Source organism: Sminthopsis crassicaudata, chromosome 6 (genome assembly GCF_048593235.1).
Source record: "Sminthopsis crassicaudata isolate SCR6 chromosome 6, ASM4859323v1, whole genome shotgun sequence".
Taxonomy (NCBI): Eukaryota; Metazoa; Chordata; class Mammalia; order Dasyuromorphia; family Dasyuridae; genus Sminthopsis; species Sminthopsis crassicaudata.
Window position 1 is genome coordinate 161,429,002 of NC_133622.1, and position 130,917 is coordinate 161,559,918.

The following is a 130,917-nucleotide window of genomic DNA, read 5'->3' on the forward strand; positions in this document are numbered from 1 at the left end:
CTTTTGCAGTGCCAACAGCAAAAGAGACAGCCTGAGTGGTCACTGAATTCTTTTTTTTTTTTTTTTTTTTAATTTTTTTTTATTATATATATATATATATTTTATAATATTATCCCTTGTATTCATTTTTCCAAATTACCCCCCCTCCCTTATTCCCTCCCCCCGACGACAGGCAATACCATACATCTTACATGGGTCACTGAATTCTTTATCCAAGCATTTGCAATTATGGGTGTGCCACAAGAAATAAAAACAGATAATGGACCTGCATATATTTCTAAACATTTTGCACACTTTTGTGCGCAGTATAAGATTTTACACACCACTGGAATACCTTTTAATCTGCAAGGTCAGGCAATAGTAGAGAGAAGAAACAGAGGCATTAAGACACTCCTCCAAAAACAAAAGAAAGGAGGAGCCATAGGTAACCCTAGAGAACTTTTAAACTTAGTTCTCTATACCATTAATTTTTAAATTTTTGACTAAGATGGCTCCGGCAGAGAGGTTTTATAACCTACCAGAAGGGCAGTGTCCAGTTCGAGCAGCTCCACTGCCCTTAGATAATTGCCAGAAATTGTGGAGAGACCCAGAAAGTGGTGAATGGAAGGGACAGATAGGTTAACTGCTTGGGGGAGAGGGTTTGCTTGTATTTCTTCAGATGGAGAAGGAATCAGATGGGTGCCAACGACTTGTATTCTCCTTGTCCATCAGATAGAGACAGAAAAAGAGAAAGACCTCAAAACAAAGAAGAAAATCTAAGAAACATCTGACACTGAAAGAGCATGGCTAATAAGAAGACTGTTAAAGAACTTTAAAACCAACAGGAATCATTGGATTTCCTAACACAAGATGAGACTATTGGAGGACTTCAAAACTTGCAGCAATTATTGGATTTTTGGCACATGAACTAATGGACAGTGGACTTATGGACATGTATAAATTCTTGATTTATGATTATTTGATCATGTTATTTGTTACATCACTTCTAGCATGTATTATGTTACTATGTGTTTATATAATTTATGTAATTATGTATAATACCTCCCATATTGACGGATTTATGTTTCAAGGCCATGACCACCCAATGTTCTAAATCAAAAGAAAGGGGGAGATGTTAGGATTACAAGGTGATAACTCAGGTTGTCTAAACAATTCTCTAGCTCAGAATTCACACCTTTAGTTCAAACCTTTAAAGGAGTTTATACCTTTAGACTTCTGAAAAGGAGTTTACATATTTAAAGGCATTTACACCTTTAAAAGGAGCAAGTTCATTGGCTGTATGAGTTCTCACAAGCCCATTCTCTTTGAGGATAAAAAAAGGCAATACTGAGTCTGACGAGCAGTCTAGACTGGGACATTGAGGACATCTGGATTGAGTCAAAAAGAAGATGTCCAGTGGATTCACAAGCCCAGCAATCCCACACTTTTGGAGGGGAAGGCTCCAGAAGCCTCTCAAGAAACCTGCTCACAGAGGAAAAGATTTACAGAGAAAAGAAAGCTCCTCCCAGGGAAGAATTACAACTGAGAAACGACAGAATTTTACAACTGTCAATGTTGTAAAATTACCCATGCATATATCTGTTAAATAAAAACTATTACAATTAAAAAAAAAAAGTGGGTCACAAGAATGAACACAAACATTTCTAATAACTTTTTGGGAATAGTTCCAAATTGCTTTCCAGAGTGTCTGCAACAGTTTATAGATCCACTAGTAGCACAGATGTCCTGTTTTTCCACAACCCCTCCTGTTAGTCATTATCCTTTTTTTTTTTCCCCCTAAGGCTGGGGTTAAGTGACTTTCCCAGGGTCACACAGCTAGGAAGTGTTAAGTGTCTGAGACCAAATTTGAACTCGGGTCCTCCTGAATTCAGGGCTGGTGTTCTATCCACTGCGCCACCTAGCGGCCCCCATTTTCCTTTTTAAAAAAATCTTTGCCAGTGTTCTAAGTGAGGTGCTTCTTAAAAGTTGCTTTAATTTGCATTTTTCTAATTAGTGATTTTTAGAACATTTTGATAGTCGATAGTCTGGATTTTTTTCCTTTTAAAAACCCTTCACATTTTTTGACCATTTATTGGGTGAATGGCTCTTAAGTCTTATTAATAAATTCACTTCCTTATGGATCTTTGACTTTTATTAGAGAGATTCTGTAAATATTTATTTTCTTTTTTTGCCAATCTTAAAGTGTTATTTAAGGGGCAGCAAGGTGGCTCAGCGGATAGATCACCAGCCCTGAATTCAGGAGGACCAGAGTTCAAATCTGGTCTCAGACACTTCCTAGCTGTGTGACCCTGGGCAAGTCACCTAACCACAGCCTCAGAAAAAAAAAAAAAGAAAGTATTTTTTAAGCGTTAGATTTGCTATTGTAACTGTTGCTGCATCACCTCTTTGGGATTCCGTTTCCCCACCTGTAAAACAAGGAGACCCCAAATTCCAAGATTTCCTCGTTTCCTACAAAAGAATTGCACTGGGGGGCTGTCCCCGCCCATGGCTTCCGGCTCCCCCCACTTCCGGCGGGGAAGGAGGAAGGAAGAGAGATCCTCTAGCCTTCTCCCGGCTTCTCGATGATCCTTCTGGCCGAATGCTGGAGGCTCGCTCTCGTTCACTCTTCCGGGAAAAAGTGACGTGCTTCGCCTGAGTTGGGGGCGGGGCCGAAGCCGGAGCGAAGATGGCGGCGGCAGTGCGACAAGACTTGGGCCAGCTTATGAACTCCAGCGGGTCTCACAAGGACCTAGCGGGCAAGTGAGTGTCAGACGGAGAAGCCTGCAGGAGGCGGTGGGGGTAGAAGCGGAAGGGTCCAGGCCGCGGCGGGCCGGCGGGGAGCGGTGGGTGTCGGAGGCGGGGCCGCCGGGGCCTTCAGAGGCGTTGGGATGGGATGGGATAGGATGGAGGGGGAGGGGGAGGGAAGGACGGGACGCTGGTGCGCGTGCGCGGGAGACCCGGCCTGGCTTGGGGCCGGGGCTCTGGGGGTCTTGCCCTGAGACGTCGTGGTCAGAGCTGGGCCCCTTTCTACGGTTTTTCGTATTTGTGCACCTTCCCCTCCCCCCTTTCCATCCGTTGACACCTTACGGCCCTCTTCGTGCCCCGTACCCCGATATCGAGGAATACTGGCCTCCATTCTTCTCCTCGAATTTATTCTCCCCACTCATCATGTTTAATATTTGTTCCTGATACTTTGTCTCTCCCGGGGGCCCCTTCAGGGAGCAGGGACTTCACTTCCTCCCACGGCGGATGCTTTACAAACGCTTGTTCAGGGCACTGATTGGCTGTAGAAATTTTGTCGGCTTGTAAATGTTCCCTCTACATCATATGCCTTGGGGTCTGCCATTAGGTAGGAGTTGTGATAGTGGACAAGCCCTTTTTTAATATCTCACCTGTGACATCATCTTCTGTAAATAGAATCCAAAGAAGAACTGCTGATTGGCTCCTGAAACAAATGTATATTTCATGAACCCTAGCCATGCTCATAAACAATCCATGAAACAAGTCATCAGTACAGTATCAGACAGCTGACAACAGCTAGACCTTTCATCTCAGACTCTGTGGAGTAATGTTGTGCTAAATTTGCACATCTTGGTGCCTGGAAGGATGGGGCTGTCCTGAATTTGAGGGCATGCTGATAATTTATTCAAGTCCTCTATCCTTTCTCATGAAAAAACTGTTGCCTTTTCCTCTCCATTCACTTACAGTTCTCCAAATTTGTCAGTGGATTTTTGATTTCCTAATCCTTTCGTAATTAAAATTGGACTAATCCTCATCCTTCTTGGCCCTTCTAAAGAATTTTCCACTGTTGGGTATTTGTGATGCTCCTTACCATGTCTTTCCTCTGCTGAAAAAGTTCCCTTCTGCTTCAGGATATAATTATATCCTGTTTGACATATAAACCTTGACATGAACCTGATTATTCCTGTTTGACATATAAACCTCACAAATTGACTTCAATTCAATTTCCTATACTTAATATAAAACTTGCCTCTTCACAAAACTCTTATGTTTGGGCCAAATTGCCATGGTTCTTCCAACCATGCAGAACATTGCAAAGCCTCATTCCCATACTTTTGTACAGGACATCCCCTATGCCTTTAGTATACTTCTGCATTATCTCAACCTATTAGAATTCTTAACTTTCTGCACAACGTTGCTTAATTGCCAGCTATTGCATAATGACTATCTTTCCAGCTGCTTTCCTTTTTAAAATTAATTTGTGTACTTGTTGGTCCCCTAGTAGATGAAAACTCCTTCATCACAAATACTTTAAAATTTTTGTCTTTGTATACTCAGCATTTAGTACAGTCATTCAGTTGTATTGAAGGAGCCCACAAACTACTTGGCACATGCTTTAGGTGATTAATAAGTGATTATAATAATAATTGAAATCCCTACAGTGATAAGATCACAGATCCATTTTAGTATTGTTTGATATCACTCATTGAACTGTGTATTTTATTTGAATTTTACTGAAGTTCCTAGCTGTCTTCTGGATGCAGCAGGCACTTACTGGACATTTTGAAAGAATCTCACCTTACATATCCTGCTCAGATCATATCTGAATGTTTTGTTCAATTTTGAATGTCTGCCAATGTTTTGACCCAGGCTCTCTACAGTATTCTTGGGGAGCTCTTCAGTTACCATAAGTTCACTTATCTCTGTGCCAATGATTCCCATATCTCACTAACCAGCCCAGATTTCTCCTGGGCTCTTGTATCATCTGTGGGTCTTCAGTAAACACCAAAAGCTCAACAAATCCCAGACTGATTTTATTACCTTTTCTTTCTAAACCCATTCCTCTTCCATACTTTTTTGGAGGGTGCCACCATCTTTAGAGAACCTAGGCATTCTTGTTGACTTCTCTTTGACTCATCTTCCTCTATTTAATCATTGGCCAGGTATTTTCAATTCTACTTCCATCCATAGGAAGTATTCATCCCTTTCTTGTCATTACTTTAGTTCAGATCTTGTCTTAGCCTCTTTCCTTGTCTCTCCCCTTCAAGATCTGTTCTCCACCTAGATGGCCAAATCAGCTGCCTAAAGTGCAAGTTGCCTTTGTCACTGTCCTGTCCTCAGGAACCTTCAGTGTCTCCCTGTGGGCTGTAGGAGAAAATACAAATTTATCAACTTGCCATATAAAGTCACAGTCTTAGCTTTCCTTCAACCTTTATTACATATAATTTCCATACATAAACTCCAGCCAAATAGTCTACTCGCTGTTCTTCTAATTCTGCTTCCAACATTTATGCCTTTTCATTCTCTTAAGACCTTTTGTAACTTCATGCTTTCTTCAAGACATACTACTACTCAGAAGGTTCCTTCCTGATTCTTCCTGCATCTTCAAATAATAATTATAATGTGCATATATTTATCTGTTTACATGTTGTATTTCACTCTACTCTCAGTAAAATATGAGCTGTTTGATAGTAGGGATTTTCTAGTTTTGCCTTTGCATCCCTAGCTCCCAGTACATTGTCTTGTATATAGTAGGTAATTAATAAGTACCTGTTGATTGTTGACAAAAATGTTAACTAGCTGGAGCATATGCAGCCAAGGAAACCATGTTGACACAGCCCTGTTACTTCAACAGTGCCTTATGATGATTGGTTAAAGGAATTGGGTACATTGATTGAAGATGACTTGGGAGTCTTTTGATAGCTCTTCCCCTTTTTGATAGGTTATCATTTTCATTAGATATTAGAATCATGTGTGTGACCCTAAATAGAGGAAAAACTAGAATAAAGTTGGGGCAGCAAGATGATTGTACTGGATAGAGTATTGGATCTGAAGTCTGAATTCTTATCTGACATCAGACACTAACTAGTAATGGGATAAGTCACTTAACCTCTGATTGCCTAACAAAATAGATCCATCCACTAGAGAACCTACTCCAGTATCGTTGCTAAGAACTCTCAAATGGGGCCATGAAGAATCAGACACAATTGAAAAGTGACAGCACAACAGGAGCAAAGTCAGAGATTGGATTGGTATGTTTCAACTCTATATAAAGAAAAACTTCCTAACAGAACTGACATGGAGTGTCACCTTAGGAGATAGTGGATTTCATAGACTTATAGTCATTCAGATTGAAGTTGGAATAAAGATTGTTGGGAATGTTGTGAGTAGATTCCTGTTTAGGTATGGATTGGATTATAATTCCTGAGGCGTACTTCAAGATAAAATAAATACTTGTTAAATCCAGGACTTTTATAATTCCATTTTACTTTCTTTTTTAGAATTCAATTTTATTTTCAATTCAAAATATTTCCTTCTCATGAAAGCTGGAAAAATAAAGCTCATTACAAATATGTATAATTATGCAAAACAAATTCCCACATTAATCATATCTAAAAAGAAAGAAGGAAAAACATGCTTTGGTTTGGCCTCTGAAACCATCAATTTAGTCTCTAGAGGTGAATAGCATAGAATGTTAAATCATCAGCCCTTTGAAATTGTGGTAGATCATTCCACTGTCTTTTTTGCTACAATTATTTTTTCTTCCTTATTCTGTGTAGCCTACCAAAGCAGAAAAATAGAACTTTGTCTTTAAAACACACACACACAAAAAATAGAACATTGAAATAGATGCCAGTTCCAAATATAAATTTTAACATTAAGAATGAAATATGCTTGTGCTTTTAGAAAATCAAATTGCAAGCTGACAATTTTTGAGCGTCTGTGGCCTGTTTAGGTAAACTGATAATGTCTGTAGTTCCAGAGAAGAAAGTTAATTTGATTATGGTTATATGCCTATAAAAAAAAATTTGGATTTAATATCTTGCTGTTTTGTGGAAAAAATGGAGAAAGATGTGTTAGGTTTAAGTACAAGTCAGAAGAGTGCTTAAATAGGAGTTAAAGAAAAAGATTTGTGAATTTGAGTGAACCCTTCTCCACTGTGAGCTTACAATGCCATGCAGCAGTGATGCCAGAGAGTTAATGTGAACATGAGCTGCATTAAGAGAGGCACAATTTCTAGGGAGAAGCAGGAATACTACTTTGCTGATCAGACTAAAACTAGAATTCATTTCTGAGTGTCATATTTTAGGAAGAAGTTTGATAAGCTGGAGGGCTTCTAGACAAAGATGAATTTAGGTTTAGATGGCAAGAATATATTCCTAACAGTGGAACAACAAAATTGAAATTATTTGGCCATAGTCTATTGGCCTTCCTTCCTCCTCCCTCTGCCTTTCCAAACCAGACCACTCTAGACCATTATGACTGGATCTACTACAAATGTTATACAATCTCAGCTGGGTCTTCGCTGCTTCTAGACTATCCTACTATATCTCTTTTATGGACTTGCTCTCCCATTCTCCACAGTGGATTTTCTATACTTTTTTAATGCTTCCTCACGTTTGTGTTCTTCCTGTATCATTCCTTCGTCCCCCCCAATTCTGTCAGCTGAAAACTGCCTCATATTGTACAGCAAAAATTGAAGCTATTTATCATGAATAATTTCTCCCCTCTTCTTCATTTTCTTCTGCCACTATTTCCTCCACCCCCACCTCACATGAAGATGTGGTCCTATTCCTTGTGATCTCATTTCATCCCATCTTCTCCAGCAGATTGCCCCCTTTGTCATCCTCTTTCAGATTCTTTCCCTGTTGTTTAAAAATATGCTCATATGCTCCCCTTCTTCCAAAAAACTCCTCACTTGATCTTTCCATCTGTATTATCATCCTATATCTGAAATCTTCTGCCCTTTATGGTTAAACTCCTAAAAAAAAAAAATCCATCAACAATAGATGGCTTTACTTTCTCTCTTCTCTTCTTACCCCCTTAAAATTTGTCTTCTAACCTCATTCTACTGAAACTGCTCTTACAAAGTTATTTTCTGGCTATATCCAATGGCTTGTTCTCAATCCTCTTGACCTCTCTGCAGTCTTTGACAGCCTTGTTTCATCCCCTCTCCTTGATATATTTCCTAGATTTTGGGGACACCACTCTCCTGGTTCTCTTCCTACTTCTCTGAACAATCCTTCTCAGTCATCTTTGTTGGATTTTCATCCTGCTCTTTCCCACCATTAGAGTCCCACAGAGGTCTGTCCTGGGTCCTCTTCTCTGACACTCACAGGTTCCCTTTGATTTGATGATTAACTTTGTGTTGATTCTCAGATCTTCCTCTCCTGCCCTCACTTCTCTGCCGATTTCCAGACTTGCATTTCCATCTGTCTTTCAGACATCTTAAATTGTGTGTCCAGTTGACATTTTCAATTCAACATATCTAAAACTGAACTTAATATCCTTCCCCTTATTCTTCCCACTCCAAACTTCCCTATTATATAATATTTCTTAGATGATATTTCTTTAGATATAGGGTAATACCATCCTCCTCTCTGTCTCTGTCTCTCTCTCTGTCTCTCTCTCTCTCTCATCCCTCCTTGCTAATCTGTTGCCAAGGCCTATTGATTTCACCTTTGCAGCATCTCTTCAATATCTCCCCTACTCTCCTTTGATAATACCTCTCACCCTATCCTACTACAGGCCTCAAGTCTCCCTGCTCTCCAATCCATTCTCCATTAAGTTACCAAAGCGATTTTCTTGTAAACAACATATTGTAGGATTCCGACCTAATCCATTCTGCTCTCTGCTTTTGTTTTATGGGAGAATTCATCCCACTCACATTCACAGTTAAGATTTTTTTTTTTTTTTCATTTTATAATTATAACATTTTTTGATAGTACATATGCATAGGTAATTTTTTACAACATTATCCCTTGTACTCCTTTTTGTTCCGAATTTTTCCCCTCTTTCCCTCCACCCCCTCCCCTAGATGGCAGGCATTCCCATACATATTAAATATGTTATAGTATATCCTAGGTACAATATATGTGTGCAGAACCGAATTTTGCTGTTGTTGTTGCAAAGGAAGAATTGGATTCAGAAGGTAAAAATAACCTGGGGAGAAAAACAAAAAGTGCAAACAGTTTACACTCATTTCCCAGTGTTCCTTCTCTGGGTGTAGCTGATTCTGTCCATCATTGATCAATTGGAATTGGATTAGTTCTTCTCTATGTTGAAGATATCCACTTCCATCAGAATACATCCTCATACATCCACAGTTAAGATTACTACCTCTGTATTTCCCAGCATCTTATTTTTCTCCATTTAAGCATGTCTCTTTTCTTTCACCCTTTCCCTCCTAATCAGTATTTTGCTTCTGACCCCATCTCCTTCAATATGTCCTCCTTTTATTAACCCACCCCTTCCTTATTCCTTCCTCCTTCTACTTTTGCCCTCCCTTCTTTTAGCTTCCTCCTTTCCTTTTCCCTTCCCCCCCTTCCCTGTCACTGATAGAGATAAATTTCTCTATCAAACTGAGTATGTTATTCCCTCTTTGAGCCAAATCTAATGAGATTAAAATTCAAACAATGCTTATCCCCCTCCTTTTTTTCCCCTCCACTGTTAAAGGTCTTTTGTTCCTTTTCATGTGATGTAATTTACCACATTTTACCTCCCCTTTCCTATTCTCCCAGTACATACCTTTTTCCATCCCTTAACTTCTTTTTCGTATCACCTCTAAAATCAACTTATACCCACACCCTCACTGTACGTATACCCCTTCTAACTATCCTGTTGAAGATATTTTTTAAAAGCTTTTTATTTTTAAAATACCCATAATTTTCAATATTCACCTTTGCAAAACCTTGTGTTCAAATTTTTTTTCCCTCCCTCCCCCCATGCTCTCCCCTAGATGGCAAGTGATCCAATATAATGTTAAACATGTGCAATTCTATATATTTCCACAATTATCATGCTACACAAGAAAAATGAGATCAAAAAGGAACAAAAATCAGAAAGAAAACAAAAAGCAAGCAAACAACCAAAAAAAGTGAAAATACTATGATGTGATTCACACATAGTCTCCACAGTTCTCTTCTCAGGTTGCAGATGACTCTCTTGATCACCAGTCTATTGGAACTGGCCTGAATCACCTCGATGATGAAAAGAGTCAGAACTGATCACTATAATCTTTTTGCTGCTGTGTATGATGTTCTCTTGGTTCTACTGACTTTACTTAGCATCAGATCATATAAGTCTCTCCAGGCCTTTATGAAATCATCCTGCTGATAGTTTCTTATAGAACAATAATGTTCCATAACATTCATATATCACAACTTATTCAGCCAATCCCTAACTGATGGGCATCTGCTTAGTTTCCAGTTCCTTGCCACTACCAAAAGGGCTGCTACAAACATTTTTGCACATGTGGGTCCTTTTCCCCAAAGATACAGTTCTCAAGAGTTACAAGTATCATCTTCTCATGTAAGAATCTAAACCTTTTAACTTTCAAAAAATATGTTTTTTTTTTTCTTTAACTTTTTATGCTTCTCTTGAGTCTTGTATTTGAAAATTAGATGTTCTGTTCAGCTCTAATCTTTTCATCAGAAATGATTGAAAATCCCCTATTTCATTGAATATCCATTTTTTCCCCCTGAAAGATAATACTTAATTTTGCTGGGCAGTTGATTCTTGGTTGGAGTCCAAGCTCCTCTTCAAATACAGCTTTGAGTTTTCTATATCAATTCTTTTTTTTTGTTTGTTTGTTTATTTTTGTAGGATCATAGAGTTAGAATAGGAGAGAACCTCATAGGTCACCAATTCTAATTTTACTTCTGGTTTCCTGAATTTTTATGTTACAGTTTAGTTGGCATTGTTTATATTTTATTGGTATGTTTTTTCTCTCTTTTACGGATGAAAGTGTTTAAAGAAAAGTTTTTTCTTAACGACAAGTTTTGCTGCACTTCAGTTGTTTTTGTAAGTTAGTTTCATTATTGTAATCTTCCCAAAATTATTTGTTGTTTCTATGATTTGCTCTTTGACCCATAAAGTATTTAGAATCAAGTTATTTGAATTTAAGATTGAATCCTAAAGATCCTGTATTGATTACAGTTATTATTTCATTATGGTCAATAAAGGATATGTTAAGTATTTCTGCTTTTCTTTATTCTTTCATGAAGCTTTTAGAAATACGTAGTCAATTTTTATGATGGTTCTAAATGTAGCTGAGATTATGTATTCTCCTTTTGATTCCATGATTGTGGTTCTTGAATGTTACATCAGACAGCAAGTTTTGGCAGAATTTCCTGAGCCTTCCTTAAAGGTTTCAAGTATGAACTTTGTGACAAAATTTTGAGGACCATCCCATCCTAGCCAAAATTCAGAGTCTTGCTATTAAAAGATTGATCCCTAAGTGATGAATTTTTCTTAGTCATAGCAGTTTGTGGGGAGCAATTCATCAGTGGAGTGAGTATCCCACATTGATAAAATCAAATATTTGTTACTAATATTGAGGTGTGAAAAATGAGAGTGAGAAATCCCCTGGCTGGTGCTTCTGACTTTGCAAAGAATTCACAATTCTGAATGAATGAGGAAAGGTCTGTAGCAAAAATGGATTTATTACACTGAGAAGAAAATATCTTCATCAGTGGGCAAAATCCTGTTAGGATCTTTTGCAAAGCTGGGTTTAGAGTTATATTGGATTTTTGTTGTCTAGAGCTAGGGAGCAATTTGAGGGACTAATTTTCAATTTAGTGGATGGTGGTGATTATGCCCCCAGGCCAAGATCTCCAATTGAATAGGAGATTACTGTTTAAGAGTTTCCCCTATGAACTGGAAGGTGGGGCCCCTCCCAGAGGTTGGAAGGGGTTTGAGATTTTAGGGTTTCTCTCACCCAGGACCACCCTTCCCCCAAAGATCAAAGGAGACACAATTTATATTACTAATGAGCTAAAAAAAATCAGAGGCTATAGTTTCAGTTGAATATGAAGTGAGATATTTTTTGGATATTTTTGGGTAATAGTTATGTCTGTTTCCTATCATTAGTTCTTTATCAGAATTTCAAGTCTTTTGCTTTTTCATCTAAACTGTTGAGAAAGTACCTAGAAAACTTTCAGAGGTATATGTCTAAAAAACATAAAATATAATTTAAATTAGCTTAAGTATAACTATCTTTATGTTTCAAAGTAATGGAAACTTATAGACTAAATATGTCCTGTGATATAGGATCATAGGAAATTACATAATTCAGTGGTGTCATGCTCATAGAAACTGAGCTTTGCCTGTCTGCATATTGATTTAGAAAACCAAAAATTAACATTATCTTTGTGTTTTATTTTTATCTATTTTGTTAAACACTTATTACATTTTAATCTGGCTGACCACATCAGAAGAGCAGTTGGCTGTCTGGGAAGTGTCAACTTGCCTGTTTTGTAGATATTCTCTGACACCCAGAGAAGTGAAAGTCATGGCCAAGGTCTTGTATATATTAAATAGCAGAGTTTGGATTCAAGGTCATATTCTCTTGAAATAGAAATCTAGTCTTCTTCCCACATTATCACCCTGCCCAGAGGTCAGTTAATTAAGTTATTGTAAAGAGAAAATAAGTCCACTGAGCATCTGTTATAGTAATTTTAATTTTGTCTTGTTAGATATCGGCAGATATTGGAAAAAGCTATTCAGTTGCCTGGGGCAGAACAGCTGGAGGCTTTAAAAGCCTTTGTGGAAGCAAGTAAGTAGAACGGAAATTTAACACTTGGGTTTCCTGTGTATTATTGAGCTTTGAAAATAAGAACTTTTTAATAATGAAGTTAAATCATTATCAATGTTGGTGCCCCTATGTATTTTTTAAAATACCATCTAGAGATTTTTAAACTATATATGTCATGGGATTTATTTTGAAAGAAGTTATTTCTGAATTGTGAAATCGGATTTTATACATTTGTAGTGAAATTTTCTTTATAGTCTGTAATTCAATTTCATAAATCATTTGTTAAGCATATACTGTAGCTTAAAGCAAAATTTCTTAAACTGTGGCTAGAGACCCTATATGAGGTTGCAACTGTAAAAGATATCAGATATTCTGCCAAAATTTAATTCTTGTGTAAAAATAAACAAGCATATCCAATCTCAGTATGCAAATTAGTTTTCATCTTTAGGAAATGATAAAATTATATGATTACCAAAGAATTGTTTTAAGATAAATTTCTTTATGATTAATTGTCAGTATCGTTTGATTTGTGTACCTATTGTATATCCAAATAGGGATATTTGTGTACAATAGGTACACAAATCAAACGATTACTGATAATAAATCATAAATTTCTTTGGGGTTGCACAAAAATTTCTTGGGTGAAGAGAGATTGTGAATGGAAAAAGTTTAAGAAATCCTGGTCCAGAGATTATTAGACATTAAATTATTAGGATTAAAGAAAACCTGGAAGCAGTGCTTACCCTCTAGAAGTCTACCTCCCATTGGGAGAATGAGACATGTGCTGATACAAGTAAACATCTGGTGATTTGAGGAAGGGGAGAGCATTAACAAGTGGAGGAGACCAGGAAGTGTTTGGTGAAGATTTCTTATCTGAGATGAGTCTCCAGGGAATTAATGAATAGTGCCCAGTATTATGTTATGTGCTGGGGATATAAATAAAAATCATCAACAGTTCCTGCTCTTAAGGATCTTAAGTTCTACTGGTATGATTGGTGGGGCCATGGGAAGAGGATTTTTGTTATGGGCCAGAACTTAAAACAAGATGCTAATGTTTATGTACTTAGTTCACACTTTTAAAGGAGTTCACACATTAGACTTCACACCTTTAGAGAGCATATATAAGGAAGAGTTCACAAGCCCACTCTTGGACTTCAGGAGATTCACAAGTCAGACACCCACAAGCCCACTCTCTGGGAGGAGGAGTCAAGATGCATTCCATCTTCCACCTTTGTGCTGGCTGGAGACATTTGGAGGGAGCCTAGAGGCTGAAGCTGGAAGAGACAAAGGACTCGCAGCAAGAGCTCTCAGAATCAAGGAGAGAAAGAGGCCTCTTTTAAAACTAACCGGGCCCCAGGAAAAGAGTCAAGAATTAAAAGGAACAATAAAGGATTTGGATTTTAACTCCTGGCTGCATTCGGGGTGATTATTGAACTGAACTGAAACTAAGGCTGCCTCCAGAAGCTCCCCAAGAAATCTGCTTCTAGAGAATGATTATATTTTAGAGAAGAACATTATATTTTGGCACTTGAACAAGGGACAGACACAATTCTGATTTCAGTGGAAAAACCTCTGATCCTGATTCAGTGGAAAAGTCTCCTCGACCCAGAAATTAGGGTGGGTACAAGAAGATAACTTTGTTAAAGGGCTAAAATAGAATTTCAATTGAAATGGGACAGATGTTTAGAAAACAGCCTTCTTTTCCAGTTCAAGGAAAATGTGTCAAAACTTGGTCAGACTGATAAAAAAAAAATTAAGGTTTAATTGTAACTTGGGAAGAGATCACTGAACTTTTAGAAACTGTACAGTACACATGTACCCATCTCCTTGGTTCTCTAAGGAAAAAGAATTGGATCCAGAGGAATGAAAATTAATAGGAGAGGAACTAGGTGAATACTATAATTCCAATCCAACATCAATTTCCAAAAATACACTTAATACAAATAATTTAGTACAACTGGGTTTAAGAAATTATATAAGTGTTAGATTAAGGAAAAAGAAGAAAGAGCAGGAAGGGAAGGTACCAAATAAATTAGGTGAAAAGAATGAAGAATCAGTTAAGAATAGAATACCTCCCTCAATTAACCCTTCATGCTTGGAGGGAGAAGGAAGAGGGGGAGAGGCAGAAACACATTCAGCATCACCTATGAAGCAGCCTATGACAAGATTAGAAAAGGCATTGGTTAAGGCAAAAAATGGACAAAGATGTATCTGATTTTATAAATGCATACCCTGTGATTGAAGAGCTTGACTCTTCAGGTCAAAAGAGGAGAAGATACACTCTTTTTGATCTGGAAAAAATTAAGGATTTGAAAAAGAGTTGCACTCTTTATGGGGATACATTGTCTTATGTTAAGATGTTACTAGATAATTTGGCTTATGAAATCTTCCTTTTTTTTTTTTTTTCCCTTGAGGCTGGGGTTAAGTGACTTGCCCAGGGTCACACAGCTAGGAAGTGTTAAGTGTCTGAGACCAGATTTGAATTCAGGTCCTCCTGAATTCAAGGCTGGTGCTCTATCCACTGTGCCACCTAGCTGCGGCTTATGAAATCTTAACGTCAAGTGATTGGAAATCCATAGCAAGGACATGTTTAGAACCAGACAAAACTTGTTGTGGCTTTTGGAGTATCATGAATTATGTAGGATTCAAGCTAGATGCAGTAGGCAAACAGAAGTTAATGTACAAGTCACTTTTGACCAACTAGCAGGTGAAGGTCAGTATGGAGAGAATTCAGAACAGATTAATTACCCCATAACAGTGTATGAGCAAATTTCTAAGGCTGCAATAAAAGCTTGGTATTCTCTCCCAGAAAAGGATAAAGGTAAAGCCTTCACAAAAATAGAGCAAGGTCCCAATGAACCCTTTGCAGATTTTGTGGGATTTTTGCCGACAGCTGTCACAAGAACCATTGGAGGAAATGCCTCTACAGAAATAATGACCAGACATCTGGCCTTGGAAAATGCCAATGAGGTTTGCAGAAGAATTATATAGGGACTACACAAAGATGCTTCTTTAGAGGAGATCATAAGACGCTGTGCTACAGTGGGCATAAATGCTTATGATACCCAGACTTTGATGAACATGGGAAGACAGGGTCCCTCTTGGCAAAGGACTTCTAGAGAAAATCATCGATGTTTTCAGTGTGGAAAAATAGGACATCTTAGAGCTCAATGTAGATATGGAGATAGAGTGAGAAGAAGGAGAGAGAAGACCTAAAACCCTATGTCCAAAATGCCACAAGGGCTTCCACTGGGCCTCAGAATGTAGATTGACCCAGGGAAATTAGAGGCAGGGCCCAGCCCCAAGATATCATACAGAAGATAGATGGGGCATGATGGCAGCTCAGCTGAGGTTACACCCAGAGAGTCTTTAGAAGGTCAGGACTCTGATGTGATCAGTCAACTGAAAAGCAATCACATGGCAGAAAGGGATTACACTTGGGGAGAAAACAGGCTTTTTAAACCAACAGGGCAGTGTCCAGTGCAAATAGCTCCAATGTAATTACCAGATGATGAGAAGAGATTTAGAAAGTGGTAAATAGAAGGGACTAGATAGGTTAACTACTTGGGAGAGAGGGTTTGCTTGTATTTTTACAGATGGAGAAGGAAATAGATAGGTGGCAATGAGCACCTGGAGAGAGACAGAAAAGGAGAAAAATCTGAAAACAAAGGAGAAGATCTAAGAAACATCTGACACTGAAAGAGCATGGCTGATAATGAGACTGTTGCAGGACTTGAAAACCATCGGAAATCATTGGATTCCCTAACACAAGATGAGACTATTGCAGGACTTCAAAGCTTGCAGGAATTATTAGATTCCTGGCACATGAATTAATGGACAATAGATTCCTTTTGGACTATTTCTAAGACTTATGGACATGTATAATTCCTGATGTTGATTCATGTTATTTGTTACATAACTTCTAGCCTGTGTTATATGGCTATGTGCTTATGTAATTATATGTAATACCTTCTATATTGATAGATTTATGTATACCTGTTTTAAGAATGAGCCCTTTGGAAACCCGCTTAATCTGATTTGATTTCCCATTTCCTTTGTTGTTTTCATTTCCCTTCTTGAGAAGTCAGGGAGAGCGTGATCACATCTTTTTTATGGTGTTTTCACTCCTTTTTTGAGCAGTCAAGGAAGATGTGATTACCTTCTTTTTGGGGGTTCTCACCTCTTTGAGAAGTCAGGGAGGTCATGACCACTTATGTTCTAAATCAAAGAAAGAGGGAGATGTTATGGGCTAGAACTTGAAGGAGGAGTTCACAAGCCCACTTTTAGACTTAGGGAGATTCACAAGTCAGAAACCCACAAGCCCACTCTCTGGGAAGAGGAGTTAAGATTCATTCCATCTTCCACTTTTGTGCTGGCTGGAGACATTCGGAGAGAGCTCTTAGAACCAAGGAGAGAGAGAGGCTTCTTTTAAAGCTAACCTGGCCCCAGGAAAAGAAGCAAGAATTAAAAGGAACAATAAATGATTTGGATTTTAACTCCTGGCTGCATTTGGGGTGATTATTGAACTGAACTGAAACTAAGGCTGCCTCTAGAAGCTCCCCAAGAAACCCGCTCCCAGAGAAACATTATATATAGAAAAGAGAACATTACAGATTTTAAAATACCCCTTCCCAGGATTAATAATAAAGCTGAACTAACAATAATGTAACAATAATAATGATAGTAATGGTAATAGGAGCTATGTGTTATCTCAACTGATCATCACAATAACCTTGGAAAATAGGTGTGATTATTTTCTCCATTTTACAGATGAGGAAACAGGAGAATCAGGTTAGGTAGGTGGCTTGCCCAGGATCACATGTATTTGAGAACAGAATCTATTCAAGTCTTCCGGACTCCAGGCCCAGCACTCTAGCTACCATGCTTCCACAATTTGATTTGAGTAGAATTCTAAAACTGGAATGGGAGGAGGGTGATCTGACAAGATGGCAGTCACTAAGTGGGAAAAGAAATGAAATCAGGGCTGGAATGAATCCTAAAAGGTAGTGAATCATCAGTCAGGGTGTGGGGGTCTGGTCTTAGAATTGGCAGCTATTGAGGTAGTGTGGGAAGGAAGGATTTTGAAAAATAGGGGAGGTAGGGAACTCAAAAAATAAAGATGGCATCAGTTTTCTTTGGCAAGTAGGAGGCCAAGTCATCTGAGAAAGACCAGAGATGTTTCATAACCAAGGAAATTTGGAACACTTTTTGTGAGGCTTGTGCTAGAGAATGTTGACAGCCAAGTCAAAGGGTTTGCTATGGTGGAGAAGAAGTGGGATTACATGGATTTGTGGCGCACCAGTTGGCATGGTTTCATGACCTTTTCTATAAAAGGAGGGATTGAACGTTGGAACTGGACTGAGTATGAGTAGCAGACAGTTTTATATGGCATTTCTTGGTAGAGCTGCTTTAGCTGCTGCTATTACTCCATAATAAGCCAGAGCTGATGACTGGGGTTCTGGTGGGACATTTGAATAGCTCCTGAATTCCTCTAAGAAAGAAGCCAGGGACTGAGGCTGATGGTATTATGTGGAAGCTCTGGGGGAGCAACATTAGTAATAAGAGGAGGACTTCTGGGCAGGGGTAGAGCTGCTGGGGTCCAGACCGTGGGTGGCTCTGGGGCTGAGGAGCAAGCCCTGACATTGGCTCTTAAAGCTGCATGGCTCCTCAGAGGCTGTCCTACAGGTCAGTTCCTGAGATGAGATAGCTCCAGTACCAGAGGGGCCCTTAGGGCTAGGCACAATGGGGGGAAGGAGGCAGGGGGCCATACCTTCTTGGTGACTTATTCAAGGAATCTCTTGAAAAGCCCGGGACCCTTTCCATCTTCCAGATTTTTATAAATCTGGGACAATCATCTCAAGTGAGCTACTCAAATTCAAGTGGGGAAAAAAACCAAAAGTACTCAAGTATCTCAGGTCTTTCTCAAGGAGTTCGGTTTTGTCAGATGGAAAATGGGAAAGCAGTATAGTACTGTGGAACGGGTGCAGAATTTGAAGCCATGCTCAGGGCTCAGGTTATCCATTTTTGGGACAGAAGCTAGAAATCAGCTCCTGCAAGCGCCTCTCTAGGCCTAGGAAGTATCCACAGGGTTTCTGCAGTCTTCCCCCCCCAAAAAACAGGATCTCCTGCTTCTACCTCCACCTGCCAGTGTAGTCTGGGAGAACTTTACCTTGTTTCAGCCTTTTTGGATGTTGCTGGTGAGCTTGGAGCAGGAAGGATAGAGAGTTCTCTTTTGTGCTCATCTGTTTGTTCCGAGCTTTGACACCAGCAGTGACTGCTCCAGAAGAGCAGCTCTCCAGAGGTGCGCAAATGTCAGCAGCCTAGCAGAGAGACCAGAGCTGAGCAATGGCATCGACTGGGTTCCTCTTTCCGTAAAATGAGGAGATTAAACAAAGGTTCCCTTGCAGGCTTGACATCTGTCTGTCTATTTCACCTCAGGCTCAATTTCATTAGTGTCTTTGTGACCTCAGGCAAGGCTTTCCTTCTTTTGAGTTTTTAATTTTCTTTCTTGTAAAATGAATCTGTTGAACTTAGTGATCTCTTTCTCTAATACCTTGAAGGTTGTTTTTATTGGGAGGTGGGGGTTGAAAGAGAGGGTGGCCTTTTTCAATCCTTTTCCCCAAAACATTGCTGTTACAGAGCATCTACTACCTCTTGGCTTAAGTACTAAATGTGAAGAAGCAGGTGATGATTCTGTGGAAGTCTGTGGGGAGATCAGTTTCAGTTTGAGGCTTCCTCATGATTCTTTCACTGGGATGGGAGACTGGATAGTCCTTCTTGCCCTGGCCTTGTAGAGTCTGGAGGCTCTAAAGAAGAGTGTCTGCTCTCCCCATCCCTTCCCAAAGTAAGCGAACTTGGCATACCGTTTGCTCCTCTCTGCAGGTCTGGTACTGACATCAAGGTCAATAATCTCCCAGCTAAGTGTTTCTGATCATAATCTATTCCATTTAATGTTATCAATTAATGAACAAAAAAAAATACATTATCAGCTTTGTGTTTTAAAAATAGGATCTTCACTTAGTTCTTAAAAGCAGCTTGTTTATAGCATAGATATTAATTGGCTTTAATAGTGCTTGATTAATTTCATTGTCGAAAGCTGTGTAACCTTTTCTGTTAAATTTTGCTTTTTTATATTGGATTCATAGCTATTATGTTTAGAAATATTAAACAAATAAGTGTAAGTAGGGAAAAGAATGCTTTCTCAGTTCTTTGCTATTTATGAAAATTATTTTTGAATACTATTTTTTAAAAATCAAATGTTTATTTCTGTTGCTGCAGATAATGTTTTTTTCATATTTTTGCCATCAAGATTAAAAATCTTAATGTTTTGCCAGATGAGTAAATTCATTTCAGCAAATATAAAGTGTCTCCTGTGTAAGAATTAAGCAAATGAAAATTTTGTCTTGTAAAATATTTGCAAAATATATAAGTTACTCATATTTCTTTGTCTCATGTTTTCAAACCAAGTGGTAAATGAGAATGTCAGTCTAGTGATCTCTCGGCAGTTGCTGACTGATTTCTGCACACACCTACCTAATCTGCCTGACAGCACGGCCAAAGAAATCTATCATTTCACCTTGGAAAAGATCCAGCCCAGAGTCATTTCATTTGAGGAGCAGGTAAAAGCAAGGAACCAGATCCTATTTATAAAGTTGAAAGCAATGATCCCAAACCTTGATTATCTGTCAGTTTTCAAAATTGCTGAGGCAATTGGGGTTAAGTGACTTGCCCAGGGTCACACAGCTAGGAAGTGTCTGAGACCAGATTTGAACTCAGGTCCTCCTGACTTCAAGGCTGGTGCTCTATCCACTGCACCTCCAAAGAGTTTTTTAAGGGATGTCATGAAATTCTGAAAAATAAAGTGCATATTAAAGAGATGTAAGACTATCAAATGATAGGATTATACACTCCAGAAAGTTTGGGAATTACTTGTGAATTTCCAAGTACTTCACAGTATTTTTGAAATGCTACTAACAATAATCAGTAATAGCAAGCTTGTGCCTAGAGTTAGGAACTAAGAAAATATACCTTCTTCTCATTGAAGAAGTTGGCATCTGTGGCTAGGAAATGTTGCACAGATTCTCAGATTTAGGGAGGCATTTACTGCTCTTATCCAGGTTTTTTTATCTTTTAATCTTTCTTACAAAGGAATACTAAGGAGGAAGAAATATATTTGGAATAAATGTTTTTAAAAATGTTTCAATAAGAATTAGTAACAGTGCTAATCAACTATACAATGTAAATAATGTTGATCAGATGTTTTTATAGTAATAATTTACAGGGGAATTTTTAATGAACTGTCATTTCTCTTTAACAAATATTACTATAAATATTACACATCACCTAGTTCTATATATTAGATTAGTTTGAAGTTTTAACTTTTTAAAAATAAGTTGAAAAAATAATGTTTTTTTGATAATTTTTATTATTTGAGAACTTCAGGTCACTAATATTTGGAGCTTGTTTACTCTGGACAATTAAAAATAACTTGATTAATCATTTGAAATTGGATCAAATTAACAGTTGGATTTTTTTTTTTTTTTTTTTTTTTAAATTAAGGTTGCTTCAATAAGGCAGCATCTTGCATCAATATATGAGAAGGAAGAAGACTGGAGAAATGCAGCACAAGTGTTGGTGGGAATTCCCTTGGAAACAGGACAAAAGTATAGTAAATAGTGAAAGAGAGATTATATTTTTCAGAGCTGTCCCTGCTTGTCTGTATTTACTGTTGACCTTCCTTCTGTGCATTTAAAAACTTCAAAGACACTTTCATTTATTTATTTATTTCATTATTTACATTTTGGTGACCCTGCTGTTATCCTCAGTTTTCCCCAACAACAACAAAAAAAAAAAAGAATGAAAGAAAAACAAAAATCCTTGTAAAAGAAAACCTAACATTGACTGTGTCTGAAGAACTCTAGATATTTTACACTTTGACTTCACCTGTCTCTCTGAAAGATTGCATGTATAAGTACCAGTTTTCTGAAATTGTGATTGGTTACTGCATTAATTAGATTTCTTCTTAATTCTTTGTTAATTGTTTTTCCTTACGATGTTTTTGAACAACTCACTTTAGATCTATTATTTCCTTTTGCTAAGTCATTTGAAAAATTTAGTCTTGCTTATTGCTTGATTGGTAATTTATTGATTTATTTATTTGCTAGTAAGAAAACTCCCTCAATAAGTGTAAGTCAACATCTTCTCTGCAATTTATAGTCTTAGACTGTTGTCACCGGGGCAGTGAGAACTTAATTGATTTGCCTATAGTCTCACACACCCGTATATGTCACATAGATTAATATGTATTAAATCATATTCATGGATTTTTCTTTGAATATTGAAAAGACAAAGGCCATATTTCTGTTCATTCATAAGGCCAGGCTAGCTAGTCTTTTCTTCACAAAGGATGTGGATTATTACATGACTCAATCAAATAATCACTCAGCCCAAAATCCACTTTCTCTAATTCACTGAATAGGCCTTCTGGATAGGATGGCTGGGTACTTGAGAGTTCACTTTGATTTTCTCATGGTAAAAGATTGTCAGACAAAACCATTATGTTCCACCAGATTTTATCACTTCCAGTTTTAATTTTTTACCTTATTTGTAAGTTTTAAACAGTGTGTGTGTGTGTGTGTATGTGTGTGTGTATTTTTAAATTTATTTATTTATTTTTGCTGAGGTAATTGGGGTTAAGTGACTTGTCCAGGGTCACACAGAGCTAGGAAGTGTTAAGTGTCTGAGGTTATGTTTGAACTCAGGTTCTCCTGACTTCAGGCTGGTGCTCTATTTACTATGCTACCTAGCTCCTCTGAAAGTATATTTTTAAAAAAAAATATTGATTTAAAAAATAAGTTTTAATTTTCCAGTACCTCCTCCCCCCAAAGAGACCTCTAATATGAAAGAGAAGGATCATTAAGCAAAATAGATATAGTGATGGTATCTGAAAGCCTTACAGTAGGGCAGGGTCTCTTCATGAATCCCAATTAATCAGTGCATTGATCTGAATTGTGTTGGATTTTTTGGATTTTTTAATATTCTTTCCCTTTGCATTATTGTAGTTATTTTGTAGATTGTTCTCTTAGTTATGCTTATCTTACTCTGCATCCAGTTCATACAGATCTTTTCAAATTTCTCCAAATCTTGTGAAGGAATTTTTATAATACAATCACTATTTGTGATTCATTACATTAATTTGTGATAATAATGTGTGTCATTTAATTATTCTCCAGTCAAAAGGCATTCACTTTGTTTCCATTTACTTCCACAGAAAGTGCTCCTAGAAATATTTTGGCATATATAGCCATACCAAATTTCTATAGGGAGAAAGGTGTTAAATATTCTAGTACAATTTCAAATTCACTTTGTTTCATCTGGCAGATTTAATAGTTCATTTGTGTCAGATTTCCAAGTATTTCTCATCTTTTCCATTTGATGGGAGGTTCTGTCTACATAAATTTTGTGATGGTGAGAAAAATACCAGTATAGACGTTTGTTCCATTAACATTTAGGTTATGAAACAGCTCGGTGGCTTCACTATTGAAAAGTAGCTAATTGAAAGAGATCTTTTTAATATATAATAAACCATTCTTGTCCTTAAAAGCATATTTAGTGACTCACATTTATTCCTTCAGTAGTTGTGAAATGCAAGGCTTCTGACAATATCTCTTAATAGATTTTTGTTATTTATTTTTTAATTTAAAATAATTTCTCTTGTTTTTTCTTACAGCATAAATTGATTAGGGAATTGCATATTGGTCATTTGGTTTAATTGATTTTTTTTTTAATTAATAGTAATGGAATTACTGTCTTCCTTGTTTGGGAAAACAAATACTTGTTTTTGTTTTGTTTTTTAATACTAAATTAAAGTAGTAAGCATTAAAGCAAATATCTGCCATAGGCTGGCAACTTTTTGAGAATTTAGGTAAAGGAGCTAAGATATAGTGAAAATAAAGCAAAAAAGGAAGAACATTAAAATATAAGCAAGCCCTATGATGTATGATAGAGGTCCAAATGATATACATTTACTAAGCTCAGTAATATTTTATTTCTAATAATGTAAAAATATTGTATTGTGATACATCAGTTAACATTTAGGCTTGTTGGGCTTCTTTGAGAAGTTAGGATTCCACATAAGAGAATGGATATTATTTTTTAAAGTTGATATGCTGAGTTTTTCATTTCTTAATTGCAGACAGTATAATGTGGATTATAAATTGGAGACTTATCTGAAAATTGCCAGACTCTATCTGGAGGATGATGATCCTGTTCAGGCAGAGGCTTACATCAACCGAGCTTCCCTGCTCCAGAATGAATCAACCAATGAACAGTTACAGATCCATTACAAGGTGATCCTACTTTGGCACTTACTGTTTTTCTTTTTTTCTCCTTAAACAGCTCATAATATAAACATGAATAATTATTTAATGGAATCAAGTTCCAGAGTAGAAGGAAAGATTCCATGAAAGTACAGTGGAACATTTACAAGTTAGAGGATCTCGAAGAAAAGAGCAGTAATATTAAAGATCTAACAGTTTGTTTTAGTTAAGTTTATCCCATTATTTTGTTGGACTTGCTTTTTAAATTTTATTTTTGGAATTTTTGCATTAATAGTGGTGATAGAGGGTAGAGAAAATTTCCCAAACAGAAAAATCCCATTTAATTTTTTTTTTTTAATTCAGAGTCTTTTGTTGTATGGATATGTTTTTGGAAAAGTTAGCTAGAAATCAGCCAGGCTCATATTGCAATAAAAATGTTAAAGACTGATGTTGGGGTTTTTTTTTTGGTTGTTATTAATGTATAAATTGTAATTGTTAATATCTTTTTCAGTCTTGTAAGAGCTCCAGCTAAAAATTGAAAGGGTGAGGAGATGTGTAAAGTATGATTATAAGTATATGAGTACAACATGCAGAAATCAAAAAAAATGTAGCTAAAGAAGTTCTTAGTAGAAAAGGGTTTACAAATGACTTCTACCACAGAACCTTAAGAGCAGGCTGATCTCCCAAGCACCTTGGGGAATTCTTAAATTTTGGAGGTGAGAAGGGAAGCCTGCAGAAGAAAACCCAGTTAATGTATAAACATGTATACATATGTTGTATTTAACATACACTTTAACATATTTAACATGTATTGGATTACCTGCCATCTAGAGGAGGGGGTGGGGCGGAAAGAGGGGAAAAGTTGGAACAGAAAGTTTTGCAAGGGTCAATGTTGAAAAATTACCTATGCATATGTTTTGTAATTAAAAAGCTATAATAATAATAATAATAATAAAAGAAAATCCAGTTACCTGTCTCAGAAGCTCAAGAGGAAGTAATGTGGAGGTTTTTCCTCTCCTTTTTCTTCTTTCCTTTCTCTATCCCTTCTTTTCTTCCTTTTTCTCTGCTTCCTCCATTCCTTCCTTCTATAGCATTATGTGCACAGTGTGGTTTCAGGAAAATACATGATAGAATGATTGTGAAACGTGTTTTAGAGAGAATTCCTGTTTAATTATTGTTTGGATTAGAGTAGGGATTCTTAATCTGGCAGGAGCTTGGCTTTTGTTATATTTTGATAAATGGATTTCAGTATAGTTGGTTATTGGAGTCCTTTGTATTTCATCTTATACATATAAAACTTTATTCTAAGAAGGAGATAATTAGCTTTCCCAGGTTCCATAACACACAAAAGTCATGAACCCTTTGACTGGATGGATATTAAGGGAGACCCATTGATCCTTCCATTTTTAATTTAAATTTTTGCTAATTTAGACATACTCTTGCTGTTGCAGGTGTGCTATGCTCGTGTTCTTGATTATAGAAGAAAATTCATTGAAGCTGCCCAAAGATACAATGAGCTCTCATATAAGACAATAGTCCATGAAAGTGAGAGACTAGAGGCCTTAAAACATGCTTTGCATTGTACTATCTTAGCATCAGCAGGTAAGTACATTCATTATTCAGTATCTGAATCTCCTGTATCAAATGATGACTTTTTAATAACTATCAGCTAGTTGTTATTAACAGATTTTATAGAGAGAATCATCTACATCTCAATTTGGTGGTGAGTTGTTAACATTTTTAGAAAGCTATTTATACCAATTTACATAATATAGCCACTCCAGTTCAAAAAAATAAGAAAGGAATTGATAAGCACTAAAGTTTTAATCGCACTAAACATGCCTTTTTGAAATATGAAATCTTTTAATCTTGATCTCTATTTGCAAGAAACATTTTAACAAATTCCCTATAGTTTATTAATGCTTAAAGGCATAAATAATAAGTTTTCTACTAGAGAAATGTATTGATGATGCTTTTGTTTGTGTTTCTCCAGGACAACAGCGCTCTCGAATGCTAGCTACTCTTTTTAAGGATGAAAGGTGTCAGCAGCTTGCAGCCTATGGAATCCTAGAGAAAATGTATCTAGATAGGATTATCAGAGGAAATCAGCTTCAAGAATTTGCTGCTATGTTGATGCCTCACCAAAAAGCAACTACAGCTGATGGTATAGATTTTATAAATAGCAGTAATATTGATAATCTGATTTATAAATGTCATGGTCCTGTGAGCTTTTTAATATTTTTAGGCTGGTAGATATTAGGCAGTATTAATTATAAACTAGCTTTAATTGTTATTTTAATTTATATGTCATACAGCTGAACTGTTAAAAATGTTATATGTCTTATATACAAACTTAATTCTATTAGGGAATACTGCAAGCTAGTAGATTTTTTTTTTTTTAATGTCAGATAAGTGTCTACTTTTTCATATCTCAAGGAACTTAATAAACATCATAATTATCCTTAAATGTCATGAATGAGTAACATATATTGTTAATTTTGTTTTATATGGAGAAAAATTAATCATATTATCATTTGAGCATCTCCATATAGTGAAGTACAGGCAAAGGCCAGTTATTTTAGCCTTTATTATCTTCATTATCCTCTTATTTCTTGGCCTTTAAAGTGCTTTTAAGGTATGATCTAGAGAAAAGAACAAATGATCTAGATTTAGCTCTGAAAGTGATCAGCCATATGACTTTGGATGAGTCACCACTACAAATCTTTTATCTAGGTTTTATCAGCTTTATAGTCGAGACAATAATCCATACTCTGACTTAGAATTTTTTGTGAGAGTTAAATAAGATCTTTCTTTTTGTAAATACAAATCAGTATTTTTTAATTGACCTCACACAACAGTGAGCTACTTTTTGTTACTCCCTATCATGTCATCTAATCTAGAAAGCCTTTTCTTAGAGCATCTAAAATCCAGGAGAAAGAGAGTCATCTTTCCTAGGTTCTTTGTTATCTTATAGTGACTTTGGTACTGTGGATACTTAGTAAAGCACTTGTGGTTGGCTTCTGAATGGATTTTTTCCTACTTTTTGATATTCATAGACTCTATTTGATTTTTGCTGAAATCTTTTTCAATTCAGGAAAACAAGGACCAGAGATAGTAGTTATTACCTTTAAAAATGAAACCTTCATTTTAAGTGTATATTTTTATTTATCTTTTATGGATTATTGATTGAATAGTCTTATATTTTACTCCCTTAGAAGCTAGAGAAGCATTTTGAAAAGTTTTCTTTACTCAGTAATTCCCTATGTAAGGGAAGTGAGTTTTCTTGCTTTGATAGAAATCTCTAAGCCAAAGCCTGATGACTGCTTGTCAGAGATAGTGTGAGAGTATTTCCTAGTCAGTTATGAGCTAAACCTTCTGGCCTTTAATCTCCTGCCAAGCTCTGAGATTCTGATTAGACTGTGATTAGTCATGACTAAAATAACTGAATACCTGGAAAAATAATGCAGTAAGTTTGACCAAGGATTGCTTAGGTTCTGTATACCCTTTAACCAAATTTGTTTGCATTTTTCTAATATTTTATTTATTAGAAATATGCTGTGTGGTTAAAATCTTATTAATCTGTAAATGCCTACATTAATCTTTCTGACTCAAATTATATGTATTTTTTCATTACTGGTTTTAAAGGTAAAAAGTCAATTTTTTAAAAAAAAGTCACCATTTATTCTTGGAAAATATTCAGTAAATTTTTTTTTTCTCTTTAAAAGATAACAAGGTCTTGGTGTTTTTGTTTGTTTTGTACAAGGTACTATGGGTTAAGTGACTTCCCCATTGTCACACATCTAGTAATGATCAAGTTTCTGAGGCCGAATGAGATCTTGGGGCCTGTCTTTTGATTATGGGGCTAGTTCTCTATTCACTGTGCCATCTTACTATGCCTTATCTTGGTTTTAAGAAAAGCCTAGAAGTTGAATTCATCCAGCCAATTAGCATTTTTCAAAACTAGTTTCATGATTGAATTTAGAACTGATATTTTGTTAAAGCCAGTGTGTGGTGACAACCTAAACTGACGTTTTGTGTGTATGGCTGAAAGCATCATACAGTTAATGGTATAAGTATTACATGCAAAGAAATGTAATTTTGGGATGCAGAACAAAATTAGTTGAGAGCTTATCTTTGTCTATTTAAATTTATAAAGGTTCCAGTATCTTGGACAGAGCTGTCATTGAGCACAATTTGTTGTCTGCAAGCAAGTTATATAATAATATCACATTTGAAGAACTTGGAGCTCTATTAGAGATCCCTGCAGCTAAGGTATTTTTTTATGTTGTATATCAAATAATAGTAATAAAATTTCAGGGGGGTAGAATGTTAGAATTAATTTCTTTGTAATTGAGCATCTGCCAAGTGTAAGACATTGGGAAATTTACAAAGCTGAATAGAAGAATCTGTGTCCTTAAGAAGCTCAGCATCTGGGTTATTGATATAGGCCCAGATGAAAAACTGTGGTAAATGGCAGAATATATTTGATATCTTAAGATATATAAAGGGCTGTGGAAGTTCAAAGAAAGGAAAAATCAGGGGATCCTTCATAGAAGAAAAGAGGTTTGATTTGGACTTGAAGGATCGGCAACTATTACAGATACATATGGGTAATATGGAGAAGGACATTCATTGTAAGTATAGGGAACTGCATGAACAAAGGCAGAAAGCAAAGAACCTAGCCACAAAAAAGGGAGTTTGGGTTAGCTAGAGCCTGGCGCTTACATGGAGTAAAAGAGAATGAAACTGGAATGATTAGATCTTCCTCTCCCTCAATATCTCATGGTCTTCTAACATTCACAGAAATCTGGCCAGAAGCATCCCAGGACACAATACAGAGTTGAGAAACTTTTCTGTACATGATTGTCCCCTTCCATCCTCCAGGCCTCATTCCTCTTAAATATGGCCTTGTACTTCCTGTGATATCTTCATTCTACTCCTTAGTGCTCCCCCAGGACGTTTTCTTTATTGAGTCTCACTTTACTCACATATCACTTTGGGGCCTGTAGTGAACCAGTTCAACTGTACATAGTCTTACACTCTCCCATTTCCTCCCCTTTGCCTTATGTCTCCTAATGTCTTGCAGGCTTTGAATCCTCTTGTGCTACTGATGGTAATGGAGGAAGATGTCTGATGGCCACATCTGTGTAATCTCACATCAGCTAGGCTCTGGCTGCTCCATAGCAGTGCTTTACTTATTTCCTTATTGATTCATCACACTCTGCAAAGTAGTTCTTTCAGATATTCTCTTCTTCCTTGTGAATTTCCTCTTCTGTACCTCACAATCCCTTATGTCATTTCCCTTTTTTTTCTCTTTTGATATAATCTCTGATAAAGAGGTAGCCCTTCTCACCAAGACCAGCCCCGTTACTTGTGCCTTTGATTCCATCCTGCTCTGTCTCCTCCAGCAGATTGCCTTTTCGTTTGTATTGTCTGTCTCTAATTGTCAGTTTCCCTATCTACTGGTTCCTCTGCTACCTCCAAACATATTTAGGCCTCCCTCCATCTTTGAATAATCTTTACCTAACTGTACCATTTCTTCATGCTTTTATTCATTCTTTCAACAGTCTGAGTTTCAGAAAAAGCCTCTCATTTTTTCTGCTTTTCTTTAACCTACTTGACTTTGACTTTAGACCTCAAGGTCTAGATGAAACTCCCTTTACAGTGGTTACTAGCAGTTCATTAAGCGCTAAATCCAGTGACCTTTCTCATTCTTTTTTGCCCCTTTGCAAGCATATTATCTCCTTCCTGAGTTTTCATATTGTTCTTACCTACCTTCTTCCTGTTTGTTTCTTTTTTAGTTCCCTTTGCCTGAATTATGATTTGTATCCAATTTCTAATCATGAACATTCCACAAAGCTCTCTTCCTTTTTCTCTCTTTCTAACCATTCTTTTGGTGATCTCATCATTTCCTCATTTCTACACAAGTGATTTGCACATCTAGCACATCTAATTTTTCTTAGTTTTGTTCATGTGTCACCAGCTGTCTCTTGGACATTTCCAACAAGATGTTTGGACTTAACATGTCTAAAATAAAACTCCTCTTTCAGTCCTTCCACCTATCCCTGTTTCTCCTGAAGGCATCGCTCACCTAGAGGTCCTTGGATTCTTGAACTCATGGTCAGATCATTCTTCTCCCCATCACCCATATTCTTCCTATTACCAAGACTTGTGAGTTATACTTCCATTGTGAGAAGCAGCAATCCCTTTCCACTTCCACAGACACCTTAATTCAGGCTCCCATAAACTCTCTCCTAAACTATGTTATTTTCTAACTGGATTCTCAGCTTCTGTTTCCAATACAGCCTCCAACCAAGCCAATGTAATGATTTCCCTATAACCTAAGTTTAACTGCGTTGTTCTCTCTTCAGGAGCCCTTAGTGGTTTTATGTTGCAGACTTCTCTGTTGGTCATTTCAAGTCTTTCTGGTTATATCAGCATACCAGCCTGCCTACAGTAGTATTAACCCTTGTCACTACTGCACAAACTAACCTGCTCTCTGTTCTCTAGACTCCATATTCATTCCATGTCTTGTACAGACTTTGTACAGAATGTGCTTCCTGCCTGAAAGGTGCGTCTTCCTTGCATCCTCTGAGCTGCTTCTTCATCTTTTAAGTGCTCACCTCTTCCAGGAAGCATTTTTGGAGCTATCTGCTTCCTCACATTATCAAGTGTTGATCTGTTTGAATATTGTAGCCACACAGTTCTTCCCATCTGGTAGATATAATAAATTCATGTTGGACTGAACTAGTTTGCAATTTAATCTTGAAATCCCTTAAGATTTTTGAGCAAGGGAATGACTTGATTAGATCTGTTTTTTGAGAGTATGTATAATTTGGGTGGAGGAGAGAGAAGAATGGAGAAGTTAAAGATTCCTTAGAGCTTCACAGAATTGAGGGGGTATGGGGGAAGCCTAAAGAAGTGGAAAGTAATAAATATTGTAGCATAAAGGTGAAACTATTTTTGTTTTTAAAAAAATTATATTTTGTAGCAAGAGTAACATAAAATGGAAACACATACTTTAATGTTCTATAATTTGGCAAGCAAAAAGTAAAGTGATACTCTAGAACAAGGATTCCTAATTTTACTGTGTAATGGCATAGTATGGTTTAAAAAAAAAATAAAAACATTAATATGATACTTGAAAGTTTGCAAGAAAAGGACTTTAAAAATAGTATCTCATTGGCTCCTCACAACAGATAGATGGTATTATACCCATTTTGTGGCTGAGAAAACTTGAGGCAGACAAGGAGTAGATAACTTGCTCAGATTCACACAGCTAATAAATTTGAGACTATGTCCAGGCCCATCACTCTTTCCATTGTGCAATTATCTCCCTATAAAGACTTGAAGGAAACTTATGGACCCCTTTCAGAATAATGTTTGGTTTCCTACATATAATTGAAGGAAATTCTGAATTTCAGTTAGATAAGCACAAATAAAAATGTAAATTTTTTCCTATTCAAACCCAAGATAACTCTGGAATCCTAAGTTAAGAATCCCTGCTCTGAAGTTTCTTATTAAAACTTTTCCCCATGATTTAATTTATATCTCTACTTGTTAGATAATTTAATTTTGTCCTAAGAATGTCTTTAAAAAGTGAGGATCGGATCTCAAGAGTGCCAGTGTTTAATAGACAGTAAATTGGTAATAGCATGTAGAGAATCTTGAGATTGTCAAGGAAAAAAACCCATCTCCTGCAGTACATTAATTAACAGTTCATATCTTATGTTTACATTTCCTAAGCCATAGTCATGGAGAGAAAAGGAAATATATTAAGTGATTACTTGCCAAGTTGCTTACCAAACTTCATTCTTCCCTTACATGTATATGAATATATAGCCATAAACCCACATTGGTTTCTATTTATTTTTAATGTTGAAAAGTCAGCTAATAAACAAAAGTTGTGAACCCTATTCCAGTCCCTGTCTCCTTCCCCCCTCACTCTTTATTCCCCACTTTCTAATTGTAGCCTTCAAATAGCATAAAACTATTTATTTAGTTAGTTCCAGATATAAATAGAAAAAATCATAAGTGATTTTGATATTTCTTGTGTGATAATAAATAGTAGATGTGTGAAATACACACACACACACACATACTCATTTGTGTATATTTACACAAATGTGTGAATACACACTGAAAGACTAAAACAGTGAAAATAAAACATTGAACTTTTGGTTTTCTTTTATTCTATTTGAGCAATTTTCAAATATGATCAGAAAAAGTTAAACTTCTAAGGACCTGGTAAATAATCCATATCCTAACTATCTCACAGAATCTTTTATGAGAGTTGAATGACATCTTTATTTTTGTAAACAAAACAGTGTCTTTAACCTATCTCATAAGATGATGACCAAATATTTATTATTTTTGTTGTTCTTTAGTGTGTGTGTGTGTGTGTGTGTGGTTTTTTTTTTTTTCCCCCACCAGAAGGAAGCCTTTTCTTAGGAATATTCATGAAACTCCTAGGTAGCACAATGGTCAGAGAACTGGGTCTACAATTAGGAAGACCCAGTGGCCCTGGGCAAACTTCTGTTTGCTTGTTTTTCCTCAACTGTAAAATGGGCCTAACAGCACTTAGCTTGCAGGGTTGTTGTATGGATCAAAAGAGATAACATATGGCTAAAATGACAGGAAAAGATAATGACAAATGTTCCAGGGGATGTGGGAAAACTGAGACATTGATACATTTTTGTTGAAATTGTGAACGAATCCAAACATTCTGGAGAGCAATTTGGAACTATGCCCAAAGGGCTATCAAACTGCATACCTTTTGACCCAGCAGTGCTTCTATTGGGCTTATATCCCAAAGGGATATAAAAAATTGTATTATATATATATATATATATATATATATAAGGAAGGGAAAGGACCCACACATGCAAAAATGTTTGTGGCAGCCCTTTTTGTAGTGGCAAGAAGCTGGAAACAATGTATGCCCATCAGCTGGAAAATGGCTGAATAAGTTATGGTATATGAATGTTGTGGAATATTATTTTCTGTAAAAAGTGATCAGGAGGATGATTTCAGAAAGGCCTGGAGAGATTTATATGAACTGATGCTGAATGAAGTGAGTAGAAGCAGGAGATCATTGTACATGGCAATAACAAGACTACGATGATCAGTTCTGATGAATGTGACTCTCTTCAACAATGAGAGGATTCAGACCAGTTCTAATGATCTTGTGATAAAGAGAGCCATCTACACCCAGAGAGAGGACCGTGGGAACTAAGTGGGGAACACAATATAGCATTTTCACTCTTTGTTGTTGTTTGCTTGCATTTTTGTTTTCCTTCTTAGGTTGGTTTTTTTTTTTCCCCCAGATCTGATTTTTCTTGTGCAGCAAGATAACTATAAATATGTTTGCATATGTTAGATTTAACATACATTTTAACATATTTAGTATGTATTTGATTACCTGCCAGCTAGGAGAGGAGGTGGGGGAAAGAAGGGGAAAATTTGGAACAGAAAGTTTTGCAAGGGTCAGTGTTGAAAATTTACCCATGCATATGGTTTGTAAATAAAAAAAATAAAATTTTTAAAAAGATAATATAATAGTAGGTGCAATAGAAATGCTTATTTCTAAAAGAAGATTCTGGGCCAAAACACTCAAAATGAGGAGGCCTTCATAGCATGAGAGAGAAATCAAATCACCCTGAAGCTTTGGAAGCCACGAAAAAGACTGCCGTCCTTGTAGCTTGGCCCATTTTGATCACATCACCTATTTTTGATTCTGTACTTTTTGGCCACCAAGACAATCTGGCTCCTGCCCAATTTTCTTCTCTAGGAACTCTTATTTCTTGCAAAATTTCTTGCAGTTTCTTGATGAAACTAAGGATTCCAAAGGGTAGAGGGCCCTCTCTAAAAAATGCTAGAATAAAAATGCCTGCAAATTTCTGGGAAGACAGTAGAATGAGAAAGGTTGCAAAGAAGCCAGATTCCTAATGTTCTACCTCAAAAATCACAATAGAAGTGCTGAAAACAAAATTACCAGAAAATTTTACAAGAATATTAAAACTTACCAAAAGACAATGACCAAACTGAAGAAAAGCAGATACTTTCTTTTTCTTTTTCTTTTTCTTTTTTTTTTTAATTACAGAGAAAGAGAAATAAGGGAGGGAAATATTGGAAGTACAAAAACAATATGAAAAGTTGCATGAGGAACAAAGTAATAGAGATGCACTCAAGTGGGTAACAAAATAAAAGGAAAATTTTACATATTCCTTCCCCCATCACCAAAAATATAGCTTAATGCAGCAGAGAAACCTCAAGAGGAATTAAAGGAAGAATTAAAAGATCATGGAAAAACTTCTCAAGGTGGATAATGAAGAGAATTTAGAAAAATTCAATGGGCCTGGCCAAAAAACAGAATGCAATGGAGGAAAGAACATAGCTGAAGTGGAAAAACAAGGTCAGAAAGTAACCCAACTGGAAAAAATATTTGGAAGCCTTGCAGGTGTAAATTTCAGATTTGGAAGATGGGTCTAGGAGAAAAACAATCTCAAAATTTAGGGGTGAAGGAGCACCAGAAAATATTGAAGATATTAACCTTCCCCCTCATTTTTTTTATTTCTATTTCTTTTTTACATATACACAAAGAAGGCTTTAATCATGAGCATGAGTAATCATGGACAAGTCACAAAACTCTCTGACTTTTAATTTCCAGATCTGTAAAATGGATGGAGGGGGAAAAAAAAGATACCTAGAGAACTTAAATTCAGGGTTGTGAGGAGCAAATGTAATGAAGCCATTATTAAATGTCAAAATTTCCTAAGTTAATTTAATAACAATGAATACTTGCATTAAAAAAAAATGCTTATTTCCTTTCTTCCCTTTTCATCTAAATCCCAAAAAGAGGTGAATCATCTTCCCTAAATCTCCTGTTATTCTGTGACAATATGGGAATTTAGTAAAACTCCAATGGATGAATTCTGAGTGCCTTTTTTCATACCACTCTGATGTGCATAGACTCCCTCCCCTTTGAATGTTTTTCACTTTAGGAAAATGAGGACAGAGATTTTTAAATGCTTTAAAAAAAAAAAAAAAACCTATAAAATCCCATTTTAAGTTTTTTTTTTTTTTCCCCCCAGACTTTGCATTATAGATTTAGAAGTCTTGAATTATACCTGTTGAGAAGTTAATCTTAATTCATTATTGAATTTTATATTATGGGAATGGCCTGCCCCAAGACATTGTAGATTCTCCTTGTTAGAAATCTCCCAGCAGAGAATGGGTGATGAATCACTTCTTGTTGGGGTGTTAGAGGATTGTTGTCAGGGGTGGGTAGAACTCCCAGTTCTGAGATTCTATGATTTTTTAATTTTTGATTTTCAGGCAGAAAAGATTGCATCTCAAATGATTACAGAAGGGCGAATGAATGGATTTATTGATCAAATTGATGGAATAGTTCATTTTGAAAGTAAGAAGAATTTAACATTTTATTGTTATTGTTAAAATGTAAGTCAGTAACTGTTAAAGTGGACATATGAAAAAAGAATCTTAAATAGATGGCAGTAATTCATGTACCCAATATAAGTGAGACTTTCTAATAATTATTGTAATTTTCTAAGAATAGTAATAATCTTTGTGCTTTTTTGCTTTTGTGACACATTTTTATACTATTCTTAATGATTGTTTCATAACAACTTATTCTTTTGTGTTAGAAGAAAGAAATTGTAGGAGAGGTCTGACCTTGAATCTGTAGTCTTGTTTTGACTCAAAGGCAGCTTGGTATAATGAGAGAGAGAAAACTGTCCTGAAGACAGAAAGATCTGGATGCGTGTCCTGCCTGGGTGACCATGGCAGCTCCCTCATACTGTAAATTATAAAGCAGGCACCATCTACATGGATGGAAGGAGGGCCTAGGAAATCCCCTAGGCCAGTGATATCAAATAGAAATGGATCTCTGAAGGCACAGTGACTTACAAAACCACAATTAAGTTTTGTCTATGTGCTGTTTTTATTTATTTGTTAAAACATTTCCCACTTACATTATAATCTGGTTCCTATATTCTGTGCAGTGACCTTTGTGTCTCTGTCTTAAACCAATGGGAATCACAAGTCTAGTCCCTGTCCCTATCCTTCTACTTAGAAGTACTGTAGATCAATGAAGTTTTTACGATTTTCCTTTTTTCCTTTAGCTCGTGAGGCTTTGCCAACATGGGACAAACAGATTCAATCACTTTGTTTCCAAGTGAATAACCTTTTGGAGAAGATAAGTCAGACAGCACCAGAGTGGACAGCACAGGCCATGGAAGCTCAGATGGCTCAGTGACTCAACACTAATTTGATGGTTTCTATAGTGTCTCCTTTATTATACAGATTAATTTCACTACAACTCCAAAGAATCTGTGTTATGACCCTTCACATTTCAGTGTCCTCTTACAGCAGAATCTATTTAAAGAAGCATTATTTAAGAGGAGATGGTATGAATGAACACTTTAAAATTTCTAAATCCTTAGTACCCTGTTTGGTGGGTGTCTATGAGACTAATTCAGTTGTTTTGAAAGTGTTTGTTTAAATTGATGGAGTGAAATCTCTGTGACTAAAAAGAGTTGTTATAGTTCTTTACTTGTGGTATGTTGTATATGTGCTTTCTTCCTCTCAGATATTCCAATAAAGAGGGGAATGAGCCAAATAAAATTTTTTTTGTGTTTTAGTTATTAAATATTTTTTTCTCTTCAATTTCCTATAGTTATATAAGAAAAAAAGTTCTTTTCTATTGTTTCACATCTTGTGTTCCTAATAATTTTTTACTTAAAAAAAAACATATCACTACATGTTCCATATTTACATGCTTAAATATTATATCTCCGAAAATGGGCTATATATATAGCCCACTGCTATATTTGAGATTTAGAGATTGTAGCATAGATACAATAGTATCTACTATACTGATAGAGATCAGTGTATCATTAAGTCATTTAGAGAATTTCCTCAAAAGGATGCGAAATCTTGTTTTTATAATTTATAGACCAGAATTCATTGTCAGTAAACTAAAGATTTCTGAGAACTAAATTATTGTTATATGAATAAAAAGTATTAAAAATTTAGTATCACTTGAATAATATAAAATGTATGCAGAAAATCTTACTTTGAATATTCTTTATTTCTTTTACATTCAAAAAGGTCAAGCCACATGTTATAAATCAAGAATTATAAGAATTTCAGTAAGTTGCCGGTTAAAGTCTTCTGGGAAGAGGTCTTAGAAATAAAATAAGACGAGCTTCACTTCCATGGCACTCCATTTTGATTAAACATCTTTTTGGCATGTAGTCATTTAGGAGCAAGAAATAGAGGAATACCTGAAGAAATAATTTTTTCATTTGTTAAAATTGATTTCAGTTGTTTCTTCGTTAACAAACTTCATCTGCAAAGACAAAAAATAGCTGAATTAGAATCTAATTTTAAAATGTAACCTTGTTCTAATTCTCATGTCTTTGATTCTTTTTCAATATTTTGTTCATTTAAAGTCTTAAAAGTTTGGGGAACAGGAGAGTAGGCCAAAGAAATTAGCAAGATTTAAGATTGACTTAAGGGGATTCTTACTTTAAGCTAGGTCAGAGAGATAGTCACTAGTTTCCTCTATACTAAAATCTTAGGAATCATTAGGTCCTCTAAAAATTCATATTATTCCAATGAGCCCTCATACTCCTGCTGACTCTAGTTTCTTTTGTGACACAACAAAACATAAACACAAGATTGCATATGAAACGAAATTCCTTACTTCATACCACTTTTAAAAATTAAATAGCAAATTGCACACATTACTATCCACACATTACTTTCAAGACTTGTGTATTTCCTTCTCTCTTTAAAAAAATTTTTTTAAAAATATTTTTGCCATTACATGTAAAAACTTATACCTTTTTAAAAGTTGTAAGCTCCAACTTCTATACCTTCCTCTGTATTTCCTTCCAAATTTCTGCTTGCTCATTAAAAAAAAAAAAAAAAAAAAAATTCATTGCCTCCTTCCCCCTTTGGTTTTCTGGCATCAATAATACCCAACCCCAACTGTTCTGGCTTTTATCACTTTGAAATAGCCTCCCAGTTGACCTCCTGTCTTTAGTTCTTCCTGTCCACCATTGCCAAAATCTGCCCAAAGCCCAAGAAACTGCCTCAGTGGCATGTAGCCTCAGAAGTAAAACACAGACTACCTTTATTTGGCATTTCAGGCCTTTCATGAGCTGTCTCCCTCAACATCGTTCCAGACTGATCATATATGACTTCTCATGCTATGTTTCAGCCACGTTCCTCTTCTCTGTATGACTTAAAGGCTGTCCTTCCGCCCCATTGGTATTTCTTGAGACTCAGCCCCAGTGCTAACCCCTTAACACAAAGTTTTTTCATAAGTTGTTAATAGTCTTTTTAAAAAAAAGTAATAGCTTTTTAATTTCAAAATACATGCAAAGATAAAATTCAACATTCACAAAACCTTGTGTTCCAAATTTTTTCCCTACTTTTCCCTCACCTCCTCCCCAGACAGCAAGTAATCCAGTTATATGTTAAATATGTACAATTCTTCTATACATATTTCTACAGTTATTCTTCTGCACTAGAAAAATCAGATTAAAAAGGAAAAAAAATGCAAATAAACAACAAAAAAAATGAAAATACTATGTTGTGATCCACATTCAGTCCCCTCCTCTCTGGTTGGAAATGGCTCTCTCCATTATTGGAACTGGCCTGAATCATCTCATTGTTGAAAAGAGCCATGAGTGTCAGAATTGATCATTGTACAATCTTGCTGTTGCCATGTACAATGTTCTCCTGGTTCTGCTCATTTCACTCAGCATCAGTTCCTGTAAGTCTCTCCAGGCCCTTCTGAAATCATCCTGCTGATAGTTTCTTACAGAACAATCATATTCCATAGCATTCATATACCATAACTTATTCAGCTGTTCAACACTGCCCATTAAATTGACCTAATCTAATACTTTTATTTTTACAAATGAGATTGAGGCTCATGGAAGTTCAACATTCATATTAAAGTCCTTTAAGTCTAAATCCTCTACTGGATTTTGACCTATCAAAATATAAAATTGAGTGGGGAAGGAAAAGACAGCACAGAACAATGTTTTAGGGATATTAGATACTGGCTCTGGTGTTCGGGGAGCCAATTAGATTATGACTGCCTTATTTAGCTCAAGACTCAATCTTGCCAAGTAGGCTTTTACTTTCATCAATCCTTTCATCTATAGTCATCACAAACTCAAACTGATATTTTGCAGTTGTCACTCCAATCTGACTCCCCAAGTCAGAGATAACACTGCATTTGTTTTATTTCTTTTTGGTACCTGGTAAAGGATTTTTTACATGCTAGAAATGCTTAATAAATGATTTTTAACAGATTGACCAAATCCTGAGTAGGCTCCTGGGAAATCAACCATTCTAATTAATTGTATTTGTCCACTGAAATGGAGTGCTAAACTAAACCAAATTTATTTTCCCCTGAAGAAATCAACCTTTATGATTATGATAACAAGAGATTTAAGTTTTCTTGATTAAAAAATGCCAAATTTAAGAAGTCCAAAGTTCTTAAAAATGTGTAGGGGACTCACCGTTAGCTTATTCAGAAAATTTCCATTTGCTTTCTCCTGTTAATATCTCTCTTAAGTTGGCAAAGGGAACACATAGTACAGAATGCAGTCGCTATGAAGTCATTACAAATAGATCCCTGTTGAAAGAAATCAGAATCAAAATCATTAAGCTCATGACTTTTATTTATTTTTGTTTGCTTGGTTTTTAGATGCAATTAGGATTGTCTTGCCCAGAATAATACAGAGCTAGTAAGTGTCAAGTGTCTGAAGCTTATGACTTTTAAATGGTTTTAAAATATAGGGGGGAGGCAAAACCAGACAATGAATCCAATTTGATAAAATCAAATTCATTGATTTTAGTAAATGTTTCCTGTTTTTTCATACAAATTTTCCTTTTTATATTTAATTTTTCCAATACTTCATGTTATTGGGTGCAGGAGATCCCCAGATATATTGGGGTTCAGGACTGGTATCATGGATGCCCCAAAAGATTTGGAAGCTTAGATAATTTTTAAGTCAAGAGCAAAGTTTTATAAACGTAGCACCAATTAAAGCAGGCTAAATTCCAAAACTTGAAGATAGCCAAGAGCAAGGAACAAGCAGGAAAATTTGGAGGAGGAGGAGTTAGGGAGTACAGAACAAAGAGCAGAGCAGGGTAAGTGCCATCATGGGTTTGGGGTTCTCATGACTTGTGACAAGTTTGGTAATGGGTGCTAACAATGATTCCCACCCCCCTTTTCTTCTTTCATGGAAAGAAGAAGAAAAAGTGTTTATTGTTTGGGTCCAGGTGCAAGATAGCAACCCAGGCTTTGGGATGACAAACCAGACATCCTTGAAAGATAGCTCAGTAAAATAAAGATATCAGGCCCAACTCCCTTTCACACACATACATCCCCAAGGCTGGGCCACATCACTCCCAGCAGCTACATTCCGAAGGTGACTACATCATACTCAGCGCCTGGTCGGCTGGGATTTCTTGAAAAAGATTGGAATCTCAACTACTCTTGGGATTTCCACTATTTCATTTCCAAGATCAGGTAGTTATTCCAACATTCCTAAGGGTTGTTCCTCATCAATGTGTTAGGAAGACTCCAATATTTCAAAGACCTGTCATTTTGACCCATGGATAGAGATCCATATAATTCAGTGTATGGTCTTTAGGAGCTGTAGCCACCCGGGTCCAGGGGTGGCAGACAATGAGGAAATCATAGGAGCCACACTTAGGGCTTTCCAGCTTCTGCTGATACTGCCTGCCAAGATCCCCGGTCACTTCCCCAGCAAGGACTTGGGGCAAGTACATGAACAGTGTCAATTAGGAAGCAGCTAGGTGTCCCGGGGGAAAGTGCTGGGCTTGAAGTGAGAAAGACCTTTCAGAAAGCTGAGTGACACTGGGGAAGTCACTGAATCTTTGCTCACTTTGCTCAGCTCTAAAATAGGGACTGTTTTTCAGATAAAATGAAAAACAATTTGTAAACACTTAGCACATCTTGCACCCAGTAGGCTTTTTTCTTCCTTTTTTAACCCTCCCCCCATTTCTCCCTCTATTCCAATTACTATAGAACAAACAACTCCTGTACCAGTATTGCCTTGGGTAGGACTACTACAAAAGCTGAAATATAATGCACATATGTACAAATAGGATGCAAAGAGTAAATGCAGGGATTGTTAAATACATCCTAAGGCATTCTGTTATGTCCTAGAGTCAGGGATTCTTAACTCAAGATCCATGAACTTGATTGTTTTTAAACTAGAAAACAACATGATTGCTTTCTTTGAATCTTATATATTTTATACATTTAAAGACACTGAGAAGTGGTCAAATTGCCAAAAGAACCCACAAAAAACAACCTAAGAATCCTTGCCCTAAAGGAATTTCAGTGTTTAGAATAAAGAAGAAAGAGACAGCCCTACTTCTCTTCCCCACCCCATGGTGCATTTTAATTCTTTTATTCAGACAAGAATTGAAGAGTGAGGCAACATTGTTGGGCAGCCAGTGAGTTGCAAATAATTCAGGATCTCCCCCATTCAATCAAATTTTATCAATTACTATTTAAGTTCCTATTACGTTTCTGGTACTGGGGTAAAAGCACAATTTCTAATAAGATTGAACACATAACGTCCATTTGTATAGCAGCCTGCCAGGGGTCATCTTCCAGCTGAGGAGCTGACTCACAGGGATGCGGTATCTGGTCCGGTAGAGGGTCCTCATGGCTACACTTGTTCCACACAAACAGCATTCGTTCATGTCATTAGCTACTTGACAGGACAGGCAGATGGTACAGAAGGTCCCACAGATGCCTTAGGGAGGAAACCACAGGCAAGAGTTACCTTATTAAATTTTGAATTCTCCAAGGCTCCCTAAAAGAGAAACTGTTAAATCCAGTGTATTTGGGGTGAGGAGGAGGGATAAAATATGTTGTCATGCACAAAATAACCATTATTTTGACAGAACTTATTTCCCTAGCTTGCTCTTATATACCATTTAGCATGTACAAACTTTCATAAGATCTGCATCAATAATAATATGTTGAACTCCCATACTGGTCCAACATGGCTTATGTAAAAGTATGGTCTCTAATATTATTTCTTGTGCATTTATAGGTGATTAATTATAGATCCATGGATTTGGCACATGTGTTGTATAAAAATAAGGTAACAAAGATGATGGTAAAATCTTTTTTAAAAAATTGTAGTATTTTTAATACACATTGCTTTATGAATCATATTGGGAGAGAAAAATCAGAGCAAAAGGAAAAAACCATGGGAGAGAAAAAAGAAGTGAACATAGCATGTGTTGATTTACATTCAGTCTCCTTAATTCTTTTTCTGGATGTAGATGGCATTTTCTATCCAATCTATTGGGATTGCTTTGGATCACTGAACCACTGAGAAGAACCAAGCCTTTCATAGCTGATCACATATTCCTGCTATTATTATGTAATTACATTCCTGGTTCTGTTTGTTTTGCTCAGCATCAGTTTGTGTAAATCTTTCCAAACCTTTCTATAATCAGTTTGTTCACCTTTTTTATAGAACAATAATATTCCATTCATGTACTATAGCTTGTTTAGCTGGTCCCCAACTAATGGGCATCCACTCCTTTTCCAATTCATCACTACCATAAAAATAGATTCTACAAACATTTTTGCACATATGGGTCCTTTTCCCTCTTTTATGATTTCCTTGTGATACAGACCCAGTAATGGCATTGCTGCGTCAAAGGACATGCACAGTTTGATAGCCCTTTTTGACAAATTGTTCTCCAGAATAGTTGGATTCTTTCACAGCTCCACCAACAATGTATTAGTGTCCCACTTTTCCTACATCCCCTCCAACATTCATCATTATCTTTTCCTGTCATCGTAGCCAATCGGACAGGTGTCCAGTAGTATCTCAGAGTTGTTTTAATTTCTCTATCAATAGTGATTTAGAGCATTTTTTCCATGTAACTATAAATGGCTTCAATTTGGTCATCTGAAAATTATCTGTTCATATCCTTTGACCATCTATCAATTGGGGAATGACTTGATTTCTTATAAATTTAACACAGTTCTTTATATATTTTAGAAATGAGACCTTTATCAGAAATACTGGCTGTAAAGATTTTTTTCCCACCTTTGTACTTCTTTTTTAATCTTATTTTTGTTGGTTTTATTTGTGCAAAACTTTTTTAATTTAATGTATTCAAAGTGGTCCATTTTGCCTCTCATAATGTTCTCTAGTTCTTCTTTGGTTATAAATTTCTCCCTTCTCCAAAGATCTGAAGGTAAATTATCCCTTGTTCTCCTAATTTGTTTATGGTATTATCCTTTATGCCCAAAGCATGCATCTATTTTGACCTTATTTTGGTAGGGGGTGTGAGATGTAGGTCTATGCTGAGTTTCTGACATATTATTTTCCAGTGTTCCCAGAAATTTTTGTCAAGAGTGAGTTCTTATTTCAGAAGCTGGAGTTTGGGGATTTTATCAAATACTAGATTACCATAGACCTTGATTATTAATGGTGGTAAATTCTTAATGAGGCTGTGTCATTTCTGAAGAATAGAGTGATTCAGGCAGATTGAGAAAATTTAGAGATGGAATAAGGAAGGACAGAATAAAATTGAAAACCAAAAACAGACCAGCAGAATCTGCAAGTCTAAAGAATTAGGTGAGATAGATGATTGGATCTTTATTTACTCTAATCTATATTAATCAGCTAGTGATTTTATAGTGGTGATTAGCAGTAATTATTAACATATCAGTATATCTACAATCACTATACACTTAATCAAATTAACCATATGAATCAATATATATTTAGTAAATCAATATATGTTATCCATATACATGTACTTAATCAATTAACATATTACTTATCACTGTATATTTAATCAAGAATGATCAAATAGAATAGATTATTTTTTAAAAGGATTTTTTTCATAAAGAATCTTTTATGAAAGGCCTCAAACTGTATATTATATAATCAGAAAGTCATTTACCAAGAAGTGTGCTTACTTAATCATCGAAAGCTAACTAGAAAACCTCCCTCTTCTCTTTCTGCTGAGCAGGGGGACTAAGTTCAGTATGACAGATGTGGCTTAATTACACAGAAAGTCCCCCAGCCATTCTATTGCCCCTCCACCATTAGCTTTTTATTGCCCAATGAGGAAATGACTATGAGCTTTGGCCAAAGAGTGACCATGGTTGCCTGGCTGCAGCACATGCAGATATTTTGACATCTGTTCATCAGCCCAATCCCATGAGTCTGCTCCTCCATTTTGGAAGGACTTCTTGGTAGGTCAAAAGAGGTCTCTTCAGATCAATTTGCAAGTCTGTCTGTCAGCTAATGGGATTCTATATTTTGTGTAGATCCTCCTAGAAGGTCAAGGGCAAGATTTATCCACCAATTAGACTATATATTTGATCTGTTCTTTTTGTACATCTGGGTAGCAAGAAGTATAAAAGTAAGATACTGGAGGGTAAGGAGGTTAATCTCCAGTTGTGAGGAAGGTCTGAGGTCCCATTCATTAAATGGGACCAGGTCTCTAAATGGCTAATTAGCTTGAAGTTCTGCCACAGTGATTTTTCTTGCAAATTGTATGTTTTAGCATCTATGGTGAATGGATAGAATGTCAGTCCTGGAATTAGGAAGACTCATCTTCCTAAGTTCAAATGTGGCTCAGATACTTACTAGCTGGGTGACCCTGGGCCAGTCACTCTGTTTGCCTCAGTTTCCTTATTTGTAAAATGAGCTGGAGAAAGAAAAGGCAAACCACTCCAGTATCTTTGCCAAGAAAACCCCCAAATGGGGTCATGAAATACTAAACACAACTAAAACTTGACTAAATTCCCCTCCCTGCCCAATTCAAAGAAATTGAGTCCCATTTTCCAGTACCACATATAGGTAAGTTGCCTAGAAATAATAGAGACAGTCCACTGATAGAAACCAAAGAATGTTGACCAAGAAGAGCTCTAATTTTTATTCACCAGTAGTCCCAGTTCCAGGGCTTCAAATCAAAAAATAAATCTTGCAAGCAGTCAAAAAGGTAAGATTTATATATCAACATTGTATTAGGAGCAATATTTTAAATCTTCCCTGTGTGGCTGCTTTTTCCTTTAAATGTACTGAGATAATCCTTGAGATTTGGTTGTTTTAGGGGACTAAAGGCTCAAACTATTGGGCACTGTTTCTTCATCATCAAGAGTACAAAGCATCCACAATGAGCTCTGATGGCTAGGGAATTAAGACTTCAGCCTTCTTTGTTTAGCTAAATCACCTCTCAATGCTTATCCTTGTTGAAAGATTTCTCATGATACAAATAAATCTCCTTTTGTTAACTGTTGAATGACCCAAGAATATTTCATTTTGTTCCAAAATCAATCTAAACTACCCAAGTCAAGCCCAGCTTAGACAAAGAAAGTGCACATTTACATCATGAAGAATAATTTAAAAATACAATGGATGGTTGGAATATGACATATGGAAAACAAGAGAAATCTGCTGCCCCCTAAAATTACTTCAGAAAAATTGAGCATACTAAGATCATGAATAAAGGTGATTTTTCAATGAGATTAGAAATATATATATATATATGCATATACACACATATAAAATACACACACACACACACATATATATATATGTGTGTGTGTATATATATGTATATACATATATATATATGTGTGTGTATATATATATATGTATATATATATATACACACACATATATATATATATGTATATATATATATATAATTTATTTTTTTTGGCACATCAAAATTCTAAAAGGAGGCAGTACCATTACCAAAGAATTGACACTTCAACCAGATAATCTCGAATACAACTAGAAAGTAAAGAATGACTCAAGGTCCAGCATGATCAGTCTAATGTAGCTTCTAAACCACACTTAATATGAATGTCATTGAAAAAACAAACAATGATGTAAAATGAGGATCAAAATTAAAAAGCTAAGAATTTGTGGGAGAGATCATTTGAAAAGGAAATAGCCGTTGGATTTGAATCTGCTCTTAAAAATAGTTAGCATTTATATATTACTTTGTTGTTGAGTTATTTTGGTTGTGTCTAACTGTCCACATGACTTCATTTGAGGATTTCTTGAAAACCATACTAGAGTGGTTTGCCATTTCCTTCTGTAGTTCATTTTATTTTATTTTTTTGAGGCTGGGGTTAAGTGACTTGCCCAGGGTCATACAGCTAGGAAGTGTTAAGTGTCTGAGACCAGATTTGAACTCGGGTCCTCCTGAATTCAAGGCTGGTGCTCTATCCACTGCACCACCCAGCTGCCCCTCTAGTTCATTTTAAATAAAAGTTAATCAGATCAGGTGGTAGGATTATTTGGACCATGCCAAAAGGATAAGCAAAAACAAAGAAAATGCAATTAAAGAGGCTTGGGGATTTGCCTACTTTATATGGTGGTAGAAGAGATTCAAGGCTTTTGACAGTTTTCTGAGATTGCTCCTACACTGTAGTATAATTATAAAGTGACATGGTTGATTTCTGTGAAGGGATTTGATATGCATTTAGAAGTAAATAGAGCAGCCTAGTCCTTCCTTACATGTAACTTTCTATATCTCCTCCCTCTGGCCTCAGGTTAGGCAAACTGTGGCAGGAATGTCTTTCCTACTCCTGTCTCCAAGAATTCTCTTAGCTTTTTTTAAATGCCATCTCTTACTTGAGACCTTTTCAAATATCTTTTTATTTAAATTAATGAAGTCAATTAAATTAATTTTAATTGATTGATTCAAAATTACTTTTTATTTAAATAGTAAATGCTACATGTATTTGTACATGTTGTTTTCCCTTGGTAGACATTTAATTTAAATTTTTGATGTTCTATGTCCAGAAGCTAGCACCATTCCTGACACATAGTGGGTATTTTACAAATGCTTGTTTATTGATTGACAATATTCTATTTAATAAAAATGAAAGAAAATAAATTTTAGATCTAATTGCAAACTTATCAGTGATGAGTGATCAGTTATTCCCTCAACTTTTAAATGTATTCCATTATAATCTGGAGCTCAAGGTCATTTGCACAAAATTCTCCTCATTGGTAGAGAATGACACTTCAATGCATTTTGTTGCTTTATGTGAGAATCAGTGAGAACTTGGGAGAGAGCCTAGTTAACATTTTCCATCAATAAGGAGAATCTTGGGGCAGCTAGGTGGTGCAGTGGATAGAGCACCAGCCTTGAATTCAGGAAGACCTGAGTTCAAATCTGGTCTCAGACATTTAACACTTCCTAGCTGTGTGACCCTGGGCAAGTCACTTAACCCCAGCCTCAGGGGGAAAAAAAAGGAGAATCTTATGCAAATAATCTTTTTTTTTTTTTTTTTAATTAAAGCTTTTTATTTCAAACCTTGAGTTCCAATTTTCCTCCCTCTCCCCACCCTTTCCTTAGATGGCAGGCATATGTTAAACATGGTAGAAATGTATGTTAAATACAATGTAAATGCACATATATTTACAAGTTATTTTTATGCATATAATCTTGAGCCATAGGTTACATATACGTAAGATTCCTCACTGACAAATTCAAGGATGATGTATATACATCCTTTGGTGACCATTATTAGGTACTTTAAAAAAAGACAGCATCATATTGACTAGGAATGGATATATGTCATTTGGAACACGCTCTTTAGAGACAGAAGAATGAGAGAGGATGATTAGAAATTTGTTTTTAAATCAGTTGTGTTCAATATTAACTCAGCGTAAGGACTCACAGACTCCACATTCACTGAAACAGTCTAGAAGACCCGTCTGCCAGTTGGAGCTCTGCACATTGGCACCCCTCTGGGGCTGAGTCACGATGACCACCGGCTGGTTTTGTGACATTTTTGAGACGTCTACAGCCTGAAAAGAAAAGAGAAAAATGATGTGTCTTCAGATAACTCAAAGTTATCGATGGCTTTGGTGATTAGGGCCTCTGGATCAAGCTGCTTGTCAGTGTATGGGATAATGGAAGAAGCATCTTTGGAAAACTTTAGTCTTTCTTAGCTAGACAAAATGATAATTAGTAATAATAATAATAAATGGGTTATAATGGAAGAGTCAGTACATCAATGATGTAAAATAGAAGGTATGGACAAAACATTTTTAAAGTAATAAAAATTAAATGGGAATAATATTGGTACTAGCTAGCTCATGAAGTTGTTTGCATGTTTTCATTTGTTCATTCACTTAGTCAATCAGTTAGCTCAGACCTATGTGATTGTTGGGAAAGGAAACTCCCAATAAGCAAACTTCCTCTGCCAATATAGACCAGTCTTTGCTATGAAATTTATAGTCAGGGAGTTCCCTAGGGGGATTAAGCTTCTTATGAAATTCAACATGTCAAAAGAGAATTTATCATCTTTTCCTCATTCTTTTTTTTATATCCAGTTCTTTCTTTCTTTCTTTCTTTTTTTTTTTTTTAATAAATAATAGACTTTCCTTATTGCTAACTCAGGTACCCCATTCCTCCAGTCTACCAGGATAATCTCAGCTTCATCCTGGACTCCTCACCTTCACTCTACCAATTGCTAAGTCTGGTTGCTTATACATCCACAGGACATCTCAAAATCTTGATCCACACAGAATACTACCCAAATTCAAGCCCCCCCCCATCACTTCTTACTTAGATTATTGTAATGCTCTCCTAATTGTTCTTACCTCAAGTCTCACCTCTTCCAGTGGATCATCTACACAGTTGCCAAAGTGATTTTGCACAGCTCTAACCATATTATTTAAAAAAACAAAAACAAAAACAAAAAACTCCATTACCTTCCTATTATCTCTAGAATAAAAAATAACTTCCTTTGTTTAGCTTAAAAATGTCTCTCCAATTATTGAGCAGTCACTTTTTTTTCTTCCCCTGCTTCCTCCTTATATCATAAAGGAAGGAAAAAAAGAAGAAAGGAAAAGGAAGAAAGGAAGAAAAAGAAGGGAAAAAAGAAAGAACATTTTTATTTTATATATCAATTCATCATCTCCCCTGTCATGAAGTGGACAGTTCTTTGGAATCACTGTTGATCATTCAGTTAATCAATATTCCAAAGTCTTGCCAAATTGTTCGATTTTATAATATTGATATTTTATTATAAATTGTTCTAGTTTTGCTCACCTCATTGTGTAAGTCCTTACAAGTACATGTCCCTTTGAAACCACTTTTCCCCCTAATTTCTTTTAGCACAGTAATACTCCAACATGTTCATGCATGATAATTTGTTTAGCCATTCCCCAATGGGAACTCCTTCATCCCTCATTTCCAGAGGGGTGTGTGTGTGTGTGTGTGTGTGTGTGTGTGTGTGTGACCATGAAAGGAGTTGTGACAAATATTTTGTACATGTAAGATCATCTCTTTCTTTGATCTCTTTAGCCTGTAAACGTAGCAGTGACATAGTTAGGTTGAAGGGCATGCAGTATTTAGTAATTTGCGGGGCATAGTCACAAAATGATTTCCAGAATGGCTGGATCCATTCACAACTCCTTGCTTTCCTATAGGCTTGCCAACATGTCACTTTTTTTCTGTCATCATCTTTGCCAATCTGATGGATGTGAGATAGAACCTCAGAATGAGGTTTGCATTTCCCTAATGATTCATGATTTAAGGCATTTTTTTTTCGTGTGGATATAAATAGTCTGAGTTTCTTCCTTTTAAAATTGCCTGTTCATATCCTTAAAGTATTTATCAATTGAGAAAAGTTCTTATTATTATAAATTTGAATTAGTTCCTCATATATTTTAGAAATGAGAATTTTATCAGAGAAACAAGTTTCAGAGTTTCTTCCTGGTTGTTTCCCTACTAATCTTAGTCATATAAGTTTTTGGTTTTGTTTTTTTTACCAAGCTAATTATTTATTTTTGAAAACTTTTAAAATTTATTTTTCTGGTTATATATGTATGTTTATTTTTAAAAACCACACTTTTTAAATTAATCATGTTGGGCGAGAAAAATAAGAATAAAATGGAAAAACCATGGGGAAAAAAAACCCAGAAGAAACAGGAAAAAAAACTGAACATAGCAAATGTTGATTTATATTCAGTCTCCAGTAAAGTTTGTTTTTGCAAAAAAATTTATTTTATTTTATGCAATCAAAACTGTTGATTTTTATCTTCTCTGATGCCATCTCTTGTTTGATCATGAATCTACCCTCTACCCAAAGATCCCAGTTGTGATTTCTTCCTCATTTCTCTAATTTATTTATTATGTGAACTTTTATATCTACGTCATATGTCTATTTAGAGCTTATTTTGTGTAAATTATATAGGTGTAATCTATGTAGGTAGAGGTATAAATCAAATGTCTTTTGTGCAGTTTTCCAATTTCCCCAGAAATTTTGATCAAATTGGTTTATTTCTAAGAAACAACAGCTTATAGTCCCATTCATTTCATTGCTGCTTATTTCCACAATCTTTTTTTCTGTCTTGATGGCATAACCAACATTTCTAGCACTGTGTCAAATAGAAGTGGTGACAATGAATATCCTTATTTCATCTCACGTTTTAATGGAAAGGATTCTAGTATATAATGCTGGCTCTTCTTTTAGATATATATTATATATTTCATAAAAAGGTACATTTATCCTTGTGTTTTCTAGTGTGTGTGTGTGTTTTAACAAAGATGGTTGTAGTTTGTTAAAGCTAATTCTACATCTATTAATATAATCATATGATTTCTTTTTTTAATATTAACCATTAACATGGTTAAGTTTATAGTTTTTAAAATATTAAACCAACCTTTCATTTCTGATATAAACCCAACCTGGTAATAGCACATTATTGTAGCCTTTTTGCTAATATTTAAAATTTTGCATCAATATTCATTAGGGATATTGGTCTTTGGTTTTCTTTTTCTGTTTTTTCTCTCCTTAGTTCAGATATCAAGACCATATTTGTGTCATAGAAGGAATTTGAGAGAATCCATCTTTTGCTATATTTACCACAGTTTATGTTATATTAGGCTGAAATATTTTTTGAAACTTTGATAGTGAATTCACTTGTGAATAATCCATCTGGTTCTGGTTTTGCTCCCCATTCCCTTTTGGTAGTTCATCTATAGATAACTCAATTTCTTTTTCTGAAGTTATTTGTCTTTATACAGCCCTTTGCACCTTTGCCCCAATATGTCTTTACATCCCTTTTGTATATTATTCCCCTTTCTTCACTCTAGTCCAGCCAAACTGGCCTTCTTTCTATTTCTCTTATCTAACATTTTCATCTCTGCATCTTTGCATTGCTATTCTCCAAGGCTGGAATGCATCCCTTTTAACTCCCACCTCATAGAATTTCTCTATTTCTTCAAGACTCACATCCTACAATAAAGCCTCTTTTTATCTTACTTTCAAATCTTTCCTCCCTAGCTACCTCATTTTTTATTTTGTATATATTTATATATGTGCATCTTGTTGCCTTTTAGATTATAAGCTCCTTGAGAGCAGGAATTCTTTCTTTCTCCCTCCCTCTCTCCCTCTTTTTTCCTGGAGTGATTCCTTCCCCAGTTCATTTTATAGATCAGGAAATTGAGATGATGAGGGTTAAGTGACTTGCACAGAGTCACACAGCTAGTAAATGTCTGAGGCAGGATTTGGACTCAGGGAAATGAGTCTTCCTGATTTCCAGCCCATAACTCTATCCCCTACACCACCTAACTCCATCTTATCACACCTAAAGTGTTATGTAAACAGAAGCTGATACTGTTACCATCCTTGTTTCAATGTAGAAGAAAACCTAAGATATATCTGATGAAGAAATGGTATTTACTAAGCTGTTACTATAGCACAAAAAAATGAATTGGAGAGCCTTGAATGTCGCCATGTGTTTCTGTGTCTCCATGCTTCTTCCCCTCCCCAGATTCCCTGCTACAAGGGCTGTGGACATAAATGAGCCATTTTTAGAACTACCTGATATGAGGTTTTATGGAAATAGTTTTCCTATAAAGGAATAAATCAAGGAAAATAAGGAAAGCAACAAGTCAGTAAATCCTGAAAAGGTATTATACTTTGGTTTATACTTTGGTAGGCAATGGTCTGTTCACTAAATGTTTCCTTTTAATGAACCATTTTGACTTTTACATATGCAATGTGGGAAGCTAGAGAGAAAATCCCTTCCCATATCAGAGCTCAGATACTGGAGGGGGGTTCATGGCTTTAACTGACCTTCTAATAAACTGGGCAAGTCTCATTTCGTGTGGAAAGATCTTCCCCCTCATCTCTAGCTCCTAGCTTCCCTGATTTCCAAGTTGCCCTTTTTGCTAGCAGAATGTCTGAGTCTACACCCAAATTTATCCTATCTGTATCTCAAGTTGTCTGTATGTTGTCTCCCTCATTATGAAGACGGACCCGAAACTCTGAAAATCCTTGAAGGAGAAAATCTCCTTCAATTCTGCCCCAATAAGAGACCCTGCCCCAAGTCCTTTTTTCCCTTAAATGAATTTAAGTTTTCCTTTCAGATTGATCTGTGATTCCTTTCAGATTCCCAGCCCCTCCTGGCTGAGACATACCGGTTCAGGAAGCTAGGGTCTTTGATTCATAAATTCTGATCAAAAGTACCCCTTTGAATTCCAATAGGAGATCTGGGCTTGTCCCAGCCCCCACTGGATCTGAGCCAAATTGGGCTCTTCCAGCCCCCATTCTGATGATCGGCTAGGGTTTCCCAACCCCCACCAAGACAAGCAATATAATGAGCTTCCATCAACTAAGGTCTTTGCAGATGGACCTTGGCAGTTCCCTTTACTACCAGGTCTTTCTGCCCACTGAGAATTGCATTCTCAGTGCAAAACTCCATTTTCCATAGATCTGCCCACTGGAATACTCTTTCTAGTGCCATCCTCTTTACCCTCACCTATTTCCTTAACTAGACTTTAACCTTACTTTCAATTTCCATTATAAACGCTTTTATTAATCTAGGTTTTCGGGCCTGTAAATTCCTTTAGAGAGAACCTCTGTGCCGCCCAGAAACTCCCCACCCTTGCGCTGAATCCTAAGGAGGTACAAGGGAGCTCCATTTGATTCCCGAACCTGCCACTAGACCTCATTTAACTCCATAACCACCAGAAACCCTAATTTCATTTGGGTTCCCCAATTAGACTGTGAGTTCCTTGGGGGAGAACTTTTTTACCTTTGAACGACATGAGGTGAGATCTTTCAAGACAGTTGTGAAAATCGAGTAAGGCTTCATCTACTTCAGAGTTTGAGTAGGGCTGAAGGACTTTGAAGATTGATCCAAGGGCATACTAAATCCCCTTCCTGCTATCCTCCCATGACATCATTTTCTCCCCATTTCAATCAAATATGGGCCACTGTGTACTTACTGGTCAAGTTCAATTTTTTTCGTAGAATGTGAGAGCCTTTGCCAATGAGGATGAGGGTCAGTGGTGGGAGGGGGTATTTGTGTTAGGGATTAAAGTGTTAACCCCACAGAAGGGGCTTCCTCTCTTCTATTGCCTGCTCGCTGGGTGGGATGCCTTTCTCCCGAGGACATATAATAAAGATCTCCAGCTTTTCTTTTTTTTTTTATTAAATGGTGACCCCTCACCATTTCTGTACAACACACCTTTCTTCATTTTCAAGCACTTATCACAATGTCTGACAGATGCTTAATGAATGCTGACTAGTTGATCAACTCATTTTCCTTATCTGTAAAATGGGGATAACAACAATATTTGTATTACCTACCTAACAAAGATGCTGTGGGGAAAGTGACCATATAAACATGTTATCATCTCAAAGGATTATGGCAAATCTCTTCTTGGAAAGCAGAAGTTTACAAAGGCAGAGTGGTTTCTTAGCTGGAATCCAACTGAAATTGAAATCAGGAAGAGCCTAGGCAATAGACTCTGGATCTCAGTTTCTTCATCAATAAAATGGGGATGTTGGACTAGAAAAATTCTAATGTCCCTTCCTAATTTAAGGGAATGGCATTTACTTTTCAATATTATCATTGATATTATCAACAATAACTGTTGAGTCCTGAATAATAAGCCATAGCCACTCCTGCTTCCTTGCCATTAGGACTGGGAAAATTTAGTTTAGAAAAGAGCCCAGGAAACCCTGGAAGCTCTGAGCCCCCTTTACATACATTGTGTCATAAACATCCAGGTGCATTGTCGCAATCCTTGATAGGATAACTTCCTCCTCCGTTTGAGTAGTCCCCTTATCTTCCTGTCTCTTGTCCTTGACCTTCTTATCTGGACCCCTATCCTTTTCTGGAATTATGGCTTGTCCATCCTCCCAGTGACTTTGCCCCCCTTATCTGCTTTTGTTTCCCCTATAAGATTGCATACTCAGGTTATGTATTCTGTTTACAAACCGTAGTTAGCTAAAACCCTATATAAGTTCCCTGCCTTGGTTTATCTGCACCGAATGCTTTGGATTGTAGTCCCATTCGGTCAGCTAGCTTAAACTCCACATTAAAGATTAAACAACAATCTTTACTTGCCTCAGTCTCTCTGGTATTACATAACATTTCAAAAAATGTTTCAAGAAACATTCCAAGAAAATTTGGGTGAGAGTACTCTGTGTATGTGTTTTATAGATTCAAAACACAAAAATCAATGATTCATTGTCACCAAACTACTTATGGAAAAAAGGAGATGACAGATGGTAAGAATAAGTACTAAAGGGGGCAGCTAGGTGGCTCAGTGGATAGAACACCAGCCTTGAATTCAGAAGGACCTGGGTTCAAATCTGGTCTCAGACACTTAACACTTCCTAGCTGTGTGACCCTGGGCAAGTCACTTAACCCCAGCCTCAGGGGGAAAAAAAAAAGAATAAGTACTAAAACAGAAAAAAACAAACAAACCAAAAAACCTTATTCCTGAAGTATTTAGGGTTCTTTAAAACCATTTTTGTTTGAAATTTTGAGTTCAAAATTCTCTCTCCTTCCTCTCTTCTCTCCCTTAGTATGTTCAATTATGCAAAACATTTTCATAATTATAATTTTGTACAAGAAGAGTCAAAAATAGGAAAAAATGGGGAAAAAAAAGTTAAAAATAGCTTGCTTCAGTCTATATTCAATGTCAGTTTCTTTCTCTGGAGGCTGATAGTATACTTCAACATTAGTCCCTAGGGATTGTCTTGGATCATTGTTGAGAGTAGCTGTCCTTTTCAATTTACAAAGAATTTATAATTCTTCATCAAAGATGTGTACAATGTTCTCCTGGTTCTATTCACTTCACTATAAATCAGTTCTGAGCCACAACAAAAAGAACTGCTATAATTATTTTTGTTCAAATAGGTCCTTTCTCCTTTTTTTTTTTTTTTTTTTTTTGTTTGTTTGTTTGTTTGTTATCTTTGGGATATAGACCTAGCAATGGTACAGCTAGTTCAAAGGGTATGCAGTTATATAGCCCTTTGGGCAGAGTTCCAAATTATTCTCCAGAATGACTAGATCAGTTCACAATTCCATGAACAGTTCATTATTTTATGGTTCTTAAAAGGCAATAGAATAAAGATTTAGTCAAGTGACCCCTAATTTCATCTTGATAAAAAACAACTACACCCTTTTTTAAGAACTTCAAATCCATTTTCCTTAATCAAGAGTACAGGGAAATAAAAAGGAAAAAAGTTCAATTTCTATTACTCACACTTGTTACAATGATCTTAGGAAGACTTAAACACACCCTTTCTTCTCAAATAAATAGGAGTTAACTTTGCCAATCTTCTTTTCTTCCTAGAGCTCTTATTTTTAGATTCAAGTTAAATTAAATGGACTAACATTCACTCATATAAAAAAAAAATCAGGGCTTAGTAAAAATAAATATCAAGTAACAATAACTTACCTTTACCAAGCAATTTAGCATTAAAATAATAATAACATGTAACATGTATTGGTCAACCTGCCATCTGGGGGGGAGGGATGGGGGGAAGGAGGGAAAAATTGGAACAAAAAGCTTGGCAATTGTCAATGCTGTAAAATTACCCATGCATATATCTTGTAAATAAAAAGCTATAATAAAAATAAATAAATAAATATTAAAAAATAATAATAGCTAATATTTCTATAACCCTCTAAGGTTATACAGCACTTTACATAGATTGTTTCATTTGATTTTCATAACAACTCCCTAAGATAAGTGCTACTATTTTCCCCATTTTACAAATGAAGAAACTGAGGCTGAAGGAGCCAAAGTCCCCACAACTAGCAAATATTAGGGGAAATATTCAAACTCAGTGTCTTTCTGACTCAAGTCCAGCATTCTATATCCACAATATCCATCAGTTAATCAGTAAACATTTATTTAGTACCTACTATGTGTCAGGTTAAGTTAGTTAACAGTTATTATAAAAGAAAAAGAACATTACCTCCCTCTATTATTAAAGGCAGGTAGAATGATTTTAGTCCCACCTTAGATACTTGATACCTCTAAGTCTCTAGGGAAGTCACTTTGCTTTTCTCAATCTGGTTTACCTATCTGTAAAATGACAATAGAGTTGTGAAAATCAAATGAGATGATATTTGTAAAGCACTTTGCAAACCTTAAAAGGTTATTGTTATTATTATAATGACCAAATTTGACCCAAAAGATGAATTGAGACAATATATCTTTTGTTGCAGAAGTAAAGAAGCATCAATATGAAATATTATATATATATATATTTATATATACATATTATATGTTATCAGATGTGGTTTATTTTATTAAATTGTTTTTTTTCCCTTTTTTATAAACAAATAATTAAAAAGTATGTCTTGCTGCTGGGGGAGGAATATATTTGTAAATTAGGATGATGTTAAACAAAAATATTAAGAAAAATCAGATTTCTTTCTTTTTTTTTCTCTTCCTTCCTTCCTTTCTTTTTTTTTCTCTTCCTTCCTTCCTTTCTTTCTTTTTCTTCCTTCCTTCCTTCCTTCCTTCCTTCCTTCCTTCCTTCCTTCCTTCCTTCCTTCCTTCCTTCCTTCCTTCCTTCCTTCCTTCCTTCCTTCCTTCCTTCCTTCCTTTCTTCCTTTCTTCCTTCCTTCCTTCCTTCCTTCCTTTCTTCCTTTCTTCCTTTCTTCCTTTCTTTCTTTCTTTCTTCCTTCCTTCCTTCCTTCCTTCCTTCCTTTCTTCCTTCCTTCCTTTCTTTCTTTCTTTCTTTCTTTCTTTCTTTCTTTCTTTCTTTCTTTCTTTCTTTCTTTCTTTCTTTCTTTCTTTCTTTCTTTCTTTCTTTCTTTCTTTCTTTCTTTCTTTCTTTCTTTCTTTCTTTCTTTCTTTCTTTCTTTCTTTCTTTCTTTCTTTCTTTCTTTCTTTCTTTCTTTCTTTCTTATTAAAACTCAGCCTAGAAATCTGGCTATTCCTAAGGTTCTTGAGTTCAAGGGTCCTGAGCTATGTCCATGAGGACTTGAAGGGAGATGGTGGTCCAGGTGGTTTGCCTATTCTGCCCCATGATGCTTCAGCTGGACTGGATGCCCGCTGGGTGGGTAGCCACTAGTTGGTAGTTAGTGGGCATGACTGGTCCTTTCTTCATAGGATTTGCTCCCTGGGATGATGGCTGTTAGAGTTCGGAAGTCTGGTGGGGTTGTCTGCCACTCCCAGGACTTCTTGCTTGGTCCTCCTGCCTCTGATTAACTCACTGTGCCATTGTTTGGCACCTGGTAGATATTTAATAGGCACTCAGACACGAACTAGCTGGGTAACCCCATCATTTTGTGGAGGTTCAGAAAGGAGACCCCAAAAGGTTGGAGTCTCAGACTGGCAACATGAGGTGTCTCAAAAGAACCTGAGACCCAATCCCATCTCCAACTCAAGGGGCAAAATAAACTGTAATTGTAAAGCCACTTCAAGCGGGCTAAGTTCCAAAAGGATTTAGCAAAGAATCAGGGGCAAGAAGACAAATTTACAGGGAAAGTTACAAAGACTAGAGCTTCCCGTTACTTATTTGCTAATTTTATGGCTTACAAGTGGGTTTAAGGAGTGGTCTATTCACTATTATCTCAGGAACTTGGTTATCACTGACCAGCAGATTATCTATATTACAGTTAGCAATGTTTGTAAGAGTAATCTAAGGCCAGAGGACATTAGAATCATTGACAGACAGATTGTTAGAACAATAGTTCTCTCAATTCAGTGGACTTTAGGATTACTGCTATATTTCCCTAAATTCTAGGGAAATAAATATATAGCTATATGATTATATTTATTTTTTTTTAATCAAAAAATCTTTTTTTTGTTAAAGTTTTTATTTTCAAAACTTTTGCAAAGATAATTTTCAACATTCACCCTTGCAAAATCTTGTGTTCCAGATTTTTTCCTTCCCTTCCCTCCACCCTTCCCCTAGATGGCAAGTTATATATGTTAAATATGTGCAATTCTTCTATATCTATTTCTACAATTATCTTGCTGCACAAGAAAAATGTGATTATATTTCTAAGTCCAGAAGACTTTAGAATCATTGACAGACAGTTTGTTAGAACAATAGCACTCTAAGGTCAGTGGACCTTAGGATTACTGCTAAATTCCCCCTAGAAGCTGTACCCCATCAACTTCATTCTCTTCACTTCAGTTTTCTCATATGTAAAATGGAGAAGGAAATTGCAAACCATTTCCAGTATGTTTCCCAAGAAAACCCCAAATGGGGTCAGGAAGAGTTGGACTTGACAGAAACAACTGAACAACAGGCACTTAATAAATGCTTGTTAATAGATTTACTGAGGGTAAATATAAGAAAGTTGTAGCATATTTCTAATGATGGTCTGTGGATGTGATTAGCAATAACAACAATGGGAAGTAGGTGCTATTATTATTTTATCCCCATTTTACAGATGAGGAAATTGAGGCAGATAAAAGTGATTTGTCCAAGGTCACACAGCTAGTAAAAGTCTAAGCTATCTAGCTGCCTCTTGATACTTACTCTATCAAGATTCCCAAATCCCCCAACTCTAAAAACCTAGAAAAGAAAATGATAAAATGCACTTATCTCCTACATTCAGTCATATTTACTACTTTTAGTCTCAACAACAAGTCTTAGTTGGGTTGTGACCCAAGGATTCGCTAAGATTTTTTTGTTAGGTAGAAGAGTTGACCAGGGTGGTCTGGTCAATTGAGCAGCTAGGTAGTACAGTGGGGAGAGTGTCAGGTCTGAAGTCAAAAACATTCATCCTCCTGAGTTCAAATCTGGCCTCAGACACTTACTGTGTGGCCCTGGGCAAGTCATTTAATCTTGGTTGCCTCAGTTTCCTCATTTGTAAAATGAATTGGAGAAGGAAATGGCAAACTATTCCAGTATCTTTACCAAGAAAACCCCAAATAAGGTCACAAAGAAGTCAGGATTGAAAATGAACAACAATCAATTGAGAGTTAAGGAGTTGAAGTTTTTATTCTGTTCTAGAAGACATTTTTTGGTAAAGGGGATAAAGGAGTGAATCTTGCTGTTGTGTCTGTTGATGGGCTCTGCCCCCACCTCATTGGTACCATTTCTTTGACTGGCTGGTTCCCTCTTCCTCAGGGACTCCTTCTTGCCTTTCCTTTTCTCTCCTGCCGGCTCTGAGCTATGAAAATTCTTGGATTAGATGGGGAGGATTTGTAAACTTCTCTGTCTAAGGACCTGAGTCTGCCAGGATATAGTGTCTTTTTTTTTTTTTTTTTTTTTTTTTTTTTTTGTCTTTGATTCTGATGTACTTGATTTTCAGGTCACCATTTTATGGGCCAAGTTGGAAAGTCTTAGATTGAAACCACAACAGTCCATGTCACCAGACATGTTTGTGACTTTGGGCAAATTAGTCTCTCTGGACTTCAGTTAGTTACCTCTTAACCAGCAAAATAACAATAACACTTATTGAGTGTTTGCTATATGCAAGGAATTGTATTGGTACTATGAACACCAAGGAAAGAATGAAAAACTGCTCCTTCCCCACGGAAGATGCTTTTTGAGAGGGATATATCAGTAAATGGGTAAATGTGTACCTATATGGCAATTTGAGAAGGAAGAATAGACAGCAATAAGCAGTGGGTAAGGAAAGGTTTATCATGGCAGGTGACTTATGAGTTGAGCTTGGAAGGAGGCTTGGGATTCTAAGAGGTAGAAATGGGAATGAAGTTTATTCTAGACCTGAGATGAGGAGGGAATCCACTGGAAATTCAGGACAGAAAGACAAGATGGTTCCATCTAGAAGTTTGGGAGTTGTTAACATGGAAATGAGAATTGAAATCACAGGAAATGACTAGGATACCAAGAAACGAGGATAGAGAGAGAGCAAAATTAAAAGTTCCACAACATCACCTTATCAGGACATGAAGACCCACAAAGGAAGGATAAAAAGAACTGATCAGACAATTAGGAGAATCAAGCTGCAGGGATCACTGAAACCCAGGAAAGACCCAATCATGATCCAGGAGGACTGTCAAATGTTGCAGGAGGCTCAAGATAGATGAAGACAGAGAAGTCACTGAATTTAGCAATTAAGAAACACTTGGAGAGAGCAGTTTCAGCTGAGTGGTGAACTAAAAAGTAAACTAAGAATGACAGAAGAGACAGAGAGTCAAGGAAGTAGAAGACTTTTGTTTGGTTTTTAGGAAAGAGAAACAGCCTGAGAGGATTGGCAGGGCCAAGTGAAGGGGTTTTGTTTGTGTTTAAAGAATGGGGAACATTTGAGTATATTTGAGGGGAACAAGAAAGGGACCAGGTGACTGAAGATTGTCGAGTGAGAGGGGATGACTGAGGAGGTGAGGAGACGAAGGGGATATGATCAGAGCCACAAGTCGAGAGGAGGACAGACCTCATCAAAGACTGGACAAAAGGAGACATCATGGAGGGAAAACACAACAAAGTATCCTGAATAGGTTTCATGATCTGGGTCACCTGAGACTCATGTGTGACTTTTCTTTCTTTCTTTCTTTTTTTTTTGGGGGGGGGACTTTTCTTAAGACACTTTGCCTCAGTTTCCTGCAATGTAAAATGAGCAGGTTGAACTAGAGGCTTCTGGGGTCCCTTCTCTCATTATTTCTAGTCTACATGCCCTTGCAGTGTCTGTTCTCCATAACTGGAGCAGACATATACATTTCCTCCTCATTTCTTCCTTTTAGGCCGCCTTCAAAACAGCTCAAGCACCTCCCTTTTTTTTCCCCCTAAATTACATCTTTCCCCACAATTACACATAAAGACAATTTTTAAAAAATAAGATACTTGCAGTTAAGTGACTTGCCTAAGGTCATACAGCTGTCAGAGTACACATTTGAACTCAGGCCTTTCTATCTCTAAGGCTGGTGCCCTATCCACTGTGCCATCCAGCTCCCCCTAAAGACAATTTTCAATATTCATCTTTTGGAAAGATTTTGAGTTTCAACATTTTCTCCCTTCCTCTCTCCCTTCCCCATTCCTCAAGATGGCAAGCCATCATGGCTAACATATTTACACATTAGTTACATTGTGTAAAAAGAAACGGGACAAAAGGAAAAAAAATCATGAAAAAAAACACAGGTGAAAATAGTAGGCTTTGATTTGCCTTCAGACTCCATCAGTTCTTTCTCTAAATGTGGATAGTATTTTCCATCATCGTTTCCTTTCCTGTTCTCCCCAATACTAAGGTCCTTTCCAGACAAAATCACCTCTATTTTGTTATACTGAGAATGTCATGCTTGTAGGTATTCTAAAAAGCAGCGTGGGTGAGCAATGGAAGAGGAAGATCAGCAAAATAGGAGTAAAATAGGACATTCATGCTCTGTAGCTTGAAGGGGGAAAAGACTGTGGGAGGGTGAATTAGTGAGTCAATAAAGGAGGGGAGATTTGCTGCAGAGAAGGCGAGTCGGTCAGTCAATCAGTCGGTCAACGGGCATTTACTGAGTTCTTATTAGGTGCCAGGCTGCCCAATGAGATCAAAGAACACAGATTCCTCCGGACCCGTTGACAAAGGCTAAGGTTCAGATATGGGGTGAGTGCAAATAGGTGGGTGGGGGGTAACCCAGGGCTTGGGTTGGGCAATACAGGACTGTTGATAAGACTTTACGTCAAGAGATTCCAGAGCAGAGGGCAGAGGATAATTGGACTGGTTGGGGGACACACATACAATGTATAATATACCTTTATATGCATATGACACACACACGTTACATATACACATTGTACATAAACATGTGTATATACAGGTGTGTATAAGTATATGTACATACATGTAAGTATATATATATATATAAAATATATGTATGTGTATATATGTGTGTGTATTGTATACATCTATATATTTATGTTTATTGTTTGTCCTTGGTACTCCAAAAAGACCAATGACATCAGGAGAGTGACATATTGACACACACTTATATACAGATACATACGCACATATTCACATATACTTAATTTCTTGTTATTCTAAACGTGAAAAATACAAACCTACATGAATCTCTCACATATAAAGAGGAACAGAAAAAAAGCATTGTATGTGGAACTGTGAATATTCTGTTGCTGTTCATTTGTTTTAATAATGTACAACTCTTTGTGACCCCATTTAGACTTTACTTGGCAAAGATACTTGGAGTGGTTTGGCATTTCCTTTTTTAGCTCATTTTAGAGATGAGGAACTAAATTACACAGCTGGTGAGTATTGGAGGCCAGATATGAATTCAGGGTTATGAGTTAGAATTCCTTACTCCAGGTCTGACATTCTAGCCACAGTATAATAATAATAATAATAATAATTTAATAATAATAATAATAATTTAATAATAATAATAATATCTAGATTGCATTTTAAGGTTTGCAAAGCAAGTTACTTATATTAAACAGGATATCCCAAAAGTAGTTTATTTAAAGCTTAAGGGGCAGTTTAAATACAATTTAAATTTATTCAAAACTTGGGACACCAAATAAATATTAAGAATACATATTGGGGCATCTAGGTGGTGCAGTGGATAAAGCACCATCCCTGAAGTCAGGAGGACCCCAGTTCAAATCTAGTCTCAGACACTTAACACTTCCTAGCTATGTGTCCTGGCCAAGTCATTTAACCCCAGTTGCCCCAGCAAAAAACCAACCAACCAAACAAACAAAAAAGGAATTAAGTTATTACAGACTTTTAGAAGTCAGAATTATTTGTGGAACGTTATAACTGTTTTCAAAGTGCTAAACATACATGATCTCATTCAATTTTTACAGTCACTGTTGAAGGCACTATTATTATTCCCACTGAATAGATAAATACAGTGAGGCTCAACAGAGAGGGAGATGACTTTGCTGAAACGTGTCCTTTACCGTAAGATGGTGTTAGAGGCGGTGAAGACTATAGATCCCAGTCCAAGAGCGAGCCCTGGGATTACGGCCCTGTGGAGGAACAGAAGGCTCGGTCTAGGCCAGCAGCCATTGGGGGCTGACCTATCTGCAGGCCAGCAGCCGTCAGCCTCTCAGCAGATCTGTCCAGTGCCCTGCTAGACTGCTTCTTCACAGGAAATGGCCTTTCAGTTGGACGTTCTCTGTGACTCTCCGGGATATCCCCATCATGAAACTGCTCCCAACCATTTCCACCCATTCAAGAAACTGCCCAAAGTGACCCAGACTTCAGTAACTGGGGAGAGGAATAAGGATGCTTTGGGGTAAACTTTAAAGCGCGATACAATTAAGCTGTTAAATCAATAGGTCAGTAAACATTTATTAAATGTCAGGCACAGTGCTAAATAAACCCTGAAAGGTCTCAAGGGGATATAAGGAAAAGTAGAAAAATAATCCCTACTCTCAAGGAGCTCACAGGTAATGAGAGTGACATCATATAATTTGTTGTTCAGTCTGTGACCCCATTTGGGGTTCTTTTGGCAAAGATATTGGAGGCCTCTGTCATTTTCCTCTCCAGCTCATTTTACAGATGACAAAACTGAGGCAGGCAGGGTTAAGTGAGTTGTTCAGGGTCACCCAGCTAGTAAGAAGCTGAGATTAAATTTGAATTTAGAAAAATAAGTCAGCCTGATTCTAGCCCTGGTTCTTCATTTACCTAGCTGCCCATAATAATTACTGGGTAAAATGTAGATAATTAATAAAGAGTTTGTGTCTCAGCTGAAAGTTAACCCCCATCTTTTACTTGCCTATTTTATTTTTCAACTATTTTAATTATTCCAGAGTTACACCTCCCCTTGTTAAATGCTTCCTACCTACCTCCTTGGTCTGAATTTATAGCCGGGGTATCTCATTTTCTCTCCTTTGCATGCCCAGCATATGAGTTAAGAAGAATAGTGCTTGGATTTTTCTTACTGATGTCACTCATACTCCCTCTTTTTCCTTTTTTTGGTGGATAAAATTTCTCATTCCAATGCTCTCATTTCACATAGTAGGCATTCTCCCACATATAAGAATTAGGCAAGTCAAGAAGCATTCTAAATACTAAAAAATAACACCCAGAAACCAAACTGGAAAGCAGTAAATGGCAATGATCCATGATGTTTCTAAAAAGATTAAAAAAAAAAAAAAGACTCTCCCACCTCCAGAGATAATTTATTTTTAATATCTTTATTTGTTTGTAATATAGCTATTGTGAAAATAGGCTTTACATGATCATATATATATATATATATATATAATTTATATATTGCTTGCTATCTTAGTGGGTGGGCGAGGAGTAGAAGAGAGGGAAAGAATTTGGAATTCAAAATTTAAAAAGAAAAGAATGTTTAAAATAAATAATAAACTTTTAAAATAATAATAATAACAAGAAAGCAACAAATTGTCCCATCCAAGAGTGAAAATTTTAGTATCCCATGATACTTAGTGAAACCTCAAACCACACAGATGTCACATCCTCTTTCAATTTTTAAAATAATTTGTACAGATGAAATGTGAAAATATATCTTAAGACACACCAGGACCCTTAATAAATTTTTGTGAAAAAAATAAATAAAATCCGGCAGTTATACTTAAATATGAATACACCTGGAAATGAATAGTGATACTAAGAAATAAAATCTGTAATTATTACCAATTAAACAATTCAAGGCTTTAGACTTGAACAGAAAGCCAGTCCCCCTTTTCATTTGAACAACAGAATATAAGGTATTGCCTGCCCATCCGACAAAGTCTTTTTTTAAATATTATCTTAAGAAACAATTAATCAACAATTGTTTGCCAAATGCCTTCTATATACCAGGCACATACAAAGTCAAGTGCTTTAGAAAGATAATGTTAAAGGAAAAAACCATGCTTTTTGTGTTGAGAGATAATAAAAATAACAAAAAGCACTTATTTATTGTTTATCTTACCAAATAAATACTCACAGTTCAAAGCCAGTTGCAGAGTTGGAGAGCGAGCTCTTCTCAGCTGGGTGTTCACAACAGAAGTGAAACCTATGTAAAGCAGGGGGAAAGTACAAATATTTCTTCTACAGTAATTAAGTGGAACAAAGGATAAGCTCAGAGGCATGGCACCTAGTGAAAAAAGTTTCTAGAAAGAGAAGTGTATACATTTTGTACATTTTGAGCCTACTTAAGATTTTGGTAGAAATGATCAGAGAAAAGAGAAGTATATTTGCATCCTAATTTGTATCTCACAACCGATAGATTTTATCTAAATATTTCTACTTCCCCAGTATCTGCAGAGCAAATAGGTTACCTTAGGGCTAAAGAAAAACTGAGAATCATATCGTATGTTTTGCCACATATCAAGTCACTGTCACTTAATTTTTTTATTATTATAATTTTTTTTTTTTTTTTTTTTTTTTTAGTGTATAAAAATGCCATTATATTCTAGATGAAGTGAAAATGTCCTGAAGCAAAGGGAGAAATCTGTCACATGGCAGACTGGAGGATCATCTCCTTATCTATATAATTGAAAAACCTCCTTGAGCCTCAGTTTCTTTCCCTGTAAAATAAAAGATTTTAATTCTATGCCTGAAAGTTCTGCAAGTTCTAAATGTATGAATTACACATATTTAACTTCTATCAGAAGTGGATATCTTCAACAAAGAGAAGATCTAATTCAGTTCCAATTATTCAATGATGGACAGAATCAGCCACACCCAGAGAAGGAACACTGGGAAATGAGTGTAAACTGTTTACATTTTTGTTTTTCTTCCCAGGTTATTTTTACCTTCTGAATCAAATTCTTCTGATGCAACAAGAAATTCGGTTCTGCACACATATATTGTATCTAGGATATACTATAACATAGCCATCTAGGGGAGGGGGTGGAGGGAGGGAAGGGAAAAGTTGGAACAGATGAGTGCAAGGGATAATGTGTTTAAAAAAAAAAAATTTACCCAAGCATTTAACTTCTATCAGATTGCCTACTGTACTGGGGAGGAGGGAAGATAAGGTAGGGAGAAAAATCTGGAACATGAAAGTTTTTTTTTTTTTTTAATTAAAGTCTTTTATTTTTAAAACATATACATGAATAATTTTTCAACAATGACCCTTGCAAAACTTTGTTTTTCAAATTTTTTCCCCGCCTTCCCCCCACTCCTCTCTCAAATGTCAAGTAACCCAATATATGTTAAACATGTTAAAAAATATATGTTTAAATCCAATATATGTATTCATATTTATACAATTATCATAGAACACAAAGTGTAACAAAAATGAATGTTGAAAAACTATTTTTACATTTATTTGGAAAAATAAAATACTACTTAAATTTCTTTTAAAAAGAAAGCCTTAACAAAAAGTAAAAATAATAATTAAAAAAAAAAGTTCTAAGTCCGTGATTCTCTGATTCCTCATGTGATATATCTGGAAGATAAATCTAGAAAAGGAGGAAAGGAAGGTTTGTTTTGGGGTTTTTTCAAAAGCTGTCTGACAATTCTGCTTTCGGTTCTGGAGACAGAGCCCAACCCAGAAGCAAATTCTCTACACTGCAGCTGTTAGAAGAACACCCAAGAACATTCTCCCGGCATCTGTGGTATCCCTTAGGTCCAGTAGCCCTCAAGAGATCCCCTTACTTCCTTCATCCTTACCACAAGTACACTATTGCTGTGGGAGAGCCCTTGGTCAGTGAGTACATTCCCTCAAGATTCTCTTTTTAGGTCAAAAGTTTCATTTGGTCAAAGTGGGAGGGCCAAATAGCATGGATAATTAATTGGCAATTAGTGTCCAGAGTAAATAAGCTTTTCTGCCATAATTCTGGCTCTAAGTCATGTTAGAAATGTTTAAGACTGCTAAAAACAAAATCTCTTTCTATGTTAAAAGCAACTTGGTACCTGAGTTCAAAAAACGGGGCTGTGTTCCTTCTATGGCTCAACAAATCTAAACTTGTTCTAACTTTTATATATATGCTATAACTTATGTTGATGATTTTAGAAAATCACAAAAACCATTTAGAAAAAAATTAGAAAATGTTTGTTAGTAATTTTCATAAGCTAGAATAGGCCCAGGGTCAGGGTCCAGCAGGTCCCCTCGCATCTGCCCCAAGATCACTCATGGCAGCCCTCAGTCAATAAAGAGACAAAAGGAGAGGGGGAGGGACATTTGACCTTGTAGAAAGGTACAAAGAATTCCCAATCCCCCTCACTGTTGGGGAAAAGGCCTAGGACCAGGCCCCTGAATGTCAGGTACCACATCAATCAAGAACTTCAAGGCAAGCTCTTGGGGACTAAGGGGGACAGAACTGAAAAGGACATCTGCCAGTCCTAAGTCCTTGTAGGAATGAATTTGCATTACCTTAAAAATAGAATGAAGTCAAATGACTTTGAATGGGAATGTTTGTCTCCTTAGCCCAATAACATTTTTTTCCTGTTCCTATTTTGTGGTAGAAAGTGAAAATGAATGGGAGGGCAAAGTAGGGCCAGTCAGGGCGACCTGCCCTCTCCCAGGGTAACTTTTGGCAGAAGAGTTTGTTATAACTTATAATTTTAAAAAAGAGAACTAGGCCTCCCTTCCTTTTCCCCTCAACTGCCCACCCCAACCCGGTGTAGCTGCTGGGAATCATCCAGAAAATGAAATCGCTTCTTTTATAGTAATAGGTAACAGATTAACACCCTAGTTTAGCAGGGAGAGAAAAGTGCCTCTGGTCTGTTTATAGTGAATGGTAAACAAGGATTCAAATTTCACTGCAGCATCTAGTGGAAAAGTCATAAGAGGTACAAGAAGGAAAATAAATCAGTTATACTCAAGAGGGAAGGCTATCACATCCCAATCTGGGATCAGCCTTAATGCAAGTTTTCAATTTGGCCTTATATATAATTTAAGATGTTAAAATTTGTTTAATACAAATGTAATCATCTGGAACTGTAGAAAAATATCATTTTGTTAATAATGATGGAGGTTGCTGTTCTATGCTGTGGTGTAATTAAAAAATAAATTTTGTGTCTTACCTCCTTGTTGCTTTTAATATATTTATTTTTTTGCCCTGGAGATGCGGTGGGCAACATTGTCTATACTGATAGTTTGGATTCAGAGATTAAATTTTCTGGAACTTTGCAGATCAGAGGTCCATATTATTTAGTCATTCCCCTGACTCCGTAAACCTTTTCCATCAATGATGATGAACCTATCATTTATATAGATATTTTAGGGTGGCAAAGCACATTATAAATATTATTTCATCTTATATTCACAACAATTCTAGGAGATAGGTGAGAGAGAGAGAGAGAAAGAGAAAGAGAGACAGAGAGAGAGAAAGAGAAAGAGAGAGAGAGAGAAAGAAAGAGAGAGAGAGAGAGAGAGAGAGAGAGAGAGAGAGAGAGAGAGAGAGAGAGAGAGAGAGGCAACTAACTCATGGACAACCTGGGTAGATTTAATCTGAAATCTGGTCCACTTGTCCAGAAATTAGAAGGAGGGATCTGCCCACCAAGCATCTGAGTAGAGAAAGTGGCAGGATCCAAGGAGGTTGAAGCTGAAATCTAGTGTTCAAGAAAGATATCAAAATATGCCATGACTAAGTAAGATTTATACCAGGAATGCAGAGCTGGTTCAATATTAGGAAAACACTAGAGAATATAGAAATAAATGGACTCTTCCTTAAAATAGTCAGTAGCATCTATTTAAAACCATCAGCAAGCATCATATGTAATGGGGATAAACTGGAACCATTCCCAATAAGATCAGGGGTGAAACAAGGTTGCCCACTATCACCATTACTATTCAATATTGTATGAAAAATGCTAACTTTGGCAATAAGAGAAGAAAGATAACAAGCTAGGCTTATTTTTGTCAGCCACCTGCATATATCTCTAGTCTCTTGTTTATTTCCTTCTGGCTTTCCTTCATACAGCAACAACAACAAAAAATAGCATATTGTTTGAAAAATTGAAAAACTCCAGTAATTGCTATAAGGACTCACTATTCAATAAAAACAACTGGGAATTTTGCAGTCTGGCAGAAATTAAATTTAGACCAATATTTCATACTATAACCTAAGTTAAACTCCAAGTGGACACATGACTTAGATATAAAAGGTCAGTTGGTCAACAAGCATTTATGAAACATTTATTATGCACTAGGCATTGTGTCCAATGGTGTCCAATAGAAGGAAAAGCAAAAACACAGTTTGCTCTTAAGGAGCTCACTTTTTAATAGGAGAGACAATATGCAAATGATAATGTACAATCAAGATTTTCCAGGGTAAAGTGGAGATAGTCTCAGAAGGAAGACACAATCAGTGGGTAGGACTGGGAAATGTCACATCATACATAAACAAAATTGTGAAGCAAGGAACACATGTAATAAGAGAAAACATTTATATAGCATTTGCTATATGGCAGGAATTATGCTAAGAGCTTTATAATTATTATTTCACTGGTTCCTCACAGCAACCCTGGGAAATGGGAGGTCTTATCATCCCCATCTTACAGATGAAGAAATAGAATTACATATAATGGATAAGGGAAGAATTTATTACTAAATAAATGATGGAGATTATACAACATAAAATAATTTTGATTGCATGACATAATTTATTTATTAGCTTTTTATTTTTCCAAATACATGTAAAAATAATTTTCAACATTTATCTTTGCAAAACCTTTCAAATTTCCAAATTTCTCTCTTTCCCTCCCTCCCCCTTCCCATAGATAGCAAGCAATCCACTATAGGTTAAACATGTGCAATTCTTCTAAACATATTTCCATATTTGTTTGCATAATATTTTTTAAAAAAGCAATTTGGAATTATGTCCCCAAAGTCACTAAACTGTGCATACTTCAAAGAGATCAAAGGAGGAAAAGGACTTATATATACAAAAATATTTATAATCGGTCTTTTTTTTTTGTAATAGCAAGGAACTAGAAACTAAGTAAAAATTATAAACTAAGGAGGTGCCCATTATTAGGAATATATATGCAATGGAATATTGGGAATCTGAATATAATGGAATATGCTGTTTCAGGAAAAGCAGAGAAGTATGAAGCGGTACATAATGAAGTGAATAAAACCAATGAAACAATTTACACAATAACAACAATTTTGAAAGGCTTAAGAATTTTGATTAGTGAGATGATCAGCCATAAAACGAGAGGACTGATGATAAATCATACTAACCATAAGACATACATTTTCAGACATGGCTGATGTGGGAATTTGTATTGCTTGATTGTCACTATTTGTTACAAAGGCTTTATTTTTCTTTATTTCTTTTTTCTTTTTTTTTTGGGGGGGGGAAGGGAGATGTGTCACAGTGAATTAGGATAGGGTCGCTCCCCTTACAAAACAAATCTCATTGTCTTGAGGCTAAACTTTTTTGCTCCTGCTGCAGACCATGGTGATCTTTCCATTTCTCAATATCAGGAGTACTTAAAGGCTGCAGATGTGACATAGCTATCTAGCAAAATATTGTTTTATACTATTCTCTAACATCTCTCTAATTAGATTATCAACTACTTGAGGGCAAAACCTATATCTTCTACTTCTTTTACATCTCTCATAGCAAATAGTTGTCCTTGACTTCTTCCAGAGTTTTCCCCACACTCACTTAGGGCAGAACCTGATTATATGAAACCATTTTCCAGAGTGGAATTAATTTGCCACTATATCCCAAAGTTACTAAATTGTTCCTCTCTTTTGATTCAGTGATATTAATTCCTGGTCTGCTTCAGCCACGTCACTATGACTTTACTCCACCCTATTGGCAAACTAGACTTTACCCATGAATCCATCAGCTCTGCCATGTCAACTTTTGTTTTATCTTATCAAGACCTGTTTTTCCACAATATTTCCCAGATCTCTTCCTGCTATGTTGCCAATGGAGTACTCTTTTCTCTACCTCCCCCTTATGTAAAGTCTTCTTTTATTAAAATATAAATTCTTTGAGGGCAGAAATTTTCTTCCTTTCTTGCATTTTTATACTTAGCTCTTAGTACAGTGCTTGGCATGTAGTATTTAATAAACGCACTATTTAACCACTGTCTTTCTATATTGAATCTTGTTTAATCTGTTAACATACACTGTGATTCTCTTATATTCATCATTTTCTGTGAGGGAATGAAGACCCATTCTAAGTTTGATTCAAATTGTTTTGCATTAGGGACAGACATTTTTTATTTAATCTTTTTAGAGGAAACCAGATTAGCTCAGAAAAAGTATTCTCATGGTTTAATACCCAATGGGTATTAGAAATGGGGAACCTACTCCTGTTAGTAATACAACTTCTTTATTTCCCAGATAAATTACCTGAAGTTCAGAGAGATTAAGGGATTTCCTCAATATTTTATGGGTAGCAAGATTATCCTATAATTTAAATTTAAAGTTAAAAGGGACCTAAGTCATTGAAGTCATAGAATCCAAGCCCATCATTTTACATATGAGTTAACCAAAGCTCAGTGTTTATATTCTATGTATTCTCTCTCCAGGAAAATCACAATCCCAAATAATAATGTTGCTTCTCTGACAACTTTCAGACACTATATATCTGCTTCAGTTTCTATGTTATTCTATTTATATATGTAATGGAATCCGCCCCCCCCCACTTCAGCAAAAGTTTTGTCTCATAACAATCCCTGCATAGATAATAATGGTGATAATAACTCATCATATCAAGTATTTTAAAAATCTTTTTTTATTGAAGCTTTTTATTTTCAAAACATATGAAAAGATAACTTTTTCACCATTGATCCTTGCAAAACTTGAATTCCAATTTCTTGCTTTCCTCCTACCCCCTCTCCTCGATGGCAAGTAATCCAATATATATAAAACATGGTAAAAAATTATATCAAGTATTTTAAAGCTCAACAAGGACTTTCACTGTGACAACCCTGAGAGGTAGGTACAAGTCCAGGCTAGAGAGAAGTGCTACTGGATACCTAGGAGATGGTATACTACACCACTCCCTCTTTTGTACCCATTCATGTGGCTTAGACCAGTTTCAGTCTGAGAACTGCCTTCTAAAGAAAGAAGGCTCCCTTTTCTCACATTCTTTGGCTTATTATACCCCACCCTACTGCGCAGAGATGATCTTACTTATGATTTACTTAATGACTCACATCTAGAGTTTCCTCAAAAAGCGGGAGAAAAGGTATTCAATATAAAAAATGAATTGAATATTGGGTGTAGGGCAGGTAGTTGGTTTTTATACACACAAAAGAAACACTAACAATGAAAGTATACATCAATAAAAAACAAATAGGATTCTGTAACTTGCAATTACTCTTGTCATGTGCTGGGAAACTGATATTTCAACTTCATGGGAGTATAAAGGAGTTTTCAAGATTGCAAATTAAGCATTCTCTATTTTACTTCATTTTGACATTATCCAGACAACTCTGGGTACACATCTATTGCTAAAATGTCTTCTTTAAGCTGATTCTCTTGTGGGTGATTCTTTCCAAGAACATGGGAGCGTTCCCAGGGACTCCTCCCTTATTGGACCATTACTTCAACCTGAAGGGGTTTCTTTGTAGTTGTTCAGTCATTTTAGCCATGTCTGATTCTTCATGACCCCATTGGGGAAATATTTGTGCCCATTGCTACTTATCCTTCCCTCCCGTACATAGAATGACTATCTGCCATGTTGGTGAATCAAGTAAGAGGTCAAACTAGAATCAGGTTCTTCTCTTAATTTAATTTTATTATTTTTTGTTGAGGCAATGGGGGGCTAAGTGACTTGCCCAGGGTCACACAGCTAGGAGGTGTTAAGTGTCTGAGACCAGATTTGAACTCTCTTAATTTTATTTTTAATAGGGAAGGACCAAGATACTACCAAAGTTTATCCCCATTTACTAAAATGCCCGATCCTCCCAGCGCTGGGCCACCCCATGGCCAAAAGCAGGAGCCAGCTTTGACGTGGCTAATGGAGTCAAGAAGGGCTCTTAGCACATTTTAAGGAAATGCACATACATGACTAACACATCAAACAAGCAGTATCATTCCAGCTTTATGGATAAGGAAGATAGGTCTGAGAAGGGAGACAACTTATCCAAGTTATAGAGGTCAGAACAAAAAAACTCAAACCCTTCTAGGGAGAATCCCTAGGAACTGGCCTGAGCCAAGTTTTAATCCTATGCCAGTCCAGTTAGTTTGATGGGGCTGATGCTTGGGAGAGAGACTGATCTCTCGATCTGGAAGTCATCAACATAAAGATATCATTGAAACCGTGGGACCTAATGGGGCTCACTGAGTGAGAGTGCAAGGTAAGGGGAAGCAGGTCCACTTCAGACCATTGCGGGGTCATCTACATTTAATGGACATACGGGAGTGGGCACAAATATTTCCCCAAGGTGATAGAGGGGGGTAAACGTATGTTGTTTCTTGCTACATCTTTGAAGTATACCTTAGTAAAAGCTAATTTAATCTTAAGAGGATAAATGGAACTAAAGGTGTTAGCCCCCATACCCATGATAAATTGAGGGGAACACAGTTGGTGGGGGGTTTGAGCTGATAGCAGAGAAGAGAGATACATACAAATGTCTCAAGATGCCTTAAAACCTTGACTGCATATATGGCCTGTCCAGCTTTGAAAAGGGGGTTAGAGCACTCTTGCTATAAAGGAAAGAAATAGCTAAATTTGATGTACTGTCACTTAAGCAGTTATTAAGTGCTTACTGTATGTTAGATACTGTGCTAAGTGCTGCATAAAGAATGACAAAAAACTCAAAGAGGGGACATAGCACAAAAATAAATATCTACAAGATATATTCAGAATAGAAGAAAAGTAACCTTAGACAAAGTCCTCCGCAAAAAATGACATTTGAACTAAATCTTGAGGAAAGCCAAGGGTATCAAAAGTACCTCAAAATATGCTTTCCAGGCTTGAAGGAATGAAGAGTATAGATTGGAAAGGTTGCCAGCAGTTGGTTGGCTGAGAGTCTTTGAGGTCAAAAAAAAGATTTTGCATCGGATCTTAGGGATAATAGAGTACCAGTGGGGTTTACTGTGGATGGGGGTGACATGATCAGACCTACATTTTATGAAAATCACCCTGGCAGCTGAGGAGGGATGGTAGTGGATTGTATAGGCAGAGACCTGAAGCAAGGAGACCAATTGGAAAGCTATTGTAGCAGTCCAGGTGAGAAGCAACCAAGTCCTAATCTAAGGCGGTGATTGAATAACTGGAGAGAATGTGGAGTTTTTGAGAGATGTTAGGAAGCTAGGAACAACAATATTTGGGGAAAGAAGAGGAGTTTGTGAGTCCCTGTGACCGGGGGAGACAGTAGTATCTTTGTCACTAATGGGGAAGTTTGGAAAAAAGAAGGATTTTAGAAAAAAAATAGCAAATTCTGTTTTGGACATATTGTGTTTGATATGCCTCTGGGATATCTAGTTTGATTTGGCCAGTGGTTGGCTGGTTTGGTGGGACTGATGCTCAAGAGACAGAGACTAAAGGTGGATCTATAGATCTGAGAGTCATCAGCATCAAGATGATCATTGAATTCATGGGCTGATCATCAAATGAGAAAGCAAAGATGGTAAAGGGAAGAGAGCCCAGTTCACATCCATGGAAGGGGTCTTCCATATTTAATGTGCATTCAGTGATGAAAAACCAGTAAAGAAAAGATTCATCTTTTCTAGAAGAGACCCAAACCTGAACCTTATAGAGACTTATAGAGATTTTCCCTAATACTCCAGGAGGGTGGTGTAACAAACCAAAGCGATGTCCCAAACCCCCATGTGCTTCATTAGGTTGTCCCTTGTTACACATTATTGTAGCTCTCCAAAATAGAGCTTCTTTCCTCTCTTGATATGGACAGACACTTTCTTTTATTTTCTTTCTGTTAAAGCTTTTTATTTTAAAAACATATGCATGGGTAATTTTTTATCACTGACCCTTGCATAGCCTTGTGTTCCAAATTTCCCCCTTCTTACCCCACCCTGTCCCCTAGATAGCAAACAATCCAATATGTTACACATGTTAAAATATATTTTAAATCCAATATATGTAAACATAGTTATACAATTCTCTTGCTGCACAAGAAAAATCAGATCAAAAAGGAAAAAATGAGTAAGAAAACAAAATGCAAGTGAATAACAAGAAAAGAAGTGAAAATGCTGTGCTGTGGTCCACACTCAGTTCCTACAGTCCTCTCTCTGGGTGTAGATGGCTCTTCATACAAAATTATTGAATTGGCCTGAATCATCTCCTTGTTGAAGAGGGCCACATCTATCAGAATTGATCATCATATAGTCTTGTTGTTGCCATGTACAATGATCTTCTGGTCCTGCTCATTTTACTCAGTATCAGTTCATGTAAGTCTCTCCAGGCCTTTCTGAAATCATCCTGCTGGTCATTTCTTACAGAACAATAATATTCCATAACATTCATATACCACAATTTATTCAGCCATTCTCCAATTGATGGACATCCATTCAGTTTCCAGTTTCTTGCCACTACAAAGAGGGCTGCCACAAACATTTTTGCACATACAGCTCCCTTCCCCTTCTTTAAGATCTCTTTGATATAAGCCCAATAGTAACACTGCTGGATCAAAGGGTACGCATAGTTTGATAACTTTTTGAGCATATTTCCAAATTACTCTCCAGAATTGTTGGATCTGTTCACAATTCCACCAACAATGTGTTAGTGGACAGACACTTTCAACATTGAATTACAGTCTTTGGTTCACTGTCTTGGCAGTTTCTTATTTTAAAGGCATAGAAACATTTCTTGAATGTGATGGATTTCAATGAGGGTTTTATACATTAAGGAAGAAAGATACTCTGCTGTAGGAATTGTTCCAGATATTTGGGGAACTGGAGTTGGAGAGAATGAGACCGATTTAGATACAATTTTGAACATCATCATAGGTTAGGATAATTTCCCACATTGGAGCATTTTGCTCAGAAACAGTTTTTTTAAGTATTAACCTTCCAAGAAATAGTATTTAAAGAAAACAGGACAGTGGTCAATCTCATTAATGGGAAGAGATCAATCTCATCATGTAGAAGAGTCATAAGAAGAACATTTTTATTGGTACTTCTTAGGACAAGTTATGAATTGCTTGTGGGTCCCAAAATAAGACTCTGAAGAGAGTCAGCTGACTTTGTATCATAATTCATTAACCAGAGACAAGTAAGCATTCAACTGAATAAGCTGATTACAAACAAGAACCAATTCCAGGTCTTTTATGTTGCAGTAAATGCAGCTTTGATCTATAATGTGAAGACCCAGAAAAATAATTCAGTTCTCAGTTCTTACTAAGATTCCACTCAATCTCACCCTTTTTCTAAGTCTAAGTGACTAGATCTATCTCAATACCAAATTGTTTATTTAAAGATCAAAAAGAATTGTGGCCCAATGGCTGGGGTAACACATGAGAGATGTTATAGCGAAAGTCAAGCTGAAATTTAGACATTTTGAAAGGCTTATCAAGGAGTTCATAGCAAAACTTGTGCAGTAGAATATGATTGATTATTTATTTATTTTACAGATGAAGAAACTGAGGTTTAGTGACATGGTCATGTAGCTAGTAAACTGGTCTATGCTTTCCCTTCATCTCTGTATCCCCTTCCTTCCCCCATTAATACTAATCCATTTGTAATACCAGCCCATTTATTATCAATCTTCTACTCAGATAATAGTCAAATTAGTTTCTCAATGAGGTTACATTTGTACCTTTGAATGATAGCACTCCATTTGCATCTAGTTCTCAGCAAAGACATCCGCTATTGCAGATTGGTTCTAAAAATATCAGTCAATTCTGGTCCCGAGGCAGGTGAGGAAATAGAACAATGGGGGAAAATGGATGAGCACATCCTGCTTCCCCCCAACCTCTTCCTCGTCCCAAACACCCATATAACTGATATATGGTGAGCTAGGAAATGGTAAACTCGTTCTGAGAAGTGCAGCACTTGGAAAAGAATGGAAGCTGGCAGCCTACTGAGTTGCTTCCATTAGGAACGGAGTAGCTCATTTTACTTACAGAGCAAACAGTGGCTCTGAATGAAAGCATGGCTTTGTTGCTGCTACAAATAAAATAGCTTGCAGATGAACAGGATTTTAGATCAGCAGGATAGGACTGACCTAGAAAAACAACAGAGTTCTGACACCAGAATCCCTTAGGATAAAGTTTACATTTTACAATTAAAATGCATTTAGAGAGCTATCTTTCCTGCCTGGTGGCAAGAATTAGTCCTGGAGACTTAGGACTTAGAAATTTATAATTTTTCATTCAGTCACTAAAATCCCACCAGCATTGAATGGTCTCTGTGATTTCTTAGGTAATGATAATTTTAAAAAGTCAATATTAAAGCATCAGAAATGGCAACTTTCTTTTTTTTTTTTTTATTATAGCTTTTTATTTCCAAGATATATACCCGGGTAATTTTTCAGCATTGACAATTCCAAAAGAAATGGCAACTTTCTAGGGGAACTAAGCTATAATAAAATCCGGAATTACAACTGCATTACCTTTTTGCATTTGCTGTTTTAGTACAACCCTTAATTTAAATTGGATTACTTTGCATAAAATGTCAGCACAGAGTACATGAGACTGTCTAAGCAGGATCTAGAACACTTGACTAATTTCAAAGCTCTGCTGCTTTATCTGTGCCATTATTCCCTGAAAATCTATACGGAAGAGGATCACAATTTTCAACAGAAAGGGGAGAAATACCCATTCCAAACTAATTTCATGAACTGATAAATTAGCTGAATTTATATTAAGAATCCCACATCCACAGTTTAATTATGGTTAGGTCTAATGAATGAAAGCAGAAGGATTGAAAATCAATGTAAAATATTTAATCTAACTGGGAATTAGTTTTTTCCCCCCAGAATTAATCTGAAAGGCTAAACTATTTATGATGTTTCTATGGCACAAATGTGTGGGGGACAAGACCACTGGCTCAAATAAATCAAGGAGATTTCTCAAGGTAAAAGCAGAAAAGAATTTCATTATGATCTCGAGAGAAAGGGCATCTTCCTTCCCACAAGCAGCCAGACAAGGAGAGGGGAGCACAACTAACAGACACAAATTATATAAGGACCTGGGCCAATACTCCCTATAAGCGGGATCTTGGCCCTGATTAGCCAGGACAAATGACCTCACTTCTAAGTCATAAATGAGGAAAAACTTGCAACCCAACCATGTGTTTAGGATGACTAAATTATATTCTATGGGAGTTTCAGTGCCCAGGTAGCTCCAACTTAGTCTCACAAAGAAAAGCTGGGGCAGCTAGGTGGTGCAGTGGTTAGAACACCAAGTCAGGAGGACCTGAGTTCAAATCTGGTATCAGACATTTCCTGGCTGTATGACCCTGGGCAAGTCACTTTACCCAATTTCTTCAGAAAAAAAAAATATTATTCCTTGTAAATCCTGTGATTTCTGGAGAAATAAATCTGGCCCTGGGCCCCAGCCAACCTTCACTCACTCTTTAGGACACTGTCTCCATCTTGGGAGACAGCTTTCACAGTTCACTTCACTCAGTTCCCCCCTCTCTTTGATCAGTTGAAAGCTTCTCACACCAAAGTATACATATTTCTTCAACTCCCAACTTCATTTTCGGGGTCTGACCTATCCTCCCAGGCCCCTATTCCCATCCTTGTCTGGGAGCGCCATCAGTCGCACTAATCCCATGATTGTACCTTCTATTTTAATGATTTTGGACAGAGTTTTCTGAGCCACATGGGTAATAAGTTATATCATACAGGAACGACATAGCTCTACGGAGGGCTCTCAGGACAACCATAGAATAGAGCCTGTCTCCAACAGGCTCCTCCAAAGCAAGACCACCAAGAGGACTTAAAAGTCCAAGCTTGAATCAGAACATGTGCTAATTTTCAGATGTCTTTATGTATATAAAACCATAGATAGGGTTTTCTATAACCATAAAAGATAGTAATTTCTTTTACCAAGGCAATAGTCAGTATTTTCTCCTGGAAACATAATCTTTTCTCATGGGAATAATAGATATGAAATTACCTGGACAGTTTCCTCCCTTCCTGGCCCTTCATTCTAATCGTCTTGGATAATACAGAAGGGAATAGAAGGGCTCCACCAAGTGCTACAAGGATGACCTTCCACAGATGTCTCCTTATTGATTGGAGTTTTCCTCTTGGGCTCAGGTAGCAGGGCCATCTATCATCCCAAGCACTTATGTCCCCCATAGTTGGGTAGATGACTTTTCACAAAAGTCAGCAACAACAGAGATGTTAAAATAAATAGACAGACATATGCACCTAGCAACATATATATGACTAGGTCAAATACTCATCTACTTTAGGATATAATGATCACATTATTTTTTTTAATTGTGCTCATGGCCTCTACTGACCATTTGCTCTGATTATAAAAACTTACCATAAGAGAAAAAAGCAGGGATATGATTATAATAGCATCAAAACAGATCTTTTAGGGCTTGCCCTGAGCTCATGGTCAAGGTTGTCCTCACAACTCTTGCCCAGATACCAATTTCCACCTGTAACAATTTGGGATCCCATTCTTCTGAGTATCTCGTGGCACATATGGAATTCCACCTTATACCAGACTCAGGAACAATTAGGTGGCTTCTTAATCAAAAGAACACCACTGGGAAACTGAGTCAGTAGGATCCATCTTAAGCAGAGGTCAAGGTTGTCCTCACAACTCTTGCCCAGATACCAATTTCCACCTGTAACAATTTGGGATCCCATTCTTCTGAGTATCTCGTGGCACATTTCTTTCAAATGGTGGATTACTGGCTTGATGATACATCGGACATTCATCTCTAAATATAAAACTCCAAATAATATCAGCTACAGTCCCAAGAGATTTCCATTAGCAAATCTCATCATCAAAGCGTCAGGTGAATGTAGTTCTTAAGGATCACATATCCTAAATAGGTATTGACTATGACCTTACATTGATATCAGTAAGAAATTCATCCTAAAAGGTTCACACTTATCTTTCATATCTAAGGAGATGGTTTTAAGCTCACCATCACACAAATCATCTTGCTTTTAAAATCCTCAATACATAGAAATGCTCAATAAATAAAATGCTCAATATATAGAAAAATTCTAAATTGCATATTGTCCATAACAGATACATGTTCAAAGTGACAAAGGCAAAAAAAAAAAACAAAAAACAATTATTCTCAGAGTCCCTGTAAGTAATGGGTATAACTTTAAGATGACTCAATAAACCAATTAAAACATATATAGAATATTCTAATTTCATATAAAAGAACCTCATTAGAATTAACATTAATGATTTCTTCATTCTAAAAAAATCTTACTTCAACTTCCTCCAATTGAGGAATCTTTTTAAACTTTTTTTTTGGAACTATAAGTACTATATTATTAAATATTATAACAAATATTAATACAACACTAATATTATTAAATTTCTCTAAGTACAAACATTCCCATCTCCCACCTAAACATTCCTAATTGCATAGTCAGTTTTAGAGATTATTATTTAATAGTCCATTCTTGAGGTCCTCCACAGGTCCTGTAAGCCAGGTGTTATTCAGGCTCCAGATTGCAGGCTCCTTCCTACTCTGCTTCTTCCTGGACTTAGTAAGTGTCCACTCTCCTGCAAACTTCAAAGTCCAAAGGTGTTGCCTGGGTCAGCAATCCTTGTTTCCTAAGGGCTAAAAAGGGATGAGGGCACAGACAGTATAAAAACTTATCTTTTGTTCAAAAGATGGTCTTTCCCTTTCTCCTCCCAAATAAAATAAACAAATCTCATATGAGGAAAGTCTTCTTTTTGGGAACCATTCTAATTCTTTAACAAAGCAAAACATTTGGTCCAAGGCAATTTAGTCTCTAACATCAATTTAGTAATCAGTTTCTTATGAATCTGATTCATTCTTCCATTCAATTTGCAATCCCTCCCCATTATTCTTTATAAAACCTTAAAACAAAAATATGTTCTTTTATCAGAATCAATATTCTCTTCCAATTCATACTTAGGTACAATTTGTTCCAATGTTATTCCACTAAACCCTCTGAAAGCAGCAGAGCTCAGGAGAAAGCTTCCACTCATTCCCCCATATCTCAGTTTCCCCACTGGTGTCATTTCATTAAAACCTAATCTAAATATCTTGGAGATAGTCTCCCTCTTTCTCAGGGGAAACCTCTTCAATACCTCCCTATTTATCTTTTGACATGTTACACACCTTTCAGACACAAATTGTTCTGTAATTACACACATCCCCATAAGCCAAATTTTCTAGCTTTTATTTCTTTAATCTTAAGATAAAATATTCTAAATAGCTTTGGATCAAATTTCACAAAAGTTATACCACATATCTAGCTGGGTTGACAAAATGTTAATAATTAATGATGGAATGGGGGCAGCTAGGTGGCGCAGTGGATAGAGCACCAGCCCTGAAGTCAGGAGGACCTGAGTTCCAATCTGGCTCCAGACACTTAACACTTCCTAGCTGTGTGACCCTGGGCAAGTCACTTTATCCCAATTGCATAAGGGGGAAAAAAATAATGATGGGATGGGCAAGTTCTCTGGGGAAACTTGCTATTTACCAAGACAAAGGAAACACCCGATGAGATTGAGGTTGTGGAAGGGACATGGCACCCCAAAAGAGATAGCTAGCTGTAAGGAGAAATGGGATTGGGAGAGATACCATGAGGAATGGGGGAGGGCAAGGGATTTATCAATTCCTCTGCAAACCCCACCTAGCATTGAAGACCACATCATATTAACCCTTGCTTTCTACATAGTGACAAACTCTCCCAATGCAGATGAGACTTCAAAGATTTATCTCTTGTCTGGGTACCCAGTTTGTGTCCAAGGATCCCCTTAATGCTTTCCAGTGCTGAGAATAACATGTAAAACAATGGGAATCAATTCAATGTAAAGCTCTATTGCTTGCAATGGGGAGGAAGAGGAAGGAAAGAGTAGAAAAGGGGACCAAGAAAAAACAAAATAAGAATATGATTCATATAAGGGCAGGGCTGCATCAGGGAACACAAAGACACAGGTCCATTTAGCAAGAAGGGTGTTTTCCTTTGGGAGGGGAAGGTATGCTCCAAAGCACCCTTCTTTTTTATAAACATTTATTATTTATTTAAAGTATTCTTTTCTTTTTGAATTTTGAGTTCCAAATTCTCTCCCTCCCCCAAATGCTGCAAAGATGAGCAATAAATCAATTATACATATGAAATCATGCAAAACATATTTTCATATTAACCATCTTTAAAAAAAAAAGTAAGAGAAAGAAAGTGAGAAAATTATACTTCAGTTCATCAGCCTCTCTCTGGAGTATAACTCCTGGAGACATATCTTTTTTTTCATATAAGTCCTTTGGAATTGTCTTGGATCATTCATTGTATTGATCAGAGTAGCCAAGTTTTTCAACAGTTGATCATCATTGCAACCTTGTTATTATGCACAATGAATTCTCAATTCTTCTTATTTTATTTTATATCACATAGATCTTGCCATGCTTTTTACCATCATTTTCCACAACACAATAGCTCACAATCATATCTTGTTCAGCCATTCCCCAACTGATGAGTATCCCTTGATTTTCAATTCTTTGCCACCAAAGAGCATTCTAATATTTCTATATCTATATCTATATCTATATAGATAGATAGGTAGATAGATAGATAAATATAGATCCTTTTCCTTCTTCTTAGAATTTTTTGAGATACAGCTCTATTAATGGCATTCATAGGGTATAGCTTCTAGAGGAAGACACCAATCTGTGACCCAAAACTTTTGGGGTCTCATTTTGAACCTTAACAGCATTGCTGAGTCAAAGTATGCACACTTTTATAGTTCTTTGGGCCTAGTCCCATTATTCTCTAGAATGATAGGATCAATTCACTATGCATTATTGTATTTATTTTTCCCTCATCCCTTCCAGCATTTGTCATTTCTCCTAGGTTGAGGGAGTAGTTCAGTTATTTTAATATTCCTTTCTCTAATAAATAGTGTTTTAGAGTATTTCTTCCATATGATTATAGATAGCTTTAATTTCTTCTTAAAATCTTTAATATTACTTCTTTGTCTATGGTACCTTTTATCAAAAGGTAGCTCTTCTGATTATCTCTTTTAATCAGATCTATTTTTGCTTTGTCTAAGATCATGATTGGTAGCCCTGTCTTTTATTTTTAAGTTTGGGGTGAAGCATATTAAATTCTGCTCCAACCCTTTATTTTATCATTTATTTTTTTTCCCCTGAAGGCTATTGGGTTTAAAACCAGGTCCTGAAACCAGAGCTGATGCTCTATCTACTGCACCACCTAGCTATTCCTCAATCCCTTATTTTAACTCTGTATGTGTTTTCTGTGTGTCTCTTGTAAACAACATATTGTTGGATTCTAGTTTCTAGTTTCTAATCCATTAAATCCAATTCATTTGAAAATAATAGGTTTTTCTTTTTTCTCCAAATTTATTTTATTTAAAGAAACAGAATAAGGAAAAAGAAAAACAGAAAAGAAATACAAAACAAAATGAAACAAAAGAGAACATTGTCATGTGCCCAACAGAACATTAGGGAGCATTCAAAATATATAACAACAAATATCAGTTCAAGAAAGTATATATATTAGTAAAAGAAATTATATTCATGAATGTTTATATTCTCTTTACTTCCTTGTAAATTGTTCTGATTCTCTGCTGTGTACCTTTTTTACTTTATTCTTTTCATCCCCACCCCCCAAGCAGGCTATAGTTAAGAAAGGATATATTTATATATACATATTTAATTATATGCATACACATATACATACCCTTTCCTATCTCTGCTGACTTTTTGCTTTAATTTTACTCCAAATTTGCCTTACTATTATTTAATCTCCTCCCACCCATGGATTCCTCCCTTCCCTCACCCTTTGCGCCCTCTATGTCCATAGAGTGCTATCCCCTTCATGCTAGGTATATAATGTTGCCTATTTAACTCATTCCAGATGTGAGGTTTTCAGAACTACAAGTTCTCCTCCCCTTCTATTGCCTCTGTGTCTTTTCTTCTTCTGAACTTTATTTGTATTACATGATTACTATTTTTACCTTAATTCTACCCCAATCTTTCTTTTGAGCTGGATTTTTTTTTTTGGCTTGATATGATATTTTTGGCTGCAGACTTAGTTTTTTTTGATTGTTAATAGATACAATTCTAGAACCTCCGGTTTTTTATTGTGGCTGCTGCTAAGTCTGGTACGATTGTAATTCCAGCATATTTAAAATTTTTTTTCTTATTTCTTACAAAATGTTCTCTTTGATCTGGGGTTTTCAAATTTTGGCAATAACATTCTTATGTATTTTCTATAAAGGATCTCGTTGAGATGTTGATTGGTGGGTTTTTTTTCTATTTCAACTTTCCCCTCACATTCTATCACTTTAGGACAATTTTCTCAGATTATTTCTTGCATTATTATGCCCAGGTCCTTTTTTTGGTCATACTTTTCAGGTAGTCCAATTATTCTTATATTTTCTTGTTTTGATCTGTTCTCCAGATCTGTCATTTTCCTTATAGGATATTTCACATTCTGTTCAATTTTTTCATTCTTTATAATCTGTTTTGTTATTTCTTCATCTTTCATAGCTTCACTTGCTTCCCCTTGCCCAATTCTAATTTTCAAAGAGTTATTTTCTTCTTTGAGACCCCTTTTCTAATCTAACTTTCATAATCTTCTTGTTTTTCTTGGATAATTTTTAGTTTTAGTTTTTCATTTTTCCTCACTGTCTCTCATTTGACTTCTAAATTCTTTTTTGAGTTCTTTGATAAATTCTTTCTGGGCAGGGAGCCCTTTCACATTATTCTTTGGGGTGGAAGCTTTTTTTTTTTTCTTTAGTGTCCTACTCTGAAGATGAACTCCAGTCTTCCCTCTTCCCATAGTGCCCAGGAGAGTGCCTGCCCATTGTTTCTGCCCTAGCCGAGGTCTGGGTCCTTCTCACCCAGGATTGTGTCGCTGTAGCACAGCTGGGCCCGGCATTCCCAATCAGCCCAGGTTCACTCAGTCTTCAAGTCCTATATCAAACACATATTGGTGTGAGCCCCACAGCAAGTCACATAACCAAGACTCTAAATTGTAACATAATTGTTAATGGGTTTTAGTAAAGATCCAAGTCCCCCCCCAAAAAAAAAAAAATCTGCTTTAGTAGATATGCAAATTTCTTTTGCAAATACAGTAAAATGAAGTTTGGTACCTAGGAGAAGTCTTTGATTTGATTGTGGTCCCACAAATTCGAAAGCTTTGTGCTTTGCACCTCTAACCTGGATCTATAATTGAAATTAAGCTGTATAGTTAGGCAATTTATTTCTGGTTAGCATTGTTTGTGGAAAGAATCATGGTTTTGGCCACTTTGAAATGGCAATGCAGAAAACTGACCACTTAGAGTTCACGATGTATGTATGTCACTATCTATACATATCAATAATAATTGTGAGCTCTAAGTGGTCAGTTAATAATAATAGTAATAATAATAATAGTATCTATCTCACAGAGATAGCATATGAAAAGTGCTTTGTAAAACTTAAAACATGACATAAATGCTAACAATGGGTCACAAGAATTTTCAGGCTCCTTTCTAGTCAGCAAACGATACAGACAGATAAAATGCTGTTTATTTATATACTCAAATATGTAACGTGCTCTCCTGGCAGTTACAATTACTAGTCTGTCCTAGACCCACCAGAGTACTTTTGACCACTGTCCTTTGCAGTGTGAGCTCTACCCGGCTCGCCTCCTCTGAGGCCTTCTAAGGTCTCTGGCCACAATCTCTTGAATCTATAGCTTAATAACCGGTAGCGCACTCAAGAACAACCACGTGTAATCTTAAAAGCCTTTATTATACCTACTCACATAATGCCCTAACTGATGCCCTGACTTGTTGGTTCCCGAGTGAACACCTGGTCAGAAGACCCATGTGTTCACTACCAAAACCCTTACCTCTTTCGGCTACCCATCTTGGCTTGGCCACCCAGGCTAGGAGCCAGGGTGAACAGCACGAGGTTAAAGAGGGCGGTTGCTGCCTGCAGTGGGCTTACATAGGGCCTGTGAGGTCACACACACAGCCAATCAGCGAGAGAGTCACCCATTACGAAGCTATCTCAATATGGCCAGGATCCCGCCCAAGGGCAGTCCTAAAATCCACAGAAATTATTTCTGGGCCTCAATCTCCCGATGCACTGTGTCCGCCCATTTAAAGGGCCCTTACAATTCCCTTTCTCTTGTTTTGCGGGAACCGCACATCTCACCAAGCTAAACTTTTAGCACCAGCTATAGTTCACTTGATCCATGAGATGACAGTGTTATGCCCAAGAAGGTACAAAGCAGCAGATCAGTAAACAGAAGTATGACAATGAGAACCAGGCTCAACAGTGGCCCAAGTGTTCAACCCATTCATCAAAGTCATACTCGAGATAAGCCAAAGAGGTTGGATGCCAATGAGGTAGGATGTCAACACTGAGGTGGGAAGTCAACAAGGTAAAACATCACAATTCTAGTTAACAAATATCAGTAGGTAGGTTGTCACAATTCTAGTTACATTTATCACAGTTCTAGACCAATTCTAGTTTCTTACAATTTTCTGTTGCACTTTTCACACTCCTAGAACAATTCTAGCTTATCACAATTCTCAATTGCACTTTTCACACTCCTAGAACAATTCTAGCTTATCACAATTCTCAATTGCACTTTTCACAATTCTAGAGCAATTCTAGCTTATCACAATTCTCTATTGCACTTTTCACAATTCTAGAACAATTCTAGCTTATCACAATTCTCTATTGCACTTTTCACAATCCTAGAGCAATTCTAGCTTATCACAATTCTCTATTGCACTTTTCACAATTCTAGAACAATTCTAGTTTCACAGGTGCACATAAGCAAAGTCATGTCCAGTAACATTGTCTCAATAACAACGGCAGGTGGGTGTGTTGGTTTTTCACCCACTAATTTAAAAGCATAGTCCTTCAATAGAAAGCATAGGGCAAAGCCTCTTCCCAGGCCACCATATGGCAAGTGGCCACGGGAGAAGCAAGCAGGCCCATTGTCCATTTACAGTCTTTATATTGCGTATCACCCAAAACAGTCCATCTCAGCTGCAACACTGGAACCGTGTCTGCTGTCTCTGGTGTCACGGTCAGGAGGGGCATCGCTGCCATCAGCGTCTGAAGGGCTGCGGACATCTGGCTGGTCTCTCTGGACTGTTGTCTGGTCCTTCTCTTGGATCCCCAGGTTACAAATGTCTCTGGTGGGGATCAACTCTGCTGCTGGATCTGCACCTAGGAAGGAATGTCCCCGGGGCCCAACTTGGGCCTTTCCAAATGCCATCCAGGCCTTTCCACATCACAGTGGAAACAAAGTTGTTGTCAAAAAGATCAAAAGTCAGACAAAAGTTAGTCAGTCTGTCACTTAGCTGCACTTTCTGTGTATGTCCGAAGTGCATTGCTAAGGTAAAATGCAAAGAATTTAAAAATGTAAAACCAAAATAATTTAAAAGTGTAAAACCGAAATAGATTAAAAATATAAAACCAAAATAACTTTAAAATGTAAAATCAAAAATGTTTAAAAATGTAAAATCAAAATTTAAAAATTGTAAGCAATCACATATCCCAAAATTCCCTTCTCTTGTTTAGAAGAGAAGATCTTGGGGATAGTCTGTGCAGTAATGACTTTATGAAAAAAGAACACTCGGCTATATCCCTGAATTCTTTTGCCTAAAATTCAAAGTTTGAGTTTCTGATACCGAATTGTACTCCAGGAGTGTGAATCAATAAATCTGATATTTTCCTCCTGGGTCAAAGATCACACACTGTCTATTTATTCTAGTGATTAAAACAGCAATTTTCCAACCCATTCTAGACATAAACACTGTTTTATAAGTACCCGTAGGGGGTTGGGAAATCAAGCTCACCTGTGGAAGTGGAAAATCCACGAGGTAAGAAAAGAGGAGTTCCAACTCTCCAAAGACGATCCTAGCAGTTTTACAAGTATAAAACTCCACTCTCTCTAACTGCAAGGTCTTGTCCCTGTAAGGTTTCTTAGAAATTAACTGAACTGTATTTTTAAAACTTTTCTGATTATACTCAATACCCCACAATTCCTTTTTGCCTTGGGGCATAAAGCCTACTCCTGTCCTTTGAAATGAAGACACAGGAGTTTTGAATGGATTAATGGGCAGTGCTGATAGTATTATCGCCCTTCCTTTTCCTCCTCCCCCTTCTCCCTTGGCCCAAGAAGGTGAGGCAGAGGGAAGAATTGGAAAATCCCCCAAAGGCTGATTCCAAATCAAACCTGAGCTTTGCACATAAAAAGAACTAAACTTCTTCTCAATGGAAGAGTAATGGATAAATTCCTTAAAACAACAATGCAGGAGGTAAACCAACAAAACGCTAAGAAGAATTTCTACAACTGAAGTCCATGTGGTTCGTTTATTTCCTTCCTTAGTTTCAGCCACTGGTTTGAACTCTTCCTGTTCTATCTGTATTAACCTAGCTTTTTCTTCTTTCTCTAGCTCAATCTGTAGTTTAACCTGCAATTCCAGCAACTCTTGCTGTGGCATTTCATACTCTATACTGTCATACATACGCACTAGCTCTAGGTTGCTCCCTCTCCGAGCTATATTTACTGGGTGTGGGGATAGCCTTCTGGGAGCTTGATTACAAGCTTCCTGCTGTTCTTCAGTGGTGATCTTTGTTAAAAGATCTTCCATCTGGCTCTTTAACCTCTTGATATAAGCATTATGTTCAGCTGTGTCCTTGAGTCTGATCCCAGATTTAACTGGGTCCATATTGCTTCTCTGTCTTCCCTCTTAAGTGGCGTTTCTACCGGATCTTTCAGAGTCTTAATTCTGAATATTAAATATTTTCAAAACCTGATAATTCCTTATGTGTCCACCACGTTGGGCGCCATTTGTAACGTGCTCTCCTGGCAGTTACAATTACTAGTCTGTCCTAGACCCACCAGAGTACCTTTGACCACTGTCCTTTGCAGTGTGAGCTCTACCCGGCTCGCCTCCTCTGAGGCCTTCTAAGGTCTCTGGCCACAATCTCTTGAATCTATAGCTTAATAACCGGTAGCGCACTCAAGAACAGCCACATGTAATCTTAAAAGCCTTTATTATACCTACTCACATAATGCCCTAACTGATGCCCTGACTTGTTGGTTCCCGAGTGAACACCTGGTCAGAAGACCCATGTGTTCACTACCAAAATCCTTACCTCTTTCGGCTACCCATCTTGGCTTGGCCACCCAGGCTAGGAGCCAGGGTGAACAGCACGAGGTTAAAGAGGGCGGTTGCTGCCTGCAGTGGGCTTATATAGGGCCTGTGAGGTCACACACACAGCCAATCAGCGAGAGAGTCACCCATTACGAAGCTATCTCAATATGGCCAGGATCCCGCCCAAGGGCAGTCCTAAAATCCACAGAAATTATTTCTGGGCCTCAATCTCCCGATGCACTGTGTCCGCCCATTTAAAGGGCCCTTACAATGTGTTCTTTTTTCACAAATATATGACATATCATCAGTACATGATGGGCATGTTTATCTCACAATTCTGCAGATGACTTGTTTACATCTATTTTTCTATATCAATCTATCTATGTAAGAATCTATCTCTATATCTATTTATTTGTATCTGTATATGTGTATGTACCTATGAATCTCTCTGTTTCTATGTATATATGTATGTATATATCTATGTATGCATGAATGTAGCTGTGTTTCTCTGTCTCTGTCTCTCTCTCTCTCTGTCTTGTCTCTATCTCTGTCTCTGTCCTCTCTCTCTGTCTCTGTCTTGTCTCCATCTGTCTGTCTCTCCGTCTCTCTGTCTTTTTCTCTGTCTGTCTGTCTGTCTGTCTCCTCTCTCTTTACAACCCAGAGAATGTAACAAAAAGGAAAAGGCTTCATACAAAGTAATATGATGTAAAATGCTTAAATTATTTACAATAAAGTAAGAAAGAGTCTTTTAGCATTGCCAATTACACCAGACCAAAGAAAGTAATATTTTCTTTATCACTGAACCTTTAAATAATGAGCTCCTGGTGTTTGCTGTGTCTGACCCTGTGTACCACCATCCCAGGATTTCCTTGGCAAAGATCCTGGAGGGGTTTGCCATTTTCTTCTTCAGTGGATCCGTCACCTTTGGTTGAAGCTCTCGAGCGATTTGTCTGTTTTGGGTACCCCTGGATGACACAGCTCAGAGTTCCACTGAGCTACACAAACCCCTCAGCCATGACAAGACTGGAGGGTGAGCTCTGGTGACCTCCTTCTTAGATAGGATAAAGAGAAGGAGCTCTTCAAAATCCAATGAATTCTTTTTTGAACTAGGGGGAAATGAAGGGAAGGAGTCATTCAGGATGTGTCAAAAGGCAAGAAATATAATGACAACAAATAAAGGGAAAAAAAGCATTCTTCCATAAATTCACTTTTAATATTTATCATAGTAATTTGGAGGGAGAGTTGCCACTCACCAAATATTATAAGAAGTGTTCTTAGGGATGCTACAGTTGGTCTGGTAGAGGGTTCTCATAAATGCATCCATTCGGGAAGGATTTGTTCATGTCAGTAGCAATTTAGTGTGAAAGGCAGGGGCAAAGGCAGGGGCACAGAATGTCCCAAAGGGGCCTGGACATGGAAGAAACCACAAGCAATTATTATTCTACTTTTTTCTCTAATATGACTGGACTCACTTTGTTTCATCAGGATTCTCAGGAATATGTGTTCCATGAGCATTGGAATAAGATCCATCATCTGGCTTTTTCTTCTAAGCTTAAAGAATGAAAAGATAAAGAATATAAAAACAGTTAGGAAAGACTTCTTTAGGAAAAAAAAAAGCGGGGCACTTAGTTCTAAGTTAAGTTTCCTGTCTTCCCAATATTTTAGCACCTCCAAAATTGTTTTTTTCTTTTCTTTTGATGCCTTAGATTACATTGTGATTAGGTTTGCATATAAAAAGCATCAGGGACTCAGGGATGTCTGAGAAATCTTTGAGTTCTCCGAGGTGGGGCCTTAAACTACTGCTGGTAGGCATAAAGGGTGTGAAATGGAGAGAACCAATAAAAAGAAAATAGATGCTAGAAAGACCCTTCTATTAAGCTCCTTATGATTTCCTTTTCATATTTATCTTTTTATGCTTCTCTAGAGTCTTATAATTTAAACATCAGATTTTCTATTTTCAACTCAGGTCTTTTCATTGAGAATATTTGCAAATCCTTTTTTTTTGTGAATTCTTTTTAATCCTTTTAAAAAATATGAATCAGTTTCCCTGAAGGATTATAGTCACTTTTGCTGGGCAGACGATCTTGGTTGTAATTCTAGTTCCTTTGCTCTCCAGAATACCATATGCCAAGACCTCTGATCTTATCCTGACTCTGGCTCCAAGATCTTTGAATTGTTTCTGGCTGCCTGCAGTATTTTCTCCTTGCCCGGGGAGCTCTGGAATTGGACTATAATATTCCTGGGAATTTTCATTTTGGGATCACTTTCAGCCTATTCTTTACTTGACTTTGAACTCCATGTTAAAATGAAAGAGTGAAAGGTGAATTGCCCTAAGTATTCCTGGTTTTTTGCAACTGTTTTAAGAGCTATGTCTAGGGACCTGTAAATTTCCTGTTCCTTCCAAGAGGTATGATTTAAGGAGGGATATGTTTACTCCTCTCCTGATCTGGGCTCTGGTCTGTGAGTAGCCCACATTTTTTTCTGCCCTAGAACTGAAGAGGGTCCCCACTTCCCTGAAGCAAAGAACTCCAGTGTGCTAGTCCTCCTCACCCTGGGACCGCCGCCCAGGACAGCAAGATGGATTTTAGTGTAGGCAAAGCAGCAGAACCCCAGTGCTTCAAGGCATTCGAAGGCATTTGGCAGAGAGGGTCCCTACTTTACTTCATCATCTTGGCTCCAACTCTGGAGGGGCCCTTCTAAGGAGCAAAGAAAAGAATTGTGGAGAGGAGAGAAGAGAAAAAAGGACCTTGGGATCATTGGGATTAAAGGGACAGTTTCCAAATAAAAAGTCTGGGGGGGTGTGTGTGTTTGTGTGTGTGTGTGTGTATGTGTGTGTGAAATTTTTTTTATTAAAGCTTTTTTATTTTCAAAACAGATGCATGGATAAATTTTCAACATTGACCCTTGCAAAACCTTTTTTCCAAATTTTTCTTCCTCTTCCCCTCACTCTCTCCCCTAGATGGCAAGTAATCCAATATGTTAAACATGTGCAATTTTTCTATATATATTTATACAATTATTGTGCTGCACAAGAAAAATCAGATCAGAAAGAAAATAAAATGCAAGCAAACAACAATAAAAAGGGTGAAAATACTATGTTATGGTCTACACTCAGTCCCCACAGTCCTCTCTCTGAGTGTAGATGGCTCTCTTCATCATAAAATCATCAGAACTAGTCTGAGTCATCTCATTGTTAAAGACAGCCATGTCCATCAAAATTGATTGTTTTATAGTCTTCTTGTTGCCGTGTACAACGATCTCCTGGCTCATGCATCAGTTCCTGTTAAGTCTCTCCAGGTTTCTCTGAAATCATCCTATTGGTCATTTCTTACAGAACAATAACATTCCATAACATTCATATACCACAATTTATTCAGCCATTCTCTATTTGATGGACATTCACTCATTTTCCAGTTTCTGGCCACTACAAAGAGGGCTGCCACAAACATTCTTGCACATACAGGCCCCTTTCCCTTCTTTGAAATCTCTTTGGGATATAAGCCCAGTAGAAACATGCTGGATCAAAGGATATGCACAGTTTTATAGCCCTTGGACATAAGAGCAAATATTTTTTTAAAAAATTATCAGTTAGAAGTTTACTATGTCAAAAATAAACCACAGTGGATTCAGAATAAGTGAACTTGACTTTGAATGATTTGAAAAGAAATAGAGAATAAGTAATACAATTCTGGTTAACTTTGTACGAAGTCAAAATTGTGTTTTAATAAAAATAAAAGCTTTAAAAAAAGAATTATTTTATTGCAAAAAAAGGATCTTTTAATTCAAATTATTGTCAAATATATGCTAAAGCACACACCCTTTGATGATATTGGACTCTAAAATTTTAAATGTTGGTAGTTAATGGCTCTTATGAAAGTTCAGAGTTTGAAATTATTACCAATAATTATTATGTGACCTGGGCAGCTAGGTGGTGCAGTGCATAAAGCACCAGCCCTGAAGTCAGGAGGACCCGAGTTCAAATCTGTTCTCAGACACTTAATACTTCCTAGTTTTATTATGTGACCCTGGGCAAGTCACTTAACCCCAATTGCCTCAGCAAAAAGCAAATAATTATTATTATTATTATTATTATTATTATGTGACCATGTTTCATTTAGGTGAATTTCATTAAGTTGAATGAGTGTAATAAGGATTTCTGTTTTTCATTGAAAAATTAAATAACCTAATAACTTTCAGTACTGGTAATGTCAAAGCTTTGTACAAAAGAAGAGGTGATTAAAAATGAAGATCTTTTAAAGTAAATAGCACCAAAATGGAAACTGCTTTTGAGAATATTGTTCAGTGTTTCATTTAGAATACACAATAATAATTTACTGCAATGAGAGGAATAATAGAGACTTTTAAAGTTCCTAATATATGTGACATTACTGAGTCATAGTTGGCTCTGGCTGATCCCCCTAGTCATTGCCAAGTGAATTTCTTTGTGAAATAGCTGGATGAATTTGCTTTCAGCAGAGAATTTAGCAGTGAGAAGGGAATGGGAAAACTGGGAGGGGGACCTTAAACTTTGCAGTCATACTCAGTAAGTTGAATTTGACTGTTAAAAAAACAAAACAAAACTCATAAGGCTTAAGGAAATTAGAATGGAGTATTTGTTAACTACTAAGGAACCAAAAAAAAGGTCATAGTATTTCAGTGAAGTATCTTTGTATAATAAAAAAAAAAAGTCTGCATGATTGGCAAAAGAATTAAGCAGTAGAAGAAAATTAGAGAAGTATTGAATAACAAGGTGGGTCCAGTTTTGAAGTTTTTTTAATTCCTTCAAAAGAATTATTTGAATCTTTGGGTGACTAAGTTGTGGTAAGTTGAGAGTGTGACCATGAATTTTTTGAATATGAACTAACTAAAACAATGGACCTTGAGATTTAAATACTGTGCAATAGTAATAATAAATCCGTTATTGATTGGATTGAAAATTTTGTTATAGTAAATTAGAATAATTTACTTTGCAAGGGAATAGTAAATATTTGCAATTAATTGTTAGGGTTGTTGGGAGAAGCACATGAGTGTGAAGGGCTTGGCTTAAGTAAAAATCAAGTCAAAATAATAATATCATATTTTATAGGGAACGTGTTTAGGGAAAATATTAATAGTTTTCTCTATTCTGCAAGGAATATATGACAGTTTTTCACTAACATAATCTATGCCAATAAATAAATTTAGCTTTAGTAATGGGTTATATTAAAGTATAGGTAAATACTATCAAATGTGTTACATATTTTGGATTAGTAAACAATGTAAAAATAAGACATTTCTTGACAATCCTCCCCTCCTATTTTAAGTGTTTCTGTCCTACCTCACTAATTACATTTAATTTTTAAAATTTTAATAGTGTATGATTTTTCCAATTACATGTAAAAATGATTTTCAACATTGATTTTTGTAAGATTTTAAGTTCCAGATTTTTCTCCCTCCCTCTCTTACTTCCACCCCCCTAAGATAGCAAGAAATCTGACATTCAGTAATTTTATTTATTTTGTATATATTTGAAATTTATTTGTCTTTGTACATGTTATTTCTTCTTGGCAGAATTTAGATTGCTTAATGAAAAAGACTATTTTGGTTCCCAAATAAAATACCTGATATTTTGTAGAAATTTGATGAATACTAATTGAATCCCACTTTGAAGACCATGGGTTTAAAGGGTAAAAACTTAAACACAATATTTTCTTACCTTTTTGTGTTTTGAACTGAAGCCTGGGAAACTTTGCTATGTATACCATGAGCACAAAAGATATTTGATGTTAAAAGAAGTGATTTGAACCCAGTAGAATGCAGGCACAGAAAACTGGGTGTTTATTTATCCCATTGGTTTGTAGGTATTTGATATAAGGGGTTACTTCTTTTTTTTTTCTTCCATTTTTAAAAACATTTTATTTAAAGTGTTGAGTCCCCAATTCTATCTCACTCCTTTCTCCTCAGACAATAGACAAAGGTTATACATATGCAATTAGGTAATTTCCATATTAGTCATTTTGTACACAAAGCTTTGAATAAAGGGGAAAAAATGAAAGAATGAAAAATACCATGTTTTAGTCTGTATTCAATCAATATCAGTTCTTTCTTTGGAGGCAGATGATATGGTTTCATCTTTATTCCTTTGGGATTGTCTTGGATCATTGTATTGTTAAGAATACCTAAGTTATTCACAGTCCTTCATTGTACAATATTGTTATTACTGTGTACAATATTATCCTGGTTCTACTCATTTTACTTTGTATCAGTTCATGTAATTCTTTCCAGGTTTTCATTAAGTCATCCTGCTGGTCATTTCTTATTGTACAATAATATTCTATTACAATTTATACCACAGCTTGTTTAACCATTCTCCATTTGATGGACATCCCTTTGATGTCCAATTCTCAGCCACAACAAAAAGAGCTGCTGATAATATTTTTGTACAGGTAGGTCCTTCCCCCCAACTTTTTTAAAAGATATCTTTGGGATTTAGGAATTTAGAAATAGAAATAGTATTGCCAGATCAAAAGATGTACAGTTTTATAGCCCTTTCGGCATAGTTCTAAATTGCTCTCCAGAATGGTTAGATCAGTTCACAATCCTACCAACAGTGCACTAGCGTCACAGTTTTCTCAAACCAGCTCCGGTACTTCAGAACTGTTTTAATTTGCATTTCTCTAATTAGTCATGATTTAGAATATGATTATAAATAGTTTTGATTTGTTTATCTGAAACTTATTTGTTCATATCCTTTGACCAATTATCAATTGGGCAATGATTTCTATTTTTATGAACTTGACTATATATATTTGAGAAATGAGATCTTTATTAGAGATACTTGTTGCAAAATCCTCTTCCCCTTATTTTCTGCTTTCTTTATAATTTTGGTTGCATTGGTTTTGTTTATGCAAAACATAAAATATAACATAATCAAAATTATCTATTTTACATTTTGTAATGCTTTCTATATATTTTTGGGTCCTACATTCTTCTCTCATTCATAAATCTATTAATTTGCTTGCCCTTTATGACCTTATCTTGATATACAATGTGAGATGCTGTTCTATACCTAGTTTCTACAATTACTTCTTTAAAAATTTTTTTTTATTTACAAAGCATATGCATGGTTAATTTTTCCAACATTGACCCTTGTAAAATCTTTTGTTCCAAAATTTCCCCTCCTTTCCCCCACCCTCTCCCCTAGCTGGCAGGTAGTCCAATACATGTTAAATATATTGAAATATATGTTAAATCCAATATATGTGTACATATTTATACAGCTATCTTGCTGCACAAGCAAAATCAGATCAAGAAGGAAGAAAAAGAAAAACTGAGAAAGAAAACAAAATGCAAAAAAATTACAACAGAGAGAGTGAGAATGCTATGCTGTGGTCCACACTCTGTTCCCATGGTTCTCTCTCTGGGTATAGATGGCTCTCTTCATCACTGCACAAGTGGAACTGGTTAAATACTCTCATTGTTGAAGAGAGCCACGTCTAGGAGAACTGATTATCAAATAGTATTATTGTTGAAGTGTATAATGATCTCCTGGTTCTGCTCATTTCACTCAGCATCAGTTCATGTAAATCTTTCCAGGCCTTTCTGAAATCATCCTGCTGGTCATTTCTTACATTCCATATTCCATAACATTCATATACCACAATTTATTCAGCCATTCTCCTACTGATGGGCATCCATTCAGTTTCCAGTTTCTGGCCACTACAAAAAGGGCTGCCATAAACATTTTTGCACATGTGGGTCCATTTCCCTCCTTTAAGATGTCTTTGGGATATAAGCCCAGTAGGAACATTGGTGGATCAAAGAATATACACCTTTGAGCATAGTTCCAAATCGTTCTCTTGAATGGCTAGATCTGTTCACAACTGCACCAACAATGTGTTAATGTCCCCATTATTCCATATCCCCTGCAACATTTAACATTATCTTTTCCAGTCATCTTAGCCATTCTGATAGATGTGAGTTGTTACCTCAGAGTTGTTTTAATTTGTATTTCTTTAATCAATAATGATTTAGAGCATTTTTTCATTTGATTGTAGATTGTTTTAATTTCTTTATCTGAAAATTGTCTATTCATATCTTTGACCATTTATCAACTGGGGAATGCTTGTATTCCTATATATTTGACTCAATTCTCTATATATATTTGAGAAATGAAGCCTTTACCAGAAACACTGGCTGTAAAAGTGCCAGCTTTCTGCTTCCCTTCTAATCTTGAAGCCTTTAGGACTGCAGGGCATTAGGGTCCCTTAACTTATTGTGTATAATTTTTATGACCAAAGAGTAATGAAAACTAAAAAAAAAAAGTAAGGAAGCATAAAACATTTGCAGTCTAAGGTATTGTTTTTAAAAAAGGAATGGTGATTTCATGGAGAAAATTTGGTGAGATTTAAAGTAGAGAACCTGGAAGAGTAGCCATAACATGCCACAATATGAGAAAACAGAAGACCTAGGACTTTGTCCTCTATTACTAGGGGGTTGCTAAGATTCTGCAGGTTCAATGGGAAAATGGACACGTGTCTAGAAATGCCAAATATATTTTCTTTTTGGGAGAAGTCCAAATCTTCAGGGTTCCACCATGAGGCTAGATTCCTGAATGGATGTCTATTGATGAAAGAAGGACTTAATAATTATTGCTGAGATGTCTTCCTAGCAACTGCAAGTCTGTTCCTATTTGTTGGGAGTCCAAACACAAGGTGACACTATGAATCAGGAACACCGGAGGATACTGGGAAAAGAATGGAATTACTTGAGAGAAAGGAGAATTCTATCAAATATTTTTATGGACTTCTGTGAATTCTTAATATATGTAGGTTTTTTTTTCCCTTGATCCATTTTCTGTGGGGCAGAAAAAGCCTGTCCTGCACTTGAGATGCCTTGTCTTGGATGCTTTTATGGGTTCTTAGAATCCTTTCTCCCATATATATGGAGATCTAGACACAAGTTGTATTCTACTATTTCTCAGAACCAAGTATGAATGGTGGCTTTCTAAGCCATTTGGGAAATATCTAAGAGATAGAACCCCAGAGCTTAGACTGCTGCACTTTTTTGGGTTCCTCCCACTGTAACACTTATATGTCAGGCACTTTATATTTATTATTTTATTTGATCCTCACAGTAAACCTGGGAAATAGGTGCTATTATTATCCTAATTTAACAGATGAGAAAATTAAGGCAAAAAGAGATTAAACGATTTGCTGAGGATCACAAATAAGTGTCCAAGTCTGGATCTGAACTGTTTCTGGCTCCAGACCCAGCCACTCTTCACTATCCACTGTACCAGCCAGTTGCCCCATACATTACATAAACATGGATGAATGAAAAACTTCTTTTTAACTACTTACTGTGTGACAAGTACTGGAAAAGCGCTGAAGATGTTAATACAAGAGCAAAGATAATTCCAAAATTCCACATAGGAATCGGTGATTTCAAAGGAATGCTTGGACCCATAAAGTTACATGGGTTGTGAGTAGAGAACCATAGAGAAGCAAGTTGACCCATCTCCTCCAAGAAGAGCTTTTTGGCAAAGTGAGGAGTTCATGGAAGGTTGCACCATTTTAGTTTGTAAGAGATACAGGGGGAGAGACAGAGACAGAGAGAGAGAGAGAGAGACAGAGAGAGAGAGAGAGAGAGAGAGAGAGAGAGAGAGAGAGAGAGAGAGAGAGAGAGAGAGAGAAAGAGAGAGAGAGAGAGAGACAGAGACAGAGAGAGAGAGAGAGAGAGAGAGAGAGAGACAGAGAGAGAGAGAGACAGAGACAGAGAGGAGGGGAAGAAGAGGAGAAGGGAGAAAGGGATCACAGTATGGTATGGTAGTCTGGCTCATTATTTCAGAGCAAGGTTGGTTCTAACTCCCCCTCAGGGTGCAAGAAACTCTGAGAAACAGAAAACCTGACATATATTTGGACTCCTAGATTCCCAGAGGCTGACTCTTCTGACCTGTCAAAATTCACAAAGTCAGAGTCTCCATATTAATCTCTTTTGTCTGAAATGGAAAAGAATACATGGTGAGACCAGAAGACCGATGCTCCTTTTCCCAGGGCCACATATTGACTGCAGAGAAAGAAACCCAAGCTTCTTCCCTAAGGACATCATCTCTGACAGGACACCATCAGTAAATGAGTTCATTGAAGAGAGAGAGAAGTTCTAGAGAATTGTAGAGCCTCTAATCATCACCTAATGATTAATCATCTCCTAATCCATAAGCAATGAGAAAGTGTCTCCCAACAACATGGGACTAGTAGCTAGAACCAACCACAGTATGTCTACGTTTGCTCTAATGTCTTCCTAAGGCCCTTCTACTATGCATCCTTGGATTTACTATGAAGCCTTCCCAGCCTCAACCATAAAGAGAATTTGCATCAGCCAAGCACATTTACACTCTCTCTCCTAGCATCTGTCCTCTTTTACATTACATTTTAGGAAACTAGATTTTAAAGAAAAAGTAAGAAAGTCTCAATGGCCTGAAGCTCTAATAGAGAAATTAACCTCCCCAGGAATAAGAGGCTCACAAAAATTAGACTCTGCTAATGTAATTGTGAGTGATTATTGAGAAAAATATTAAATAACAACAACAAAACAATAACAAAACCTTCTTATGCTAATTTCATGGAAATTGATGTGACTTTATAAGATTCCAATTTTCAATTCAATTCAACAAGAATTTATTAATTACCTATATATATCATGTTCTGAAATAAGTGTTTGAGATAATAAAGACATAAATGAAGAGTTCTCTCTTCTATATCCATATCCGCTGCAATCTGAAAAAAATCTACATAAAATTTTTTTGGCCTTTCTTTTCATACCAAAGAAAAAGTCTGAATTGTTATAGTATTAAAAGACAAATTGTTGATATTATATAATTCTCTACACTTATTTCATGCATTTCTGAGTTTCTAAACTTTTTCTGTCATCTGCTGGCTTTCAAGTGCCAGCTGCAGCTTCTGCAACACTCCCTTAAAATTGCCATTTAATTTCTTATACTGACCTGTAGTATATCAAAATCACAATGGGGAAAGTTGTGTTGTGTAGTCCCTGACCTCAAGGAGCCTACATTTGTAAAGGCTTGGGATTTGGCTTCTCTTTCCACTCCATTTGATTATTTACAGAAATCAGGGAGCAGATGACTAAGATAATAACGTATGAATAGGTTAATTAAGTACAAAGATGAGTTAACAGACTGTTTTCCCTCTACCAAGTTCTTGACTGAATTGGAAAGGATATTGCCACTGGCTGAAGATCGACCATATCCCAACTCAGGTCTGTCCAGGTAGGAGTCAGCAGTCCACAAGAACACAGCTCCCAGGAGAAACTCACTGTTCATTTTCTTGGGAGAAAGAGTTTTCACCTTTCTTCTCTTTTAATTGGATCAACATTCCTTCTTGCTCAATTCCAGGAGTAGGGAGAAGAAATAGATGAACTCAAACACAACAAATTTAGAAGAAACCGGCTTCTCTTCCCCTCCTCTAACATTTAAAAGTAACTTTACAGGTCCTCAGGTATAAATATAAGCAAGTTCTCAGCCTGCATTCTGATTTTATCTCAAAGTGAAGTCTCCATTATCTTAGGTTGATGTTCCTAACTAGACACTGATAAAATTAATTATAGGGAAGTAGCTTCATTGGAAGAGACCAAGAAATAAATAACAACCTCAAGGTTAATACATTCTCCTTCCAAATCACCAGACATCTATTACTCAACCTCCTAAATGCTAAAAGTAGCAGTCTTTCAGATAGGCTACTTTTAGCCACCGCATCCCTATCCTAAATATGTGTATATCTCCCTTCATTTGGGGAGCTGCTATCCACTTGGCCCATTAGCTGCTGTTAATTAAACTTTTTCTCTCCTAGCCTTGCCACTTGATTTACTGACTTCCAGTTATAAGGACCAAGGCAAGAGGAATTACTGTAGTGGAAAATTTTCAGAGGAATTCTCACTTAAGTGATTCTTTTTTTTTTCCTTCAAATTTATTTTATTAATTTTTATAATTATAACATTTTCTTTGACAGTACATATGCATAGGTAAATTTTTTTTACAACATTATCCCTTGTACTCCCTTCTGTTCTGAGTTTTTCCCCTCCTTCCCTCCACCCCCTCCCCTAGATGGCAGGCATTCCCATACATATTAAATATCTTATAATATATCCTAGGTACAATATATATATGCAGAATCGAATTTTGTTGTTGTTGTTGTTGCAAAGGAAGGATTGTATTCGGAAGGTAAAAATAATCTGGGAAGAAAAACAAAACAAAACTAAAAAAAACAATGCTCACAGTTTACACTCATTTCCCAGTGTTCCTTTTCTGGGTGTAGCTGATTCTGTCCATCATTGATCAATTGGAATTGGATTAGCTCTTCTCTATGTTGAAGATAACCACTTCCATCTGAATACATCCTCATACAGTATCATTGTTGAAGTGTATAATGATCCCCTAGTTCTGCTCGTTTCACTTAGCATCAGTTGATGTAAGTCTCTCCAAGCCTCTCTGTATTCCTCCAGTTGGTAATTTCTTACAGAACAATAATATTCCATAACATTCATATACCATAATTTACCCAACCATTCTCCAATTGATGGACATCCATTCATTTTCCAGCTTCTAGCCACTATGAAAAGGGCTGCCACAAACATTTTGGCACATACAGGTCCCTTTCCCTTCTTTAGTATTTCCTTGGGATATAAGCCCAGTAGTAGCACTGCTGGATCAAAGAGTATGCACATTTTGATAACTTTTTGGGCATAATTGCAGATTGCTCTCCAGAATGGTTGGATTCTTTCACAACTCCACCAACAATGCATCAGTGTCCCAGTTTTCCCACAGCCCCTCCAACATTCATCGTTATTTGTTCCTGTCATCTTAGCCAATCTGACAGGTGTGTAATGATACCTCAGAGTTGTCTTAATTTGCATTTCTCTGATCAATAGTGATTTAGAACACTTTCATATGAGTGGAAATAGTTTTAATTTCATCATCTAAAAATTGTTCATATCCTTTGACCATTTATCAATTGGAGAATGGATTGATTTCTTATAAATTAGAGTCAATTCTCTGTATATTTTAGAGATGAAGCCTTTATCAGAACCTTTAACTGTAAAAATGTTTTCCCAATTTGTTACTTCCCTTCTAATCTTGTTTGCATTAGTTTTGTTTGTGCAGAAACTTTTTAATTTGGTGTAATCAAAATGTTCTATTTTGTGATCAATAGTGGTCTCTAGTTCTCCCTTGGACACAAACTCCTTCCTCCTCCACAAGTCCGAGAGGTAAACCATCCCATGTTCTTCCAATTTATTTATGATTTCATTCTTTATGCCTAAATCTTGGACCCATTTTGGTCTTATCTTAGTATGTGGTGTTAAATGTGGGTGCATGCCTAGTTTCTGCCATACTAATTTCCAGTTTTCCTAGCAGTTTTTGTCAAATAATGAATTCTTATCCCAAAAGTTTGGATCTTTGGGTTTGTCAAAGATTAGATTGCTATTTTTATTCACTATCTTGTCCTTTGTATCTAATCTGTTCCACTGATCAACTAGTCTATTTCTTAGCCAATACCAAATGGTTTTGGTGACTGCTGCTTTATAATATAATTCTAGATCAGATACAGCTAAACCACCTTCATTTAATTTTTTTTTTCATTACTTCCCTTGAAATTCTCAACCTTTTGTTGTTCCATATGAATTCTGTTGTTATTTTTTTCTAGGTCATTAAAATAGTTTCTTGGGAGTCTGATTGGTATAGCACTAAATAAATAGATTAGTTTAGGGAGTATTGTCATCTTAATTATATTCGCTCGGCCTATCCAAGAGCACTCAATGTCTTTCCAATTATTTAAATCTGACTTATTTTTGTGGCAAGTGTTTCGTAATTTTGCTCATATAATTCCTGATTTTCCTTTGGTATATTCCCAAATATTTTATACTATCAACCATTATTTTGAATGGAATTTCTCTTTGTATCTATTGCTGTTGGATTGTGTTGGTAATGTATAAAAATGCTGAGGATTTATGTGGATTTATTTTGTATCCTACAACTTTGCTAAAATTCTGAATTATTTTAGCAGAGTCTTTGGGGGTCTCTAAGTATACCATCATGTCATCTGCAAAGAGTGATAGTTTGATTTCCTCATTTCCTACTCTAATTCCTTGAATCTCTTTCTCGGCTCTTCTTGCCGAGGCTAGCGTTTCTAGTACTATATTGAATAGTAATGGTGATTGTGGGCAACCTTGTTTCACTCCTGATCTTACTGGGAAAGGTTCCAGTTTATCGCCATTACATATGATGTTTACTGACAGTTTTAAATATATGCTCCTTATTATTTTAAGGAATATTCCATTTATTTCTATACTCTCAAGCGTTTTTAGTAGGAATGGATGTTGGATTTTATCAAATGCTTTTTCTGCATCTATTGAGATGATCATATGGTTTTTATTAATTTGATTATTAATATGGTCAATTATATTAATAGTTTTCCTAATATTAAACCAGCTCTGCATTCCTGGTATAAATCCCACTTGGTCATAGTGTATTATCTTGGGGATGATTTTCTGAAGTCTTTTTGCTAATATCTTATTTAAGATTTTAGCATCAATATTCATTAAGGAGATTGGTCTATAGTTTTCTTTCTCAGTTTTCAATCTACCTGGTTTAGGTATCAGTACTATGTCTGTGTCATAAAAGGAATTTGGTAGGACTCCTTCGATCCCTATTTTTTCAGATAGTTTATATAGTATTGGAGTTAGTTGTTCTTTAAATGTTTGGTAGAATTCACATGTAAATCCATCTGGTCCTGGGTTAAGTGATTCTCCAAGACAGGAAAAAGAAAGAGAAGGGGAGTTCATTCTTTGTTGGACTTCCAGTGTCTGCTTTAGCCATCTCCATCAGAGTGGTCCCCGTGAGCAGAGGGAGGATATGGCCACTGGAATCAAGTAGCCATTGTGGTCAGTAAGCTAGAAAGTCATTTAAGGCAAAGGGAAAAGATTGTCTTGCTAGAGTAAAAACCAGATGCGATTAAGAAACAGAAATTTGTAGCCTCTTCAGTCAGAATGAGTATGGGATTGATTTAGTTCTGTTTTTATCATCTTGAGACTTTCATTGAAGAAGGTAGATTGTTGAAGGCTGGGAGTTGCAAAATACATGTGGTGATATTACAAGGGAGCAAGGGAATCTAGAGGGGAGGAGAGTGTAGAGTTAAGATAATTTAGCCAGGGATCCTAATAAAGTAAGAGATTTTTAATAAAGAAAAAGTGTAACCAGACCAGGGTGATGTACTGAGAAGCACTTGTAGGCGGCACAAACTGGATGTCGTGGTAAACTCAAAGACAGCAAGAGAATTAAGGTTTTAGGAGAGATGGAATGTTGGAAGATTATTAGATAAAGGGATTTTAGAATTCTTAATCACAGAAATAAGATGCTTTGGGTGATGGCAAAATCACCGGTCACCATCTTCTTGTAAAGTTGAGGTATCATGAAGGACGTGGCAAATGATTAGTTAGATTGAGGAAGTGGTGAATTAGGGTATTTCAATAAAAGAGATCCTCAGTTTTCTATATATCCTCTTTTTTGTTCTTCTTTCAGTTCTGAAATGTTTGTTAATTATTGTTGGGTTGGTAATAAAAGAAGAAAATTTAAAAATAGAACTTCTATAAGTTTATGTTTCTGGCTAGGATAAATACTCAGAACCAAGCTGATTCCAATATTAAATGGCTTGTTTGGGTCTACTATGTTGAAAATACACTGATAATCCTGTTGCTGGAAATCTCTGGTATTAGAGATTTTGGGGGCAACTATTTGGACAATGGATGGAATGTTGGACTTGGTCTCTCAACCTCTGCCTGCCTTAGTTTCTTTGATTGTAAAATGGGGATACTAAGAGCACCTATCTCACAAGGTTGTTGTGAGGAGCAAATGAGATAATATTTGGAAAATGTTTGATATAATGTCTGGCACATAGCTATTGTTCAGTCCTTTCAGTCATGTCTGGTTCTTCATTTTGGGGTTTTCTTGGTAAAGATGCTGGAGGGGTTTGTCATTTCCTTCTTCAGCTCATTTTACATATGAGTAAACTGAGGCAAATGGAGGAAGTGACTTACTCAGGCTCACAATTCAGGAAAAATGTTTCTTCCCGACTCAAGAATATTATCTACTGTGCCGTGTATAATTGACATTTTCATAGACTGAAACCTGTGAATAGACCAGGATCTAGATGGATATGTTAAAAAAAGAAATAGGCCCTGGTCCTGAAGTCAGGAGTTCAAATCTGATCTCAGACACTTACAACTGTGTGACCTTATGTAAGCCTGTTTGCCTCATCTGTAAAATGAGCTGGAGAAGGAAATGGCAAATAGTATCTATGCTTAGAAAACTTCAAATACGGTCACATAAAGACCAAAAAACGGCTGAACTGAAAATGTCAGATACTTTGCTACAAATAGAATATCCAGAAGACCTGAATAGACATCACTTATTCTGAAAAGAATGAAATAGTTTATAGGTTCAAGGAGAGTTAGCAATGTTCAGGTGGGAACCAGAAAATAAATGCAACCAGGATAGTGTTAAATGGGGCATCCCAGGGAGATTCATTATACAATCACATCCAGATTATTGTGTTCACGGCAGGGACCCACAGTTGAAGGATGACTGATAAAATGATCCTAGATCCTAGAGCAAAGCACCTAGCATGGAAAAAAACCTTGAATTCAATGATCCATGAAGATTTATTCATGGGACTAAGCATATTTATAGCCTGGAGAAGAGTACATGACACATAATAACTGGGTTCAAGTATTTCAAGAGTTTAACTTGGAGGATGGTATAGGCTTTTTTTGTTTGGCCCTAGTGATGATAAAAATATAGGGGTTATGGTATTGATCTTTTCTGCCCTGATTACATTTGGGCACATCTGGTTCCCTTCTGGATACCTCATCTTAGGGAAGAGCATAGATAAAGCTATTATGTGTCCAAGATGATGAAAAGTCATAATAAAATTCAATGAAGGAAATAGGTAGAATAGCTCGAGGCTAGAGAAGGGAAGAAGGAATGGACACAAAAATGCTCTTCAAATATTTAAAGGACTGGAATGTTTAAAAGGGATTAGAGAGAGCACAACTGGGTACAGAGGGTAAAAACTAGAAAAAAATAAATAACACTTGTTGTCAGGAAAAATGTCCTGATAATTTAGGCCATTCCCAATGGACTGTCTTTAAGGTGGTTCTAATTGGAACTTTTTAAGAAGAGCTTGGTGGTGATGGTTAGAAAGGAATCTTCACCCAGATATAGATTGGACTAAATGGTTCTTTCTAATTCTAAGATCCTGGGATTTTGATTCCATATCTCTTTTTCTCCTGAAGAGGGAAAGAAACAAGAATGAAGAGATTCTCCATCTCTTTGTCTTCAGCCCTTTGTCTGAGCTAACTTCCTAATCTTCTCCATCCCACTGCCCCCTCTTTTATCTACAGGACACAATATATGCAAATAGTCCTTCATTTGTGCACTCTGTCGATCTCTGTAGATTTATTTCTTCCTATATACACAAAATGTCAGGTATTTTATGTCTATTTAATGATTTTGGTCAGTTTGTTGAACTGGATGGAATTCACATTCTTTTCTCCCTTTCCCCAAACCAATATTGCAGATGTATATAGGAAGCACTTTTGGAAGTTGTTTCTTCTCTTTCGGGGTGCCTTGACTGAGCAAAGAGATTCAATGTCATCTACTTTCCTTCCAACGACCCCTTTTACAGATGAGGAAAGCTCAAAAAACGTTGACTTCTCTGTAATCAAATATTAACTAGCAATAATGGAATGAGGTCCTTCTGGGTATTTTCTTAGGAGATTCCTTTGGCTCTCTTGGATCCCATGCCATAATTTATAGAATTCAGATGAAACCCATTCCCTATGGAAAGTAGTAGGAGGTCAGGCGCTAGCTGTGACAAAAATATAAGTTTAGTTATTGGGAATTAGGTCTGTCTTATCTTTTAGACCCAGAGTGGAAGATGAAATTTTTCTACATGAAACTAGACAACACAAAAAACAACCAAGAAGAAAATTGAACTTCCATTTTAGTTTTTTAAGTATGAATTTGACTTTTAGTTCTGAAATCTGAGCTCCTTTGAAAATTATGGTATTTTATTTCTTTCTTAACTTTTTTCCTCATGTTGTCTCCCAAAGGGAAAAAAGATGAAATACTAAGTGGAAAATGGGGTTGAATTACTTATACCAGTCTATGAAGTGAAGTAAATTGGAGCTGATTTTGAATGCTTTCTCTAAGTTATCACTTACTTGAGTTATTAATCAACAATGGTAGTAGTTTTTGAACCTGATGTAAGTGTTGTTTCCTAGTTCATTTTTTCTTCCCTTTTCTTTTAAGCCAGTTTCCTGTTTGACCGAAAGTCCAAAGGTATGTTGACTTCCCTCTAAATTGCACAACACTATCACTCTGTTGCACCACCTCTGGAATGTTAATCAAAGCCATATGCTAAAGGGAAAGTCACTGAAAAATGATGGCTTTTGATGTAGCTTAATCCCTCAAGTCAAGAAGAAAAAAGAGGCTTGAATGAAAAGTGATCTTAGATATAAAACTTTAAACTTGACTCAGTTTTTTAAAAAGTTGTGACTATGAGGGAATTTTTAGAACAAATTCATGAAGAGTAAAATGAATATCAATGAAGCAGCATAATATAATTAATTCTGGTCTTTGGATTAGGAAGACCTGAGTTCAAAACCTATCTCAGACACTTTCTACCTACATGACCACAGGCAAATCACTTAAACCTTTTTTTAAATTTGTTTCCCATCTCTGAAATGGGTATGATCAGAACTATATTACCTACTGCCCATCATTATTGTGCAGCTCAAATGAGATGATGTAACACACTTTACATATTTTAGCATACTTTACAAGCTTTAAAGCCATATATGACTGGCAAATACTATTATTCTAAGACACTTGCAATGAAACAAATTTTTATTTCTGTTTATTTGACTTTTATTGAATCACAGAATTTCAGAATTGAAAGGAACCTTGTGACACATTAGAAAGAGCATTGGCTTTTAAGTCAGAGCAATATGCAGCCTAAAATTTAATTATTTGTTTGGATTATGGTACCACATGATTTACTTAAGTGAGCTGGAACTAAGACCCTCAGATTTTCTTCAGATAAATTTCTGCCTTTCATGCCTCATTCATCTTTGTACTTTTGAAGTTGATTTTTTAAAATTGTTTTTTGCTGAGGCAATTGAGATTAAGTAACTTCTCAAAGGTCACACAGCCAGGAAGTGTTAAATGTCTGAGGTCATATTTGAACTGGGGTCCTCCTGACTTCAGGAGTGGTGCTCTATCCACTGAGCCACATAGCTGCCTCAAAGTTGATTTTTTAAATACAGGGATAAGATCTTCATTTTTCCCCCCCTCTGATAAATTTCATTTGGTTCTATTTGGTTCGATATTCTAGCCTGTCATTAATCCTTGTGAATTCTGATTCTGTCATCCATTTTATTAGTGATCTCTCCAGGTTTCAAGTTTAATAAATCTGTTATCTATAACTCTATCCGAGCACAGTCCAGCACGAGGAGAACCCCAGAAAACCTGGAAAAGGTCTTTTGGCAGCAGTTGTGGTTTTTAGATCTTTCAGTCTAGATTGTAAGGAGATTGGAAAATGGGTCGGAAGGAGATTTGTAGGAGTCTCTTTACTAGCACCAGGAGCATCTGTTGCATTGTCTATACCTGGATTTGGGTCAGAGTCCTGGGTCTTAATCCCACTGCCAGGAGGAGCACTACTACAGCAGAGCTTGTGGCAAGCTGTAGGGGAGCAGGGACCCTGGTCACAGGTCCAGGTTTGAAAAGAATGCTTGTGGCTGCTCACAGACAAATGCACAGTAGTAAACACACTTTTCCTTAGATCATCCCTTCTCGGAAGAGTGAAAAAAACGTATTGGAAGTGTGAAAAACGTACAGGTCCCCAGAATTACATTTGAAAACAGCTATACAAAAAACCCTGAAGCTTGGGATAGTGCCCCCTCCATCGGGGAGCATAGCCCCACCTTAGCATAGAGGTAAGAATTAAGATGTAGGCTGGAAAATGAGCGTAGAAAGTTACTATGGTGATAAGGAAGATCAAAATATACACATTCAGAAGAAGGCAAAAAGGCAAAATCCCTGCATCCAAAGTCACAAAGAAAAATATGAATTAATCTCAGGCCATGGAAGAAATTTTAAAAATCAAGTGAGAAAGGTAAAGGAAAAATTGGTAAGAAAAATTAGAGTGATGCAAAAAAATCATGAAAAAAGCGTCAATAGTTTGGTAAAGGAGGCACCAAAAAAATACTGAAGAAAATAACACCTTAAAAAAAAAAAAACCTAGAATAAGCCAAAAGACAAAAGAGGCACAAAAATCAAATTAAAATGAAGAATGCCTTGAAAAGCATTGAACAAATGGAAAAAAGATGTTAAAAAATTTACTGAAAAGAAGAGCTTCTTAAAAAGTAAAATTGGCCAAATGGAAAAGGAGGTATAAAAAACTTACTGAAAAAAATAATTCTTTAAAAATTAAAATTGGGCAACTGGAGGCTACTAACTTTATGAGACATTAAGAAACAATCAAACAAAATCAAAAGAATGAAAAAATAGAAGAAAATGAGAAATATCTCATTGGATAAATCAATTGGCCTGGAAAATAAATCCAGGAGAAAAAAAAATTTAAGAATTATTGGACTTCTTGAAATTTAGGATAAAAAAGGAGCTTTGACATAATCTTTCAAGAAATTGTCAAGGAAAACTCCCCTGGATTTGGAAGATAAAATAGAAATTGAAAAAAAATCCACTGATCACTTCATGAAAGAGACGCCAAAATAAAAACTTCCAGGAATATTATAGCCAAACCCCAGACCTCCCAGATAAAGGAGAAAATACTGCAAGCAGTCAAAAATAAACAATTAAAATATTAAGTCCCAGTCAGAATAACACAAGATTTAGAAATTTCTACTTTTAAGGACTGAAGGGCTTGGAATATGATATTCTGAAGGGCAAAATATTTTGGATAACAATCAAGAATCATTTATCCAGAAATATTGAGTATATATAATATTCAGGAGAAAAAAAGATATTCAATGAAAAAGAGGACTTTGGGGCATTTCATGATAAAAAGTTCAGAACAGAATAGAAAATTGGCTTTCAAATATAAGTTGCAAAAAAAGCATAACAAGGTAAACAAGAAAGAGAAATCATAAGAGATTTGATAAGGTTAAACTCTATATATTCCTACATGGGAAATGATATTTTAAACTCCTAAGATCTTTCTCATTAGATAGATGGAGTATGCATAGACAGGAAGAAGAAGTATGAGTTGAATGTGATGTTATGATTATCTTAAAAAAACAAAATTAAGGAATGAGAAAGAAGGATGCATTGGGAGATTGGGAAAATGAGGTAGAAAGGGATAAATTATTTGACACAAAAGATGCCTGAAATAGATTTTATAGTGGGAGATGGGGGAATAGGGGAAGCAGGAAGGGAAACACATGAATCTCTCACTCTCATAGCACTGGCTCAAAGAAGAACTGATATACACACTCAATTGGGTATACAAATCTATTTCATCATATGGGAAAGTAGGAAGGGAAGGGGATGAGAGAAAGGGTGAGAACTATTAGAAGGGAGGGTAGTTTGGGGAAAATAAAAATCAGAAACAAAACACTTGAGAGTGGACAGGGTAAAAGGAGGGAGAATAAGATATGTAAATAGTTGGTAATCATTAGTGTGAAAAAATTTTAAATGAGTTTCTCTGATGAAGGCTTCATTTCTCAAACATAGAAAACTGCATCAGATTTATAGAAATAAAAGCTATTCCTTAACTGATAAATAATTAAAGAATATGAACAAGCGGCATTCAAAGTAATACAAGCTATCTATAGTCATATAAAGGTTCAGGACCACATCCTTTTGAGTAGCTTGTGGCATTTCTCACAAATGATGGGTTATTGACTTAATGATCAATCAGAAAATCCCCCTTGAATTCGAAACTAAAACAATATCAGCTATCGTCCCAAGAAATTTTATCTCAAATAGCAAGTCTCATCAATCAGAGATTTCTGGTAGATTCGTCAATCAAGATCTTAATCCTAATCCTTAATCTTAATCCTTAATCTTAATCCTTAAGATCAATACCTTAAATAGGTATTAACGATAACCTTGCATTGGTAACAATATGAGATTTTTATAAATCCCCAAAATACTATCCTAGTTACCAACTTTCTTTAGTTGAAAGGTGTTTACAATGAAAAGGAAATTAAAGTTTTCATAAGCCAGAATGAAAAATACCACTGATTAACAAACTCATCCTGATGTAAAAATCAATCATTAGAAATCACTTGTATATATTAAACAGGCCTGGAATTCCTCAATAAGGCAAGTTCATTAATTTTTTTTTATTCATTTTTCCAAATTATCCCCTTCCTCCCTCCACTCCCTTCCCCCCCCCCCCATGGCAGGTAATCCCATACATTTTACATGTGTTACAATATAACCTAGATACAATATATGTGTGTAAATACCATTTTCTTGTTACATATTAATTATTAGCTTCCGAAGGTATAAGTAACCTGGGTAGATAGACAGAAGTGCTAACAATTTACATTCGCTTCCCAGTGTTCCTTCTCTGGGTGTAGTTATTTCTGTCCATCATTGATCAACTGGAAGTGAGTTGGATCTTCTTTATGTTGAAGATTTCCACTTCCATCAGAATACATCCTCATACAGTATTGTTGTTGAAGTGTATAGTGATCCCCTGGTTCTGCTCATTTCACTCAGCAGGCAAGTTCATTATTGAGGAACTCCATTAAGCTATCTTACTTCCCAGAACAAGATGGCTTAAAGAAACCTGGCAAATTTATAAATTAGAGGGAATTAACAAGAACCCCTGCTCCTGCCTATAGGACTGCTCTGGGCTCTCTGACAACTTCCTCACCCTGTGGAGGACAATAGACTGATTCTGATGCACATCTCATACCCTAAGCAGAAATCACCAATTTTAGATTTTAATATTATGACAATGACTCAAAAATTTAAAAATCTTAGGAGTTTTCATAAGTAAAATTCAAATGGTCTTAGCCATCGCTTACCAGCAAAGGTAAAAACTCAACTGTTGGGATTTTTCCTTTTCTCTATTGCAGTTATGGCTATTGTACCTCTGGGATTTCTCAGGAGAGTTGGTCTTACCTCTCCTGTTCCCTTAATTAAATTTCCCTTTTGTTTTAGGGAGAAAACCAGACAATTTCTTTTTTTTAAAATTCAGACAATTCTTAAAATGCAAATTACCTTAATTTAGTTGAATGTGCTTCTGAATTACCTCACACAGCTACAAACCCCTATGAAAGTTATCAAGTATGAAGCAATTACATCCAATAAAACAGTTAGCATTCATATGACATTTACTCTATTTACACTTTTACAGTCTTATGATCCTCACAAACTAGCAATTGGGTTTATTTATTATCCCTTACAGAATGTAATGGCTTGGATTCCTGTTAGAACACAGGAGTGGGGTTCTAGCTATTCCCCAAACCCTGGTAACACGTTACAAAAGTCTTAGCTGCTTACATTTTTTTAACTGAAACATAGAAGGTGGGCTTACTAAAGATAGGCTGGCTGGCTCCCCACATCCCAGTGCCTCATACCAGGGACACCTGGAGGAACCTGCTGAGGGCTACGATTGCTGGTTCTCCCTTAAACCACTCAAGTCTCCACACTTGGAGTTTCATGGGGAGGAAAAGAGGGGAACAGTTCTCAAGTGGAGAGTTCCCCCCTCTAGAGAAAACTGGTTGATTGGAGTGAAGGGGCCCTTAACAAGGAAGCACAGAGGCCCCAAACTTCCCCCAGTTCTGGCTACAGATGATGTTGGCAATGAAGGAATGAGCTTCTCTTGAAATGGAAGAAATCCAGAAATGTTGGGGGTATGAGTTACATTATTGTCTCTGAAAGAATTTAGTTTGAGCCATCTCCAAATCAAGCATAGGCATTTCTGTGGGCTCTTCCATCGGGGAGGGGACCTCCTCCCTAAGGAGGAGGGGTCAGGCAGAGAGATGTGGGCTGTAAGATTAATCTGAAACCCTCCAGAATCCGTCAAGATGTTTTTCAATGGTTCTACAACTTTAATTTTCTAACTTTATTTCTGTAGTCTGAATTTGGCCAATGTTGGGACCACAAAAAGCTTTTTCTTTTTTTTTTTCCTGAGATACGAATTAGCAATGTCCACTGTTCTCTATAAGTGCAACACTTGGAAGTTGTTTTTTTGTCTGGCCACATTTTAAGTTTTTCAACTCTGAGATCTTGTAGATCAAATTTTTATGTTTTTAAAGAAGCAGCCTAAAGGAGAGTCTTTAGGAATAGTAAAAGATTGTCCCGTCTTTGCCACAAACTATAGAAAAAGTTAAAAGTTTCTATTCCTTTATATTCTATTCCAAAAAGTTTTCTATTCCTGGAGATTTTCTGGAGATGTGAAAAGTGACAAGTGTTCCTAGAAGGAAGTATATCAATATAGCAAGTGTTCCCAAGACTAGATGTCCCAGTCAAGGGGAGTACGTTGGGCGTAGAAGCTCACACATTTGAACTCAGGTCTTCCTGACTCCAGGCTGTACCAGAACCTAGTTGTCCTTAAAGGTAGGGGCTATCTTTTTGAGTGCTTCTATTTGTAATGGAGAGCAGCGAGATGGTACAGATGGTTGTATTTTCTCATTCTTCCTCCTCCCCCTTCAAAATGTTTAGAAAATCTCTTCAACTGATTGGTGGAGAGCACTCAAGTAGTTCACAAGCAATCATTAAGTACCAGCTATGTGCTAGGCACTGTACTAGGTATTGAGATACAGTGGGGAAAAAATGAGCAGGTCATGTCCTCAGGGAATTTACATTCTTTTTTTTTAAGCTTTTTATTTTCATAACATATGCACCAATAATTTTTCAACATTGACCTTTGCATAGCTTTGCATTTCCGATTTTCTCTTCCTTCCCCTTACTCCCTCCCCTACATGGCAAGCAATCCATGTTAAACATGTTAAAATATATGTTAAATCCAATATATGTAAACATATTTATACAATTCTCTTGCTGCACAAAAAAAAATCAGATCAAAAAGAAAAGTAAATGAGTAAGAAAACAAAATGCAAGTGAACAACAACAAAAAGAATGAGAATGCTGTTGTGGTCCACATTCAGTTCCCACAATCCTCCCTCTGGGTGCAGATGGCTCTCTTCATCACAAGATCATTGGAGCTGACATCAATTATCTCATTGTTGGAAAGAGCCATGTCCATCAGAATTGATCATTGTATAATATTGTTGTTGCCATGTACAATGATCAGGAAATTTACATTTGAGGGGAAAACATGTATATATAAATAAATAAGATATAGAAAGCAAGAACTAAGTCATTTTGAATGTTGTTAATACCCAAATTAACTACAAAGAACATATGAAGGAAGATGTTATGTGCATCCAGAAAAAGAACTGATAACTAATATGTATAGAATGGTATATATACATATGCATAAATATGCACATGTGTACATGCACACACATGTACACATATGTATATATTTATCTTCATATTTGTGTCTAATAGCATCTCTGAAGGATAGGGAGGAGGGAAGAAAAAATGGAAAAAAGAAAATTACATGATATTTTTTTACCTATTTAAAAGGAATAGTAAGTTGTATATAATAAATTTCCAGTTTCATGAATAATCATTTTTTCTATTTTATGTTATAAAAATGCTTATTTTATTACTTAAATTCAGATTTTTAAAAAGAAAGCAAATTCTGTGGGGCAGCTGCTTGAGCCATTGAGCATCATGTTTGCAGGGAATAGAAAGGTCTCTGAGGGGTTCAGCTCTGAGCTTCTTCCTCTTCTTCTATCTTCTTAATCCTTCTCTAACAGGCCAGACTTGATCTTCTTCATCCTTGCTTATCCTTTCTTCACCCATTCATCTCTATACCGCAGAAGAGCAGCTTATACTTCCAGCCTTTATGAATTCTGGCTGTTATCATCCCAACTCTCACGAGTGCTCAGAAGGAAAGTCTCTCTATCTCTCCTTTTAAGTGTTAGGGATAAGTCTAGTAGATTATGGCATCTTTTCTAATGCTATTGTCTTGAGTGTCCATTCCAGTATTTTTTTCCTAATATTAATTGCCAGAGGTTACTGCTCCAATTAGCACCAATTTTTGCAAAAGGAGAGTTACTGGAAAAAATATGGCAAGAGTCAAAGTTCAAAACTTCTCTTTGAACCAGGAAGCTCTCTCTCTGCTAAACTATAGTATGTCCCTGGCGAGAGTAGGCTCAAAGTTTTTTGGGTTTTTTTTTTTTTTTTTCTTTCTCAGTCTTCATCCTACCTGGTTTAGGTATCAGTACCATGTCTGTGTCATAAAAGGAATTTGGTAGGACTCCTTCAATCCCTATTTTTTCAAATAGTTTATATAGCATTGGAAGTTAGTTATTCTTTAAATGTTTGGTAGAATTCACATGTAAATCCATCTGGTCCTGGGGATTTTTTCTTAGGGAGTTGGTTAATAGCTTGTTCTATTTCTTTTTCTGAAATGGGACTATTTAGACTATTTACTTCTTCCTCTGTTAATCTGGACAAGCTATATTTTTGAAGGTATTCTTCCATTTCATTTAAGTTATCGAATTTATTGGCATAAAGTTGGGCAAAGTAACTCCTAACTATTGTTCTAATTTCCCCTTCATTAGTGGCGAGTTCTAGCTTTTTATTTTTAAGACTAACAATTTGCTTTTCCTCTTTCCTTTTTTAAATCAGATTTACTGTTTGTCTATTTTGTTGACTTTTTCATAGAACCAACTCTTAGTTTTATTAATTAATTCAATAGTTTTTTTTACTTTCAATTTTATTAATGAGAATAAGCTCAAAGTTAAAAAAGTTTTGGTACGAAGAATTGTTCCCCAAATTTACTTCTGAATGCAGCACAATTGAGATGTGAAGATGTTCTGTTTTCTTTAAAACATGGCATCAGAGAGCCAAATTTATCTATGGCTGAGCTAGGGCAAATAGGTTATTCCTTAAGGAAAAAAGGGCTCAACAACAACCACATGATTGGTTTATTATTTGCTCAAATTTATGATCAACATTTCTTCCTGTGAACTTTCATTCTTTGGGACAATTTTGATCTCTATAAAGTAGGGATCAGAAGATAGTTTATGACTTAAATGAGATAATGAAGTAAATTAAATTAACTGTTAAAGTTATTCTAAGGAAGGGTTATCTTTTTATCTTATCTTCACACCAAATGTGGGGAATGTTATCTGACTAGCGGAAGGTCATGTTTTGTTCCTGCTTGGTTTGGTATCTCTGAAGATGTTTCCTACTGCGTTAGAGTGGCACATTTTGGAGGGAGAAATAATTCTTGAATGAATGCCCACATTTGGATCCTAGTGATAGTCTCCAATGTGTGGCTTATCAACACAAAAATGGTTCCTCAAGGATTGGAAGAGCAGCAATAGTCTAGACCCAAACGCAGAAATGACAGATGCAATGGAGATGAAGGATTTTATGGATTTGGAGGAAATGGGAGTGAGATTTGACTGAACAACTGAACAACAAAACAGAAATGAATGACAAGATATTTAAAAGCGCAGAGACTGTTAAACCTTTGGGGAAAACTATGCTTTATATTTCCAGTGACTTAGCACCTTGTAAGAATCCTAACAATAGAATGTCCTGTGTGAGAAATAGAAAGGAAGCCAGATTGACTGGACCCATAGAGTGGGTGCAACCAGTCTAGGATGATAAGCAGGAGCCAGGCTGTGAAGGGTTTTACCTGATAAAGGGAGGACTTTGTGTATTTTATTTTAGAGGCTAAAGGAACTAGTAGTGCTTTTTGAGCATGAATATGACACAGTCTGACCTGTGCCATATTCCTTTGGGAGCTATATGAAGGAGGATTGGAGAGGGGGGAGAGACCAGGGGCATGAAGATCAATTAGGAAGTGATAGAAATAGTCCAGGTAAAGAATGATGATGGTTTGAACTGAGGGAGTGGTGGTGTGAGTGGAGAGAAGGAAACAAAAATGAGAGATGGTGTGGATTTAGACATGATAATGTTGGGGTTCAAGCAGATATTTATAATACCATTACCATACATTAATATTCCTCCTTTCTCCCCAGTGGGCTTTTCTGTATGCATTCTGAGTAACCACATGTGCAGTTCCATCAAGGCTTTAGCCATATTTGCAAATTCCTCCTATAACTTCAAAATCTACATATCTTGTGATGTAATCAGATTCCATAAACATCTTTGTCTTGCTTTGTTGGGCATCTGGCTCCTGATAACTCCTGCTAGCCCCTGGTAATGCTTCTCATTCTCAATTAATCTTAACAAATGCCTTTACTTGATTTGAAGATGGTCTGTCTGTTAGGTCATACAGAATCAAAGCTCAGCAGATAGATGGAGATCTGCCATCTTTTGCTTAAGAGAGACAAAATGGAATCTCTGGGAGTGTTATGAATCAGATTACCAAGAGAGAATATAGAGAGAGCAGAGGGCTCAGCACAGAGTCTGGGACACATGGCTAGTGGTGACTCATGGAGAGAGATCCCTGAGAGACCCCAAGTCTTTTTTGAGAGAATAACAGGGTAAAGTGAAGAATTTTTGTTTGTTTGTTTGCTTAGAGTAGGGAAGACATGGGCATGTTGCAATGGAGCATTAAAAGAAGGAGTAGATATCCATAAAATTATGAAAAAAATGTTGATAACTGTATTTCAACCTGATTGGCTTTCCCTATATTCTTGTATATTTTATTATATGTATTCAAAAACATTATTTTGAGAAGAGTTTCATAGGATTCATCAAACAGCCAAAGGTGTCTGCCACACAAGAACTCTTGCTATGGTCCTGGAGATTGCAACTAGAAAATTAAGACTTCAGAAATTCAGTCCATAAATAATCTTTGGTACCTCTTATCTTTGTGTGATCTCAATATCACAGATTCAGAGGTGTATTGTTAAAGAAGAACTTAGTTTCAGTTTAGATTGTAGTGAATAAAGACATCCTACCCTAATTAAGAAACAATGTTTGTTTTAATAAAAGAAAGAAAGAGATAAAGAAGAAATGGAATAAAGAAAGAAAGAGAAAGAGAGAAAGAAAGAAAGAAAGAAAGAAAGAAAGAAAGAAAGAAAGAAAGAAAGAAAGAAAGAAAGAAAGAAAGAAAGAAAGAGAGAAAGAAAGAGAGAAAGAAAGAGAGAAAGAAAGAGAGAAAGAAAGAGAGAAAGAAAGAGAGAAAGAAAGAGAGAAAGAAAGAAAGAAAGAAAGAAAGAAAGAAAAAAAGAAAGAAAGAAAGAAAAAGGAAGGAAAGAAAGGAAGGAAGGAAGGAAGGAAAGAGAGAAAGAAAGGATGGAAGGAAAGAAGAAGAGGGAGGAAGGAAGAAAGGAGAGGAAGAAGGAAGGAAGGGAGGAAGGAAAAAAGAAAGGAAGACAGTAAGGAAGGAAGGGAGGAAAGAAGGAATGGAGAGGGGGAGGGAAAAAGAGGGAGGAATGATACAAAACCAAATAGAGGGTATTTACATCTGTTATCACATAGCTGGGGAGTCCCCATTCAACCTCCAGAATCCTGATTGGGAAAATTCCAAGCAATGTATCCATTCCACAGGTGAGACCATGAAAAGCAAAGGAAAGGGCTCCACTTTTTATACAGTTTTTAACAAGATCTATTTTTCTCAAGTTAAATGTGTAATCACCTGACACATATAATCTGGTTATTCATGGTGTTTTGTACTGAAAATGGGCCAGATTTTCATAGAAGAAGGTAATGTTGTTGTTCAACTGAAGATACAGAAATTATTTTCCCATAACAACAAAGGGGTCAAGCAGCAGACACGTTCCCACAATATGAAACCTATTATAAGAGTTATTCCAGGTTGAGATGGAAGAGTTTTGTATTGATTATTGCCTTTCAAGGGAAGAGTTTTCCAGGAGTCAAGGCTATAAAGGATAGCCTCCTATTTCTAGTAAAACAGCCCCGAAGAGTCAACCACAGTATGACTCACTTTCCTTTTTTCCTCTTTTGCCTCTTTAATCCATTATATTACTCAGAGATCCAAACACAGATCAGGGGGCAGAAGAGATAGTGCTTTGTTTCCTCACCCATTACTACTCTTGAACCACTCCCCAAAAGTGAGGGAATACCCCTAACACACATGGCACATGGAACTTTTCCAGAACGAAAATGGAAAGTTAGGAAGTCATCTTGGGAGTTCCCATATCCCCCAATCTGGATATGGACCAGAAGGACTCCTCTCTCTAACCAACAATTAAGAACATCCTTTAATAAGTGTCCTTTTATATATAAATCTTATATCTGGGTTTTCTCCTTTTCCCCTTCTTAGTGTGGGTGTCCATTTACATCATCATTCCTTTGATAAATTCTTTGTTCCCAGAACTCAAACAGTGCTCATGCAAATAACTGTGGTGAGTGCCCCTAATTCAGGAAAATAACATGCATATAGTAGTCTGAGAATATTATATTAAGATTGTATTTAAGAACAAAGATGCTTTACATTTTTTACTCTACATCAATTATATATAATTTATAGCTGATGGAAAAAAGAAATCAAAGTTTCTCCAGCTTTTTAAATTTTTATTATTTTTTTTGCCATGAGGATAAAATGTCACTCAGGACAAAGACATAGTACTACCAATTTCAAGAATGAAAATTACTTCTAAATAACTTTAATTTTTACAACTTACAATTCAACATTTTTAAAGTAATAAATTATGTCAATGTTAAAGGGTCACTGTCGGGCTAAAAATATACACGTTAAAAGGTTGTTTATATTAGGAAAATGCTTTGGGGTTTGTTTGGTTTTTTTTTAAGTCTGTTTTACTCTTGGCATACCCCAAATCACAGAGTTGATACAATTTTTTCTTTCTTTCTTTTTTTTTTTTTTTCCTGAGGCTGGGGTTAAGTGACTTGCCCAGGGTCACACAGCTAGGAAGTGTTAAGTGTCTGAGACCAAATTTGAACTCAGATCCTCCTGACTTCAGGTCTGGTGCTCTATCCACTGCGCCACCTAGCTGCCCCCCAATTTTTTCAATAAATATTTCCTGTTCATTCCCAATCACATTAATATCAATAGCAGTCCTACTCCATTAAAATAACACATTAAAATACATACATATACATGTATATCTATATATGTGTGCACATATACATGTGTGGGATGTAGATGTATATGCACATGTTTATATATATATACATATATATATATATACATGTGAAAAGAGAGGAGAGCAAGAGAGGAGAGAGAGAAGGGAGAAAAAAGGAGGAGAGGGGAGAGAGACAGAAAAAAGAAAGAGAGAGAGAGACAGAGAAACAGAGAGAGCTCCAGAGACAAAGAGAGAGAAAAAGAAAGAGAGTGACAAAAAGAGAGAGGGAAAGAAGAGGGAGGGAGGGAGAGAAAGAAAAGCAGGATGATGGAGTTCATTTTTTTCAAACTTTTTGGTTTGACTCAAACAATTTTTGTTTATCAGAATTTTAATTCAGAGCAACAGAAAGGCATGTTAATATTAAAATAAATAACACACCATAACACAAATATCCTTTGTTGTTTATATCTTTTTAAAAATTAATGTTTTTCCTCACTCAGTTATGCAAATAAAAGAAAACAAAACTGAAAATTTATTTCTTCAATATAGAGCTGCTTAGTCTTGTAAAAATATTTGCCTACATGAGCCAAGAGCAAACAAGTCTGCCTCTTCCCACATTTGAATCTCTCTCTGAGGGTGATAATGCTGTATATCATCTTCAGCTTTTTTTGGACCTGTGCTTTATCAGAATTCTAAAATTTATTTGTTTGTTTGTTTGTTTATTTATTTATTTATTTTTAATACACATTGCTTTACAAATCATGTTGGAAGACCTAAAATCTTTTTCAAAATTGTTTTTCTCTGTATTGTTACTGGCAGCTAGATGTTACAACAGATAGAGTGCCAGAACTGGAGTCAAGAACACTCATCTTCCTGAATTCAATTATTACCCCAGACACTTACTAGCTGGGAAAGTCACTTAATCCTGTTTGCCTCTGTTTCTTTATCTGCAAAATGAGCCCTAGAAGGAGGTGGCAAATTGATGAATATTGATCAGTATCAATCAGGGTTGCTTGAGAAAAGAATTTCAGGGAGAAATTAGTTCTCAGTTAAGGTAGATTTTAACATGAACAGCAAGCTCCTTAAGGTACCAGCAACAAGGTAGAGAAAGAATCCCATATTTATATCAGTTTCTGGGCCAGGTGAATTAGTTCTAACATGGGCAATTAACTGCAAGGAATAGAAGAACGGGATGCAGTTTTCCACTCAGACAGATGAGGAGATTCGGGTACTGCTACATGTTTCAAAGAATTAGGATTGTAAACACAATTAGTTACATATATCTCCTTCCCACCCCCCCAGACAGGTGTGGGGGACTTGAGTCACGCTACTTGTTTCAGAGAACTAGAGCTGTAACTGTGATTGTTCATGTATACCCTAAGTACCAAAAAAAAAAAAAAAAAAAAAAAAGTCTTTGTTAGTGGACAAAAGTTCTGTCGTTTCTGGGCAAGTTTTCTACTGGGCAGAGTAAAAGATAAGGGCTATAGACAACCCCATCAAAATCAGTCCAGTATCTTTGCCAAGAAAACTCCAAAGGGAGTCATGAAGAGTCAGATGGGACTGAAGAGTGACTGAACTGAATATTGTCATACAAATTGCTGTCCTTGTTTTGCTCACATCAATTCATATACATCTTTCCAGTTTTCTCTGAAGCTGTCTATTTCTTATAGCAAAATAATATTCTATAATGTTCATATGCTGCAATTTATTTAGTTGTTTCTCAATAGGAAGATCCTCTTTTATTTTTTGGCTCTTTAAATAGGACTATGATAAATATTTCTGCACATAGGGTCTTTTTCCTCTGATTTCTTTAGGGTTATAAGACTAATCATGGAATGATCAAAGAGTTGGTAACTTTTTGGGTATAGTCCCAAACTAACTCAAGAATAGCTAGACCAATTCATATCTTCACCAACCATACATCTGGTGCTCATTTTCCCTCAGTTGATCCAAAATATGGCATTTTCCATTTTCAGCTTCCTGAACTGATATGCCTCAGTCAGGAGAGGCTGGGAATCTGAAAGGAATCACAGACCAATCTGAAACAAATCACAAATCAATAGGAAATACAGTTTTTTTTTTTTTTTCTTTGTAAATAAAAAAGCTTTAATTTTTTTTATAATATTATCCCTTGTATTCATTTTTCCGAATTATCCCCTCCCTCCCTCTACTCCCTCCCCCCGATGACAGGCAATCCCATACATTTTACATGTGTTACAATATAACCTAGATACAATACATGTGTGTAAATACCATTTTCTTGTTGCACAATAAGCATTAGATTCCGAAGGTATAAGTAACCTGGGTAGATAGACAGTAGTGCTAACAATTTACATTCACTTCCCAGTGTTCCTTCTCTGGGTGTAGTTGTTTCTATCCATCATTGATCAGCTGGAAGTGAGTTGGATCTTCTTTATGTTGAAGATTTCCACTTCCATCAGAATACATCCTCATACCGCATTGAAGTGTACAGCGAGATTCTGGTTCTGCTCGTTTCACTCAGCATCAGTTGATGTAAGTCTCTCCAAGCCTCTCTGTATTCCTCCTGCTGGTCATTTCTTACAGAGCAATAGTATTCCATAACATTCATATACCACAATTTACCCAACCATTCTCCAACTGATGGACATCCATTCAACTTCCAGTTTCTAGCTACAACAAAAAGAGCTGCCACAAACATTTTGGCACACACAGGTCCCTTTCCCTTCTTTAGTATTTCCTTGGGATATAAGCCCAGTAGCAGCACTGCTGGGTCAAAGGGTATGCACAGTTTGATAACTTTTTGGGCATAGTTCCAAATTGCTCTCCAGAATGGCTGGATTCTTTCACAGCTTCACCAACAATGCATCAGTGTCCCAGTTTTCCCACATCCCCTCCAACATTCATCATTATTTGTTCCTGTCATCTGAGCCAATCTGACAGGTGTGTAGTGGTATCTCAGAGTTGTCTTAATTTGCATTTCTCTGATCAGTAATGATTTGGAACACTCTTTCATATGAGTGGATATAGTTTCAATTTCATCATCTGAGAATTGTCTGTTCATATCCTTTGACCAGGAAATACAGTTTCTTAAAGGGACCACAACCCGCTTCATTCCCCCCACAAGCAGTTAAAACTTAAATTCATTTAAAGGAAAAAGGACTTGGGGCAGGCTCTCTTCTTATTGAGGCAGAATTGAAGCTTTTCTCCTTCAAGGATTTTCAGAGTTTTGGGGTCCCCTTGAAGTAGGTTGTGGTCCCTTTAAGAAACTGCATTTGTGATTCCTTTGAGATTGATTTATTCCTTTCAGATTACTCCCAGCCCCTCCTGGCTGATGCATTATCAATCCAGGAACTTTGATCCTTGGGACCTTGACTGTCCCAGCCCCCATTCTAGTGATCTGCTTGGGCTTCCCAACCCCATCAAGACAAGCAATATAATGAGCTTCCATCAACTAAGGTCTTTGACTATGGACCTTGGCAGTTCTACCAGGTCTTTCTGCCCACTGGAATACTCTGTCCAGTGCCCTCTTCTCTTTACTCTCACCTATTTTCTTAACTAGTCTTTACTTACTTCCAATTTCCATAATAAACCCTTTTATCAATCTAGGTTTTTGGGTCTGTAAATTCCTTTACAGAGGCTCTCTGCACCACCAGAAGGGAATCCCCAGAATTCCCTACCCTTGCGTGGCCACTAGACCTCATTTAACTCCCTGACCACCAGAAACCCTAATTTCATTTGGGTTCCCCAAATCTAAACCTCATCACCCTCTTCAAAATGAACTGGAGAAGGAAATAGTGAAAGTCACTCTAATATCTCTGAAAAAGAAAACCAAACAAAACCAATTGGGATCATGAAGAATTAGATGCCACTGAACATCAACTCAGCAAGAATATGAAATAAAGATATAGTAGTCTCCCTCATCTCCATATAGAAGCATGTATGATGGAGATGTTTTATGCCTTTAGGTGATCAGGAATATGTAAGGAAATCCAGGGAGGCTATCCTAAATACATCTTTATCTGGGGAGAGCTAATCCTTAAGGATTAGAGAAGGAGGAAGGGCCCAGGTTTCCCTAAATTATGGATGGGGGCAAAGAAGCTGATAAATGGTAATTACATCATTTTGAGGTAAAACCTCAAAGTTGCTTTAATTTGCATTTCTCTAATTATTAGTTCTATAGAACAGTGGTGTTGAATAAGGGGTTGCACCCAGCATACTGATTTAGAAAATCACATATTAACATCATCTATGTTCTACTGTATTTTTACTTATTTTGTAAATAAGTAATTGAGAGAAGTTAAAGTAATTGATACCTCTGCTATAGATTTTTTTAAATTCTGAGAGTATTTGGTACTTCAGGGTTATTGGTTTTTTTTTTCCCCTCTATGATCTATGATAGCATATTATTTTCTTTTTTAAATTAATTTTATAATTATAATTTTTTTTGACAGTACATATGCATGAATAATTTTTTTTACAAGATTATCCCTTGTATTCACTTTTCAGGGTTATTGTTAAGAAAATACCTTGTGACCTTTAAATTGCTATATATTTAATTATCTCAGTAAAATTGTGATCTTGAAAATATGGATATTTCTTCTACTGTTGCCAATTTAAACCAATCTATACTTTCTCATGCTGTGTGATTCCTCCAACAGTTCTTCTATAGATTTTTTGTTTTTGTTTTTAATTCAGAGGGTATATAGTACTCTGAATGTATATTTCTACTTCCTCTCTTCTTGACTATCTGTAATTTGGCTTCCAACTTCATCATTCAATTGGAATTGTTCTCTCCAAAGTTACCAGTCATCTCTCTCTTTAATTTTGAAAAAAAACATTAATTATTTATTTTAAGCATTCTTTTTTAAAGTTGTGTTCCATCTGGAACTATGCTCAAAAAGCTATCAAACTGTACATAAACCTTGGACTCAGCAGTGTTTCTACTGGGCATATATCCCAAAGAGATCTTAAAGAAGTGAAAGGGACCTGTATGTGCCAAAATGTTTATGGCAGCCTTTTTTGTAGTGATCAGAAATTGGAAACTGAGCCCATCAGTTGGAGAAGGGCTGAATAAATTATTGTATATGAAAGTCATGGAATATTATTGTTCCAGATTGCTCTCCAGAATGGTTGGATCCATTAAAAAAGAATGTTTAAAATAAATAATTAATGTTTTTTAAAATTAAAAAAAGAGAGATGACTGGTAACTTTGGAGAGAACAATTCCAATTGAATGATGAGGTTGTTATGTTGTGGAATATTATTGTTCTGTAAGAAACGACCAGCAGGATGATTTCAGAGAAACCTGGAGAGGGAACCGCGTACTGTACTGACTTGGGGGGGACCATGAGGTAAAACGCTTGAGAAACTTCTTGAAGGGGAGTAATTCTCCTCAATCTCTTGCCTCTGTGAAAGACCTGCTCCCAGGGAATCTAGATAAAGGGATTTCATTCTGTTTTCTGGGTGGGACTAGGTGAGTCCAGGACCAATCCTACTTAGCTTGAACTTAAGTGATTTCATTTAGCTGGGGATCTAGATTTCTATTGACCCCTATTGAGTTGAAAATTGACTCAGAACCACTCAGAACTACTGGAAATCTAGGCCTGGGTGCAGTAATCTCATTCAATTGAAACTTCAATTCAAAATCTTGGTTTGATTTCAACTCAAACTGCTCCCAGCTCCCTGCCGAGATAAAATAGGCATCTGCTTAATCAGTTCTTTTCAGAGGACCTAAAGCAGGAACATGGCAGGCCAAGGGCCCTCTTCTTGGCATAGCTGCCTGCGAGGACCCCCTGCCTGCTGAGAAGACACCCTTTTCTCACCCTTTTAACCTTTTTATTTTTCTGCCAGGATTTCTCTACACCTCTTGTTTATCTCTCTGCCAGGACTCCTCTGCTAGATCTTTACTTTTCTGTCGGGACCTTGCCACTGAGGAAGTCAACCTCCTAGCAAAAGCCAACTTCCCAGTGCCAATAAACTTCTTTTTGCCAGCCTATCTTTTTGGGTTCGTAAATTCTTTTACGAAAGATCTGCACTGACCAGAAAGGTTCCTGCAACTCTCTGCCCTGCACTGAACCTCATCAATAGGAATTGATACTGAGTGAAATGAGAAGAAGCAGGAAATCATTATACACAGCAACAAGAAGAGTATACGAGGATCAATTCTGATGGACATGGCTCTTTTCAACAATGAGATAATTCAAATCAGTTCCAGTTGTTCAGTGATGAAGAGAATCATCTGACTGAAGAGAGGATTGTGGGAACTGAGTGTGGACCACAACATAGCATTCTCACTCTCTCTGTGGTTGTTTGCTTGCATTGTTTTCTTTCCATTTTTTTTCCTTATTGATTAAGTTTTCTTGTGCAGCAAGGTAACTGTAAAAATATATATACATATGTTGGATTTAACATGTATTTTAACATATTTAACATGTATTGGATTACCTGCCATCTAGGGGAGGGGTTGGGAGGAAGGAGGTGATAATTTGGAACAGAAGGCTTTGCAAGGGTCAATGTTGAAAAATTGCCCATGCATATGTTTTGGAAAAAAAAAAATTAAACTTCTGTTCTAAATTCTATCCCTCTTATAGTTCCTCCCCTATCCAAGAAGTTTATTGGCACTGGGAAGTTGGCTTTTGCTAGGAGGTTGACTTCCTCAGTGGCAAGGTCCCGACAGAAAAGTAAAGATCTAGCAGAGGAGTCCTGGCAGAGAGATAAACAAGAGGTGTAGAGAAATCCTGGCAGAAAAATAAAAAGGTTAAAAGGGTGAGAAAACTAATTATACATGTAAAGTCATGTTGCAAAAAATTATTAGCTATATTGCAAAAAAAATTTTAAACGCAAGAAAAATTAAGGCAGTGAAAAAATTATGCTTCATATTGTACTCAGTTGATCAGTTCTCTCTCTAGAGGTAGATAGCATTTTTCATCCTGAATCTTTTAAAATTGTCTTGGATTGTCTGATCTTTTGTTTCAATCCTCACCTTTCTTGACTCTCATTAGTCTTCGATACTGTTGATCACTTCTCTCCTTGGTGTAACCTGGGTTTATCTGAGCATACCCAGTTCTCCCAGCCTTGAGGGGCCTTCTGAGTATCCCCAGTGTGCTTAATATAAGAACAATAGGCACCCCTTGCTTGTAGAGGGATCTCTGAGTCAGGAGAACTGGGCACACCTGCATTACATTGATATTCTCTTTTCTCTAAGTTTCTCTCCTGATTCTGACCATCACTCAATCTCCTTTGCTGGATCTTCATCTAGGTCATTCCCATCAGTTCAAAATCCGCCATTTCCTACTATTTCACCTGGAAATCTCATCAGCCCCCATAAATTCAACTATAATCTCCAAGCTGGTGACTATGAGATCTACTTGTCCAGCCTTAACTTCTCTGATGACCGTGAGTCTCATATTTCCAAATGCCTGTTAGATACCTCTAATTGGATCTCCTGTACATATATTAAACTCAATATATCCAAAACTGATCTCAACTTTATTGCCTCCTCACCCATATCCCCTCAATTAATCTCCTCAAGCCTTTACTTTTTTTTTTTAAACTTCCCCATTATTTTTGAAGTAACAACAACCCCCAATCTACCCGATGCACAACCAAGGTATATCATTCTTGACTCCTCACTGTCCACCCCCCCCCCCCACATCTAAGCTACTGCACCTTGGTAACACCTCTTAAATGTGCTTCCTTATTTCCTTTGATGCTGTCACCATCCCGGTGCAGCCGATTTTGTATTACCATGGTAGCCTATTGGTGGATATATCTCCCACAAGTCTTTCCCTACTTTAATCTGTGCTCTATTCAGCCACCAAAGTGATTTTCTTAAATTGCAATTTCCATCATATCATCTATAAACTTTAGCGGCTCTCTTTCACCTCCAAGATCAAATGCAAAATTTTGCATTCAAAGCCTTTCATAATCTAGCCCTTCCCCAATTTTCCAATCTTATATTACCTTACACCCTCCAAATACTCTTCGATTCAGTTACATTGGCTTCCTGGCAGTTCCTAGAATAAGATATTCTATCAGCATTTTTTCTCTCAGTCCCCCATGCCTAGAATGTTCTCCTTAGATGGGATAAACTGAGTGAAGACCTCTCCTAAGAATGTGGCCTTGACCTGTGCCCTAATTGTGACTTGAGATTTTGCAATAATAAATTGAGCTATAGCTAAAAGCTGCCTTATCTTAGATAAACAAACATTTCCCGGGTTTCTCCAGTCCTGCCCCACCCTTTTCATTAGCAGTTAAGTACTTAATACCGTAATGTGTGTTCTGGTGTGGAGAGTTAGTTTCCCAGTAAATTAGAGTTCACCAGCCAATGTGATAAAAGATCAGAAAGCAGGGTGGGGGCTTCTAGATAGGGTCCTGTATAATCCTGTGTTTGCAATTTGTACTTTGCACTCATCTACTGACACCTTGTCTGCTGGGAGTTGCCCTTTCTCTTGCCAGATCATAATAAATCCTTTTTTGCTTTTTACCTTGAGATTCTCTGATTTTAATTTGGGTAAGGTTCTAGATGCTCTGACTTCCATCAATTCCCAGTTAAACCCCCTTCTTCTATAGGAAGCCCTTCTTAATCCTCTTAATTCTAATTTGCTTCCCTCAGTTGACTATTTCCTATTTGCCCAGAGATATAGCCTGTTTGTACAGTGCTTCCAAATATAGTTTTTGGCTTGCCCTCTCCTCTACTAGATTGTGAGCTTTTCCAGAATAGGAACTGACTTTTCCTCTTTTTTGTAGCCCTATTGCTTAACACAGTGTCTGGCATATAAAAGGTACTCAATAAATCCTTGTTGATTGATTATAACAAATTCTCAGGAAATTTTCTTTTCCTCACCATCTCATTACCAGGCAAATTTCCATATAGAAAGTAATACAAAGAGAAGGGATTATTTGTAAAATTGCAAATCTATTGGACTAAATACACACACACAAAATCCAACATATTTGTTTGTTTTTTTTTTTTGTAAAGAAAAAAGTATATAACACACCCCATACATTACTTTAAAAAAATTATTACAGCTTATTTTTTTTTTCCTGAGGCTGGGGTTAAGTGACTTGCCCAGGGTCACACAGCTAGGAAGTGTTAAGTGTCTGAGATCAGATTTGAACTCAGGTCCTCCTGAATTCAAGGCTGGTGCTCTATCCACTGCACCACCTAGCTGCCCCCACAGCTTATTTTTTTTTCAAAATATATGCATGAATAATTTTTCAACATTGATCTTTGCAAAACCTTGTGTTCCAAATTTTCACACATTATTTTCAAAACTATTTTGAACTTCTTTCTGTTCCATGCTTTAAAAAATCTTTTAATGGTCCTCTTTTATTCTCTTACTAATTTCCATCACCCTCCAATCACACTTTCAATTAAAAACGACAAATAGACACAGTCAAACATAAAGTGAGCATATGCATAAGTTTATCTCTTTCTATACGTAGAGCTTTTAATTTCTCTTAATATATTAGATTTCTTGTGCAGCAGGGGATAGTTGGGGGTGGGGGTGGGCAGAAAAGGCCCCACTTATATTATTCCTCATTGGTATCCTCCTTCCATATCTGTAATTCCCATCTCAATAATTTTTCTTTGGAAATTGTTTCTCTTTCCCCCCAGTACTAATTCATGAGGTGAATAACAAGCTTAACATAATAACATCAGTCCCCTGGAAACTTGGTTAATAATTGCATCCATCAGAGTTTTGGGCCATTCAGAGTTGTCCTACAATATTGTCTTTGTATAAAATGTTCTGGTTTTACTCACTTCTCTCTGCATCAAGTTCATATTTCCCAATGTTCTCTAAGGTTGTTTCATTCATCATTTCTTTCAGTTCAGTCATTTTCAGGTGTGTTCTACTCTTTGTGATCCCCTTTGAGGTTTTCTTGATAAAGATACAGAAGTGGTTTGCCATTTCCTTTTCCAGCTCATTTTACAGATGAGGCAACTGAGGCAAACAGGATTAAGTGACTTACCCATGATCATATAGTTAAAAGTGTCTGAAGCCAGATTTGAACTCAGGAAATTGGATGTTCCTGACTTCAGGCTCTGTACTCAAATGTACCACCTTATAGTAAATTAATATTCTATTCCATTTATATACTACAATTTGTTCAACCATTTTCCAACTGATGGGTACCCCTTTAGATTCTAGCTATTTGCTTTGCTTCCCCCTCCTTTTAAATCCCCCTTTCAGGACCAGGAAAAGTTATTATTATTATTATTGCTATTTTGATTGTGATTATTACCTTCTTAGTAGTAACCTTACTCTTAACTTATCTCTTCCCTAGTCTTTCTGGTTTCCCAGTTGAGTTTGATGAATTTTCATACAAAGTGTATGTGTGTGTGAGTTTTCACACATCACTTCCTTTTTCTATTTCAGATGAGGTAGTTCTTTTGATGCTTTCTAGTCTCACCACTTCCTCTGATAGACTTACTTTTTCCATCATCTAGGCCAATTATGGGAAATAGGAAGTTTCACCCCCTTCTTCCTCCTTTCTACAATGAACTCCTTTTACCCTCTTTTCTTTTTCAACTCCTAAAGTGCTTAGAACAGAACTAATCCATTCCCAAGTTCCTCTTTTTTTTTTTTTTTTTTTTACTTAGTTCCCTCTATACACCCTGA

At 36.4% G+C, this 130,917-nt stretch overlaps 2 protein-coding genes across 6 annotated transcripts; one reads left to right on the top strand and one right to left on the bottom strand.

Moving 5' to 3' along the window:
• Positions 1–2,502: 2,502 nt before the first annotated feature.
• COPS4 (COP9 signalosome subunit 4) lies at positions 2,503–36,438 on the top strand. 3 transcript variants are annotated; one of them, XM_074276112.1, is made up of 10 exons: positions 2,503–2,739; positions 12,417–12,496; positions 19,943–20,094; positions 21,035–21,138; positions 23,670–23,823; positions 25,245–25,395; positions 25,787–25,957; positions 27,950–28,065; positions 35,131–35,215; positions 35,937–36,438. In XM_074276112.1, exons 1-10 carry the CDS (start codon positions 2,666–2,668, stop codon positions 36,068–36,070), a joined length of 1,221 nt encoding a protein of 406 aa, XP_074132213.1. In that variant the 5' UTR covers positions 2,503–2,665; the 3' UTR covers positions 36,071–36,438. The 3 variants fall into 3 exon arrangements, 2 of the variants coding, with proteins under 2 accessions (XP_074132213.1, XP_074132214.1); XR_012483580.1 differs by having other exon boundaries at positions 2,504–2,739; positions 27,950–28,095; positions 35,100–35,215; XM_074276113.1 differs by having other exon boundaries at positions 2,504–2,739; positions 35,131–35,245; positions 35,899–36,438.
• A 447-nt stretch (positions 36,439–36,885) lies between these two features.
• Positions 36,886–65,098, bottom strand: PLAC8 (placenta associated 8). 3 transcript variants are annotated; one of them, XM_074276116.1, is made up of 5 exons: positions 64,981–65,098; positions 47,564–47,693; positions 41,509–41,633; positions 39,357–39,472; positions 36,886–37,100 (listed from the first exon to the last, which is right to left on the bottom strand). In XM_074276116.1, exons 2-4 carry the CDS (start codon positions 47,673–47,675, stop codon positions 39,368–39,370), a joined length of 342 nt encoding a protein of 113 aa, XP_074132217.1. In that variant the 5' UTR covers positions 47,676–47,693; positions 64,981–65,098; the 3' UTR covers positions 36,886–37,100; positions 39,357–39,367. The 3 variants fall into 3 exon arrangements, with proteins under 3 accessions (XP_074132217.1, XP_074132216.1, XP_074132218.1); XM_074276115.1 differs by having other exon boundaries at positions 37,029–37,165; XM_074276117.1 differs by lacking the exon at positions 64,981–65,098 and adding an exon at positions 48,492–48,549 and having other exon boundaries at positions 37,029–37,165.
• Positions 65,099–130,917: the final 65,819 nt, after the last annotated feature.

Bases quoted from the DNA above. Each gene is read 5' to 3' on its own strand.
- PLAC8 (XM_074276116.1), bottom strand. From the start codon at position 47,675: ATGTCACAAAACCAGCCGGTGGTCATCGTGACTCAGCCCCAGAGGGGT. The intron at 41,634-47,563 runs GTGAGTCCTTAC...TTCCTCCCTAAG, and splicing joins TTTCAGTGAATGTGGAGTCT to GCATCTGTGGGACCTTCTGT. The intron at 39,473-41,508 runs GTGAGTCAGCTC...TTCTTTCAACAG, and splicing joins GGACCAGATACCGCATCCCT to GGATCTATTTGTAATGACTT.
- COPS4 (XM_074276112.1), top strand. From the start codon at position 2,666: ATGGCGGCGGCAGTGCGACAAGACTTGGGCCAGCTTATGAACTCCAGC. The intron at 21,139-23,669 runs GTATAGTAAATA...TCTTAATTGCAG, and splicing joins CCCTTGGAAACAGGACAAAA to ACAGTATAATGTGGATTATA. The intron at 25,958-27,949 runs GTATAGATTTTA...AAATTTATAAAG, and splicing joins AAAAGCAACTACAGCTGATG to GTTCCAGTATCTTGGACAGA.